Source organism: Chelonoidis abingdonii, chromosome 22, assembly GCF_003597395.2.
Source record: "Chelonoidis abingdonii isolate Lonesome George chromosome 22, CheloAbing_2.0, whole genome shotgun sequence".
Classification (NCBI taxonomy): domain Eukaryota; kingdom Metazoa; phylum Chordata; order Testudines; family Testudinidae; genus Chelonoidis; species Chelonoidis abingdonii.
Window position 1 is genome coordinate 27,895,911 of NC_133790.1, and position 141,182 is coordinate 28,037,092.

At 49.6% G+C, this 141,182-nt stretch overlaps 2 protein-coding genes across 2 annotated transcripts in view; both read right to left on the reverse strand.

The window, feature by feature from the left end:
- Positions 1-23,536: 23,536 nt before the first annotated feature.
- SCARF2 (scavenger receptor class F member 2) lies at positions 23,537-99,771 on the reverse strand. Its single transcript, XM_075060093.1, has 11 exons — positions 99,740-99,771; positions 98,424-98,482; positions 94,389-94,490; positions 90,855-91,374; positions 90,400-90,618; positions 88,256-88,384; positions 72,193-72,296; positions 64,453-64,570; positions 43,425-43,546; positions 26,965-27,117; positions 23,537-25,830 (listed from the first exon to the last, which is right to left on the reverse strand). The coding sequence occupies exons 1-11, from the start codon at positions 99,769-99,771 to the stop codon at positions 24,596-24,598; spliced, it is 2,793 nt and encodes a 930-aa protein (XP_074916194.1). The 3' UTR covers positions 23,537-24,595.
- Positions 99,772-121,709: 21,938 nt separating this feature from the next.
- PRODH (proline dehydrogenase 1) overlaps positions 121,710-141,182 on the reverse strand; it is a 52,912-nt gene continuing 33,439 nt past the window's right edge. Inside the window, exon 14 of the mRNA XM_032768291.2 lies at positions 121,710-121,813. Coding sequence (XP_032624182.1) covers positions 121,806-121,813 — 8 coding nt within the window. The 3' untranslated portion in view covers positions 121,710-121,805. The remainder of the gene's footprint in view (positions 121,814-141,182) is intronic.

The following is a 141,182-nucleotide window of genomic DNA, read 5'->3' on the forward strand; positions in this document are numbered from 1 at the left end:
GGAGGCTTTATTGCAATAAAAGGAACAGTGCGTCAGTGAATAATACCAGCAGAATAGTCTCTCGGGGTACACCAAGGGTCATAGTCTGCCTGAACCTCCGCAGTGTGGGGGAATCCCCAGCTGGGATGAGCTGGCATAGCTAGCTCCTCCACCAGCCCCTTGCAGCCCTTGGCACGGGGACAGGGATGGCGCACTCTGGCAATTCCTCTGGACAGCTCCTGGGAGGCTATAGTCAGCCCAAATAGATTAGGGTACCCCAAGGAGTAGGACTGGCTTAGTACCAGGATCAGGGCTTTGCAACCAGCTTCTCTGAGATCCTTCCATGTCGGCTGCAGCCAGCATATACAAGGGGCAGTCGAGGAGCTGGGCCATGTTGCTTTACACTCAGTAGTGCCCCCAGTGTGAATCATCCCACTGGTTGGCCTGGCATCACTTGTAAAACAAGGCCCTGCTCAGCAGGACTAAGGGGCCGGTACTGGACTTGGGTATTGTGCCTGGAAATGTTCGCTGTGCCAGAGCTTTGTATTAACAACCTGTAATGAGCATAGGTCTGGCTGCTGGCTGGAAAGGTTGGACACTCTTGACATTGGGCATGTCAACTGCGGCAGGTTAATTTCAAAAGCTTCATGGATGAGATTTGGATCTGCCATATTAGAGACATGGGTTCAAGTCCTCGCCCTACCAGAAATGACCATGTGCAACTTCCCAGGCATCTCCATCTGCAACATGGGGTGAATGGTAGCTGTCTCCCCCTAGGACAGAGACTTGAGGCTTTGGTTCGTAGTAGGTGCTTGTGCAATGCATAGAAATATTAACAGTTGTCAATGGAAAAAGAGACTTGATGACATGATCTTCTGGCTTCCAAGCCAGTGTCTGTCTCTCTCTACATCAGAGGGTACTGTGTGGGAGGGCAGTTTTCTGTGTGTGTCTCTGTCAGCTGACAGGTGACAAACCTGTGCCATGTAGCTATGAGGCAAGCCTTTCTTGTTGGCTCGCCCAGAGCCCAAAACAAACTCTAGTAACTTTGCAATGTTGACATAGTGAAGGTTATTCTCGGTAGTGGACAGCAGAGCTCAAGGGGCTCTATAGTGATATGGGCTTCATAGATTTCTAGGTGTTAAAGTCAGAAAGGACGATTATGATCATGCAGTCTGACCTTCTGTATAACACAGGCCAGAGAACCTCACCCAGTCATTTCTGCCTGGATCCCAATAACTTCTGTTTGAGCTAGAGTTAACCTGGGCTCTTACTCAGATGTTTCCCCTAATCCCCAGCCTGTCCACACACAAATCCTCTCACCAACCCGTGCTAGCTATGGGTTAGAGTGCAGGGGCTGCTTTCACCTGGGCTGGTAACCTGTCTACTTTACAGCGAGGATACTGGCTAAACCACTCTAGTGCTGGAAGTTCTCTGGTGCCTTCCCACAATTATCTCATGTGCCTAGAAGCTAAAACAAGTTCTCCCACAATTCGGTGGGAAAGAATCCTAGAATCAGCTCACCAGAGCCCAGAATCCCTAGTGACAGCCACGAGGGAGCACATGAACAGTGAGGACACAGTAACTGGAGCGTGGCTGCTCACGCCCAGGCTAAGCTAATCCAGTATGCAGACTGTGGTGCAGATCACCTGAGTTAACTTTGCAGTGAAGTCCTATCCTTAGAGACTCCCAATCATAATATAAAGACTTTAGAGGGTGGAGAATCCACTACATCCCTACGCATGGCCAGTTTTGATAATAACAGTTCTGTGGGGGTAAGATAAACATCTATGGCCACTTTTGCCTGTTCAAAAATACCCGTCTCTCCTGCAGGAGGTCAAACTACATGATCTTTGTGGTCTCTTCTGGTCTGAAAATTTATGCATCCATGAGCGGTGCAAATTCAGATTGAGAATGCAAATGGCTTGCGGACTCAATTGACTATTATGTAAATACACGATGGGAATTAACTAATAACTGTGTTAGTCTAGCACATTTCAACAGGAAATTATTTGACATCTTCTTATGGGGATGTGTGTGTGCAAAACAGTGCGTGAAAGATTCTTGCAACAGCAGGGTTTAACCTAGGAAAAGCAGTGGCAATGACTGAGCAGAATGTAGTATTCTCTCTGCTGTATCTGCAGATAGGAGTATTTACAGAATGCCATTTTACTGGACAGCGAACAATCGTTTGAATACAAAAAATGCTGTTTCAGCATATGCCCAAAACATGGATTTTACCATTGTAAATACTATCAGCTCTTGCTGAAGACTGCCCACAGGTTCAAAAGATAAAGGTGTGGTGATGTATGTCAGATGTTTGTGCTTTAAAAATAAAGGCATCCTCTGTCAGAGTTGGCAGTGTGCCTCTCAACTTCCAAACCTGCCCAGTTGTGACTCTAGCAATCAAATTGTGTGACAAATGACCAAAGTGTGGAGTAACCGTGTTTTGTTGTGTCTCATACCACAACTGACAGACTCAATGGTTTTTAACTCACAAACCTACTTTGCAGGATATTTTCTGATTGGATTAAATAAATTAGTTTTTTAAAAGAAAATTGGCAAAACAAATTCTCCCACATGCAGCCACCCACACTGGCCATCATCAGAACTTCCAGAGCTCTAGCATCAACATCTACCCCTTGAACTGAGAGTAACTGCTATCTTCTATGTCAGTCAACCACTAGAGGGGGACTTGACACACGTTTTGCTAGTGCATTACAAAATGTTTGCTAGACAGCAGTAAAATATTGGAGATCAGGAGTCCTGGGCTCTATCCCTGGCTGTAGGAGGGGACTGGTTGGCAGTAATGAGAGACAGGATAATGCATTTAGTTGGAAAAGCAATGTGGCTGAGTAGGTAAGAATTAGAAAGACAAGAATGGGGAGGTGATGTCTGTTATTGGACCAACTTCTGCTGGTGAGAGAGACTTCAAGCTTACAAAGAGGTCTTCGCTGAGACCTGAAGAAGAGCTCTGTGTGGCTCGAAAGCTTGTCTGTCTCGTCCAGGGCCGGCACTAGCATTTAGGCAGCCTAGGCAATCGCTTAGGGTGGCAGGATTATTCGGGGGGTGGCATTTTGCTGCGGGGGGGCGGCAGGCGGCTCCCGTTGACCTGCCTGCGGAGGGTCCGTTAGTCTGTGGCTCCGGTGGAGCTGCCGCAGTCATGCCCGCAGACGGTCTAGCGCGCTCCAGGAGCGACCGCCGCAGGATGCCTGACGGCGCTCCACCGCGAGCCGCCTTGGATCGCCAGGGCGCGGGGGGCGGTGAAATGTGGCCATGCACCTAGGGCGCGAGAAACCCTAGCGCCGGTCCTGGTCTCATCAACAGAAGTTGGTCCAATAACCGATAATACCTCTCCCACCTTGTCTTGCTAAGCTCCTGGGACAGACACAGCTACAGCAAAACTGCAAATAACTAAGAATTAGGCACGCTAGACACATGGGGCTGGATTCACACATGGACTTAGGTACCTAACTGCCCCTTTAGGTGCTTAAGTCCAGCATCTAGGCATCCCTGGCACAAAACAACCGCTCAGCTGCTGCCTAACCCTGCAGGCACCTCAAATCCCTAGACACCTTAGTTTCTACTGGTAAAGTCCCCAAGGGACATCGATGTCTTCTGCTGGGCAGGCACACAACCACTTTGGTCCTGACGCTGCCGAGCTGTTGGGGGTCTAACCTGTGGGATGATTCACGAACTGGGTGTTCCCATGTCCATGAGCCTCAGTTCTGTAGGTGTCCTCAGAGGCAGCCAAACAGAACACCTACTGCACGGGGCCCTTGACAGCGTGAAGCCAGAAGTGGTGGTACTCCCCTTATTCTCAATAGTTAGAGCACTAATGCTGGATATGGGAGACCCACTTTCAAATCCCCACTCTGCCCGAATCAGGCCAGGGGCTTAGATCCATAGAGTCCAAAGCCAGAAGGGATCATTTTGAACATCTAGTCTGACCTTCTATATAACACAGGCCTGAGAACTTCCCCAAAATAATTCCTAGAGCAGATTTATGAGAAAAACCATCCACCTTTGATTTAAAAATGGTCAGTGATGGAGAATCTGCTGTTACCCCGATAAATTGTTCCAGTGGTTAATAATCTTCGCTGTTAAAATGCCTTATTTCCAGTTTGAATTTGTCTAGCTTCAACTTCTAGCCATTGGATCGTGTTAGACCTTTCTGTGCTAGATTGAAGGGCCCTTTATTAAATATTTGTTCCCCGCATATGTACTAATAGACTGTAATCAAGTCCCCCTTTACCTTTTCTTTGTTAAAATGAATAGATTGAGCTCCTTGAGTCTATCACAAGGCAGGTTTTCTAATACTTTCATCATTCTCATGGCTCTTCTCTGAACCCTCTCCAATTTATCAACATCCTTCTTGAACTGTGGACACCAGAACTGGACAGAGTATTCCAGGAGCGGTTGTACCAGTGCCAAATACAGAGGTAAAATATTCCCTGGGGTACGAGGAAGTGACAGTTCCTGCTCAGTTTTTTTTCCCTTGAGAAAGGGTTGATCTGGCATAGGCACCTGACTCCAGGAGAGGGTCGTGGCTGAGAATCCTGAGCAGAGAGAGGCTTTGTCACAGATCTACAGTAGTCGGATGCTCCCTTTTGGTCATTCACCAGACTGCTGTGAGGGGACCAGCTGCTGGATTTCTGAGTCCGCTGGCTACAACCAATCTCCTTAGCTTTCCCATTGTATAGCCAGAGTGCAGTGATTATGGCTGACTACTCTCCGTTGTCCCTAGTATGGTGGTTATGTGCTACAGGCCCTGCCAGCCTGTGGTGGATTCCACCTTTGCATAGAGGTATTCACTGATAGAGCAATTTTCAAGATAACAACTTCACGGTCTCAACCAGGATTCATAGCTATACAGACAGATTCCTCAATTCTTTTAGCCCGTGCACCATCGTGGGGTTACAAGGCATCTGGGTCGGGAAGCTGTTCTCTCTCCTGTTCTCAACATTGTTTAACTTAGTGGAACAGCAGCACAGGGAGTCTTATTCAGCTCAAATGGGGAACATTCCATAAAACCTGGTGTGCTCAAATGCCCTGCATTCTTTGCAGAAAGAAAGGAAATAATTAAAATGATTGGACACAGAAATTCTGCCCTGAAGCATCTCCGAAAGGGAAGTAGGAAGGTGCAAGCTGTCTTAAGGCTGTACTACATTAGGGGGGGAAATCGATCTAAGGTACGCAACTTCAGCAACGTGAATAGCATAGCTGAAGTCGAAGTATCTTAGATCGAGTTACCTACCGTCCTCACTATGTGGGATTGACGTCTGCAGCTCCCCCTGTCGACTCCGCTACCGCCGTTCATGTTGGCGGAGTTCCGGAGTCGACAGGAGCTTGTTCGGGGATCGATGTATTGCGTCTAGATGAGACACAATATATCGATCCCCGACAAATCGATTGCTACCTGCCGATATGGCCAGTAGTGAACACGTACCCTTAGAAGACAATGATTTAGAGAGACAAAGTAAGTGAAGCAACATCTTGTATTGAACCAACTTCTCTTGGTGAGAGACAGACGCTTTCAGGCTACGCAGAGCTTTTCTTCAGGTCAGGGAAAAAAAGAGAGAAGAAAAGGAGGAGAAGGAGGAAGAGCAGCTCTGTGTAAGCTCGAAAGAGTGTCTCTCTCACAAACAGAAGTTACTTCAATAAAAGATATTACCTCACCTACTTTGTCTCTCTAATACCCTGGGACCAACATGGCTACAACAACACTGCATAACATAATGAATCGTCTGTTAAGAAAAGTTTGTAATTGATTCCAATAAAGAGGACTGAAACATTATAGAAATAACAGTTTGGAATTAATGAAATACACATATTAAGACATTTAGTAACAGCGAATGGTATTGAGTTTGGCCCAAAGAAAATAGAAGTTATTCCTAGGCCCCCGAGACTAGAAAAAAGTGGGACAATTTCATTCCTTCACGGGAAATTGTGATTTTTTTTTTTTTTAATGAAGTGTTTGTCAAACTATGTGATGATTTCAGAACTGGCGACGGATCAGAAAAGGTGCTATATAGATTCCTAAATTACAAGGCTAGAAGGGACCATTGTGATCAGCTAGACTGACCTCCTGTACAATGCAGGTCAGAGAACTGCCCCAAAATATGAGAGTTGGGGTGAAACAGACAGCGCTCTTCAGATACTAAAACATGTTTTAATGAAAGATCCATGTCTTGCACCAGTGTTGATCATCAAGTGGTTTAGGTGCACTGTTGCTCTCAATGCAAAATAATGTCGCTAAGAAATCTGGGGCATAATTCATTTTTTCGCTAACTACTATGGAACAATCTTATCCCCAAACTGAATAGAAAGTTCTTGGCTGTGTGTGAGCTATATAACATTTTAATATGTATGTTTGGGGATGTACATTTGTTTTAGTGGCTGATCATAAGCCCCCTAATTCACATCTTGAATCTTAGCAAATCTACCATGGAATCTAGCATCTGGGGTGACTATTTCATGTATGTGGTTATACTATTGAACATATCCCAGGAAAAAGCAATATTGTCAGTGCTTTGTCATGCCTTCTGCTTCCGGATACTCTGTCTGGCCCAATAACAGAAGACTATGTGTGAAAGACAGTGTCAGTATGTATAGCAGTTTTGGAAACATTATGGAGTAACTAAAGACTGGGTCTTAGCAAGACAGTCTCTTCAGTTAACTTTATCACTCTGCCAGATCTAATACAAGTTAATCTTATTCCATCATACAGCTGCAGTGAACTATCTACCCTGGATATTATTTTGGGTTGAGTTCAACTTTGCTGTAATGGGTTGGATTAAAACTTCATTGAAACTGCCGAGTGTAAACATGCTCTTAATTTACGATAGCTATAAGAGACAGTTAATGAGCCCAAGGCACAATGGAGTCTGCCTAGAAACTAACACCATAAGGGTGGAGGGTCCCAGTGGATATTGTTTGACCAGTTGTTTGTGTGTGAGGGTATAGACAAGCTGTAGTACAACCAGAAACTGAGAGCGCACACGGAGAGACACACAGGGACAGCCAGGTGCAGAAGCAGAGAAAGAAAGCCAAGTAGCTGCCTGGAAGCCTGGGAGAAACCCCCAGACTAGTTCTGAGTAGGTCTGAAAGAAGCTTACGCCTGGGAGAAAGGATAGCCACTCAGGTCAAAAGTGGCAGCAGTGCTATATTAAGAAACTGCATCATTGTCCCAAAACTCCAAGATTAAGAGAGTGTACTGCCCATGAGCCTCACCCGGGTATAGTTCAATTTTAACACATTTTGTGCAGTAAGTTATTTACCCCAACATTGTATTGGCTGTTGAACAACTGAGAAGAAATGCTACTACACAGGCTGTGGATAAAACTAGATATGGGTCTGGTTGAATTTATTCAACAATATTATCATGATTGATTATGACCCATCATATCTCGCGTCTAATCACAAAGCTTCCATCACCCACCTTTGGAAGGACACATGAGGTAGTCTGCATGTTATGGATACCCCTTTGAACTGGTTTGAGCAATTTCATTGGAAAATTCTTTACAAACTGGATTTAAACACATAAGAGCTTCTCCCAAATGGTCCAGAATAATTACAAGATTTAAGTCTTTTCATCATTCATGAAAAAAGCCTCTAAAGAACTGGAAAAGTTACCAAAAATCCTAATGGCCCTGATCAACTGTGTATAGAGTCCAAGGTGAAACTCTTGCAACCCTATTTCTGGCTTGTGAAGTCTCTATGCTTCACCGCCAAACTGCAGAGAATTTATCTGTGGGCAGTTGTCTATCTATGGACAATGTACTTTAACAGCATCAAGTGCATATAGAAAAGATTAAACAAGATGCTGATTGCGGACCTAGATTATTAACGAAATGAAGACCATGTCCCATATTACTAGTACCACAGGCCTGGGAAGGCTGAACTCAGCCTACAAAAATGAGCAATGTTTCATCAGAAATTTGTCAGATAAAGAGTTCATGCTTTGATTCGCAAAGCTGAGCCTCTCAGCTGAACATCATCTGAACCTACATCTGAGGCCTCCCTCACAAGAACATAAGAATGGCCATACTGGGTCAGACCAAAGGGTTTATCTAGCCCAGTACCCTGTCTTCCGACAGTGACCAATGCCAGGAGCCCCAGAAGGAATTAACAGAACAGGGAATCATAAAGTGATCCATCGCCTATCACCCATTCCCAGCTTCTGGCAAACAGAGGCTGCCCATCCCTGCCCATCCTGGCTAATAGCCGTTGATGGACCTATCCTCCATGAACTTATCTAGATCTTTTTTGAACCCCGTTATAGTCTTTGCCTTCACAACATCCGCTCACAAAGAGTTCAACAAGTGATTTCTGACTTTAATCCAGACAATGACTCCATGAGAGGAGACAAGAATGCATGGCCAGGATGGAACTCATTTAAGTTCTGATTCAGGAGTTGGGTTTTGGGGTCTGGACATGGGAGATCCATGTTTTTGGGCCACTGCTGTGAGTGGAAGAGTTATGAAAAGGCCTATTTGATGTTTGATTTAATGATGGGTAAGTCAACTCCCCACCCACCTCAAAATAAGGAATGTGGCATACTGCCATCTTGAGGATGCTGCCTGTCTCTAACAGAGTGCAGAGGTGGGAGGAAATACGCTAGAACAACACGAAGTTACGCTAGGACTTACTCTCCGTTATCCCAGCCCTATGCTTAAGGAGGAACAAAGGAGGTGGGGGTGGTGGTAGAGTGAGTTCAAGCCACCTTTATGTTCCTTGTTTACTTGGGCTGTGCGGGTATCTGCCCAGCCCCCAGTGTAAGTTAGAGCAACCTCAGGGGCTGCTCCAACTTACATTCTTCTTTCCATAGTCCTTTGGTCTGTGAGAGTAGAGACTAGCCACTGGCCAGGCCCCAGGACATCCCCAGCTCACCCCTGCTGTGCCAGGGGCTGAGATCAGGAGTGTTGAACTCTACCCCAGCTCACCACACTGGGGGAATTCTCAGAGGGTTGTTTACACCCATTTTAAGGCTTTACACTGCCCGAGTGGCAGTAAAGGGCTGCAGCATCACTGGGAATCAGGCTCACAGAGTACAAGGATTCTCTATGTCTAGTTTCATCCGTTATGCTGTGGACGTAAGAGTTAAATGCAAACATTTCCCTGAAACCTGAGACTCCCTGCTTCTTTGAGAATACAACAGTAAGCACAGTGGGCCCAACTCTCTATTGATGAAAATTGGCAAAGCTCCATTGGCTTACCAGTCCTGCCCACCCCCCCGAAGAGCCGAGCCTCCGGTGCCTTGGTCCCTTCGCACTTCTGCTCCTTTGCCAGGTACAGAACTTGCTCTTGCAGGTCTGGGAGCTAAATCGAACCAGCAGTGGAGCTGGACTCAGGGAGCCACTGCTGATTTTCACTTGAGGACAAGGAGTCCATTCACCGCTGCCTCACAGGCAGGGTTGTGTGTGAGGCTCTGTTGCCCCTGTATCCTGTGCAGAATATTTGCACTCTGGAGAGTGAGAGGTCCAGGCGTGAGCAGCAGCTCAAGCTGGTCACGTGGCTCCTAATGAAATCCAGACGCTAGAGGAGTGATGACATAGTGCTGTGATTTGCGCCTCCATGCAGACTAAACAAGCAAAGGAGCTTTATATGTTGTGCTGTAGCCAGGAGAGCACAGACGCAAATATAAATCAGGAGTGGGGACACAGACACTCATTCTCTGCCTCAGTGTGTGTCTTTTGCAGCAGTTCAGGTCGGTGTATGAGAGGCAAATGCAGATCAATGCAAATATTAGGCAAAATATCTTTTCTACACTATATTTTACAGGGCTGCAAAGAATCCTGCCTCTGGTATCTGTTTATAGACCCTGATTTGTATTAATCTATTCACTATAAGAGTTGGCAGAACAGTGCATGCAAACAACTTTCAGTCCACAGGTGTTTTACTTTGACTGGTCCATTACAGGTAGGGTGTGAATTGTCATCTAAGACACGTGGTATTGTTTCATTTTCCTTATTGTTTTATTAGAACTTTTAAAACAGAACAAAAATGAATAGTGACTTCTGCATTGTCTATATAGAACATGCCAAAGCCCCTGGCTCCGGCATCTTCATGTGAAGAGCGCTGCTCAAAGCACTGCATCGTCATGTGATTACTGAGAACTGCCTGGATGCTGGGTGTCTGTTCCACAAATGCTTCATCAGTTCATCAAACAAAAGACTCTTACTTCATTTCCTGAGAAACAACTCATGTTTTCATGTATTTATTGATTTATTATTTTGAACGCCAATCCCAGATTCTAAATACTTTACAAAGCTTAACCCCTACAGCATTCATAGTCACAAAATACACCAATTAACGAACAAATGAAACAAAAAAGACAAATGAGCTGCCCATATATAAACCTAGAGACCACAGGCCTGGTCACCCATAATTACATAGCAACATATTATCCTCTAAGTGTCAAACCTCCCCGTCTCCAAAGCTTCAGAACAAAGGTGGCCTTTGCAATGTACCTGGATGGTTAAAAAGTCTGGGCTCTGAGGGGGTTACAGCTCAAGCATCTGCTCTGATTGCATCTGGGGTTGAACAGCTCCAAAGAGAGGCAGGTCTCTCAGGTAATCAGCAGGGATCCTAAAAAATGCAGAGAAGTATAGATTTTGTGTTTTTACAGAAAATCATTAGTTTTTACTCTGGGCGCCCAGCCCTGAAAGCAGAGCAGAGAGTGGTGGCTGCTGTCTGGCTGCCCAGCTCTGAAGGCAGTGCCGCCGCCAGCAGCAGCACAGAAGTAAAGGTGGAATGGTCTGGTATTGCCACCCTTACTTCTCCACTGCTGCTGGTGGCGGCGCTGCCTTCACAGCTGGGCACCCAGCCAGGAACCGCTGCTCTCCGGCCACCCAGCTTTGGAAGGTTGGGAAATTTAAGTTCAGCGTTTCATTTTAATTTCAGAAAAATGTGGATTTTTATGTTTTTTACTTAGATAATTTTGGACTTTTTTATCATGGAAAACTAGGATCCCTGGTAATCAGGGCCAAATCACTTAGGACTTTGTAGCTTAATACTAACTCTTTAAATCCCAACCAGAAGGCATTAGGCAGCCAGTCCAGATTCTGGAGCACAGAGTAACAGCTGCGTAATGGGGTAGCCAATTTCTACACTTAACTTTGGCTTCTTTCTGGGTGGTTTCATGGTGTTTGCATTGTAGGAGTCTAATCATAAGATGGCAAAGGCCTGGGTAATTGTAGTGATACCTCTACATTTGAAAGCAGACGAGCTACCCTTCTCACCAAGCAGAAAGGAGACAAGGCATCCCAGGCATTGCAGTTATCTGTGCTCAGCCATAAGCAGCCCTTGGGTCTAACATGAGCCACAGGATGTGAGCCAATGGAGCAAACGGTGGATGCACTTCATCAACGGGTGGCTGCTGTAACCCATACCAAATGGCCAGGTAACGCCTCATCCTACCAACATCTTGTCTGAGCCACAGCCAGCAAGTCTGCACACACTCCCCTTCCAAGCCCACACAGGCAGTGGCTCAGTGATATCCAAGGACCCTGTACTCCATAGCAAGGTGGCAGGTTCTCCTGGTATTTGCAGCTCCTCCGTGCAGCAGACTGGAAATCCTGTGGCAGCTTCACGTCAACTAAACAACAGAGTTTTTGTTGAATTAATTATGAAAAGGACTCAAACAATCAGCACAAGTGTAGGAGGCAGTTTGGGACTGGAGGGAAAACACATTAGCTGGGTGTTTCTGCTAAGAAACTCAGAAGTGAAATAGTTAATGTTGACTCATAGAATCAGATCTTCTGCTGAGCCTAGCTTCCACTATGTGCAGCCAAGTGCGTGTGAGACACTGTCAGGGAGCCAATTACATCTCCCTAATTTTCTGTGCCAAGCATAAATTAGAACAGCCTTGGGGTTGCTCTGACTTGTTCCCTTTGCCTATGGAGAATGAGGGAGATCTCTGATTATTGTTATGAATATCATAGGCACCTCAGTTTACCTATTTGATATAATCTCTCTCCCCTCCTCTCTCCCCCCGCCCACTCCTGCTGCGATGTAAAGTACCAACGGGAACAATGGGAAGTCTTTTAACTGGAAAATGCCCACCTGGCTGGTTGGCCAGAGCCAGGCTAGCAAGGTGTCTTCTTCTCAGGTCCAAGTATAGGAGTAAAGGGAATACTAAACCATTAAAGGATCCCAGGCCTTAAGACAACGCGTGTGGGGAGGGTGGGGTGAATGGGCAGAAGCTGCAGGTGAGTTTCTGACAGAGCGACACTGGCAGGATGTGGCAGGGACTGCATCTCTTGGTCAGGCCAGGAAAAGGGGCTGTCTGGGCTGAGTGGAATTTAGCTAAAACTTGCAAGGAAAGAATATGAGGATGCTGCTTTTGAGTCCCTTTGGAGGTGCTGGAACTAGACATGCTGGGGGTGCAGCAGCACCCCCTTGGCTTGAAGTGGTTTCCATTATATACAGGGTTTAGTGTTTGGTTAAATGGCTCTCAGCACCCCCACTATAAAAAAAGTGTTCCAGCCCCCTGGTCACAGGCTCCCAGAGGAAGAGGGCATACAGGTGCCAAACCCGACTGGGCCTATCATGGGTGGTATCCAGAGAGACCGCAGACCAGAAAACCAATCTAGGAGTCGTAAAACCGTCTGGTTCCACCCAGAGAGGAGTGAAGATAAGGAAACCTGTCACAAGAGTGATGCACTCGAGAGGGACTAAAAAGGGAAAAAGCTTATTTTGCTTTGTGGCTATGACAGTCCTGGGGGACCAAACACCAGCCAGGCATAGCCAGAGAACAGCATGTTCTACACCTGCCTCCAGTATTTTCCCCTGTACCAATGGCCGTAAGGAGGAAGGGGTAGGAGCTGGCTATGGTGGCCCTATGTTCATCGGGGATGCCCCATGTCAGAAGTATCCCCAGCAGAAGTCTTGTGGGTGGTTTCAACTCCCTTTGTATCACAGCCCAGGTGACACAAAGAAAGAAGCATGGGGTAGAGGAATGGCCCCTTTAACTGTAAGCGAGGCCTCAGAACTAACAGACTATTTTTGTCGGAATTACGGTAGGCAAAATTTTCTCACCCAAAAATGAGGAACAATTTTCATTTTGTTTAATTTCAAATTGGAATTTTTTACACTCTAACTTTTCTAAACAACTCCAACTTGAAAGCTACAGAGCAGCAAAAGGAAAAAGTGACCCCCCCTCCACTCTCACCCCCTATACTCTGAAGATATTGAATTTGTTGCTCTGAGTGGAATAAGGGGAGGCAGAGCAGACAAAAATAAATACATTTTTTCTGTATATAACAACTAAATCAAAATTAAAATTATTTGAATTGAAACCAAGTGAAAAAGTCATTCTGTTTCATTCTGAACTTGCACCAGGTAAAATTGAAACATTTTCAACAAAAAATTTCAAATGAAAAATTTTCATTTCACATTTTTCGAGGAGCGAAAGCAGATTTTGGGACCAGCTCTAGAGCCCAGGTCTGAAGCAAACTCCACCATTGCAGAGCCACAGACTGCAGAACCAGACATACAGTAAGACAGGTGCCTTCCAGAGCGTCCCCTTGTAACCTGAAGCAGCCTCCTTTCTTCACCTATTTCCTTATCTGTAAAAGGGGGGGAGGGGCTAGTTATACTGATGTTCACGAGGCTAAACAAATTAGTGCTTGTGAAAATGCATCACACGCTTCCATGATACTTGGCTAAGTATGTCAATGACTAAATGAAACTTCACCAGTAGTTCTTGTATTGAAACCGTTTATAGAAAGTTAAGTGGGTAATAGGTGTTAGCTTGACCCGTAACATTTTTGTGTGGAGATATTTGAAAATACAGGCACCAATGGCAAAGCCTGTAGAAAAAAATATTTATTATTGGTTTTTATCATTTGTTTAGGCTAAAATATGACAGTAGGATGAACTCCGGGGACTCTGATGCGGTGACAATTTACTATGGCAATGAACTTAGGAAGGAATAACTGTAAACCATCTTAGCCTGCACGCTTTGGGTGACCGGCTGATGGAGCTCACACCGCTTTTGAACACAGCAATGAAGGAAGCACTTTTTTTGGAGGCCCAACAGCAAATCAGTGGCTTGATGGACATCAAGAGCCACCTTTAGGATTGCAGGAGATTGCTTGTGGACCTTGGGGGCCTTTTCTGTACCATTGGGGAGCCTCAAGTAGCAGACAGAGCCCTCATACCTCAGAGGAAAGTGGCGGGGAGCAGCGGAGTTCACGATTTGCTGTCCTCAGGCTGCCAGTGTCTCTCCTTTAGGTGGCCTTCTACTGCCGTGAATGGCCAAAGGTCTCTCAGTTACTGATGCCTGTTGAGTTACTCCAGGCATCATGCTCCCGTCTTAGTGCTGTCCTGCCTTGCCTGAGCTGCAGGGCAGGGCATAGCCACTAACAACCCCAAATGAGCCTTTAAAAACCCAATGCGTATTCTGTCATCATTACAGAACAGCTGTCTGACGTGTGCATGCACTGTCTCCTCCCCCGCATCATATCATGGACAAGGCAATCCAGGTTGCAAGTCTGTATTGATTCTGATAGTTGCAAGTGGAGAGGGGAGGGCGCTACCTTTCAGCTGGGTCAGATTCCATAGCCAGAGTATTGTTCTGATTCCTTTGTGTTGGTCTAAATCTTGTAGGTAAAAAATCAGTATATTTTAAATCCCGTTGTTTGATTTGCACCTAATGTTTATGGGGGTCACCATGCTGCCAGGCTGTTGGCAATCTGCTTTGAGCTGTCCAGTAATATCCTTGTAATCTTGATACTGCCATCCTCCCTCCCCGAATGGGTCAGATGAAAGTTTTCTTATTTACTTTAGGGGATGTATTGTCTCAAACAAATTTAATAATTCTTGTTTGAATTTCCTCTAGAGATCTTGTTGGTGGGACCTAAAAAAGAAAATGACTTTTTGGCAACCAATTCATTTTTACCACTGCTACGCAGCCAAGCCAAGCCAAATATCGTTTTTTGCAGTCTGACAACTCCTTTTTCACTTCTCAATAACGGGGATGAACATTAATTTCATAGATCCAGCTGAGGTTAGGAGAAATATTGACCACTAAGGACACACAGACTCAAATGTGTTTTGAAGCTGTTTGGTCATTGATTCCTCTGAAACCTATATTTAATGTTATATTTAATGTAATTCATTTCATAGCCTGGCATATCATTGAATTCATTAACTTCTTTCCGGATGTAAATCATTGTACGGGATTGGTAGCAGCCAGTATCATATTTGCATACAGCCCAATGTTGTGTTCTGTTTCATTAACTGTAACTTCTGCCAGGCTGTTATGCTGATATATATATTTTTTGTACCAGCTGCCCTTGTCTGGTTCCTCTTTGTAATGGAAATTCTTTGGGATGTGTCCCTATAAATTTGTATTCTAGCCAAAACCCATCTCTGCCAGCGGTGTTTTTAGAACAGGCCAGTCTACTTTAGGAAAGGTTTCAGAGTAGCAGCCGGGTTAGTCTGTATCCGCAAAAAGAGCAGGAGTCCTTGTGGCACTGTAGAGATTAACACATTTATTTGGGCATAAGTTTTTGTGGGGTACAGCCCATTTTATCGGATGCATGCAGTGGAAAATACAGTAGGAAGATAGATATTGTGATGGGGCAAGGCCAGACGGCTACAGTAAAGTACTGAGGAACAGGTATGTTAGTCCCAGGCTAGACAAATCCCTAGGACCATGGTAACCAGCTGGCAGTTGCTCCAGATTAATCAAGGCACCTGGGGCCAATTAAGATCTTTCTAGAAGGCAGTGGAGATAGCTACATTGATTAGAACACCTGCAGCCAGTCAAGGCAGGCTAATCAGGGCACCTGGGTTTAAAAAGGAGCTCACTCCAGTCAGGCAGGGAGGAGCTAGAGGAGAAGGAGTGTGTGTGAGGCGCTGGGAGAAAGAAGGCAAGGAGCTGAGAGTGAGAGAGTGTACTGCTGGAGGATTGAGGAGGACAAGCATTGTCAGACACCAGGAGGAAGGTCCTGGGGTGAGGATAAAGAAGGTGTTTGGAGGAGGCCATGGGGAAGTAGCCCAGGGAGTTGTAGCTGTCATGCAGCTGTTACAGGAGGCACTACAGACAGCTGTGATCCACAGGGCCCTGGGCTGGAACCCGGAGTAGAGGGCGGGCCTGGGTTCCCCCCAGACCTCCCAACTCCTGATCAGACACTGGAGGAGCTGACCCAGACTGTGGGTTCCACCAGAGGGGAAGATCACTGAGGTGAGTAAATCCACCAATAAGCGCAGGACCCACCAAGGTAAAGCAGGAACTTTGTCACAATATATATATATACACACAGAGAACATGAAACAATGGGTGTTACTATACACACTATAAGGAGAGTGATCAGGTAAGGTGAGCTATTATCAGCAGGAGAGAAAAAGAACTGTTTGTAGTGGTAATGAAAATGGCCCATTTCCAGCAATTGACGAGATGTGAGGAACTGTGTGTGTGGGGGAAATAAGCATGGGGAAATAGTTTTACTTTGTGTAATTTTCCACTGCGTGCATCCGATGTAGTGGGCTGTAGCCCACAAAAGCTTACGCTCAAATACATTTGTTAGTCTCTAAGGTACCACAAGTCCTCCTGTTTTTTTACTTCAGGAAAGGCTTTCTGGCTAAGGACACCAGTAAACCTCTTTTATTCTGCATATTATGACTCATTCATATGATTTGTCTAACGTTGTTAGTCATCTGTCTGTTACACATGTGCTATCTATTATGTATATAATCAATTAGCTTCAGCTGAGGAAGGACAGCTTCTAGTCTTCTGTCAGCAGTCTTTGAAAATAATTTCCTGTCTACATTAAGACATGAGCTTGGGCTGAACAAGCCACACAGTAGCTTGTCCTTTTGTGGTTTTGGTACTGCTACTTTCTCCACCTCTTCCACTGATTGGGGAATCTCCTCACGAATAAAATCATTAAATAAAGTGGCTAGTTTGTTTGCAGTGATATCTAATGTCGTCTTACAAAACGCTCTTGGGATCCCATCCGGTTCTGGGGATTTTCCTGTTGGCTTTGATTCAATCACTTCCAGAACCTCCTCTTCCTCGACTCATCTGTCAGCTGGTCCTGAGTTAACTTTGGTATGTTGGCCTCATTACTATATTCCATATTCTTCCCCTTTGGCTCTTTATTGATGGAAATGTAAAGATTTGTACAAAACCTCCTACTTTCTTCAACAATCTCCCTGGTTTTAAATTTTACTTTTTGTGTGTGTATTTATTTGACTCTCTTCCTTCTGTTTTCTTTATCTATAAGCCTTATTTCTCCTTCATAATACTTCTAGTTCACCTAAAGACCTCTTCAGGTTTCTCTGTAAGTATGGCATGTACTGGTCCTCTGTGGAAGGAGAGGGGTTTAAATGCATGTCCCATTCTTTTATGCAAGGTTTGCAGGTTTTTTTCAAGTATCAGAGGGGGAGCTGTGTTAGTCTGGATCTGGAAAAGCAGCAAAGAGTCCTGTGGCACCTTATAGACTAACAGACATATTCGAGTATGAGCTTTTGTGGGTGAATACCCACTTCGTTGGATTCATGCTCCAATACGTCTGTTAGTCTATAAGGTGCCACAGGACTCTTGGCAGTTTTTTTCAGTCTCTTTAAAATGTTAATTTTGATTTTTCTGTTTTTAAATGTTTGACCTTTATCATTAGTAGCTAATGATCTAGATACTTAAGAAAAACTCCAACTTGACAAAACTTCTTGTAACATATGCCACTATAAGACTGTTCTAAAATCTTGAGCTCACTTATTCTTAAACTTCCCACCATAAGTGACCCTTCTGCAGAGACAATTATACATTTTCTGTTATTAATAGATCTAAAATCAAGCTGCATGCCAGGGCCACCCAGAGGATTCAGAGGCCTGGGGTGTTCAGCGGTGGGGGGGCTCCTGCTGCTGAATTGCTGCTGAAGAACCAGAGCAGAAGCTCAGGGGGCCTGGGCCCTGAAAGAGTTTTCGGGGGCCTCCAGAACAAGTGAAGGATCCCACTCCAGGGGCACCAAAAACTCTTGTGAAGGCCCCTGCAGGGCCTGGGGCAAATTGCCCCACTTGCCCCCGCCCCCCAGGTGACTCTGCTGCCTGCACTGGAAGAGAGCTGAGTCCTGTGCTAAATTATTATTGACTTTGTTTGTTTATTAAAGCCTAGGAACCACAACATTAAAATAGTGAGAACTTTATACCCATCAAGTATGCTGTAACTATATGAAGTGGCTGGGTGTGATACAGACCAACTAACTTCCATTTAATTATATTCCTTTGTTGGTATAACCCTATCAAAACAGGGGATCTACTAGCAGCCTTCACCACCTTTCTCCTTTTCAATGCTGTCTCCACTGGAGGCTACTCATATCTACAGTATTGCTAACTCAAATGGTGAAAAATCATGAGTCAGGCTCACCAAAAATCATGAGTTTGGCTTTAAAATCATGAGATTATGTAAAAATAATAGGTTTGCTGTTCTTTTTATTTGCCTTCTGCTTTTTGAGACTTTAGGATGTGCTGAGGTCACATTTTTGACACTTTCTCCACAGTCACGAGGGCTAGAAACTTACTTTTTTTTTTTTACGAACAATGACTGAAAGAATCACACATCCACATGACTCCAGGAGCGGGGGCTTTAAGGAAAACAATAATTCTCATGATTTTGTCATGACTCTCATGATAGTTGGCAACACTGCATCCAGGGTTTAGTTATATGGATTCAGGCTGGTTTGCTCTCTTATAAATCTTACTTGTTCTTAATTTATATCAAGCCTTTTGCAGAAAGCAAGAGTAAGCCGCCACCTTGTTTGCTGGCACCTTTTAAAACAGTAATTGCTGAGGTGGGGCTAAGCAAATGAGAGCCCAGAGCCTTTCTCTCAGCCATGGCCCGTGGGTGTACACTGGGGGAGGCTAGCCCCCAGCCCATCCCCCTCTGCTTGAGGACCTACCCCTTCCCCTCCCTTTCCACTCCCTCCCCTGCCACAGCCCAGAGCACACACCTCCCCTGTGGCCACCACCCCCACAGTCCCAGCCCCAGAGTGCCAGGTGGGCAGCATGGCTGGAGTGTCCCCAACCCCAGCTCTGGGTGGCCGGGTGGGTGGCACAGTGTGGCCCCTGCCGTGGGCCTTGCGAGCAATGCTCCAGCCTGCCTGCCCTAGCCTCTCAGCCCTCGGAAAGGGAACTGGAAGCAGGCAGGAGGGGGCCTGGGGGTGGAGTGTGGGCAGGGCCCTGTCAGGCTGTTTGGGGAGGCACAGCTTTCCCTGGCCCCCACCGCATGATCTCAGGTCAGACCAGACGGGCTGTTGTGAGAGGCAGAGCAAAACTCTTTGCTCAACAGCAGTCAGCTGAGGGGAGGAGAGGAAGAACCAGGAGCTCCACCCAGCCAGCCAGGGTGAGAGAGCAAGGAGACTCCAAAGCTCTGGTTTAATGCAGCATCACCAACTCCAGGTCAGCCCCACTATTCCCCAAAATCATGAGCCTGGCTTAAAAATCATGAGATTTAAAACAATAACATTGTGGGATAAGTACATTTTCTGGCTGGTCTTAGAACCTTTAGGGCAGCATTTCTTGAACTGGGGGAGGTCCTACTCAAAAGGGGGGGCACAAGCCTATTGTAGGGGAGTTGTGGTATTGCCACCCTTACTTCTGTGCTGCCTTCAGTGCTGGGGTCCACCCGGAGAGCGGTAGCTGCTGGCCAGGCGCCCAGTTCTGAAGGCAGCGCCGCCATCAGCAGCAGCGCAGAAGTAAAGGTGGCATGGTATCGGGAAGGGGGGGGTCATCACACCCTGAAATATTTTCAAAGGGGGTCCCAGCAAAAGAAGTTTGAGAACCTTGGCTTCAGAGGTTGTGTGTTCCAGCTTGCTGGCTGGTCAGTTTTGTTTGTAGTGGAAGCTGGGGCTCTAGAAGCAGAGGATTCCAGGGGCAGGGCTTTAAGAGAAACACCAAGTATCCCAATCCAATTGCGTGAGTGGCAACACTCTAATGGGGCAGGGAGAAGGTGGCGGTGGAGAAACAGAAAGCCCAAGAGGAGGAAATGGAGCCTGATGGGAAGAAAAACCCCAAACTGGGGTAGGGGGGCAGATGTAGACACCCCTAGACAGAGCCTAACTCAAGTGAAAGGGGAGGAAAGGAGAGTCGGCCACCAAGGGGGAGCAGATCATACTTAAGGAAGCAGGGACGGTGGAGAAAGTAACACCCCAGGCTCCTTCGGAGCGGTCAAGGGACCCGTGGAGGTGCCCCACCCCACTGCAGTCCCAAGGAGAAGCAGCACAGGCTGTCTTTGGAGAGTCGGGAGAATCCCAGGCCTGGAGCAATCGGGCAGGTGAGTAGAGGGTCCTCAATCCACTGCCTGATGCAAAGGGAGAGGATAGGGAGAGTGACCCTCCCCCCCCACTCCATGGTGCAATGATTTATGGGCCAAAACAGAGCTGTGGGGGCAGCCTACCCATCACGTGAGAGTTCTGTGGGTGGGAATGAATGACCGACCGAGCTGATCACCCTAGGGCTGGAGTGAGACTCCCATAGGGTGTCACATCCGGTAAGCGAGGGAGAGTGTCAGGCGAGGGGGCAGGTGTGTGACGGAGCTGAGCAGCAGTAGCTGAGCCAGCAAACAGATCAGACCCCAGTGCACCCCTCACAATGGGAACTGCGCCCCATTGAGAGCTTGGCATTGGCTGGAGAGAGGTAAAAGGTAAATTAACTCATTAGCCCAGAGGTACCAAAGGCACAAGAAGGACGTGGAAGAGAGGAACAGCACAGCCACGTGCTCCCCGCCCTGCCTTGTCTCTGGCACTCTGTGGCACTGTAGCTATAATGCTGCATAGGCTGTAAAGTTGGCGGGAGCGAACGCTGTAAATAAACCGCACAAGGTGTCTCCGAGCCGTTTGGGGGCAAGAATGTAGGCAGGAGCGAGCCTGCCATGCCAGTGCCCTAATGCCCTCTGCGCTACTTAGGTGGTGCTCTCGCACCTTCTGGGGCTGGGTTTGGTCTGCTACACCAGGGACAGGCTGACCTGGCTTTGGCACCGAGAGGGACTGAGGCTGAGCATCCTCAGCAGAGCTTGTTGCTTCCCTCCGGCCTGCCATGTGCTTAAGGGTACATCTACACTGCGGTGAGACACCCACAGCTGACCCGTGCCAGCTGACTGGGTCTCAAGGGCTGCTGGGTCGTCAAACTGCGGTGTAGCCCCCTCCCAGGAGCCTGCAGCTTGGGCTCCAGCCCAAGCCCAGATGTCAACACTGCAATTCAACAGCCCTGCGAGCCCGAGTCAGCTGGCATGAGCCAGCCCTGGGTTTCTAATTGCAGTGTAGACACACTCTAAATATCTCTGTGAATCTGGACCCCAGGTTCTGCCCCTTTCCTTTACATTTCCTACAGGCCAGCGCAAGCGGCTCCCTGCTCAGCTTGGCTGCTTCTGTGAAGCCCTCTCTTAGGCACCTCACTCGCTCCCTACAAAGCACTGGTGCCTTCCTTGGTGTTGTGCAGGGTGCCTAGGAACTGGGCCTTGCAACGCTGCAGTCCTCTTTGTGGAGCGAGCAGTCAGGGCGGGATGGTTCAAGGTATTCAGGCTCCTAAAGCTGTTGCTAGGCTGAGATAGGAGTTATGCTAGGCAATAATGGCTGTGGAAATCAATGTGAATTAGGTGCTTAGGCACGTCTGAAAATCCCATTAGGTGTCCAAAAGCATCCTCAGGCATGTTATACCTTTACCAATCTGGTCCTGCAGGCCTCCTGGCTAGCCTCACTGTCCTCCGGTGCCAGGGGTGAATTAAACCAGTTTGAAAGGGGCCTGCCAAGGGAGCCAGCCTAGGAGTCTCTTGAAGACAGAGAGCACAGTTTGTGTCCACTGCCTCCCCAGTTATAGAAGGGTCTTGGGGGCTAGTTCAGACTCTTCTGCCTTGATGAAATTGTGAAAGGCCCCCAGAAGCTAAGGCAAGCCCCCCAACCTAGCCCAGCTCACACCTTTGTGGCTCACCTGCTTCCCTTCCCTGCTGCTCTTATAGAAGGGCTACAGACATCCCACTGCACCTCAGGAGGGCTTCACAGCATTGCTAACTCTTGCAGTGTTGTGATTCTGGCCCCTGCTGCAGGAGCTCTCATGAAAAGCTCCTACCATCAATAATATGGGGGAAACACAGCATGAGTGAATGCCTGGTTGCCTATGGGCAGTTGTGGTGAGATGCAAGTCAGGAGATCATGAGTGGTAGTCCTAGTTCTTCCACTGCCAGTTGATAATATATCTGCTCCGCTTCTTATTAACTAAGGCCTCATACTGCTGTCTGAGGGGAGATAACAATAGCTCATCTCTTTTCCCAGCTACAAAAACGAGTGCTTTGCCCAATGTCACTAATGGTAGCGATGAAAATGAAACACAGGCTCCTAATATAACAGACCCACATCTCATCTACTTTGCCACACTGTCTCTCGGAAGGAACGTGCCAAATTACGTGCTTCTGTAACCCCTGCTAACACTGTGGCTATGTCACCCTCCAGTGGCTATACTGCATATGGAGGTTTCCAATTTTGCGACTGTCTCCACGCTAACAGCTGGTTCTTCTTCAAGTAGTGTTTCTATGGGTGCTCCACTTCAGGTGTGTCTGTGCCTCTTGAGCCCTTCATTGGTGCAGTCTAGCTAGCAGTGCCTGTTTGGCCCCCGCAGGCGCCCTATGCCTTCTCACAGCAGATACCGAGGCTATTCTAGGGGTGCACAGGCAAAAGGCCCTCAGTTCCTTCATTCCCACCACAGCCTGAGACAGAACCCACGCATGTCCACCCAGACTGCTCAGCCTCCTGGTTTTTCTTGCAGGTAGACAGTTTCTAGTTGTAAGTTAGGGTTCAGTATAGTTTAGTTTTCAGGTGAGAGGGTAGTTTTATGACTTTACATCCAGAGGTCCAGGATTCCATCTCTGCTGGGGCCCCAAAGAGGGGCTTTGTCAGACACGGCTATACTGTCTATAACCACTAGAGAGATTTGGGCACTTACCTGCTTAGCTCATTTGGAAATTCTGGCTTGCATGAATTTTTGGGGTCCAGCTCATGACTTTGGAAGCTTTAGGCTGGCCATACAGCACCAGCTCCATTTCCCCTTTATTTGCTTCCTCATTTCAATATGGTGCTTGTTTTGTACATAAAGGACTTATCAGTGGCTAGGCCGTGGGCTGAGTGGGCAGAGAAGCAGCTTAAGGTTCATTCCGACCAGCTGAGAGGCCCTAAGGCTGAGGTGACAGAGTAAATGAATGATAATACTAACAGCTTATGATGCCATTCCCATAACTGCACCTTGCTGAAAAGCAGCCACCTTGGGGGTGGGAGAAGGCAGCCATTTCAGACAGTGTGCCCTGCACAGGGGTGCCAGGCAGGGACTTGGTCTGTGTCATTGAGACATTTGGATTTGAAGGTCTCTTCTGAAGGTGTGTGGCTCCTCCCCATAACCTGCAAGGAACTCCACGTCCCCTCCAGAGGGAGCAGGGCTGGATCCAGGGACAGGGTCTCACACCGCTAAGCATTAAAATAAACCGAAAGGAGCCCGGTGGGAGCCTTAATGCAGCCACGCAGCAGGCAGTGATCGGCAGAGGGCACGGGAGGAGAGAGCACCAAGGATAGAGAAGAAATACACTTTTATTAGGAAAGCTTTCTGCAGATGTGCCAAATTCTGTAGTACCAATCACGCCACACAACTCCAGTGGAATGGACCCCCTTAACTGGGACAGCATCTCTGAATGGCGTCAGGCCATAAATAGTACTTTCTTCACAGCCACCACCAGCAGCAACATCCTCAGACACCAGAGGGGGCATCAGTCGAAACCAGCTCGACCCCACGCTGACCGAAGCAGCGTGCCTGAAGAGGAAGGTGATGCCTGGGGGGAGTTTACATCTTCAGAAGATAAAAAGCTACATGGCAAGGAAGAAACACAAACTAAACCCAAGAGAGTGAGCACCGCTGGTCCCAGTGCTCCACTGCTCTGGATCATGCAGGCTCCACAGCCGGCTCCTCCGTGCCACAGCCACTTTCAGGATGGACCACATAGGGGCCCTTGGCCTTAGGCACATGGCTAGCAACAAGGGAAGACTGGCACTGGCTTTGTCTGCCCCTCTAATACACGGAGCAAGAGCCTTGGCCTCTGGCTGCCATTCGCCAATGTGAATGCGACAGACCGGATTAGGATACAGGAAGCAAGCTAATCCGTTACTGCAGAATACAACATGGGGATTTCTAGTAAACAAGCGCTGCTTATGCAACCAATAATACTGCTACAAAAAGGACAAGGGGCCCTGCTCAGAGTCTCATGTAGCTCCCCCCTCAGAACTCAGGGCAGGCCAATGCAACCCGGCCAACCCTTCCACATCTGGGGAGCTCCATGCGGTCCTTCTCCCTGCAAAAGAAACATGGGACGCAAGCTGCTCCAGCCCCCGGGAGGAGAAGATACATGGCAATGGGTGCAGCGCAGCTTGGAGGTGGGAGTCTGTGATGGGCAAAGAGTCCGAGGCCCCAGTGTGGGACAGAGATGGCTCGGAGGCTTCTCCAGAGCCCACTTCCCAGTTCAGACCTCCATTTCCACTGACCCTTCCTGCAGACTTGCTGAGAGCAGAGAGACTTCCTCTGCCTGCCAACACTTGTCTGGTGCAGTACCAGGCCAGCTCCTGGGGCCCACGGGACTCCTCTACTGAACTGTCTGAGGGGGCATTATGGCTGCTTTGGGCTGCTCCAAGGTGGCTTCTCTGCTCTTCTTCCTAGGGGGCTTTTTAATGGGTGTTTTTTTGCTGGTCTGGTCACTCAGGGGCGCGTGCTCCTGGCTGCTGCTGCTGGAATTTTGCTTCTCTGCCCTTTTGGCCTCATTGACCGCGGTCTCCGATACAGGGCTGATCAGTTTCTGCAGGTTGGGGGAGGTTGGCAGCGCAGGCTTGCTGGATTTCTGGCTGCTGCTGGTGGCCACAGAGCGCTTGGCTTTCTGCGGAGGGGTGGGCTTCTCCCTCTGGGGCTGCAAAGGACTCACCCCATTTTGCCGGGTGCTGCTATCGCTCTTGTTGAGGCTTTGAGTCTTTTCCTTCAGTTGAGCAGCCAGTAAAGTGGCTGCCTCCGAAGACAAATGGGGGTGGATGGCCTCGGAGCGTGGCTTGCTGTGACTGGGGCTCCGGGGGGCTTCCTTGCCTTCCCCTCCTTTCCTGTCTGGGTGGTAAGTTCCCATTTTTTTCAGAGCATTTTGGACGGCCCCATTGATGTTCTCCATCTGCTCCGAACTGGCCTTGGTCTTCTGCTTGGGCTTGGATGGTGACTGGGGCTCCCCAGAGAAAGAAGCTTTGCCCTCTGGGAAGCTCAGCTCTTTCAGATGTTTCTGCACTTTCTCTTTGCTCCTCGTGCTGCCCTTGTCATCAGCTTTTCCATGGAGACCAGCCGAGGTCTCACTCGGGCTTCTCTTTCTCTTGGCCTGAGTGTGCTCAGAGCAATCAGGCTGCATGGCCGCTCTCTCGGGCGACCTGCTGGGAGCGGGTAGCGAGTTGGATTGGGTGGAGTTGTATTTCCCATGAATCCAGGATACTTTAGGCTTTGTGGAGGGATCAGGGGGAGGGGGCTTGGTTCTCTCCGGGGAGGGGGATTTACCATTCACTCCAGGGCTTTTGGTGTCCATTGTATTTTCATCTTCGTCCTTGGACTGCTTGGAGAGGCGGGCGATTTTGGCATAGAGGGCTCCGCTGGTGGAGCCGGAGCCACAGGATGACCTTTCGCTGTCAGAGGATTTGAGCAGGGGTGTTTCGCTGCTGTCTGCTTGGAAGGCCTTGACGGAGCCTGTCTCTTTCAAGAAGGTGTACTCTCCAGCCTCCTCCGCGCTGATTGGGGGTGCCAGCTTCTCCACCAGGCTGCAGGCAGGGCCTCGCTCTTTGCTTTCACCCACACTCTCTGCAAAAGAGAAAGCACAGATACATTACACTGTGCCATGGTGCACAGGAGCCAGGATGGGGCATGAGGGCTCCACAGCGAAGGGACAGGAGGAAAGGGTTGAGACACAAGCTATAATCAGGCAATGCTTTATACTACCCCCATGGTCATTCTGTCCCTGCTATTCACTGCCCTATGGACCTTATACCCCTTCCCATAGTCCTGTTATATACCCCCACACATCCATTGTCCCATAGGCCTTATACCCACCCCCTCACATGGGCCTGCCATACCGTCCCCACTAGCTACCCCCTCAGAGCAGAGCAGCCTCATTTGTATGTTGGGATTGGCTCTCTTGAAGGGGTTGATCAGACAACCTAGGGCAATGGAGCAGCCAGAATACAGCTCAAAACCCCTCAGTACAACAACATGGCCACATGCTGGAGGCTGACAACCTACAACTAAGGTCCCAGAAGCATGGTTTTCTTGGACAAGAGCCTGCTGAGACATGGATTGCCACGAGGTGAAATGCTTGGCTCTCCTAAAAGGTTGGTGCGGCATCCAGGAGTCCTGGGCCCAGTGTCCCAGAATGAGGATGTGCAGGAACAGTGTCCATTCTGAGCAGAGAGATATGTTCTCTTGGTTTCTAAAATAACCATGGCTTTTATTTTAGAGCTGCTTTGGTGTTGTCAGGGTGTTGGTTTGGTTGCTTTATTTTTGAAGGAGAAAGAATCGTCCCATTGGCTTGGGAGAACCACACAAAGCATTGTACACGCTTTGGACAGCTTCAAGAGCAGAGGAACCTCCAGGATGAGCCTTGGTGGCGTGCCTCTGAGATGTCAACTAGACAGAGAAGGAAAGAGTGCAACTGGGGGAAGGCGGGGCAGCATCTCTGCTGAGCTCCCATCTGTTGGGCAGGGCTGTCTTTCGGCGGATGGGTAGGCTGGTGCCAATCCCAGTGTGCACTGACAGACATTCTGTATCACTCCCCACTTGTGAAGGCATGTGACCCCCCTGCATCACAGGGGATGCTCTGCCAGGGGAACAACCCAGAGCTGGAGAGCCCAAATTGATTAGCAGTGGCAGTGGGGATCATTCTATCCAGCAGAACTATCAGGCTCCTGGCTCTGCCCACCCTGCCCAACGTCCACTCACCCTCATGGGGTACACAGTACACTGGTCCCTCGTCGGTGGTGTCAAAGGAGGAGAAGGAGCCCCGGGAGGACCAGGAGGGAGATGGTTGCTCCACTACTGATGGTGGCTCAATGAAACTGCAGTTCATGGTGTTCTCCAGGTCATGGTGAGCCACTGCAACGGGAGAGAGTGGAGAGTTTAGAGCAGCACTCTCACATCACCGCCATGTGCAATCTTCCTTGTACAACCTTGGAGGAGAGAGAGACTCCCACTCCCAGAGAGCCAGTTCAATTTCCAGAAAGTGTCCATCCAGAGCCATCCTAGCACTTCCAACAGGGGCTACATACCAGGGAAAGTGGTTGAAATAATAATTAAAAATAAAATAGTAAAACATCTCGATGATCATGGTATGATCTGAACTAACCAGGGTGGCTTCTAAAATGGAAACTCATACCTCTCTAGTCTATTACAATGTTTTGAATGTGTTACTAAAAATAGCTGGTAAAGGGAGAACCTGCTGACATAATTATTTGTGCTTTCAAAAAGCCTTTGAGAGAGTCTCTCGTGAAAGTTTAAGACAACTAAGTTGTCATGAGTTGCAAGGTGAAATTCGTCATGGATAGAAACTAGTTTAAAGACAGAGAGCAAAGAGTAGGAATAAACAGTCAATTTTCAACCTAAGTGGTTAATTGGAGGTGTTGCAAGGCTCCATACTAGGCCCTGTGTTATTTAATAGATTTATTAATGGTCTGGAAATGGGGAGGGGAAGAAGGGTGGTGGCAAAATTTGGAGATTACACATTATTTAGGTTAGTCATGAGAGAATAATTGTGGATATTAATGATGTTAATGAATTTATATATTGAATGCTCTCTGCATTATATATAGTGAAGCCCTGTATATTATGCTATGAAAATGCATCCCCCCCACCTGGCTTGGAATAGTGAAGGGAAGAACAAGCTGTAACTATCTGCAGAATGTACTTTTGGTACTGAGCTACACAGGACACCACTGGGTTGGAGGCAGACACAGGCCCAATGTTAATGATTTACTGCAGTATGGACAATGGCTAGAGCTGATCAAAAAGAAGAGAAACAATGTGAAAATTTTCAAAATGTTGAAGTTGTTTCCTTTTTATAGAATTCAAACCAGAACAATATTTTATTCATTTGAATATTTTTTACCAAATATGTATTGAAATGCAAGGTAATTTACATCCGGAGAAATAATTCAAAGCCCTCATACACCTCTCTGGGTCCTTGAATCACAGATTCTGAGACCAGAAGGGACCATTGTGGTCTTCTAGTTTGACCTACTGTATGACACAGGCCAGAGAACTGTCCCAAAGTAATTCCTAGAGCAAAACATCCAATCTTGATCTGAACAGTGACTGTGATGGAGAATCCACCACCGCCCTTGCCCATGGTTAACTGCTCTCACAGGTAACATTTTACACCGTATTTCCAGTCTGAATTTATTCAGCTTCAACCTAGCCCTAACTGGTGGGGGTCAGGAGGAACTCCCCACGCGCACACTGTATCCCGTAAGTGCCAACTGCAGGTGTTTTTGCCCCTTCCTCTGAAGCAGCTGAACGGTGCATGAGAGCAAGGCTCAATGAAGAGAGAAGGGCTGTAGAAAGCAGCTCACCAGAGTGCAACCTATAAGTAGCTGGCTCCTTGACAAAGTGCTCTGCAGAGACACACTGGGTCCTGCCTTGGGAGTGAGCCGGCAGGCTATGCAGTGCCAGCTCCAGAACAGGAGGGTCCTGTGCAGAACAAACCCCCAGGGAACAGCGTTTCCTGTAGCTGTTTGGCTCACACATCTGGCTCTGGGTGACTTTCAGATAAATCATAGGCTGACAGTGGCTGGGAGAAAGCTGGCCACTTCCTATGGGCTCTTTCCACGCTGCTGGAGTTACAGCCACTAAACACACACCGAATTCCCGCTTAGACTCAAAGAGTACAGCAGCACTGAGGTTTCCCCACTCACCTGAGGCAAGGGGCCAGCTGTTATATATGGTCTTTCCTGCCGCACAGGGGTGGCTCTAGACATTTTGCTGCCCCAAACATGGCAGGCAGGCTGCCTTCGGCGGCTTGCCTGTGGTGGGTTCGCCGAAGCTGCGGGACCAGTGGACCCTCCGCAGGTACGCCGCCGAAGGCAACCTGCCTGCCACCCTTGCAGCGACTGGCAGAGTGCCCCCAGTGGCTTGCTGCCCCAAGCACGCGCTTTGCGTACTGGTGTTGGAGCCGCTGCTGCTGCTGCAGTTCCCAGGAGGTGCTAGAGGTTTCACTTGAATATCATCCATGTGGCAAACACGGGGGGACAATACCGCCCGGCAAAGCTTCCAGGCTCAGCCTGAAATGGCAGGTTATTTCCTGCCATGTACTCAGCCAGAGCACCTTGCACCATCAGCTCTCGAGTGCCAGTGGATCAGCCTGGGTACGTATGTGAATGGGAACAGCTAGGTCCTGGGGATAAGTAGGGGGTGCCCTTGCCTAAGCACGGGCCCACTGGAAGGCTAGGGAGTGCTAACCTGCTAGAAGGTGTTCTCTTTAAAGATCCCACGACACTTTGGGTGGATTTCAGAACTCCTGGTCCCATTAAAGCATTGGCAAAACTCCCACTGACTTTGATGGGGCTAGGCTTTCACCCTGGCCTCCCTTTTTGCACTCTCAGGTTTTGGGCACAAAAATTGCAGGCATGTGTTTGCAAAATATAGAGAAGAAAGGCTGTGACCCCATTCAGACTCCTGTAAGAGCCAGGGTGCTCTGCCCAACATCCTGGGCAAACTCCTACTCAGGCAATTCCACTCGGCCTCTGTAAATTTTCCCTGTAGTAGCAATTGCACTGTGATATTCACCTTCATTTCCTCTCCTAAATGGCTGTGTAGTGTAACATACCTGCCGAGTCCCGCTCCTGAGGCAGTAGCATTTTAGTGGCAGGTGACACAATCGCTGTATATTTCTTACTTTGCAATCATCATGTGGGCATGGGAGGGAGGGTTGAGAGACTGCATGAGTGTTTACAGAGCACTTTCAGATCTTCAGGTGGGACATGCCAGAGGAGCAAGGACACAAAGCTGCGTTTGGCACATTTCTGCATGAGGAGGCAGGCCCCGGGGTTGAGTCTGGAGGTGGGAGGGCAGTGCAGGTCTGGGGAGAGGATATCAGTGTGTACAGAGAGACGTGTGCAGCGGGGCGGAAAGCGCATAGGATGTTGAATACTTCCTGCATTTTAATGCCAAGTATTGCTGCTGATTTCCTAGGCAGGGTAGGTTTTGTGCGGCGCAGGCAGGGCAGTGAGAGGAAAGGTTTGCTGGGATTTTCCTTGCTGCTCATGGAGTCATGTGGGCCAGGAGGGGCGATCCCAGCCGAACTCCTACATAACCTGTGAGGAGGCTGCACGGAGGCCAGGCCAGCCCAGCATCAGGACTGGAAGCGAAGGCAAAAGCAGATCCTTGCTCTTTTGGTGCGTGGTTCCATGTGGCTCTGACTTCAGCTTCCTGTTCTTGCACGCAGGAGACTCCCTTTGAGCTTCCGTCCACTCCTCACATTCCTGCTGCACACAGAAAAGCCAGCAGTAGCATGGCCCTGCCTCCTGGGGGATGAAGCTGCGTCTGTGGCAAAGTCCCAGAGAGCTCGTTGGATCAGCTTAGCAGGGATGCAAAACAGCTTTCCCAGTGGCTGGGTGAACGGAGACTTACTCACAACCGAAACATCCTCAAAGCAGGAGGATGCTGCCCATACAGAAGCCAGTCTCCTCCAAGCAGTGCCAGGCCCATGGAGAGGAAGGCTGGGATGGACTGCAGAGGGCCGGTGCTGAGCAGCAGCTGGCTCGCAGAGCTGAGTATTCTTAGCTCCCGGCTGTTCTCAGATCATTCCTTTCCCATGTTCAGTCCGTGGAAGTGGCAGAATGAAATTCTCCCTTCATCGTTGTTTAAACGTCCAGAGATTTCAAACAGGGAAATGAAGCCCAGTCGGTGAGAGGGAGCATTTGTGAGCACCTGCAGAGGAGAGAGGAACCCAAGCCAAGACAGGCCCCAACTAGCCTGAGGCGTGATGCCTATTTGTGAAATAAATGTGCTGAGTAGTGTGTCTCGGGGCTGGGGCTATTTGTATGTAACAAAAGACCCCCGGCAGAGCAGATGCGCAAGGAGGCCCCAGGAACCTTTCTTCTGGCACCAGCTGCTGGCAGCACGGTCTAGACTGAACTAGGTGAGTTTTCTCAAATCAGCAGCTCTGAGGTTTCTGAGACTGGCCCTGGTGGTGCTTCTTTTGAAGGGACAGCACAGTGGGGAAAGGCTGCTGTGGTGCCAGAGGGTCAGGATCTTATACAGCTGGGCTCACAGCCTGATCATTTAGCATGCTCCTCCAGAGATTCCAGCAGCGAGGAAGAGGAGGGATTTGAACTCGCACTCTCCAGCTCAGGCCACCTTTACCTAAGCCAAAGGGGCGTGCTCACGGCTTGGTTCAGTTACACAGTGGTGTCCTGTTGAGCTGCGAGGAGACATTTTGTACCACAAACCGCGTTTGAGATGAGGAGTTGCAGCTGGGGTTCCCTAGATATTGGAGCTACAGGCCCCTGTGCGGGGACTGTGAAGCTTTAGGCGAGGCTCCTGTGCTCTGAGGCTCTGTGGCTACCTTTGTGGAGCAGCTGTGGCACTTGGCAGGCTCAGACACCATTCTCTGGGAATTAAAGAGGGTAGAGACCAACTTGACAGGCTCCCCACCACACTGTGTCACATTCCCCTGCACCTCAAGACACTCCTCCTATCGCCATATCTCTACACCATAGGGGATGAAACAGGCTTCCTTGTCCCCCTTCCATGCCTCCCCCCAAACCCTCCTACATTCGCCGTATCGAAACCCTAGGAAGTCACATCAACAAACACTTTGTACAGCCAGGATGAAGGTTCAGTAAGTGCAACATCCCCCAGTGACACCTGTAGAAGCAAGGTAACGGTAAGCTGTGGGACAGACCCTAATGGGCTCATGGTACGTTTCCACCAGCTGTGACACACCACCTCTTCCCACAGAACTTCACCAGCTAACAAAACCCACCACACATTAGTCCCCCTCCGCAGCATGGCACGGTTCTTAGTGATGACGTCATGCTCCCCCCACAAACATGGAGCCCATTGGAACTCGGACTCTGCACATCTCTCAGCACTGAGTATTTGCTGAGGTTGCAATTAGGGGTGTTTGTTATTGAGGAGACCGCCTAGATTGAGCACAACCACATAACACATTTTTATACATCACTCTCTCTTTGTCTACACTAAATGCTGAGAGGTGTTTTAAAGCACATTAGCACGTGTCTGGACAAACCCAGTCTAGACAAAGCCAAAGTGCATTTCACTCTGTAAACAGTTCTGCTCCGTCTCTCACTTTCTAGTTTCTATTCAAAATTTTCTGCAGCAAATACTTATCCTTTCTGACCAGCGACTGGCCCTCACTGTGCCCTGCTTTATATTAAAACATGGAGATTTTATTTTCCTGGGTTTATACAGCTTGTTTTGAGGATTATCACAATATCCCTGCACTGTATATTACCTTGTCTTACCAACAAGGACTCAGTCGTAACTCCTCTTAACATTTTTTTTTTCTGGGAATTTCCTTGGGTTCTTTTATTGTAAAATTTCATCCATGAAACAAGAAATTCCCAGAGAATGTCCCCAGAGTTTATTTTTAATGATGTGATTATATGAAGTGTCAACCTCAGGTTATATTTATTGTAACCTCCAGGGCCAGACTCACAGCATAAGCCAATTCAGTGGGTGCACACTGCTTTGTATCACCTAAAGCAGGGGTCGGCAACCTTTCAGAAGTGGCGTGCCGAGTCTTCATTTATTCACTCTAATGTAAGGTTTCGCATGCCAGTCATACATTTTAATGTTTTCAGAAGACCTCTTTCTATAATATATAACTAAACTATTGTTGTATGTAAAGTAAATAAGGCTTTTAAAATGTTTAAGAAACTTCATTCAAAATGCAGAACCCCCCAGACTGGGCAGTGTGAGTGCCACTGAAAATCAGCTCGCGTGCCGCCTTTGGCAGGCATGCCATAGGTTGCCTACCCCTGACCTAAAGCAACATAGAGCAACTGGAGTGTATGTCCCAGTTCTCTCTCCCTCCTGTACATCCCCCTGCACACCCCTTAAACTCCTCCTCCTTCCTGTACCTTCCCGTACTCCTCCTCCTTCCTGTATATACCTCAGATCCTCCTCCCTTTTGTAACCTGGGCATTCCCCTAGACACCCCCCCCCCCCACCTCGCCCCCCCCCCCCCCCACAGAGAGCAGGGAACTTGCGTGGAACATTTAAAGGTCAATGAGCAGGAAATTGCTTCTTACATGTCCTCCTCAGCTTCGCAAGACAGGAGCCCTGATCGTCAGGCCCTACAGAGATTTGCAGGACTGAGACTCCCATTTTGCAGACAGGAGATCTGCAGCACAAGGACTGCATGCCACAAGGGACCGTGCTTCGCCAGCAGACCCACAGGCATTGCCTACCTTTGGACCTCCATGGGCCACTGAGTTCCTAGGGCTGCAGAGAAGCTGAGAAGGGCTAATTTCAGCGGAACTGAGGAACATTAAAAAACAAACAAACCCTGAGGAAATTCTCACACACTAACTTGGCTGTGGTTGCTGGCACAGACCAGTAGGGTGAGCACATGTTACCTTCCAAGAACAGGAAAAACACACATACTAGAAGCCCAGGCAAGGCGGGGTTACAACTGCATTTGTAGCACAAGTCACCAGACAATCTTCCTGGGGCAGAGGGCAGAATTAAGCTGGGTGCCTCGTGTTCAGACGTGCACCTGTCACTGCATTTCCTGGGATCTGAATAGTGTTTGTGTTTGTTTTAATTCCAAGGCCCCTGCAAGGTGCCTCTGTGCTTCCCAGCACTGCCCTGCACCTGAAACGGGAACTCCACCTGAACTGATGCATTCGCCTGGGACCTTCAAATTACCCTGGACAAGACTCTAGAGAAGGCCAGTAGGGACCCTTCTAACCTGGGTTTAGGAATTCTTTTCCATCTCTAATTTCTATACAGAACATGAAGAGGTCTTTGCTAAATAACACCTGTTCAGACTCCCAGCAGGCAGACTGGATGGTCTTGCGCAGCTTTTTCATCTGTGACCCTGCCCTGAAGTGCTAATGTCTGTCATGGGCTGTCATAGGAACACAGGCCCTGTATAGCCCAGGTCACAGCAAGGTTCCACCTCGCCCAGTGTCCTATCTTCAAAAGTGGCCACACCCAGCTGTCCAGAGGAAGGGGTAAGAACCCCCTACCAGATAATTCTGGAATAGCACGTGCAGAGGGAAAATTTCTCCCTAGCCTTATCAGTGGCTGGTGGCTCATGGCCTGAAGCAGGAGGGTTTAGGTTTTATCCTATCCTCTGGAAACACTCAAAAGGGAGGGCAGATACAATGTCGGAGAGAGCAGTTGAGGGGCTTATTCCAGCATACAAAGATAAGCGTGGCCCTACCGGGTCCATAGAACCCAGTATCCCATCTTCTAACAGTGGCCACTGCCAGACACTTCGGAGGAATGACCAGAACAGGGCAATTATCGAGTGAAGTCCCAGCTTCTGGCAATCAGCGGTTTAGGGACACCCAGAGCATGGGGTTGCCCCCCTGACCATCTTGGTTAATGGACCTATTCTCCATGAATCGATCTAATTTTTTTTAAACCTAGTTATATTTCTGGCCTTCACAACTTCCCATTGCAACAAATTCCACAGATTGACTGCGTGTTCTGTAAAGAAGAACTCCCTCATATTTGTTTGAAACTCCCACCTATTAATTTTATTGGGTAACCCCTGTTTCGTGTGTTTATGGGAAGAGTAATATTTCCTTATTCCCTTCCTCCACATCAGTCATAGTTTTACAGACCTCCATCATATCCCCCCTTAGTCTCCTCTTTTCTAAACAGAACAGTCCAAGTCTTTTTAATCTCTCCTCAGATGGAAGCTGTTCCATAACCCTGATTATTTTTGTTGCCCTTTTCTGTACTTTACAATTCTAATATGTCTTTTCTGAGATGGGGTGACCAGAACTGCACCCAGAATTCAAGATGTGGGCGTACCATGGATTTATATAGTGGCATTGTGATATATTCTGTCGTATTATCTCTCCTAACATTCTGTTAGCTTTTTTCATCCTTGCTGCACATTGAGCGGATGTTTTCAGAGAACTATCTACAATGATTCCAAGATCTCTTTCTCTTTTCAAGATTTCTTGAGTTGTAACAGCTAATTTAGACCCCGTCACTTTGTATGTATAGTTGTGTATAAGTTCCAATGTGCATTACTTTGCATTTATCAACACTGAATTTCATCTGCCATTTTTTGCCCTGTCACCCATTTTTGTGAGATCCCTTTGTAACTCTTCATAGTCTGCTTTGGACTTAATTATCTTGAGTAATTTTGCATCATCCGCAAATTTTGTCCCTTTTCCAGGTCATTTACAAATATATTGAACAGCATTGGTCCCAGTACAGCTCCTTTAGGGATCCCTCTATTTGCCCCTCTCCTCTGTGAAAAGTGACTGTTTATTCCTATCCTTTCCCCCCTATTGTTTATATACGGATCTATGAGAGAACCTCACCTCTTATCTCATGACAGCTTACTTGGCTTAAGAGCCTTTGGTGAGGGACCTTGTCAAAGGCCTTCTGAAAGTCTAAGTACAGTATAGCCACTGGGTCGCTGTTCTCTACATGTTTGTTGGCAGCCTGAAAGAATTCGAATAGATTGGGGAGGCATGATTTCCTTTACAAAAGCTGTGCTGATGCTTCCCCAACATATTGCATTCATCTATGTGTCTGATAAATCTGTTCTTTACCACTGTTTCAATCAATTTGTCTGGTACTTTAGTTAGTACTCATTGGCTTGTAATTGCCAGGGTCACCTCTGGACCCTATTTTAAAAATCGGCATTACATTAGCTATTCTCCAGTCATCTGGTATGGAGGCTGATTTAAGTGATAGGTTACATGCCACAGTTTGTGGTTCTGCAATTTCATATTTGAGTTACTTTAGAATTCTTGAGTGATATCATCTGGTTCTAGTGACTTATTACTGTTTAATTTATCAATTTGTTCCAAAACCTCCTCTATTGGCACCTCCAATCTGGGACACTTCCTCAGATTGGTCATCTAAAGGAATGGCTCAGGCGTTGGAATCTCCCTCAGGTCCTCTGCAGTGACAGTAGATGCAAATTAATTATTCATTTAGCTTCTCCACAATGGCCTTGTCTTCTTTGAGTGCTCCGTTAGCACCTCAATCATCCAGTGGCCCCACTGATTGTTTGGCAAACTTCCTGATTGTGATGCTGTTAGTTTTTCTGTCTTTTGCTAATTGCTCTTCACATTCTTTTTTGGCCTGTCCAATTATACACTTACACTTGACTTGCCAGATTTTATGCTCCTCTCTATTTTCCTCAGTGGGATTTGACTTCCAATTTTTAAGATGTCTTTTGGTCTCTAACTGCCTATTTTACTTTGTTTAGCCATGGTGGCATTTTTTTTAGGCCCTCTTACTGTTTTTTTTTAATTTGGGGTATATATTTAGTTTGAGCCTCTATGATGGTATTTTAAAAAGTTCCCATGCAACTTGCAGGCATTTCACTTGCGTGACTGTTCCTTTTAGTTTCTGTTTAACTAGCCTCCTCATTTTGGTGTAGTTCCCCTTTTTGATGTTAAATGTTGCTCTCATGGGTTTATTTGGTATTTCCCCCCCCCCCCATAAGGATGTTAAATGTAATTACATTATGGTTGCTATTACCAAGTGCTTCATATATATTCACCTCTTGGACCAAATCACGAATTGCCTCTCCCCTTGTGGGTTCCAGGAGTCAGACTAGTTGTTTCAATAACAGTCATGAATGGTGTCTAGAAATTTTATCTCTGCATCTTGTCCTGAGGTGACATGTACCCAGTCAATAAGAGGATAGTTGAAATCCCCCATTATTGTTGGATTTTCTGGTTCTGTAGCCTCTCTAATGTCCCTGAGCATTTCACAATCACCATCACCATCCTGGTCAGGTGGTCAGTAGTATATTCCTACTTATTCAAGCACAGAATTTCTGTCCATAGCAATTCTATGGTACTGTTTGAATCATTTAAGATTTTTACTATATTTGACTCTGTGCTTTCTTTCACATACGGTGCCATTCACGCACCAGCAGGATCTATTCTGTCATTCCTGTATATTTTGTACCCTAGTATTACCGTGTCTCATTGATTATAATCGTTTCACCAAGTTTCTGTGATGCCTATTATATCAATATTCTCCTTTAAAACCAGGCACTCAAGTTCACCCATCCTAGTATTTAGACTTCTTGTATTTGCATACAGGCACTTACAGAATTTGTCAATATTTAATTGTTTGCCTTCATGTGATGTAATTCAATGGGACTTTTTTTGTTTGACTGTTTCTCTTCAGTTCTTATCAGTACTTTATTGGCATCTATCCTCTCCTCCTTACTAGGATATAGAGAATTTGTTAATAGATCCTCCTCTAAGGAATGTGTCTCTCTGAACCGTGTGCTCCTCTGAATTCTCGGCTTTCACCCAGCCCTTAGTTTAAAACCTCTATGACCTTTTTCATTTGACATGCCAGCAATCTAGTTCCATTTTGGTTTCCCAAAAGGTCCCCAGTTCCTTATTAACCTAACACCCTCCTCCCTACACCATCATCTCATCCACGCATGGAGACCCTGCAGTTCTGCCTGTCTAAATGGCCCTGCACATGGAACCAGAAGAATTTCAGAGAATGCTACCATGGAGATCCTGGACTTTAATCTCTTACCTAGCAATCTACATTTGGCCTCCAGGACCTCTCTCCTACCTTTCCTTATGTCATCGGTACCTACATGTACCACGACCACCAGCTCCTTCCCAGTACTCATATATGTCTCTCTAGATGTCTCGAGAGATCTGCAACCTTTGCACTCGGTAGGCAATTCACCAGGTGGTTCTCCTGGTCATCACAATCCCATATATATGTATTTCTAATGATCAAATCCCCCATTACTATTACCTGTCTCTTCCTAATAATTGGGGTCCTGTAGCGGGGTGGTCACCCGCTCCTGTCCCGAGGGGCTTAGAACAGCCCAGCAGAGGGCTGTGGCTGGGGCAAGCAGCTCCCAGGCTGATTGGGGAAGTAGGCACAGCTGCAGCCATGCCTCAAACAGACCACAGCCAGCCCCTATAAAAAGGCTTTGAGCCAGAAGCACAGATAATCTCTCTCTGCGTTCAGAGAGAGAGAGAGGGAGGGAGGGGTGCCTGGAGTGAGGCAGGGCTGGGGAAAGGCCAGAGGGGTGGGGAGCGCCAGGCTGGCAACTCCCCAGGCTGCAGGGCCTTGTCCAAGGCCCCATAGAGGCACTGGGTTGCAGAGAGAGGCAGCAGATCCAGACCCAACCTCGCCTATGATGATTGGTTGACACTGCAGTCTGCCCAGGGCGTGGGGGTGAATTGGTGACTGGCAGTAGCCTGTGACTGAGGTGAGGAGACCCTGAAACTGCAGGGGTATTGCCAGGGGGCAGTGGCAAACACAAACACAAGGTGCACTGCGTCCCAGGAGGGGCACAGGAGCCAGTGGCAGTGGGACACTGGCCAGCAGAGGGCGCTCCAGAAGCTGGAAGAGTTAATTCCCTGGACAACCAGCAGGAGGCGCCACAGGGGTGAGTCACGCATCGCTACAGGTCCCCTCCCTCAGAGAGGTGTTCTCAGCGTGAGAGGAGACCACGACATCATCTGCAAGGAGGAGCCCGACTACGGGATCACTTCCCTCTGCTCCAGCTTAATGTTCTCTTTCCCTCAGATTTTCATCCTCCTCGACAGCACAGAGGCGGTCAGACCGGGGGTGCTGTGTCCTGGAAAGTCTCCTCTATGTAGTTCTTTGCCTCCCTTAGCATCTCCAGTTTAGCCACTCTGGTCTCCACAGCCCATACTGTGTCTCTTGAGGGCCAGGAGCTGCTTACACCGAATACATGCATACGCCACCAGCCCACAGGGCAGGTAATCCCACACACTGCATTCAGTGCAATGACCTGCATAGCCCCCACTCTGCTGCTGGATTTCTGCCTGCGTTCTCTTTACTCAGGCAGGGTTTCTTTTTTTTCTGTGTGTGTGTTTCTTTGGGGGACCAGGGCTACTGTCGTAAGTTTAGAGAGTGTTTGTTAGGCATATCTGGCTCTTATGTTCCCTCTCTAAATGCCCCTACAAAATTCCACTGTTTGCTGCTCCTATCTGCTAGCTCCTCTGGTCGCTTAGGAGCTGGCTTTAAAAACCCTTGTTCTCCCTGAGTTAGCCCCACCCCTTCGTCTGGGATCCTAAAGGGGGTCAAAGGAAGAGGGTTACAGCCTGGTCAGGAAGCTCTCAGCTGAGCCTAGTGGGCTGCTAGGCTCAGCTAGGGTGACCAGATGTCCCAATTTTATAAGGACAGCCCCAATTTTTGGGTCTTTTTCTTATATAGGCTCCTATTACCCCCCCCACCCCGTCCCGATTTTTCATGCTTGCTGTCTGGTCACCCTTGGCTGAGCACACGGCCCCTAGACAGACCACACTATAAACTTCAATCAGGCAGGCCCACAGCAAGCAAACCCATGGACAAAAACTCACTCCATGTGCCTCCTTCACCTGGAAAACTAACTCGCAGCCTCCTGTTTGCTGCTCCTGTTCACTAGCTCCTTCCCAAGTAGAATCACTCTATTTTTGACTGGTGGCCCCTGTGGACTCACTCACTCCAGTGCAGAATAGGTGTAAAATGCGACTGCATCACAGTGGGAGTGCCCTGCTCTCCTGCACATAGGTGCAAATGGCTACAGCCAGCTCGGCTCTGAGCCTCGGCCTTCCCCTCACTGACACACCCTCTGCCCTTCTCCACTCCCGTGGATGAAGAACCACACCAAGCTGGTTCTGGCAAGAGGCACAACTGGACCCTGCAGGCCCATGAACTGGCATTGCCTGGGCTCTGCCCAAAATCCCAGGGGCGGGGGGTCGGGTGACAGGGCTGGGTTAGGGCCCAGCCTCTCCCAGAGTTCCCAAACCTCGGACTGAATTTGTGCTTCTGCCCAGTTCCTCGAGGGGCTGAAGCCAGACACCCCAATGGGAGGGTGTGTTTGCCCCTTCCTCCCAACAGGCTGCACTTCTACTCCTGGCACTGCCCCTTCATCCTGCTGAGAAGCTGCGGAGGGATCGGCCTCCAGCCCACTCCGAAGCCAGGATAATAATAAGACCACATGGCAAGGTCTGCGAGCCAAGGCAAACAGAGCAGCCTGTGACCAAAGCATTTCATTCCAATGAACTAACAGGCCCCTGACAACACAAACAGTCTCTGCGGCTGCCTGCCTCCCCCTCGCCTCTCACTGTGTGTGAGAGCCGATCATGGCTCCTTGGCCTTTTGCTCAGCCACGCTCCCAGGCAGAGGAGCCTTCCTGTAACGGTGTATTGCCGCTCCACTAATTAAAGACCACTAGCCATCCAGAGAGACAGTGGGGACTCTGCCCTTGACAGGTCGGGAGGAGCCGTGCCAGTCAGCCTGGGGCAATACCCGCTGAATGGGCGAGTGACGTTCAGGAGCTCAGCCTTAAGGAGCCGCCTTTCATACAGCCGGGGCCCTAGAGGAGTTCTCCCTCTGTCTCCCTGTTTACACAAATGTCTGATTTGCAGCCTGCTCCAGGAAGCGCACAGCTCCATTCATCCTTCCCCACCGGAGCTGCCGCTCTTCCAGAAAGGCCTGCTTCACTCGCTCCCATAAACACAGCGTTTGTTATCGTTTCGGGGTAATGGTCATCCTGCTTTGGTTCCCTTGGCTCCCAGCCACAGTCCTAGAGCTACAGCTACGCCACGAGAAAGCAGCGTCTCAGGAGAGCAGCACTCGGCGCAGCCGCCTGCAGTGGGGGGGAGCAGCAAGCCTTACGTGCCGCGGGCTCTTGTGGAGAGCTGGCACCTGAGTGCCCTGGGCTGAGGATGGGATGGGAATGGCGCGGTTCAGCTCTCCTTCAGTGCGGGGCTGGGAGAGGAAGTTACACCCCAGCCACAGCACAGGGGCAATCACTCAGTTATTACAAACCAACCCAAATGCATTGCAGGTAAGACTCCCAGCCTATCCCCAACACCTCACTCTAGCTCCATTGTACAGCATGGAATGACTTTAAAGAAGGTTCTGTGGATGGAACATGGGTACAAGAAGCAGCGCAAAGATCCAGAAAGGCGTTCCCACCCCCTGCGCAAACACTAGCGGGATGTGTGCAAACAGCCTGTCGTTGCCCAGACATTATCCTAGCAGCCAAGCTGCGGGCAGCTCCGTGGGACACTTAGCGCAAATTATTCAGGGAGCTCTTTGGCAGACTTCCACATAATTTGCATGTGATCATAAACTTCCAGGCAGTGACAGGGACATTACATTGAGTTGCACAGATTGTGGCAGCTGTGGTTGGAGCAGGTGAGTGGGTTCTGGAGAGGGTCTCAGGGGGATAGATGGGTCAGTGCTGGGATGTCTGGGAGAGGCTGCAGTAGGTGAGTGCATGGGTTTGCAGGTGGGGGAATCTAGTCAGTGTTTTTCTAAAAGCCCTAGCTCCTGGAGTCAGGTGATTACAGGAGAATCTCACCTTGCATTAACAAAGGTTAAGGTCACATGTTCTCCGCAGCCATGGCAGCTTTCATATTACACCTTGCTACTAGAACATGGGTACAAGGAACAGTGCAAAGCTCACTGAATAAATTTGCACCAAGTGTCGCATGAAGCCACACAAAACTTTGCAGCCAGGATAGCATCTGGGTGCATCAACTCTGCATCGCTCATTATATGCATGTTCCATCAGCAAAGTGTTATGTGAAAGTTGTCCGGGCTGTGGAGAAAAATGTGACCCTTCAAGGCTCAAACACCAGAAGGCAAATAAACATTTATTTAAAAAAAATCCTGTGATATTTAAGCTCATGTCATGATTCTTGCACACTGGATGATGGATGTGCAGATTCTGCCATCTCTCCTGCTCCAGATTTTGGTGGGATAAGCCCTGCATGGACACCCAGAGCAGGGCTTCTCTCACCTTCACCCTCTCTGTGGCTGGGCAGGGCTGAGCAAGATCTTCATCTTTAACATGAACAAGGTGTTTCGCCAACAGCCCAGTCTGTATTTGGAGAACTTAAATTCTAAACAAGACCTCACTCCTGTCAAAGAACAGCACATTCCAACGTACGATTTGCACTTCTTTGTGTCTCCCGCCACATCACACGACACACGATGGAAACAGCAGGAGATTCATAAATGAACCACCACAGTGTGACAGTGGGAAGGTTTTAACCCACTAGCACAAACATGAGCCAAGACAGAGAACAGCTAAGGCATCAGCAAGCAACCTCCAAGAAGACATTAAAGACTTGTTGAAAACTCCTCACATTGCTACACCCAGCCCTGCCACCCACTGCAAAGCTCATTGCTACACACAGCCCTGCAATCCACTGCAAAGCTCACTGCTACACACAGCCCTGCAATCCACTGCAAAGCTCACTGCTACACTCGACTCTGCAACCCCACTGCAAAGTTCACTGCTACACATGGCCTTGCAATCACACTGCAAAGCTCACTGCTACACATGGCCCAGCAGTCACACTGCAAAGCTCACTGCTTTCATTGTTACACATGGCCCTGCAACCCCACTGCAAAGCTCACTGCTCTCACTGCTACACACAGCCCTGCAACCCCACTGCAAAACTCACTGCTTTCATTGCTCCACACAGCCCTGCAATCCACTGCAAAGCTCACTGCTACACTCGGCCCTTCAACCCCACTGCAAAACTCTGCTACACACGGCCCTGCAACCCCACTGCAAAACTCTCTGCTCTTATTGCTACACACAGCCCGGCAATCCCACTGCAAAACTCACTGCTCTCATTGCCACACACGGCCCTGCACTCTTTTCTTCAGACTGAAAGGGAGGCAAAGGGACTTTGCATGGAGTACAGAAGGGTAATACTTTGGAACACACACAACCACACACAGCACAACCCAACGTACAACATAGCACACACATACTTTACATCCAGCACCACATACAATCCCATCAGTTTATCCATTGCAATGCAACACAACAAACATACGTTACACCTCCTTCAACATATACATACCATGCATTCAGACATCACAACAGCAAATACAGCATAAGCTAGTTTTAGAAGGGCACACATTCCACACTTGGGCCCCATAGCAGCTGGAGTCAGGGGGCCAATAGCTCCTTGCAGCAGGACAGTGAAGTTTCCTGTGCAGCACAGGGTGGATGTACTCTGAACAGCAGGCAACAGAGTTGGGATTGATACTTGGCTGTTGATTGCGGAGGGGCCCTCAGCTGTTGATTTGCCTGTTGCTAGCCTTGGGAGATAGTGGGTTGTCTAGATTAGAGCCTTCGGCTCCTTCCACAGCTGGGTTAGGGGCTGGAAAACACACACCAGAGCAGTTAATGAGCTCTACCACCTTACCGACAACTTTAGGCAGTTTCTGGCGATGCAGAGGAATTCGGGGGAGTTTCATGCTAATTCGACTGAACCGGCCACACAAGCGCCCTGGCGATTTCTTGCTTGCTGCTGGGTCCTGGTTCCCACTGCAAGAAAATACTGTGCATCAGTCAGAGAGCTGGCAGAGCAAGAGCAGGTGCAGCCGCACCAGGCCTGTAGGGTATGTACAGGGATCCCAACAGCCGCATGCTAGAGACGTTTCAGATGGGCCAAGCCTGGGCATGGAGCCAATGCTGAGCGCCCGAAAGCAAAGTGCATGGTGAAGTGACTTCATTTGTCCCGAGAAGGCCCCAGGTCCCCAGAGAGCTGAGCTGAGCAGGGTCAGCACTCGCACAGAATGGGAATGTGGGCGCAGCACCACCCCAGGAGGAGCCATCGCCAGCGAGGTGCCAGACTAGACATGGGTTTACAGTCTTGGCCCTGAGCAGCCTGGGGCTGGTCAGTGAGACATGCGTGGCGGCATCTGCGCTCCCAGCGGCTCAGCCCCACCCTTGGGTGGTAAATTCAGTCTCAAGTGCAATTCTGACCTGCCGGATACCTGAGGCTCAGTAACTCACTGGCCTCTACAAAGCTTGCTAATGGTGCTGGCACCTGTATCCTCAGAGACCAGCCTGCTGGGGGTTATAGGAAATCTCTTCCCACTTGCTCCTCTCTGCCACCACGTCCTCTCATTATCCATCGTTCCTGACCTCACATGAGGCCTCCAGCCTCTATGCTCCAATCCAGACTGGGCTCACAAATTCCATTCAAAGGCACAATGGCAGGTAATTGAATTTCTTATTACTGCACTGACTCTGCCACAGCTGAGCCATCCTGGAGAGCTGCTTCTCCCACAAACATGTGTGCTCTCATGAGGGGAACTCCCGAAGGCATTCACACTCTTAGTGGATGTCTAATTCATGTCCTCTTTCAGCCTCTCCTTAACACCTGACAGTGCTTTGGCTGGGACCCCAAATCCCAGCCCTTGGCAGTGCTTTCACTGGGACCACCTGCAGCTGCTGAGACTACACCTGTATGCCAACGCATCTCCTTTACCGTCTCCCTCCTCTGCATGCTGTGTCATCGCTGGTACCGAAAGCATCCCTGTATTCACACCCTACACACTACTGTAATAATCTTTGTGCAAAATATGTCTTGTGAAGTATCATTTAAAAACTAATGACACACTGATCATCAATCTTGTTGTGTAATGTGTGTAAAAATGCATATTAAGTGTTATGAACATAAGCTGAAATTATAACTATAATGCATTTATCAGACAAGTCTGGAGTGGGGGTAAACCAGTTTCTCAAAGATGAAGGACAAGTTGACATCTCTAGCCATCAGAGTTGACTGGCAATCACCTGTCAAGTGACCATTCTTTGGCAATGAATCAGGGCAAGAACAGAGCCACCATGGAACCACTAGACTTCACGTCTCCGTCCTCACAAATGGAATGAACTTTATCTAGGAGTAACCCTCCGGAAAATCCATTTCAAGAGGTGACTGGACTATAAAAGTGAGGGGCAAAAACACCCTATGTTCTCTCTCTCTCTCTTTCATCTAAGAAGACAAAGGAACCAGCCTTTTGACTTTCGGAAGAGATCCTGACCTGAGAACAGAGCTGGTGCCAGACATAAGCAGATGAAGCAATTGCTAGGGCCCCAAGAAGCTCAAGGGGGCCCACTATACACTTTTTATTTATTATTATTATTGGGGGAAATATTCCTGCTTAGGGGCCCCAATAGGCTAGCACCACTTCTGCCTTAGAACTTGGCCAGCCATGTTGCTGGGACCCTGTAGTGAGGATTTTACCTTGAACCAAGTCTAGCTTGTTAAGTTTTAGCTATTAGGAAGCATTTTATCTTTATTTCTCTTGTAACCATTTCTGACTTTAATACCTTATTAAGTACCCACTTAAAACCACCTTGTTTTATTTTTAAATGGAGACTAATCCCGTGTTTAAACTGAACTGTTTTGTCACTCCAGTTAGAGTAGCAAGCCATTGAATCTTGACCCCTTACAAGGGCAATGGACCTTTAATATCTGAACTGTCCAGGAAAGGGCTGGACAGTGCAGGGCACAGGTTTTGGGGAAAATTCAGGACTTGGAGTGTGTTGGGGTCACCCTGCTAGTAGTAACCCAAGGCTGGTGGTTCTGGGGCTAACTGCACACTGCCCCCATCCATGGTCTGCTCATGGGTCCCCGTTTACATCTCAGGCCTCCACCTGTCATCTCCCTATGAGTAAGGACCCAAGTGCTTCATCCTCCAGATTGGGGTTTTAGGCTGCAGTCTCCATGCAATTCACGGTGACTATCCAAGCAGGTGTGTCCAGCGCCTGCTGTTGTCTTCTCTCCCTGGGTCTATAACAGGGTTAGCAATGAGCAACCAGCTTTCACAGAGCACAGTCCTTTTATTTAGGACAAAAACATTACGGAGGAAACCTATCATAGCACAATACACAGTCTACGTGAAGGCTAGCTTTCCAGGCATCACCAATCTTCCACATGGAGACCCTGGCAGGTTCTAGGCCTTTCAACTTGTTCACCAGGGATGCAATCTCATGTCAATTTGAGGAACCAAATGAGGGACTTGAGTCAGTTCACACACACCCCTTATACCAAAAGCTTGTTCTTTGTCTGCTGGATCTGAGCCAGTCTATGCAATTCCCCCTGGTGCTGGGGTGGGACTTCTCTGGAGTTGTTCACCTGTCCGGGCATTTGCACTAATAACTCATCTCCTCACTGATTTTAGCTCCTCATGAAGCTCTGTAACCCTTCCCCATGGAGGCAGAATACAATTCCTAGTTCCCAAAGACACAGCGAACACTTATAGAGATACATGTGTACGAATAAGCCTGGTGCCCACAGTGCACATCTCAGTAAACGTCCAAGATCTCAGATCTGTGTCACTAATAATGTTCTAAAATACAGATTTTGGGGGGTGGGGGAGGGAAGGATATTCTGGGCAGGTGGGTGGGCAGGCAAGGGTTAGCCTACAGTATTTGCAATCCAAACAACAGTATGGGACTCCTGCAGGAGACCCACAAAGTGAAGCCAACCAGTCTAGTTTTGGCGTCCAAGCTGAGTGAACAGCAAATCTAACAAATGCAACAGCAAAAACACTGCAGATAATGAACTTGCTTCCAAACTGAGGGAAAAGGCCGTGTTGCAAACTCACAGTTTGACCATGAATCTCGTGTCTGATGTTGTATGATTGAAGATGACCATATATATCATTGTTGCTATCGCTGTCCTACAATTGCACTAAATGATGATGCAAAGTATATAATGTAAGGTGTCAATGGAAAAGTTATACTCTGTCAAGTATGATTATCCTGGCAGGGGGTTGGACTAGATGACCTCCTGAGGTCTCTTCCAACCCTGATATTCTATGATTCCATGAAATCCATGTATCGTCACTATATCTGAAGTTATGAGTTTTGGCTATGTATTTGTATCTCAAAGGTGTTTACTCTTGGGGTGTAAGAGCATGTGATGCAGACATGTGACCTCTGACCCCATCTTTGTAAGTAACTTTCTGTGTGCAGGGGCTGTGGGCTTTGTTTGGGACAGTAAATTTCCATGCACATAGCAGAGGATATAAAAGACACCTGAGACATCTCCATTTTGCCTCATTCCTACTCCAATTCTCTGGATTGTGGATTTACAACTAAATAGAGTATTTTGAACAATGGACTGAGGCCCTTCCAATCTTTTGGAAGTTACCAGAGGGACTTTTGCAAACCAGCAGACCGTTCTATCACTGCTATGAACCTGATCTATGAACACTGAAAATCATCTATATGTATATGATTATTTAACTATTGAATACACTCTTCCTTCTTTTATTAATAAATCTTTAGTTAGTTTACTAAGGATTGGCAGACAGCATGATGTTTGGGTAAGCTCTGAGATACATACTGACCTGGGGGTAAATGTCTGATCCTTTGGGATTGGGATTGGTAGACCCTCAGATATGGTGAGCTGGGTTTTCAGTAACATCTCACTATATTAGACAAGTGGCTATTCTCTGACTGGAAGGATGTAAACAAGTATTTACAATTCACCTGTAGGACAGTTTGCAGAGCACGTACAGAATGGAACAGGCTAACCCCATGACCTAGCAAGGGTTTTTCTAGCACAGAATATAAGAAGAGTGGGGAAAATGGCTCTGGTCACTTCTCTCTCACCTCTACTGATGGCAGCAAGATTGTTTGAAAGACAAAGAGCCATCACTGAAGTGAGGGTAGTGGTCCTAGATGGAAAGTTTTCTAGTTAGTATGGACTGCTGAAAGCTTTTGGGTGAGAAACAATGTTTTGGTTTCAAATCTTATTTAGCTTGGTAAAATTTAGAAGATAGTTTGTGTGTTTATCTTTAATTTCTTTTGTAACCAATTCTGACGTTTATGGTTTTATTACTTATAATCCATCTTTCTCCAGTTAATAAACTTGTTCAGTGTTTTATCTAAACCAGTGTGTTTTGGCTGGAGTGTCCGTGGAATCTTTACTCAGGTTAACAAAGGCTTGGGCATAATAAAAGCCATGCTGACTCTTTTTCTGCATATCATAATTCTGTTCTTTACTGTAGTTTCAATCAATTTGCCTGGTACTGAAGTTAGGTTTACTGGTCTGTAACTACCAGGATTGCCTCTGGAGCCTTTTTTAAAAACTGGTGTTACATTAGCTATCCTCCAGTCATCTGGTACAGAGGTTGATTTAAGCAATAGGTTACATACCACAGTTGTTAGTTCTGCAATTTCATATCTGAGTTCCTTCAGAATTCCTGGGTGAATACTACCTGGTCCTGATGACTTATTCATGTATCGATTTGTTCCAAAACCTCCTCCATTGACCCCTCAATCTGGGACAATTCCTCAGATTTGCCACCTAAAAAGAATGGCTCAAGTGTGAAAATCTCCCACAGCCTGTGTTATGAGAGGTCAGACTAGGTGGCCACAATGGTCCTTCTGATTCTGTAGTTTATGAATCAGTGCTGGGCAGAGCCGGCATGATCTTCAAAGCAGGTCAGGAACCATAAGGTACCAGGAGAACAGCTTGCTGCAGCCATCAGCATCACTGACCACAAGTGTTCAAAAATCATGAGTTGGGCCCCTCAGATAATGACATTTTTAAAAATAATAAATGTTGATTCTGAGTCTTCAGGAATCATGTTTTCAAGCTTATTGTGATGCTGGCAGAGCAGGTACTGGCTGATGCCAAGTCCCCTAGGCCTCAACTGAGCAATGACAAATATACAGATGGAACCACTCAGGCTCACCTGTGTGTTAGTGTTGTTAATTTATGTATTAGAGTTATACACATGTGGTTGGTATTTAGGCTTTATGTGTATTAATCTCACTTACATCATCTATACCCTGGGTTATAATGTGACATTACATGTTTGCATTGTAATCCTGTAAGTTGTCATTGACTATCAGGGTTAGAAGGGACCTCAGGAGGTCATCTAGTCCAACCCACTACTCAATGCAGGACCAATCCCCAACTATCTTTTTTTGTGCCCCCAAATGGCCCCCTCAAGGATTGAACTCACAACCCTGGGTTTAGCAGACTAATACCCAAACCACTGAGCTATCTTTCCCCAACATCAAACAGGAAAGACACATTAATCAATGTACAATGCTGGCTTCCTACACAAGGTGTTAGATCCTGCCCACCAAGAAGACCCGGAAACCAAATGAGCCATTGTGAAACATGAAGGAACAAAGACTCTGTTAACTGCATTCCTCCTCTCCATTACCCATGAAGAGGAAATGAGTGCATGCATTCACCCGTCAGCTTGAACTCTGGTGGGGGGGGGGGGGGCAAGGGGAGAGAATAAAAATCCCTGACAAGAAGAAACTGTGTCTCTATGTGACTTGGACTTTGAAAGGGCAAGATTTCTAAGTATAAGCGAGGGATCCCCAGCTTCTTAGTCTGGGTTAGCCCTAAAAGACATATGGAGCTTGCATATTACAGCAGTGCCTATCAACTTTTTGAAGCTAAGACTGTAACTCACCTGTGGGTGTATGTTTAGCTGCTCTAACGTTCTAAATGACTCATTTCTTTTTCTTAGCTGATAAATCTTTAGATAGTTTATTATAGGACTGGCTACAATAGTTATCTTTTGTTGTGAGATCTAAAGTGCAATTGACCTGGGGTAAGTGACCAATCCTTTGAGACAGGGAGTAACCTGAATATTGCTGTGGAAAGGACCAGCTATCACACAGGCAGGCTCACCTGGGCACCCAAGGGGACTGTCTGTGACTCCATGTTAAGGCTGTTATAATGCTCAAGGAGTTCACAGTTGATATTTGCTTGGTGAAATATAAGTACAGAACTCACTGCCAATTTGGGGTCTGTGCCCTGCTTCTTAACAGGTTGGTACTCACTCTCCAACCACTCCAGACAGCTTGACACTTACTTCTGCAGCCATGAGGGCTGTTCTGTTCTAGATAGGTTTTTATACCGTGTCCATCACCATAGCATCTGAGCATCTTCCAGTAGTACATTAAGCAACATGACTAATAGATCTGTCCTATTTTTCTGTTTTCATCCTCTCCCCGGAGGGGGAGACAGTTCCAGTGAAGAGTCTTGTTCTGGTAGGTTGTCTCCTTTTATTAACTGTCATTGTGATAAGTATACTGTTGCTCTGTGTATATGCCACAGAAGACAAGGTCAAAGAAATGTGCCTTGCACAAGGAGCAGAAAGTGGTGAGGTTTGTGCTGGTCCTGTGTTCCTGGATGTAATGGGGTGCACTCACCTCTCCTGAGCGCCCCCTGGACGAGTGTGTGCACCCTCTCTGTGTGTGTGTTTGTGGTGGGTCTTCGGTGACTCAGCCCTCCGGCTGAATCATCGCCAGTCTGTGAGATAAAAGCAAAGCAACAAGTCCAACAGGGGCCTTTCTCAGTGTCCTCCATAACATCTCTCTCAAGCTGTCCTTGCTCTGGTATAGAGCGGTGCCCCAGGGCTCCCTCCCTGGAGGCACTTTCTGGCTGCTGCTTTCCAGCTCCTATGGTTAAGTTCCCCTTCTGGGGTGTCTTAACATCCAGGTGACTTCCTCAGTGGCTGGGGGAGGGGCAGAGGGACCTGAGCCCGCACTGGGTCCCAGCCCAGGGACCCTATAGATAGCAGCCATCTGTCCTGTCCCTTTAAATAAACTACATTGCTGCTACAATTCCCTGGGCCACTCCCCCTGTGGCTCCAGCACATTCTTCATCCTTACCTGAGGGCCTTGTCCTGGTGGAGTCCCAGCAGCCAGCCTGGAGCTCCGTCACATTCCCCTCAGCCTCTGCCAGCACTGCAATGTCTGAGGGCCGGTAGCTCTTCAGCCAGCCAGGCACACCCTCCACTCTCCTCCAGGGCTAGAAAGGTATTGAACTCACATGTGCTCTGCAGCTCTTCTTATACTAGCATGCTGGGCTCTGATTGGCTGCTTCCCACACAGTCACTCTAGGCAGCTTGGAGAACCTCTCTACTGCCCTCTTCTGGGGCAGGGTGTGGCAGGGCCACAAGGCCTCCAGCAGGGGGCCTCAGGGCTAGTCAACCCCATCACACTAGGGGTGTTCATTGCAGAGTCTTGACTTGAACCCAGAGAAGGTCCTGGCCCCCACACAGACAAGCTTTACTCTTATTGTTGAGAGTATATCAGAGGAGTAGAGTTGTTGACCATGGTCTTTGACCCAGAGCTTTACATGATCTTTTAGATACCCTGGTCCCTTTGAAAATAAGGACTGGGACCCTGAGCTTGATCTGAAATTCTCTGGGGAGCCAGTGTAGGAAGGCAAGGACAGGTCTGATGAGCTCCCACTAGCCTGTGTCACTAAGGAGACATGTTTCAGTGTCCTGAACTAGCTGGAGTTCTTCAAGTGCTGAAGGCTTCATGCCCAGGTATAGCCCATTGCTGAAGTCCAGCCGAGAGGCGACTAAGGCATGAATAACTGAGGCCAGCTCTTCGTCTGCCAGGATGTGATGGAGTTTCGTAGCCAAGTGGAGATGATAGATAGCTTTACTTGTGGGTGCTGCTATGTGAGAGCTCAGCATCAGAGAGTATGGTCTGAACTGACCAATTGTGGCTGTGTATCTTCAAATAACAAAGACTGCACTGTAGCTGCAAGCTCTTCAAAATGCTTTCCTCTGCCCATCAGCATCACCTCTGTCTCATTCAGGTTCAGCTTTAACCTGTTGTTCTTCTTCCAAGAGGGGATCTCAGCCAAGCTTTGGGCCATAGTGGTGTGGTTGTACGTGGCGAAGGAGAGAGAGAGCTGTCTGTCATCTGCATGTTACTGGCACTTGAGTCCATGTTGTCTGACCAGTTTCACCTAGCAGTTGCATGCCAGTGTTGAAAGGAACAGAGAGAGAATAGATCCTTGTGGGACTCCATATGTGAGGGGTCCAGCAGTAGAGGTGCAGTTTCCCATTACTACTCATTGGGTGCATCTCCCCAGGAAGACCTCAAACCAGAGGGCTAGAAATATATATTTTTAAAATGGAAGCTAAGATTCCCACTTACTCACAACACTCGAAGTGCTGAGGCATTAGAAAAAAGCCGAAATGATCACAACACTTGGGATGAAATCATGAAACCTGGATACACTGACCATATCTCCCCACCTTATTTTCTGCGGCTGGATGCAGGTGGTTGCTAGCTCAGGAACTGGGGGTTTCTCAGCTGGTTAGACCCAGCTGCTCTCCAGCCTCTGTATGGTGCTTGAGCAGTCCAAATGGATGAGAATGCAGGAGAGATACTAGGCATTAATTTCTTTCCCAGTGATACTTCTGTCAGTTAGCAGAGTTTCATCCTTTCCCAGTGCCTAAGCATGCCTCAGTCATCAGGCGTCAAGCCCTGTGCCTCCTGCAACACGGCTATGCCTTTGAGCACCCACATTCTAGTTGCCTAAAGTGCTTGGGTGAGGCGCACAGCGGGGATTGCTGTCAGATCTGCTGGGAACAGAACCCTCATATGGAGAAGGCCCAGGAGGCCAGGCTATACTTCCTATGGATGGAGGCGATGCTGAGACCTTCCTCCGAGCCAAGCCAGTCTGACTCAGCACCGAATACCTCAGTGTGAGTAAGGAGCGCTCCTCCTGCTGTACGGGAGTCCCAGCACCGTTCGCCATCCCCAGTGCCAAGAAAGAAGCACAGAAAACAGCTGGCCAAAAGGGACAGTGAGGTACCAGTGCCATTGTGGTGCCATCCATGCCAGAGGTGTTTGCTAGTGCTCTTGGTACTGCTGTCACTGGCAGTACAAGAGTTGGTGGCACTGGTGCTGGCAGACAGAAGGGAGCATGTACCCCTCATCTGCCATTTGATTCCAGGCCGTGCAGTACCATCTAGAGGGAAACCAACCTTTTTGGCCTGACGCAAGCTTCTCTGCTCTGGCACCAATCTCCGACACGGTAGGAACGGCTCCTTCATGGTCTTCAGAGGAAGGCTGTTGTTGGATTCGGAGGTTGGGTCGTACTCCTCTCATCCGAGGAGTTGCCCCACTACTGCTCCAGTTGTCCCTGCCCTGTTGTGGACCCTGGCATAGGAGTGCTATAGAGTGCTTGGCCTAGTTTCATGGGGTTTTCCCCGATGTCAGGGCCCTATTCAAGATGTTTAATGGCCTCTACAGAAGGGTGCCTCCATCCCATCAGGCAACCCCTGATCCAGACTCTGGTCCCGAGGCCAGGGCTGAGCTTCAGGATCCAGCTTTGTGGGATCCTGTTGGTGCAAAAGGGGACGAGGACGGCCCTCTGCCAGTGCAGACCTTCTCTTCCTCAGATGACGCTGTGTCAAGGCGGGCATGTCATCTCCTCAAGATGACCACAAGGCCCACCTGGAGCTGCTGAAGAGAGTGGCCTCAGACTTAGGCTTACAAGTGGAGGTAGTGAGGGACTCCTCCCACAGCCTAGTTGGCATTCTGACTGCAGCAGACCTGTGAAAAGTAGCCCTATCTCTCACTGAGGCCATTATGGACCTAATGAAAGCCCTCTGGCAAACCCCTGACTTCTTTACCCCATCTCAAAAAGGGCCAAAAGGAAGTACTTTGTGCTTGCCCAAGGCTATGAGTTCTTATACACTCACACCTCCTTGGGTGTCTGGTGGTGTCCAGAGCCAAGAAAAGGGCAGGGCCTGCAAGGGGTGATTTCTAAAGCAAAAGAATCCAAGAAACTAGACCTTTTCTGCAGAGAAGTTTAATGTACTGTGGGACTGCTGCTGGGCAGATATGACTTCAATATGTGACCTTTAAAACCTCTAAGGATGGAGATTCCACCACCTCCCTAGGTAACCCATTCCAGTGCTTCACCACCCTCCTAGTGAAAAAGTTTTTCCTAATATCCAACCTAAACCTCAACCACTGCAACTTGAGACCATTACTCAATCCACCTCAAGGCTTCTCATGTTCCAGGAGCACAAAATGAGCTGGCAGATTGTGTCAGCAGGTCTTTCAAGTGGTCCCTTCACCTGGAAATCATGAGGGATTTTTTCAAGAAGCAGAGGACTCCCTGGATAGACGTGTTCGCAACCAGACACAACAGAAAGTGACACCAGATTTGCTCCCTATGAGGCCACAGCCCGGGTTCACTCACGGATGCCTTCTTGATCCCATGGACAGTGAACCTATTCTACGCTTTCACCCATCCTGCTTGTGCACAAGGTCCTACTGAAAATCAAACAGGACCAGATGAGGGTCATTCTCATAGCCCCAGCTTGGCCCTGTCAGCACTGGCTTGCCACACTCCTGGGCTTTCCATAGTGACTGATTGCACTACCTCTGCTTCCAGACCTGATCTTTCAGGACCACAGTTGACTGCTCCAGCCAAATCTCAGCAGCCTCCACCCAATGGCCTGGAAGCGCCAACTGCTAAATAATACAGAGCTGGCCTGTTCGGAGCAGGTTCGCCAAGTCCTATTAGGTAGCAGGAATCCCTCCACCAGGGCTACATACCGCTCCAAATGAAATGGGCTTCCCAATGGGGAATCTCGCCCACACAGTCATCTCTGCAGGGCGTTCCTGAGTATTTGTTACACCTGAAAAGGTCCACGTTGCAGCAATTTCAGCATTCCATCCCTCGGTGAATAATCAGTCCATTTTTTCACATGAAATGTCCATCCATTTCCTCAAGGGCCTGGAAAACCTATACCCCCTAATATGAGAACCTGTTCCTCCATGGTCTTATCAAAACATATGAGTCCCCCATTTGAGCTGCTGGCAATGTGGCCATTGTCATATCTTTCACGGAAAATGGCTTTCTTGGTGTCCATTAGGGTCTCGGAGATCCACACCCTCATGTTGGAACCCCTGTGCATGGTCTTCTTTAAGGATAAGGCGCAGCTGCGTCCTCACCCTGCCTTCCTTCTGATGCTGTTTTCTCAATTTCACAGTAATCAGGCAATCTTCCTGCCAGTTTTCTACCCAAAGCCACACATGAATAGGGCGGAGCAACATCTTCAGACTCTGGACATTAGATGTGCCCTAGTGTTCTACATAGAGAGGAACAAGCTGTTCCATAGATCCACCCAACTCTTTGTAGCGGTAGTTGACAGGATGAAAATCCTACCCACCTCTGCTGAGAGAATTTCATCTTGGATCTCATTGTGCATTCACACGTTATGAGCTGGCGGATGGTCTGCCACCATCTATCCTGACTGTCCACCCCACAAGGGTGCAAGCATCATCATCATCATTCCTGACCCAGGCCCTTATGCAGGAGATTTGCAGAGCCGCAACTTGGTCGTTGGTGCATGTTTTCTATTCATTACGCCATTACTTAACAGGCTAGGGATGATGTCAGTTTCAGTCAAGCTGTTTTACAGTCAGCATGTCCATGAACTTTGATCCCACCTCCTACGCTACTGCTTGGGAGTCACCTCCAGTGGAATGGACATGTGCAATCACTTGAAGAAGAAAAAAAAGTTACTAACCTGTCTGCAACCAGGGCCGGCGCTTCCATTTAGGTGGCCTAGGAAATCGCCTAGGGCGCCAGGATTATTGGTGGGTGGCATTTTGCCGGAGGGGGCAGCAGGTGGCTCCGGTGGAGCTGCCGCAGTCGTGCCTGTGGAGGGTCCCCTGGTCCCGCGGCTCCAGTGGAGCTGCCACAGTCTTGCCTGTGGACGGTCGGCTGCTCCCGCGGCTCCGGTGGACCTGCCGCAGGCACCACTGCAGCAGCTCCACCGGAGCTGCGGACCAGCGGACCCTCCGCAGGCACCACTGCGGCAGCTCCACCGGAGCCGCGGGACCAGGGCGTGGGTCAGCGAAATTGCCGTGCGCCTAGGGCGCTAAAACCCCTAGCGCCAGTCCTGTCTGCAACTGTTGTTCTTCAAGATCTGTTGCACATGTCTGTTCCACAACCCACTCTCCTACCCCTCTTTTGGAGTTGGACAGAAAAAGGGGACTAAGAGGGTGCGGGGTCGTTTGGGCCCTCTATACTGGTGCTACGAGTGCGCAGCCTCAGAAGGTGCCAGAGATGACTCAATGGGTACCACTGAGGGAAAAATTTCTGGCAGCTGTGCTCAAGGCGTGCACAGACCTACAGTGGAATGTGCCGCACATCTTGAAGAACAACAGTTATGGGAAGGTTAGTAGCTGTTTTTTCTGCCTCATGCTGCCTTGTGGTGTGGGGCTCCCCTAATTTGGTTTAAACAAAACAATCCTTGACTGGTGTTTTCTAGCATGGCTATAGTTAGTTCTGTGTTTGTACTGTACCTCGCACAGTGGAGCCCTGCTCCATGACTGGGACTTCTAGGTGCTACGGGAGTATAAATAAATAACCACAGTAACACTGTGATGTGAACAGGCTGAAAAGCCAAGGCGACAACACCTAGAAAGGGAAGCACAGAAGACACTCTGTGTGTTCCCTAAAGTTCCCTCTAGCCCTCCCACACTTTCATTAACTACAGGAGCCCACAGCTGATTGCCTTGTGATATGTTGTCATGCTGTCACTAGAGGGTGCTAAACAGTTACACTCCATATTCATCTAGGACAGAGGTCCCCAATCTGTGGAGTGCGCTCCTCTTGGGGGCGTGGAGGAATGTTTGTGAAGATGTTTGCAGGGGTGTGGTTGGGCCGTGTCCTGGCTCTGGTCCCGGGGATTGGCTGCCGACCCTGCACCTGGGGATCTATGCTCAGGGCCCTGGTTGCCAACCCCATGCTCTTGGCCCTCTGTCCAGGGCTCTACTCTTGGCTGCATCTGCCATCCCTGTGCCTGGGACCCTAGCTACTGGCATCAGCTGCTCCTTCCCACTAGGCTGGGCCTCCTTACCCCTGTTTGCGTCTCCCACTCCTGGCTGGTGGGGAGTGGACACAGGTAAGGGGGGCACAATATGAAAAGTTTGGGGACCACAGATCTAGGATTTTGCACAGAACAGGGGGCAAACCTGCCAAAGTTTAGAATTAGCCACAACCTGAACTCGTTCCACTCACTGCAAAGAGATTCTGCCATTCCACTGCTGCTAGCAGGGGTGCTGCCATTTCCTCCTGGAGCTCTGCACTGGGGAAGGAGCAGCCTGTGCTTTCCAGAGCTAACCCCATCCTGCGATGCGCCAGCACAGCCACAAAGAGCCAGAGAGCCCAACAAATCACGGACGAAGGAAACTATTTCGAGACTTTTCCCAAGAAATACTTCTGACAATGAGTCTGCGTTTGTGAAGTGGCTTCTTTTATCTGCACAATAATTAGATGCAGACCACACGTTCTCCAAACCAGATGTACGGGTTTGGAATTTAATTGGCACTACTGCCAAATGGAGGTTTCCTGCAGCAGTCGACAGTATGAGATGCAGCCACACTGCAGGGAGATTTTTTCCACAGCTATTTCAGTTGGAAAGGAGCTGCTACTTCCCTCTTTGCTCCTTCATAGCAGCAGGATAGAGCTATGGCTGGCCTAGTCATTAAAGCTAACAATCGCCTATCCAAACGCCACCAAGAAAGGTGGATGATACTCTGAGCCATGCCAGGTTTGATGGCCCTGACCAGCCAATCTCACATGCCCACACTTCAGTCCAAACCCATGCAGGTTGATATGGCCCAGACTCACCTCTCCAAAAGGGGAGTAGGCTCAATGCCAGGCAGAAGACCTCTGTCTGTTTTGTGGACAACCTGAGCATTTTGCTTCATTCTGTCCATATAAGGCCTGACCCACATTTCGATCAGGAAATGCCCCAGCTCCGACAGAGGGATCTAAGCTGGGCCAGTTTTCCTCCCTCATTTGGCCATGCAGAGCCCACATCTGTCCACCAGGGCTTTTGCAGTGTCCAACCAACAGCCAACATCCCCGCAGATTCCACTTTGTCTACGGCACCCTGCCATGTTGGCCAGTCAAGAAGCACTAGTTGATTCCAAAGCCTCTACTGCATGGACTAACTAGCCTTGAATGAGGTCACCATCTGGAATCGATACCCTTCTACTGCTCTCGAGACACTTCGCTCTGCTCAGATCTTTACCAAGCTGGACCTCCACGGAGCTTATAACCTTGTCTGTATTCAGGAATAGGATGAGTGGAAGACTGCCTTCCACACCCGGTTCACACATTTTGAGTACTTGGTAATGTCTTTTGGATTGTGCATTGTCCTTGCGATGTTCCAACATTTAATCAAGGATATTCTTAGAGACATGTTGGACCAGATTGTTGTGATCTTCCTTGATGATATCTTCTCTGAGACCCAGGTCCTTCATGACCAATATGTGACCTGGGTCTTGGAAGGGCTCCACCAGAACCACCTTTATGCTTAACTAGAAAAGTTTGAATTTGACCAGAGCACAATCAGGTTTTTAGGATACAGCATTTTGCCTGAAGGGCTGACTATGGATCCATGTAAGGTATCTGCCATCTCCAAGTGGGCAGCTCCGAGGGACGTGCAATAGGTATAATGATTCCTCGGTTTTGCCAACTTTTCCCCACCTGGTAGCCCCTATGAGGGCACTCTTCCAGAAGGGAGAATGATCTGTCTGGTCTTCAGTTCAGTTTTAGTTCAGCTTTGACCAACTAAAGAGAGCTTTCACCATGGCGCCCCTCCTTGTCCATACAGATCCCACCCAACCATTTACCCTGGAGACCAGTACATCAAAATTTCACCATTGGAGCCATACTGTCACAACAAATGGGTCACATAATTAGCTCCACCCACATGCCTTTTATTCACAAAAGTTAACCCTGGCACAAAGGAACTACAACATTTTGGATAAGAAGTTACTGGTGACCAAGGCAACCATTGAAGAGTGGCGCCACCTCCTGGAAGGATCCTGGTGCAGGTCAATACTAGCCACAAGAACTTGGAATATTTCTGTATGGCTCAAAACGTAAATCAGCATCAGATCTGTTGGTCATTATTTTTTGCCCAATTTGAGTTTGTCATGGCTTACTGCCTGGGTGCTAGAAATGGAAAAGTGGATGCCTTGTCCCTCAAGGATGACTACGTCAAATCTCACACAGAACCTCTTTTGAGTCCTTAAACCGTCACATTTTGCCAGTGGAATGGTGGTGAAGAGCCTAATGTCCATCATTTGGTCCTGGCTGCCTCATGACCCATTTGCTACCCAGATCGACCAGGCTTTGGACAATGCAAATACCCAGCCTGGCTCACATTTACTCTACCACGGGGAACACATTTATGTCCCTGATGGTCTACCTTGATGCAAAGTCCTGAAACTTTGCCACGATGCACCTCTCAATGGTCACTTTGGCCAAACTAAAACTTTGAGCTTAGTTTCATGGACCTTCTGGTGGCTGGGTGAGCACCCTGTCAAAAAATACATTAGCTTTTGTGACCTTTGCTCCTGAATCAGAAACACACATGTGAAGCCACTCAACCTTCTCCAGACACTGCCCAACCTGCCCCAGCTCTGGTCCACTGTGTCTCTGGACTTCACTATGGATCTGACTCATTCTCGGTAGTGCACAGTGGTTGATCAAGATTGCACATTTTGTTCCTTCCTGCAAAGTACCAACCACCTCAGAGGCAGTCCATCTCTTTTAGAACATGTCTTCCAACTGCCATATGTCAGATCGAGGCAATTCATTGCGCACTTCTGGCATGAGTTTTTTAAGCTCCTAAGCATAGCACTTCTTATCTCACCAGCGTACCATCCACACACTATGGACAGACAGAATGGGTAAATCAGATCCCGGAGCAGTACCTCCCAATTGTAGTGTTTGTCCTCCTGAACAGTTCAATTCTGGGGCTCCTACTTGGGACTGGGAGGAAGATGAGGGTAGTGGCGGAGCTGGGAGAAGCCCAGAGAAGTAACAAGTGACTCCCCCTAGAGCCCATCCTTTCCCTGTGCCTCCAGCTGGAGGCTCCAATGTCCAGGCAGCTCTGCTACTCAGCTCTGACCCCTCCCCCACAAGTCCACCTCGAACTCCTAGCACCTCCAGCCCCTGCACTCCCCTGCGCAGTTCTGGACTGAAAGTCTCCTGCACTGACCCATCTCTGAGCACCCTCGACTCCTGCCCGAGCCCGACACTGGCACCTCTGGCTCAGAGAATGCTCTGCAGGGGAGGAAAAGGGGCCGTCTGGTAAGGGAGCACAGGTACAATAGCCACCGGCAAAGGCCTTCTGTTTGGCCCACCAGGAATCAGCTGTTCCTTCTTGTTCCAGCTGGGGGCTCTGCTGTAAAGGTGGCCCTGCTACCTGGCTCCAGCTGGCCCTGGGCTCCTCTTAGCTCTGGCCCTTGTACTCCCTGACTATGAGGCAGTCCCCTGGGTGGGGCACAGAGAGGTGGGTCAGCGTGGGAGCTGCTGTAGTTGGGAATGAGAAAGGGAATGCAGGTGCTGGAGCCACCAGGAGCGGAGCTGGAGCCAGGTAGCAGGGCTGTCCTTCTATCAGAGCCCCCATTGGGGAGCAGGACAGGGCAGCTGTCAAGCAGGCCAACAGAAGACCCTTATGGACTGGATCAGGCTTTCAGGGGGCTCTCTAGCTTCCTTGGGGCCTTCTGCGATTGCCTGGGTTGCAGGTGCTTAATGCTGCCATGAGCACCACTGTTGCTTCTTAAATTGTCAGCAGGATGACTGGGTCTCCCTTCTGCCTTTTGTAGAATTTGCCTATAACAATTTGGGCCACACCTCTACCCAACACAGCCCGGTCTATGCCAACTTTGGCTTCCACCCATGTTTCTACCCAGTGTTACCCATAGTTTCCTTGGTCCCTGCAGTGGCAGATCTGGTCACTCAGCAGGAAGCTGCCAGAGACCTACATGTGCTGCCCAAAGGTGAGCCCATCTGCCCACATACATGTGTACTCGGGCAGCTATCAAGTCAGGAGGCCAGTACTTGGTCGGGAAGCCCCTAGGGAAAGCTGAGGGTGTAATGGCACTAGTTACTCAGCAGGTCGTACACTTTTCTCCAAGTCAGTGTCACTCTGCTGCTATGCCTGTGGGGGAGGTTCAGACTTAATCCCTTGTAAGTATCAAAGATTTCATGGCACTTGAAACAGCACGAGTTTGACCCTGATGTCTTGTCCAAATTCTATGAAGGTAATTATGTTCTTTCTACTTACATTTCCCTGAGTTTCTGCTTGGCAGTGCTATCCCTGACTCCCAGGGCCTCTTTGCAATGCAATGTTAGATGGACTTTCTGCCCAGAGACGGCTGCACCCCCCTTCCCCTGGCACCCTGCACTACAGGACGGCTGCACTGGCAGATGGCAAAGCCCTGGGGTTGGGCCCAAGCCAGGGGAGTCAAGGCTGCTAAGAGTGGCCATTACAAAAAACCTGTTTGCAATTACCTAGAGTTTTCAGAAATCTTCGCCTTTTTGGTTGAAATTTTCCAGGCTCAGTCTGTGTCTGAGGTCGAAAATGTTTGGAAAGTGTCTGCAAAAGTAGTTCAGTCATTGCAGAGAATGAGGGAAAATGCACTCCCCAGCTGTGGAAACATTTTATATTGATTTTAACCAGCTTTACTGTGGAAATGGGTGGGAGTGCACCGACTGGGGGCCCTGGCTGAGCAGCCTAGGGGAGGGGAGAGGTAGGGGTGGCTAGAGACGGGTCTGAGCAGAATGGAAGGAGGAGGAGGGGTGAGGGGGCTAGAGTCCTGGCTGAGCAAAAGTGCTCCCATTCCAGTTGGATTTTTGTCATGGATTCGCAGATTCTAAGGCCAGAAGTGCCCATTCTGATCTAGTCTGACCTGGGTTTACAAGGCAGAGAACCACCTAGGGATTCTAGCCCAATAACCTCTAGTTGAACCAGAGCAGATCTTTAGAAAAAGACCCCCAGTTCTGACTGAAGGGCTCCCAGTTATAGACAATCCCCCATGTCCTTGAATAAGTTATTCCAATGGCTACTTCCCTTCACTGTTAAAAATCTGTGCAGTGTTTCTATTCTGAATTTGCCTAGCATTTGCTCCCAGCCATCGGATCCCATTCTGCCTTGTCCGCTGGATTAACCAGCTCCTATGCCAGCTCTCATCTCCCTGTGTGAACAGGCCACTTGATGGATCTCCGAGCATTTGGCAATCACGCAGCGTAGTGGCCATCATGTAGATTTCTCATTGATCTGGTTCTGTGCCCTCCACCAGTGACTGCTTTGTGGGATAGCTAGGGAAAGAACACACTGACTTCCTTGGTTCCTTGGATGATGGGCAAGGCGCCATTTCCAACCAGTTCGGGGAACACCTTGGTCTGGTTAAAGGGATCTTCCCTCTGCTGGCAATGCTGCATTTTCCCCTTCCTGCCCCCAAATACCCCCTTGGCCTAGGGGCATGAGCCAGAGGCTGAGAGCACTTGTATAGGGAGGGTCTCAAAGCACTTTACAACCACTATTGCATGGTGCCTTATCATGTCTCTGCAAGGACTTCCTCCCAGTCTGCAGATGGTGATGCTGAGACATAGAACAGCAATGAGACGAGTAGCATAGATCAGGGTAAACAGTTTCTCTGCTTCTCTTTCTTCGAAAATGGAGTTTAGTTTAGGTTCATGTAACCAATTTTTTTTTTTTTTACACCACTCCACCACTGGACGAGACCCCTCTAAGGTCACAGAGTCAGTGTTGGGCCCAGGCTTAGCCCCTGCAGCCTCTGATCCCCAGAGCTGTGTCCGACTGTTCCAGCTTGGACCATGCTCTGGAACAGTCGGACTCATGCTGTTTCTGCCACATCCTTGCCTGTCTGATGTACACTGCATGGCACATGCCCAGGGCAGGTGCTACACATGTATCCCGAGTGGCAGAAAGAATCACTCTGTGATCTACCGTGTAAATAAAATGAGAGACTGAGCCAAGAGCTGTGACTAGGGACGGATGGTAACACAGGCTCACGGGGCTCTGGCTGCAGCCCGACCTCTAGCAGAGCCTGACCTCAGTGGCTGGAATCTCCATTGAGCTCCTGCAGGCATGAGGGGGTCAGTGACAAGAGGCTGATTGGCACTACCCAGTGCATGGCTGGGCCCATGCTGGAAGGGTCTGTGGCCCATCTAAGGGAGGGTCGGAGGAGCAGAGGCTGAGGTCATGCGCACACAAGCGTTGATATGGCCATGCTGAGTGAAGTTTTCCCATGGAGATGCCAGGGGCCAGGGCAGTAGAGCAGGGGGCTCAGAACCTGCTCCCCACTCAGGGGCACAGGTACCTCAGTACAGCACTGAGGACATGGTGGACGGACAGGCTCCTGGACCGCACTCCATCCGGACCAGCTCTTTGCCACTTTTCCTTTTCAGGCAGCAAGATAAATGCTGACCCTGCAGGGAGGTGACGTTCAGAGTGGGGATTTAAACGGGCCTGTCAGAGCCTGGCACTTTGGGGCCCAGGCATGCTGCACAAGGAGAGGGATCGGGACGCTTGCTAATGAGGCCATGGGTACAGCTGGCCCAGCAGCTGCTCCGCAGGGACACAGAGGCAACAAGGGCCCATTGTTACTGCTGGAAACTCTACACTTGCCCTCCCTGGCTTCAGTGAACTCAGCCCATGTGTCGTATTAACAGATCCCTGAGAGCTCAGCTTCTGCACTGCACCTCCCTGCCCTTTGCTCAGCAGCTGCACCCAAGGGGCAGGCTAAGGGAGCGTCTACACTGCAACAGAAATAGAATCCTAAACACAGGCCTGGCAGGAACCTCGAGGGGTCACAACATCCAGCGCTGAGGCAGGACCAAGTAAACCTAGAACAGCCCTGACAAATGTTTGTCCAACCTGGTCTTAAAAACCTTCAGGGACAGGGATTCCACAAGCCTCCCTGGTCCAGGGGCTTAACGATCCCTTTAGTTAGACAAGATTTCCTAATATCTAACCTAAATCTCCCTTGCCGCAGATGAAGCCCATTACTTCTCATCCTGCCATCAGGGGACATAGACAACAATCCATCATCATCCTCTTTATAGCAGCTCTTAACATATTTGAAGACTGTTGTCAGCCTCCCCACCTCAGTCTTCTTCTCCCACTACTAAACACACCCCGTTTTTTAACCTTTCCACCTGCGTCAGGTTTTGTAAACATTGGGATGTTTCTGTCACTCTCCTCTGGAGTCTCTCCAATTTGGCCACCTCTTTCCTGACCAAGACAGCACTAAAAGCAGAGGCTAGCCGCACCTGGATGAGCGGCGGGGAGGGGACGGGGGGGGGCTAGCTGGCCAGGTGTGATCCTGTCTAAGATCCTTGGTATGTACTCAGGACAGCTTGCCCCTCCCGCTGCTAGCTCTGCCATGGCTCCTGTGTGGGGACTGGCTCCTCCAGCTCCAGTGCAGACATACCTTAAGCCATCCTGGCTGCTGCTCAGTTTGTAAGGAGTGTGTGACCTTTGCAGGGGTGGGGCAGAGGACATTCTAGGATCTCTCTCCCAGGGGGGATTAATCTAGGATAACATCCCCCGGGGGAGTTTTCAGGCTATGGATGGTTTCCAAAACTCAAAAGAAATTTTAAAATTTTTTTCTCAAATTTTTCCATCCCAAACCTGAAAAATGCCATGGCAGATTCCAGCTGAAGAGAACATGTTGCTTCATTGGACAGGCTCAATGACTGGCAGCTCGGCAGCTCCGGGATGGACGGACGGCAGCGGCTCCAGAAAGGCCGCACACTGGGCTCTCACTGTTGAGGCAAAGGCACAGACACTTACCCCTGAGCTTCCTCCTTCTTGCGACAGACACAGCAGCAGCAGAGCAGCGAGAGGAGAAGGATGAGCAGCAAAGCCAGCAAGGCCCCCGCTGCGATCACTCCCATCCGCTGATTGGCCTCTGAAAAGACACACAAGGCACTCCATTAATGCACTGCCCTGGGGACGAGTGGAGAGCCAGTAGCTCATCCCAGTCATGTCCCAGATCCTATGAGGTGGCCAGTCGGAGTGGGGAAAGAGGGAGGGAAGGCACCTTCCCTGTTGCCTGCCCCTCCCCGCCACACACCAAGGCAGCTCAGACGCCCTCACTGAGTCCAATCACCAGCACTCCCACCAAGCAGAGACCATGATAAAATCTCTCCCCAAATCTCCCCTTTGGGTGTGACAGTTCCTGAGCTGCCCCTCTGCCCCACGGTGAGCCCCAGGGCTGACGTCACTGGCGGAGCAGAGTCCGCATCAATAGCATCTGAGAGATGATAGGTAGGTGGGGACGGCCATGAAAGGCCTTGAAAGCGAAGCCCAGCGGTTGGTGTTTGATACGGTGGAGAAGTGGGAACCAAGGGAGGGATGCAAAAAGAGGAGTGACGTGGCCAAAGCAACGAGCCAGCATCATTTTGAGTGGAAATGAGTGGGGTAAATTGGCGAATGCGTACAAGACATTTTAAACCCAGAGGCACCATTGTGATCATCTAGTCTGATGTCCCCTATAACACAGACCAGAGAATTCCCACACCCAGAGATCTGCCAGAGCTGATCTCTTAGAAAGAGGCACCCAATCTTAATTTAGGCTAGGATTTTCAAAGGATCCTCAGAGAGTTAGATGCTCAATACCCATTGTAATTCAGGCCTTTATGTCCCTTTGAGAATCCCAGCGTTAAAGAATCCAAGTGACAGAGAATCCACCACATCCCTTGGTGAGATGTTCAGTGGTTAATTATCCTCACTGTTAAAAATGTGTCCCTTATTTCCAGCCTGAAATTCTCTAGCTGCAGCTCCCTTCACTTACATCTGGTTCTGTCTTTGTCACACAGATTATTCATGGATTCAAAAGGCAGAAGGATCCCTTACGATCATCTCGTCTGACCGCCTGTATCAGACAGGCCAGACACCTGCCCCACAATAATTCGTAGAACAGAGCTTTTAGAATAAAACATCTAATCTTGATTGAAAAATGGCCAGTGATGGAGAATTTACCACAATACTTGGTAAATGGTTCCGATGGTTAATTACTGTCCCCATTAAAAATTAACACCCTATTTCCAGTCTGAAGTTGTCTAGCTTCAACTTGCACCCAGTAGATTGTCTTATACCTTTCTCTGCTAGACTGAAGAGCCCATTATTAAATATTTGTTCCCCACGTAGATAGCTAAAGACCATGATCAAGTCACCCCTGAGCCTTCTCTTTGTTAAGCTAAACAAAGTTCAATCACTTTAAGGCAGGTTTTCTAACCCTTTAATCATTCTTGGGCCTCTTCTCAGAATCCTCTCCAATTATCAACATCCTTTTTGGATTGTGGGCACCCAACCTGGCCGTGGTAGTCCAGCGCGGTCCCACCAGTACCAAACAGAGGTAAAATAACTTCCCTATTCCTAATGGAGATCCTCCTGTTTATACATCCCAGGATCGCACTAGCTCTTTTGACCACCGCAGCCATTGGGAGCTCGTGTTCAGCTGATTAACCACCCAACTCCCAAATGTTTTTCAGAGTCACTGCTTCCCAGGCTGGAATCCCTCATCACATATGTGTGGCCTACATTCTTTGCTCCTACATGTAGATATTTACATTTATCCATATTAAAATGCATATTGTTTGCTTGTGCCCAGTTTACCAATTGATCCATAGGGCTCTGAATAGTGAGCGGTCCTTTTTGTTATTTACCTCTCCTCCAGTTTGTATCATCTGCAGACTTTATCAGTGAGGATTTTCAGTTTTCTTCCAGAGCACTGATAAAGATGCTAAATAGCATAGGGGCAAGAACTGATCCTTGTGGCACTCCACTGGAAACACATCCATTCAACGACAATTCTGTTTACAGTAAAATTTTGAGACCTACCAGGTAGCCAGTTTTTAATCCATGGAACGTGTGCCAGGTTCATTTTATATTGCTCTAGTTTTTTAATTAAAATGTCACGTAGCACTGGGTCAAACACCTTACAGAAGCCTAAAGATATTACATGAACACTGTATCAACCAAACCTGTAATCTTCTCCAAAGAAAATCTCAAGTTAGCTTATGGCACAACCAGCATGTGGGTGGTCTGAGCTAATGGATGCAGCATGAGTCAGGGCCAGGCTAAACGCACACCAGGAGATCAGAGTCCAAGACAGGCCAGAGGGTAGATAGAGAATCAGGCATCATGAGACAGGCAGGGCCATGTTATCAAGAGACCATAGTCAGGCAGTAAGGGCAGGTCGTTTGGGGGCTGGAGGGGCATCCTAAGTAGGAGAAACCTCATTGCACAGACAACTTCCTATTCCTCTGCTTGGTTTAAATAGACCAGGGGACTAATGGGGACTGATGGAGTTCCACCAATCAGATCCCAGAACTGGAGTTCTCCATCAGTGTTGGGCATGTAGTTCTGGGGGTCATTAAGAGGACCCAAGGTGACAGGTCAGAACTTATGGACTCTTAAGAGCCCTGTGTACCAGTGTTCAAGACCCATTGTCCCTGACAGCTTCTATTTTCCATAAACACAGGCTGATTGGCATTAATTGCATTCTTCCCATTTAGTTATTAATCGAGTTCTGCGGCAGCTGCTCCATTGTCTTGCCCAGGATTGATGTCAGGCTGACAAGCCTATAATTATATGGGTCGTTTACCTTTTTAGAAATTAGCACACTATTAGCTTTCTTCCCATCTTCTGGAAGTTCTGCACTTTTCTGAGACTTTTGAAAATCAACATTAATGGTACAGCACAATCCTCAGCCAGCTCTTTTAAAACTCTTAGATGAAAGTTCTCTGGAGCTGCGGATTTAGATCCATCTACTATCAGAAATCTTCATCCCCTGTAGGCACTTGTAGGGTGTGATAAGTCACCTCTTAATCTGCTCTTTATTAAGGTATATACAGTGATCTCCTTGCATCTCTCACTGTAAGGCAGGTTTTCCAGATCTTGAATCATTCTTGTAGCTCATCTCTGAATCCTCTGCATTTAGTCAACATGTTTTTGAATTCTGACACCAGAACTGGATGAAGTGTTCAGTCATGGTCTCATCTAACCTACATGTCACCTCCCTGCTCCTACCCAATCTTCCCTCAGAGTTCATAGGGCTGCCCCTAAGGTCTGGGGATTGTCAGCAGAAGGACAGTAGTCAACACGTGTTTTTGAATGAGATTATGCAGACCAGGTTAAAGGGAGAAGGGGAGGTGACAACAAACAGCTCTGGGGGACCCTCTGGGCAGGTAAGAAGAGGATCCTCCATCTGAAACATGGACAGAGTGATGAGAAAGGGAGGAGGGGACCTGGGAGAGGCAAGTGGCTCAGAACCCGAGGGGCGCACGATTCCAAGAAGAACAGCATGGTTGATGGCATGGAAGGTGGCTGGCAGGTTGAGGGGGATGGAGCACTGGCTTTGGGTTTGGCCAGGGAGAGGACATTCTGGTGAGAGCTGTTTTGGTGGTGGACAGAGGGAGGATGCTGGATTGAAGATGTCATTGGAGGAGAGGAACTCCAATCAGCAGTTGTAGACAGCAGGTTCAATGAGCTTCGAGATAAAAGGGAGAAAGGAGACGGGGTGGCACGGGAGAGAAAGCATCTGGCACATTTCATGGATCCCACAGGAAGAATAATTTTAAACCATCTGTGTAACCAGAGACGCAGGAATGAGCGGTGCTCCCACTGTGCAATGAGGCTGGCGCTGCTGTCTGCACTGTATGGCCTGGAATTTCCTGGCCCGGCAGGATTTCAGCTGGAGCGTTCCATGCATTTCACTTCCTAATGCCACAGAATCATCTCCAATCTAGTGGCTGCTACCAGGCTTGGCTGTGATGTGGTGGGACTGATTCCTGGGGAATCCTGCTGGGGAGGAAGGAGGATGAAGATGGAGCCAGCCAAGAGCCAGTTCCACTCCTGGCTCCAAAGGGGCCTTTCCAGCTGCAGGGAAGAGCAGGAGAGCAGCAATTCTCCAGCCGTGGCTCTTATGCTGGGGCTGGGGCTCTGCAGGAAGAGAGGAATCTCCCAGCCACTGGTGCAGGGGAGGCAGAATGTGGCTGAGCCCCCCTGGGCTAGCAGATCCCTGACACTCTGTGCATAATGGTGCACTACTCCTGCTCCTACGCGTCTCTCTGCTGGTGTTCAGACTGGTTCTGGTGCTGCTCAACCCATGGCCATCTTGATCTCTTGTCTCGGGTTCCCCAGTGTTGCTTGCAAGGCGGCTCAGCCAGGCTTCTTGGTCACTACCTCTTGGAGCATGGCCTCTATCATCATTCTCTGGGGGTCCATCATGGGTCCCCCGTGCCTGAGCAAAAGTGAGATCTGGAGCCATCTGGCCCAGCAGGGCTCAGTCCAACAGTGGCTTCTTTCAGGCTCCAAAGGGACCCTCACATGGGGCTTGAGGGCAACAGAAAAGCAGATCAGAGCAGGTCCTTGGAGCCAGAGGGCCCACGTGTCCAACAATGAGGAGTCTTCAGCTTCCCCTCCTGCCCCTCCCTGTGCAAGGAACTGCTCTGTGCAAATTCCAGACGGGATGGTCTGTGCCAACCACTGGACTGACAGGAGTCCCCCAGGGGAGACAGCAAACAGAGCTGCTATCTCAGAGATGTGAACAACCCACTGATGAGAATGAGGGGGTGAATAGGGCATTTGCTGGCAGAGCAGCACGGGGCCCGGCAACACCGAGGCCAATGGAGTCGCTAGACTGAACATGGCGACTCTGGAAAAGGAGCGAGCAGGACACCCAGCCCGAGGAACTGGAGCTCAGTCCTGAGCCGTTAGGCCTCTTGGGCAGACAGCTGCACTCCCCCACCCGTGCCCTGCCCAAGCTGCCAGGAAACAGGAACCACAGCCTACTGGCTCCGGGCATCCCCCATTCCTCACATCGGTGCATGGGTTTCACAGCTGGATGTGGGGGCTCAGGCAGGCCGTATGCCTCGTCCCACTTCCTGGAGAGAATCAAAGGGAACGGCACAGAGCTTGGCACAGCTGGCAGCCCCTGACATGCAGAGCAGAGAAAGCAGCACCCCAGTGAGCTTGACTCCTCTAAAGATGCCAGCATCCAGCACAAGGGGGCTGACCCACAGCCCAGCCCGAAGCTCTCTGTGCAGAGGGCCAGGGGATGCTCCTGCCGATCACACTCCTAATGCATTCAGTGCTGCACAAGGCACAAATAAAGAGGCCCCTGGTTAAACCTCAGCCAGGTGACCGAGTGGATCTTGCAGGCAGCCCATCATAGACGCCCATTCATAAACTTATCAAGCTCCATCTCAAAACCAAGTCAGTTTGCCCCACGCCTGGTCCCAGAACCTCACCCCTCCAATGGTTAGAAACCGTCTAGTTTCCAGCTCAATTTACCTGTGGCCAGTTTATCCCCATTGGTTCTTGGGCCAACACTGTCCTTTAGCTTTAATAGCTTGTCCCTCCTGCTGGTGTTTACCCCCCGAGGTATTTCTAGAGAGCACTCAGACCCCCTCTCAGCCTGTGTTTCGCTAGGCTACACAACCGAACTCTTGTAGACTCTTCTCATGTGCTAGGGGCTCCCTTCCCCTGCTCCGCCGGGCAGCCCTTCTCTGCCTCTGCTTCAGTGTGAATTCATCTCTCTTGAAGGTGACTGACCAGAACTGTACCCCGTATTCTAGATGAGCTCTCATCAGTGCCCTGTGCAATGGCATTCATACTTCCCTGACCCTAGGGCCAATTTCTTGCCTGATACAGCCTAGAATCCATCTGCCTATTTCGCAGCCACATCACACTGGTGGCTCAGAGCCAGCCTGTGATGAATGAATGCACCCAGCTCTCTCTCGTTCTCTGTCCATTCCAACTGATAAGAATGTTGACAGTTGACAGCAAAACTTCTTGTTACTAGTCCCTATGTGCACGAACTTGCACTTTATACTATTGAATTTCATCCCATTTCTACTACTCCAGGCCTCTAGGCCATCCAGTGCTCCCTGTATAATCTTCCAGTTCTCTCCTGGTGCCTCCCAGTGTGCACACTTGTGCAGAGCAGAAGCAGGTGTGGAGGAGCAGAACAGTGCACAGCACAAGGGAGGATGCTGGGAAAGGGCAGGGTCATGGCAATGTGCTAACGTTGGGGAGGGCGGGCAGGGTGAGACAGGACAGGCTCCATGGTGCAGGATAGGGGCATATGAATTGCCAGGGTGAGTCCATGCACATGGCTTTCAGTTCTGATCACCCCCTCACTGGACAATTAAATAGTGTTTAAAGCTGATTTGTAACAGGCAGGTTGAGGTCAGGTGACACCAGACAGCAGGACAGAGCCATGGCATGGTCAGCATTATGCCAACTAGTCGTGGATCAAAGCAGGGCTCACCACATCAGGTCCACATGTGCACTGACCACTCAGCAGCATGTCCTGCGGCTCCGCTGTTAAACACGTGTCATTAAAACACCACTTCGCTGCCTAACAAGGATGAACCCCCATAGGTCTGAGTTCATGCTACAATACCCATGGAGTCTGGCATGACCGTCATTTCAATCGCAACAGATCCAGAGCTAGAGTAGCAGGTGCTTTGCAGGTCAGGACTGAGAGGTATTGACAGAGTTGTGTGCATGGGAGGGAATAGAACTGGCCAAGCAGGAGGGCTGTAGGTCAGGATTGAGGGGCATCAGCAGAGCTCCCTGCATGTCTGAGGGTGCGCCCAGGACCAGAAGACCAGGGTACTGTGGCTTGAGAGATATAGGCAATGGTGGAACAACTGGGGAGAATTGCTGCAAAGCCAGGCTGAGTCCATACTGTTTATACACAATGCAATTAGACTGTTCCCTACATAAAAACTTCCTGTTGCTGTGGTCACTGCACGCACCCTGGCAGCCTAGGCTGATAACATCTTCACTGCTGCTGGTCATAACAGACTCGAAGCATCAGCAGGAAAGCGAACCTAGAACACTAAATGCATTCTAGAATCTATCGCTGCAGCTGCTTCCTTGTCCACCTGATTGCAGATCCTGGATCAGGCTCAACAGGCGAGCCTCTGGCTCCACCAGAGCTGCGGCACCCATGCACCAGCTTGTCTTGGTTTCCTCACACACAGTGATGGTGGGGCAGCTTTGCAGCCAATAAATCACATGGTGGAAGTGCCCCCAGCCTGACATCTGGAGAGTGGCCTACAATGCCTGGCCTCCCTGGACACAGTGGCCATCCTCTGGTTATGCAATCTGGACAATGAACCCTGAGGTCTGCACAGGAGAGAGACTGAGGGCCCTGGTGTGTGCCCCATACAGGAAGTGTGCTGGAGCTCAGGCGGTGGCTCTAAGATGCACATGCAGTGCTCATCTGGTGCAGTGAGAACCTACCAGATCCAAACCAACCAGTGGGGGCGGGGGGGAACTGGGGGGCTCTCCTGGACTGTGGATGCAGGAAGAGATGGGGAACATCTCAATTATGTTGTCTTAGCAACAGGATTGGGTGCATGGGTAAGGGGGGCTGGAGTGCCTGGGGAGAGAAGCACCAGGATAGCTGAAAGCCCCACACCCACAGCTTCTATTTTCTAGATAATCTATCAGAAACAGGCTCTGTGTTCCTCCCCATCTGACCCCACACCCAGACACAACTGCTGTACTCACCCATGTGGCAGGCTCCAGTCAGGGGGTCACATGTGTCATCATGGCAGCTGCAGGACTTGGCGCAGTTGACTCCGTACTGACCAGCTGGGCATGTCAGGTTACAGCTGGAGAGGAAAGAGAGAGTCCTACATCAGCAGTTCTGAGCCCCCCACTGGGCTCCCCACAGCCCTCTCTGTGGATTCAGACCCCCAGGAGCCACAACACCTGCCCTAGTTCTCCGACTGCGGGTGGAGCTGTGCTGGGAGGAAACTCCTATAACCTGGAGGCTCAAGCAGCAAGAGCTGTGTGTGTAACAAAGAAGTGGAGCTGCTCAGGGCTTCCCCTACTCCCCATTCCAGGCTTGAGCAGCGGGCTGGAAGGGACAGAGGGAGGAACTGTATGGTCACCACTGGCCAGACACACAAGCATTTGCAGCAGCCTGGGTCAGGGGAGCAGAGGGCCACAGCCATGGAGGTTATAGATGGGAAAGCCCTGCTAACTTCTGTGACACCCACCCTGGAGGCCAGTGAAGGAATGGCCAAGGGTAAATGAGGAATGGGGATACAGGCCTGGACCGAGATCCCAGCTCCTGCCACAATCACTGGCGCAGGCCAAGCCCCAGTGCACAACCCAACAGGCCTTAACATCTGGTATTTATCCACCAGAAGCTGTGCTCTGGGCCCACGCTTCGTGCAGCAATCCATGATGCCATCAGCACCCAAAGCACCCAAGGGACCATGGCTCCCCACACTGTCCCAGGGACCAGGATACCATCTGCCCTGGAAGGAGCAGATACTTGAGGACTGGAGCTGTGGCGTTGGCAGGTAGATTCCATTGCCACTCCAGCCTGAACAACCTTGTACCTCCCTCTAGCAGGAAATGATGGGGCTCTCCTGGACCAGTTGCTGGTGCTGGAAGGGCAGAGTGGGCAACGAGCCAGAAATCAGAGAAAAAGCATCACTCTGTAGGGCCTGCATGGCCCCTCAGGGTGTTTTCCAATGCTTGGTCCTGCCTGTTCGCACTGGGACGCCATTATGTCCCTCAAGGGGCCAAGTCATGATGACCAAGGATCCTAGTTTTCCATGATAAAACCCCCAAAATTCTCCAATTAAAAAAACATAAAAATCTGTGTTTTTCTGTGATTAAAATGAAACGCCGAACTTTAGATTTCCTAGCCACAATATATACAGTATCAGCTGAACACATTTTACTGATATAGTTACAATTTTTAAGCAAGTTCGAAGCCTGTCAGTGACACCAGTCATTCTAATAAAATAGAATTGCAATTTGTATTTCTTCCAGATTCCAAATACTTTTATGTCTGTATTCTATATTTTCAGATTTGTTTTTTAAATGCACAAAAAATAAAGTGAAAATTGCTTTTATATTAACATTACTCACTTTCTGAGTTAGTCCTGGAGGCTGAAGTGAAATTTGAGATGCATTAACACAAGAACCCCCTATATGTCATTGAGTGACCTCTATATGCCGGAAACAGTTTATTGGGGTCTGTTCAGCGATGTAAATTTAACGGGCATTCAAAAATCAACCACAAGAGGGGGAGGTTATGTACATTGAATAAATGACACTGGTACTTTCATTAAAATATAGTTAATGGTTAATATATGTGTTTATTTTTTCACAAAAGGTAGAAACTAAAGGTTCTCTGTAAAAATGCAAATTCCACGTTTTTCTGTGGCAAACGGATTTCTAGGATCCCTGCTGATGACACAAAGTTTGCTCTGGGATTTAGCCTAAACTTCCCTTTTCTCACTTTCATCTCATTTCTATTATAGGGTGACCCTCTCAGAGCAGCCTGTATGCCCCTGCTGTGCCCTCAGCTATGGTACCTGCTGAGTGGTATCCTGCCCCTGTAGGAACTACTCATTCATAGCTAGCTGTTTAACCTCCTCTCACAAATCGCCAGCTTTCTGGTCCTTCCTTGCTTTCTTCTGAGCTTCCTCCAGCCTTCAGGATTGTTCTCATAACCAAGTGCCAGCACTGAAGACAAAGTGCCAGGTGCAGTCACCCCGGAGTCTCACACAGCCAACACCCCCCCCATACACACACCATTCACTGTGCAGCCCCAAATCACAGAGCCCTGTCTGCAACTCCCTGCTTACTGCTCTCTGCTCCCACCCGCGTGTTTCACGAGAGGTTGTGCACACTTCTCCAGAACCAATCCCACTTTTTTATCCCTCTCCATTCTCAACAATCCCGCTGGGTTCCTCATCTCTCCTCACTGGGGTCTGAACGGCTCCCGGTTTATTCATCCCCTGCAAATACACAAATGTGCTAGTTACTGCCCCTGCTGATCATGACCGAATGCGCTGTGAGAATGGAGTTCACACTGATCCCTGCCTCACTCTACTAGTCACCAGCCCCCATCCTGGGGCATCGCAGCTCTCGGGCACTAGCACCGCAGTGGCAGGGTAGGCTGCACAGCTGAGCGATGTGCAGCTGAGGTAGGAGACCAATGAGTGTGTAGAAGGGGGTGCATGGGACTAGGGCCAAGGGGGACACAGGCAGGGAGGCATAGGGGGCTGTGGGGAGGGGAAAGGCTGCAGGGGGCTAGGGCTGCGGGGGACACAGGGAGGAACGTGCAGGTGGCTGAGGAGGGGGGTGCAGCTGGTGCATGGGAGACAGACTCTAGGTGAGGGGCTGGGTGCATGGGGGGCAGTCCCTACGGGGGGGGGCTGGCTGCCAGAGAGGGCAGTCCTGGTGGGGGGCATTCTGCCCTTGACGAGGCCCGTCTCTGCAGAGCAGGCATATGTGCTAGCCCAGCGTTGGGGGTTCCTGGATGCTAGGGGGATAATCCCTGCGGGGTTGGATGAAGGGGGCAGTCCCTGACTGCTCCCTCCTAGAGCTTCCCCCCCTTCCCACAAGCCCGGGAGCAGAGTGGAGTGGGCTGGGGCCAGGTCACTCCACCTCCTGCTGCCTTGTGAGTGCAGGGGCAGGCCCAACCCCTGCTGCCTTCCTGCACTGGCTGCTCCTGCCTCCCAAAGCCCTTGGGTGCATCCCCCCAACCCCTCGGAGGGCTGGGACACCCCCTGCAGAGGCCTGGGAGGCCCCCCCTCAGAGGGGGACTGTATAGGGCACCACAATCTCTAGGGGCCATGCCGCCAGTGAGTGTTGGGGGGCTGGGCCAGAGTGTTGGAGTGCAGGAGGGGGTACAGGGCTGGGGTGCAGGAGGAGGCTCAGGGATGGGGGTTGGAGTGTGGCCTCCCACCGAGCAGAACGCAGTTCTGGCGGCTCCTGGTCAGTAGTGCGCACAGCAAGGCTAAGGCAGATTCCCTGCCTACCCCAGCCCCACGCTGCTCCTGGAAGGGACCGATGCACCCCTGTGGCCCCAGAGGCAGGGGGACAGGGGTCTCCCACCGTGTGTTGCTCCTGCCTGCAAGCACTGCCTCTGCAGCTCCCATTGGCTGGGAGAGCTGCAGGGGTGGTGCTTGCAGAGAGGGGCCGGAGCCATGTGCCCTCCACCCTGTCCCCAGGGGCCACAGCAGTGCGTTGGCCCCTTTCAGGAGTGGTGTGGGGCCGGGGTAGGCAGGGAGCCTGCCTTAGCCTTGCTGTGCGCACTACTGACCAGGAGCCGCCAGAACTGCGTTCTGCTCGGTGGGAGGCCACACTCCAACCCCCATCCCTGAGCCTCCTCCTGCACCCCAGCCCTGACCCCCCTCCCAGAGCCAGCATCCTGTACCCCCTCCTGCACTCCAACACTCTGGCCCAGCCCAGAGCCCCCTCCTGCATCCCAACTCCCTCCTAGAGCTTGCACCCCATACCCCTCCTGCACCCCTACCCCCTGCCCTAGGCTCAGCCCAGAGCCCCCTCCTGCACTCCAACTCCCTCCTACAGCTTGCACCCCATACCCCTCCTGCACCCCTACCCCCTGCCCTAGGCTCAGCCCAGAGCCCCCTCCCACCCTGCAAACCTCTCAGCCCCAGCCCAGACCCCGTATCCCCTCCCAAACCTCAACCCCCTGCCCCAGCCCGTGAAAGTGAGTGAGGTGGGGGAGCGCGAGTGATGGAGAAAGGGGGGGATGGAGTGAGTGGGGCGGGACTTTGGGGAAGGGGCAGGGCCTCAGGGTAGGGGTGGGGCAGATCCTGGGTTGCCCTTAGATTCAAAAAGTGATCTTGGGCATAAAAGGGTTGGAAACAACTGTCCTAGGTTGCTTATGAGAAGGTCATACGAGACAGTATCAAAAGCTTTACTAAAGTCAAGATTTACATCTACCGCTTCCCCCGCAATACACAAGGCTTGTGACTCTGCTAAAGATTTGTTCTTGACAAATCCATGCTGACTGTTACTTCTCACCTTATTTTTCTTCTAGATATTTGCAAATTGATTGCTTAATTATTTCCTCCCTTATCTTTCCGGGTTACAGAAGTTAAGATGACTGGTCTGTAATTCCCCAGGAATTACGGGTTGCCTTTAGGTGTTGACAGCAATACAGGGGCCCTCAGATTCCCTGGAGCCCATCCCTCCAGCTTTTAGGACTGGGTAAGCAGGGATTGCTGGTCTTATCAGTAGATGGCTTCCTCCTGGTAGTGGACCAAGATGAGTAACTGTGGATCTGACAGCATCCACAGACAGCGCTGACTGCGAGGTCCTGTCCTATGGAAATCCTCAGATGGTGCCCATCACCGCGGTGCCCTGGTTGCTGGTGTCATGTCTGTGGGGCTTAGCTTCTATGGTCAGAATTGTGCTTAAGTGGCTCTGTTCCATTCTCACAGGAGGACCAGCCCAAAGGGCTCTGTTAGGTGGTGGCTCATCTCACCTGAGGGCTCTGCCCTGTCACCTACTCCTCTCTGCAGCACACCTGTAGCCTCAGGGTGGGGGTTTGAAGTGCCAGGAGTTGGAGACACACTCTCAGCTCTATACCCCTCACCTTGGATGGGGCAGGTTCCCAGCTCCCCCTGCTGCAAGTCCAGACCGGGGCTTAAATGTGAGAAGGTGCCTGTAGCTCTGTGCAGACACAGCTGAGGAAGTAAGCCAAGGCAAGAGCAGAGATGGCAGCTGCCACCATGTTGTGGGGATTTGCCACCTCACAGTTGCAGCTGGCCCTCTGACAGTGCCTGAGTGGCTAGACAGCTGGAGTGGCCCCGAGTGCAAGGAGAAGTTGGCCTTTCCAGGCTCCTTTGTCTCCTGCCACCTGAAGCAGCATAGAGCACTCTACATGAGCTGTGGCTAGGTGTGGGATGCAATCACCTGCTCATTAGCAGTGCTGCACTAGGGCTGTTGCCTGTCCAGGTTTTCCCTGGATCATCCCGTTTTTGACGTAGCTGTCTCAAGAAATTGGTCAGGGTGCTCAGGACATGCTGCCGGCTGTCCAGTTCTATGAGTTCAGGCTCACCCGGATGTCCTGGGGTTTGTATCTTACAGGTGGCAACCTGACGTGTTACCTCTCTGCTGCACAGGCTGACTCTGCTTCTGGTGAAAGTGAAGACATTAGCTTGGAGCCATAAATCCTTCATAGTTTGGGCCCTAGCCTGGCAGAACCTGAATCGACAGCCTTTCCTGCCATGTTAGCAGCTTCTCTTCAGGGGTGGAGTGAGGGGCCAGCACTTTAGCAGAGGAGGTGACATGCAGAGAGGATGGGGATCCCCTGTCTGCTGTGCAGATCTGTGTGTGAGAGAACTTATTCCGGCGTCTAGAGAGCAACAGGTGCAGTGGGTAACAAACAAGCCAATCAATGAGGCATGAGCTCTGAGCTGCCCCCAGTGCATTGTCCACTGTCCCCTCCAGATATATGCTCTGAACTGGGTCTGTCCATTGCCAATGTGCTCTGCACAGGCTGCCTTCCTCTGTGAAGTTTACCAGTGTCTAAGGTAGAGGTGGGCAAACTACGACCTGGAGGCCACATTTGGCCCTTCAGACATTTTAATCCGGCCCTTGAACTCCTGCTGGGGAGTGGAATCCGGGGCTTGCCCCACTCCATGAGTGCCATGTCTCCCGGAAGCAGCGGCATGTCCCATCTCCATGCATAGGGATAGCCAGGGGGCTTCGCATACTGCCCCTGCCCCAAGCGCCACCTCCGCAGCTCCCACTGGCTGGCAACCGTGACCAATGGGAGCTGCAGGGGTGGTGCCTGTGGATGGGGCAGTGTGCGCAGAGCTGCCTGGAGAAGGGACATGCCACTTCTTCTGGGAGCTGCTTGAGGTAAGCACCACCTGGAGCCTGAACCCCTAACCCCTTCCTGCACCCCAACCCCCTCCCCCAACCCTGATCCCCCTACTGCCCTTCAAACTCCTCGGTCCCACCCTCCTGCACCCCAGAGCCCGCACCGCCAGCTGGAGCTCTCACCCCCCCACCCACACCCCTGCCCCAGCCCAGAGCCCCATCCCGCACGCTGAACTCCTCATTTCTGGCCCCACCCCAGAGCCTGCACCCCATCTCCCAATTTTGTGAGCATTCATGGCCCGCCATACAATTCCCATCCCCAGATGTGGCTCTCAGGCCAAAAAGTGCGCCCACCCCTGGTCTAAGGGTTCCCGCTTCTCTGTGCCTGGATGAGCTCCCAGATGCTCATGACCTGGGAGCTCTGATATGAAGCGGTGATAACCCTCATTCATGGGATGCACAGGAAGCGCTTGAGGGATTCACCATCTGGCTCTGCCTCCTCTTGCTTTCCCCACCATAAAACCCAGCCCTCTCTCAGAGCCACATCCCTTGGCTTGACCGTAGCCCCTTCAGCAATGATAAAACACACAGACTCTCAAGCGTCCATTGTCTCCACCAGGCAGAGCATAGCTGGCACGTTCCAGCCTGCTGCCAGCAGCTGCTGTGCTGTCAGGCCTCAAAGGGATTCAGCTGGGCTAGCTTGGCCTTAGCACATTTCATGCCTTTTAAACTTATCAAGCTTCCCCTGGCCCAGCTCTGTGCCCATGTGGCACCATGTGCCAGGCACAACACAGGGATTAGCACAGAGTCAGTGCAGGCGTCACATCCACGCAGAGCAGCTGGGTCAGGGATTGGATGTCAGCCGTTGGAAGTAGCGCTGCTCTCTGTTCTTATCGATGAGGCGGGTAGCATTACCTTTGATTAAACTTGCCTGACATTTCTGTTATAAGACCCTATTTTCAGTTGCTTATAATGCTGCCAAACGTTAACTGTTTGGGATGACATTTTTGATGCTGGGTGCCTGCCTCAGGCTGAATTGTTTTGGAAAATTTCAGCCTGAGCGGTTCAGCCATTTCCAAGAAGGAGGCTAGTGAAAAATCCCTTATTTTGCTCATGTGAAATCGTAGTGAGAAAAAATTCTTTGAGAAGTTCTCACACCCCATGGTTTGGAGCAGGGATTTGAAATCTGAGGGGGGGGGGAAGCGGGAGGGGGGGGGGGGGGGGGGGGCAAGGGAAGTAGATTTGAACAAGGAGCCCAGGGAGGGAGACAGAAAGGATGGGGAAGTGGAGTGTGCAGGTTACTGGAGGGGGGAAAGAAGAGAAACAGATTAGATAGATATAGGAAAGGTGGGAATTAGGACTGGCTGGGCAAGGACATGGGGGCAAGGAGCTGTCAGTGTTCAGGGAGGACTAAGACTAGCTGGGCAAGAGGAATGATGGGCTGCAATGCCTGCGGATTGGAAAGTGGGACTACCTTGGTGAGGACAATGGAACCGGGGAGCTCACTAGTCTAAACTCCTCTCCAGAGCCTGCAAAGGAATCCAAGGTTCAAAATCGCACCATTCCTCTGATGTCAACAAACATCTGTGAAGCTCATTAGCAAAGTGTCTCATCTCCCCCTATTGCTGGTCCACACAGAGGATGACAACCTACTACTGCTATCAGTTACTCCATTAGCTTACGTGGCAGAGGTCCGTGGGGTGGATTTAAAGGTTTCTACACTGCTGACTACCCATGTGAGTGTCAAGAGGAGACCACATGATGGAATCTATTCAGTTTGCTTTTTTTTTTTTTTTTTTAACAAACTAGGAAATGCCACAGAATTGTTAACAGAACACTAGTAAGATTGCAAAGTCAAGAAATGCCAGAACTAAGGTTGCTTGTGCATATGAATTCTGCATTGTGCAGTGAAGGAGGCTGCTGTGTGTAGGACCCCTGCTTCATTTATTGGAAGGTGCCTTGTGCCCCAGGCAGAGAGTTACAAGAAGAGAAAGGATGGGCTCATGCATCACAACGCCTAATTTTTATGCACCTAGAAAATCACAGGGACACCACTGAGTCACAAAGCCTGAATTCAGTCCCTAGGCTCCTATACAATGAATGGGGAGAAGTAGGCACCTCAGACTGTGAGTCACAAAAGCCAGCAGGCGAGGCAGCCAACAGGCGGGGTGTGTGCTGAGTCCCGCCCTCCAGAGACTGGCGCCTAAGTCTGGACTGCGGAGAGGTGCCTCCCACTGGTAGCAATCACAGCCAGGCCCCCTCTCCTGGAGACAGGCGCCAAAGGCGTCTCTGGGGAGAACAAGTTACTTCACACTGAAGGGCCAGAGGAGGAGTGGTGCCCAATGGTTACAGCACTTACCTGGGACTCCTCCCTTTTTCTGAGGGGAGAAAGGTCTCTTAGCTCTTACCACTGGGCCACGGGATAGGTTGATGTGGGGCTGCCCCCATCTCTCCTGTTGAAACGGTTTCACTCTGGATAAATACTTAAACATTCACCAGGCCAGAGAGTGAATGACTCTGCAGTCTGTTGGTTATGGCACCACCTGAGAGGTGGGAGAACCTGGGTCTAATCCCCCTTCTTCAAGAACTGTTTCAACAGGTGAGACTGAAGGACCCCTGCAGTAATCTTGGTATCACCCTTTACCTAAGTCTCTGCTTTTCAGTTCCAGGGGGATGGTGATGGTGGAACAGTCTCCAGCTGTTCTTCAGCTCGCTTCCCTTCTTGTAATTACTGGTATTTCTTTAACGTTACTGTCAGCAATAAATGCAGGTTTATTCCTCACTGACGTCAGCGGGTGCCCTGCAGAGAAATTCCCACATGCTGTTCGGGAAAGTTACCACAAAGTTTTCTATCCTGAGCAAAGTGAAGCCAAGTCCCTTTCTGAAGTTAGTCTGTAAGCCAGGGGCAATAAGTAACTTCTGACCAAAGTTATATTTAAGCCATCGGCAGGGGTTTAAACTGCTGACAAAGCCTTCTGGATGGGATGGCTCTTCTGGAGTCAGGGTGTTCGTTCAGCTACCAGAGTCCTCCATGTGACACAAGCACACAGAACATCAGCTCAGCCTGACTGGAAACAAAGGTCTAAGATGTTCTTATAATTAGAAGGGCCTACACTCCAGAGGGGAACATCAAAGAAAACCCAGCCCATGAGGGTCAGATCCCAGGTGAGTCTGCAGAACAGCACCAAGAAAACTAGCTCTTGCCTCATAAAGAAAGCAGACGGTGTGGAAGGGTCAGTGCAGAACTACACCCAGCAAGATACCACCCTGCTTTCCAGCCATCAGCATAGTGAAAGGTGAAAAAGGACCCGGTTGTCTCTGTGCACGAGAAGTGAAGGGGAAAGTCTGGCTAAGCTGCTTTCACCCCATCACACTAACATGAGCGTAGCCTGGACTTGTACAGCTAGGAGACACTTTTGTTCTTTGTGGCTTTATGACACAAACCAAGTCTCTGCAGCGTGTGCACACAAACCTTGCATTGGCTTGTGCATGCTGTGTCCCATGCCTCCCTAAGCAGCCTGCGCCTGTCTGAGTATGCTGGAGAGGTTCTAGGGAAATGGGGCCCCCACAATGTGACTATCCCAGGAGCAGCACGTCTGCCTGAGCCCAACGCTCTTCCCTACAAGGCTCTGGCAGCGTCACCAACTCATATGTTAACAGGATACAACTCATATGTTAACAGGATCGGGACCATAGCTGGTGTTTTGGTTAAAGGCTCAGCTCTGGAGTCAGGTGATTATGGGAGACACACAGTTTCCACTTACAGAAAGCACACTTCTAGTATTTGGGGATCAGGAAGAAAGCTAGGGAGGAATAGCTCAGTGGTTTGAGCATTGGCCTGCTCAACCCAGGGTTGTGGTCCTTGAGGGGGCCATTTGGAGATTGGTCCTGCTTTGAGAAGGGGGTTGGACTAGATGATCTCCTGAAGTCCCTTCCAACCCTAATAATCTATGATTCTAGAAAATGTGAATCCTCCAGGCTCAAGACCAAAAGGCAAATAAACAAACCAAAAACATATTTTAAAATCGCCTGGTTTTTAAGCCAATCTCATGATTTTGGGGCCTGAACCCTTGGGGTGCGTGACACTGCAGGGGGGATTGGCACTTAAACACCACTGCTTTCCCCCTTCCTTCCGCTTAAAAAAGCAGCAGCAGCAAAAGGCTGGACAGCACTGCTGAGTGAGCGAACATCTGAGCACCCTGCAAAGCCCTCCCTGCCAGGTGCCATGCGTCAGACATGACTCTGGCCTTGACCTTCCGCAGCCAGGGTTGGAACCACATGGTGCAATTTGTAAAAGGGATGCTCCAGTGCCCCCCGCTGGACTCAGCCGGCCAATCACAGAGCTGCTTTTCAGTTCCCTAAGGAAGACATCAACACCCTCCTTGGAAGCGTAAGCCAAGCTCTACACCACTGCTAGCACGGTTTCCACGGGACACATGAGAATGCAGGCCCTAGCAGGACATCTGGGAAGCCATGAGTGTCTTAGCCCCAGCCCCAAAACTGTACCACACACCTCAAACATCAAGAGAATCAGAATTGCAAAGCTGCAGCATAGGTGTGCATGCATGTGTGCCCACTGATCTGTGCCAGGCCATCAGCAACGTCCCATCAGCCCCTATCCCCCACTTCAGGGAGGAGACAATAGCCCACACTCCTCTGCTAGGGTTGGAGGCAGTACTGCAGCTTTTGCCCCTGATCTCTGGCAGCTGCCATGATGACAAGGAGAGATTATTTCTATCCTAGCTGCTATTTCTCAGTTTAGTAGTAAATCTCCCAGTCTGACTGATAAGACCCTTTGAGGGAGACACCTACACAACTCTGTTTAATAAGGGCCAACAAGAAGCACTTAGCATCGGCGACCTGGCTGTCCAGAATTAATCACTGCAGTGTGGTTTTGAGGAAACAAAGCAGAGCAGTGAGGCAGACAGTGATTAGTCAGACAGCAAATTTTCCTCAAGTTAGCGGTTCCATCAATCACTGAAGAGGAGTCTGGAAAATGAAGAGTTGAAACAAACAAGTGATTTCACTACAGGTGCTGCTGGAGATGCAGTGAGCTGGGTAAGCAAGACAAATGGTCACAACACTCATCTGTGCAGTACGTAAGGCCCTGGGCTTACACATGAGAATGATCATTTGCTGTGAAAAACAAAACCTCTAGGAAAAAGTGTGAAAATCTAACCTGGCCCCCGTTTTTTGCTCACTGGGCAGACAGCAGCCTGTGCAATAGAGTTGCACTGCATGACAGAACTCACTCGAAGGAGGGAGCACAAGACCCGCAAGTCATTCACGCAGCTAGATTGAATGGAAAGCACTTCCTGGGCCAGTTTTGGCAGAGAAGGAAAGAACCTTCCCAGGACTCTTTTGGTTTCTCAGTTTGTTGTTTCTCCCTTTTCCAGTCGGAAAATGGAAAAAAGGAAAGGAAAAAAAGGAAAAGCGGAGGGGAAGAAAGGGAGAGACAGTATGTGCACAATGGTGGCAGGGGAGGCTGGGAGGTAAACAACCCCCCCCCCAATAAATAATTTTCTGATTACTTTTTCTGGTATTAAATTTCAAATAAGTAAAAACAACCCCCAATTTCAAAAAAATTGAAAAAAAATTACCTCCAACTTTTTGAATTTTAGGTTCCACCTGAGTTGGACTTGCTCCAATCTAAAGCAAAATCAGCCCTGGCTCAGCTGACATAGATTCAAGGCACCCATTGTGATCATCCAGTCTGACCGCCTGTATCATACAGGCCATAGAACGTCCCCACAATAATGTCTGCAGCAGATCTCTTAGAAAAACATCCAGTCTTGATTTAAAAATGGTCAGTAATGGAGAGTCCACCACAACCTTGGTAAATTGTTCCAATGGGTAATTGTTCTGCTAAAATATGTGCCTTATTTCCAGTCTGAATTGATCCAGCTTCAATGTCCAGCCATTGGATTGTGTTCGACCTTTAGCTGCTGGATTGAAGAGCCCATTATTAAATATTTGTTCCCTATGTAGGTACTTCTAGACTGCAGTCAAGTCACCCCTTAACCTTCTCTTTGTTAAGCTAAATAGATTGAGCTCCTTGAGTCTATCACTAGAAGGCAGGTTTTCTAATTGTTTGATCATTCCCCAGACCAAAGAGGGGAAGAACATCTTCACACACAGACTTGCCAACCTACTGAGGTGGGTTGTAAATTACTTTCAAAGGGGGCAGGTGACAAAAGGTCACAGGTAGCATAAAAACAAAATCTAAGAGAGAGCTAAATGTTGGGGCAGTGGGGAGGGGACATGGAAATTTACAAGAGGCTCAAAGGAACATCAAGAGCGAAATCAGGGAGGGAATCTGCTCAACATCATAAATTTCTATTATACAAAAATGCAAGTAGTATGGGGGAAAACAGGAAGAACTAGACGTATGGGTACATAAGCTAATTATGACATAACTGGTGTCACAGACTTAGTGGGATAAATCTCATGATTAGGATATTGGTATGGGGGGTATAACTTCTTCAAGGAGGATAGGCAAGGAAAAAGGGAGATGGTACTGCATCATATGTCAAGAATATATACATGTGTTCTGAGGTCCAGAAGGAGGAGGGAGGAAGACCAGTTGAAAGTCTCTGGGTAAAGCTAAAAGCAGGGGAAAATTGGGGTGATGTCATGGGAGGGGTCTACTCTAGACCCCCAAATCTGGAAGAGGAGGTGGATGAGGCATTTCTAGAATAAATAACAATATCCAAAACACAAGAACCTGGTAGTAATGGTGGACTTTAACTACCGAGACATCCATTGGAAAAGTAACATGGCAAAACACATTTCCAGTAAGTGCTTGGAATGCATGGGGGACAATTTTTTGACCCAGAAAGTGGAGGAAGTAATGAGGGGGACAGCCATTTTACACCTGACTCTGACCAACAGGGAGGAATTGGTTGCAAACGTGAAGGTGATTCTAAGGAAATGAAGGAGTGAGAGCAGCAAAATAAGAACAATGGACTTCAAAAAAGCCAATTAAAGTAAGAGAACTGGTAGGGAAGGGCCAATGGGAAGAGAATCTGTGGGATAAAGAAGTTCAGGAGAACCAGCAGTTTCTCAAGGAGACAATACTAAAGGCACAACTGCAAATTATCCCAATACAAAGGAAAGACTGGGAGAACAGTAAGAGGCTAATGTGGCTCCATCAGGAGTTCTTTAACGACCTGAAAATCAAAAAGGAATCCTACAAAAACTGGAAACATGGATGAATTGCAAAGGAGGAATAGAACAGCACAAGCACGTAGGGACAAAATCAGAAAGACCAAGAGACAAAATGAGTTACACCTGCAAAGGACATAAAAGGTAAGAAGAAGAGGTTCTTTAAATACATTAGGAGCAAGAGCCAGACAAAAGGAAAGTGTAGGTCCTCTACTTAGCAGGGAAGGAGAGCTAATAACTAATGACATGAAGACAGCTCAGATGCCCCAGCCCCTGTTTGAGTTAGGGGTATATAGTACAGGTCATGGGCAGGTCACAGGCTGTGAATTGTTGTTTACTGCCCGTGACCTGTCCATGACTTTTACTAAAAATACTCGTGACTAAACCGTAGCCTTAACCATGATCCTCAAATCTTTCCGAGTCACTGTTTCCAGGGATAGAGTCCCCCATCCTGTAAGGCTCTGAAGACTGTTATCAGGTCTGCCCTCAGCCTTCTTTTCTCCAGACTAAACATGCCCAGTTGTTGTAACCTTTCCTCATCGGTCAGGTTTTCTAAATCTTTTATCCTATATTTTGTTCCTAGGTGTATATATTTATATTTAGTTGTACTAAAACGCATATTATTTGTTCGTGCCCACTTTACCAAGTGATCCCAATCATCACTGACCAGTCCTCTTCAATATTTACCACTCTCCTAATTTTTGTGTCATTTGCATAACAACTAAACCCGTCTTCCCATCAGAACGAGGAATATGGCAGCTTTTCTCCCTCCCTGTTACATGCAGCAATTCATACTCCTCCCTCCAAACACTATCTGCTCTCATACAGGAAGAGGGAATGCTCTTAGGGTTCAAGATAAGTCTCTCCAAGACAGAGATCTTACCAACTAATTGAAAGAGAAACCTGAATTTCCAGTAATCTTCAGGCTTGGTAAACCACAAGAGGTAATAATTTCAGCCTGTGAATGAAACCTTCCCTAGGATCCTTGACTAGAGCACTTACTACCTACCATTAAAACATGCAGTGAATCACTATTAGCAAAGATTGGTTACCATGAATTATTCCCAAGGTTGTTATATACACCACAAGGGCTGACAACGGAAATATAACAAAGGGGAGAGAGAAGGCACAGGATCATTCTTAGCTGGAACCACTCCTTGCACTGAAAAAACAACCAGCACTTTCCTAAAGCACATTGTGGAAGTTCACACCTGCTTCTGCAATCACCGTCAGCATCCCGGCTGCTTAACTGGACAAGAAAATTTTCCAGTGACTCTTGGTTGAACTCTCAGGAAGAGCATGTCTCTGTATTCTCAGCCAGTTACCACCAGAAGGACTTTGAGAAAAACCACAGTGGACATTTTCCACAGCAAGGGGCTCTACAGAGAGGCTTCCCGAAGCGATTCAAGGTGCTTTGGGTGGGACCTGGCAGACTCATGACACCACTGTCATTGTGTCAGCAGAAATCTGGCTCGATCTAATTACAAACCAAGCACACCAGCGGATTCTGGGCTTTTTGTATTTTGCTCGCAGCACGGCAGGTTTTTCATGTTGAATGAGGTGTGCCTATTTATGTTTGAGGGATGAATGCGCGTGTGACATGAACAACACAGGATGTGTTTTCTGTTCCATTTCAAAACCCTTCTGAGAGTTCTGCTTGTTTATTTGCTTTGCCGCTGAATTTCTCAGTGGGTTTGTGTTGTTGGGTTTGTGTTTGGCTGGTTTTTGATTGGTGAAAAACACAAAAAGCCCCACCTTCTCTGGACTGGGTGGAACACCCTGACAGGAGTGGGTGGGTGAGATTCTGTGGCGTGCATTGTGCAGGAGGTCAGACTAGATGATCATAATGGTCCCTTCTGACCTTAAAGTCTAAAAGCAGCACTGGTGTACTCGGGGCTTTTTCCGAGTCATACGTTTACAAGGTGTATGAAGGATGATAACGAATGTGCAACAATACTGAGTTGTCTCTGGAATGGTGGCAGGTGACAAGGGTTTGGAACGTAAGCTATTGCTTTACTTGCAATTACTCTCTTCTATTAAGAATTGTGTTCAGTTTGTCCCTCTACTTTGGGATCTCCCAGTGAAAACCAGCATAACAACAAACAGAAAATATCACACAAAATCCAGGTATATTCTTCAGCAAATTCTGCTTGAGTGTTTAGACGAACACCGGGCAGCCTGGAAGGGGCGGTTTGTAAAAATGAAAAAGTATAGTGCTTGGCTGCACCTGAAAATAGGAAACAGGCTCAGGATAATTTCATTGATGGGGTTCAAGCAGATGGAAGCTGGGAATGAAGAAATAAGAATAACTTTGCACTGATACATTGCGGGTTCATTTGATCTGAGACATACAGAGTCCCTCTCACCTGCCACTCCAGCTAGTACAAAAACGAACAGCAATCAATTAGCTGCCCCTGGAAGGAGTTGTGCTTCCAATCAAAAGGCACCGTCCTCCCCCTGCAGGCTCCAAAGAGATTATTTCGGGGACACTGTCAGTGCTTCCCAAGGCTGAGCCCCGGCACCTCTAGACTTGGCAGTTCATAGACCCAGCACCTCTGGGTTTGCCGTATCAGTCATGAAAGTAAATTGTTTGAGCCCTGGCACATCTTTCATTACAAATTAAGCATCGGTCAGTGTCATATTCCTCTGGGCTCTCCCCCACAAACTCCTTTCCTGGGGATGTCAGAGACAGCCCCACCCATGTGCCCAAATCCAGGTGTGTTTATCCAGACCTGTCTGCAATGGCTGGAGCACCCAGCACGCCCAGCTGCAAAGAGCGCGAGACACGAGAGTTACTTACTAGGTGCCATGAGAGCCTGCCCGGCAGAGGCATCGGCCCGTCTCAAAGTGACACTCCCCGTTGAAGCAGTCGCTGCACACAAAGGCGCAATTCTCACCATATGTCCCATTGCGACACTTGGTTTCACACCTAAAAAAGGGCCAAGAAGAGCAGGTCACAGGCAGGCACCAGAGGAGAGAACGCCCTGGGAGACGGCATAGCCATGTTGGCAGGGTCAGGCAGCTTGGAACAGCTGCTGGACTCTCCAGACAAACACATTGGAGTGCTGCAAAGCCACTGCCCTTGTGTAGTCCCTCCCTGTCCAGAGTACAGGGGCTGTGCGGACGGAGTCACCAGGAGCCTTTAGCCAGTAGAAGGACTGAGCTTAGCTGTGGGGAGCTCCCAGGCCATTTTCCACCTCAGCCAGTTGACCCTTGGCTCCATGCAGGGAGTGCCGGGCTCAGGGTCACGTATTGCTCACAATGTTTGTGAGGTATGTGGGCAGCAACAGGAAAGGTTCTGCTGCCTCTCTCCACAGGCTGGGCTCTTTCTAGGCCTCCTGGGAAAGCAGCAGCGTACGTCAACCCCAGCTCACAGCACTGCCTGTGCGACACGCTAGCCGGGATTCAAAGCATAAGGCCACTGCAAACGCTCTGAGAGCTCCACATTGTGAATGAAGGTGGCCATTGGGGGAGGCAGCTTTAGTGCTGGCCTGGCACTCTTGCTACGGGATTACAGCCTGTCTGGTAGGTGAAGCTGTGATTGCAGCAGAGATGCACCTCCTGAGACCACACAGCACAGACAGGAGTCGGCAGACCCTTCAACACCATCCTGGGACACTCTCCTCTTCCCCTTCCTAACCATGCTCAGCTTGAGATACCTTTCCCCACCATTTCCTGCCCATGCTGTGCTCTGAGACCGGCCCCCAGGGACATCCCGCCAGCCATTGCCCACACTATGCCCCAGGACGTCCCCACGGGTCACTGCCCATGCTCTGCTCTGAGACTGGCTTCTAGCTGGAGCCTAGGCCCAGCCATAAATTCCTTGATTTAACAGAGAACGCAGAGCAGGAGCTGCTTGGATGGCACTTTCTGCCAGGATTAGAGGTGGGACAGGATATCCTGCCAACCTGATGAGACAGTGACCCATCTGGTTAGACGACAGCCCAGTGAAACATAACTCATCTTCCTGCTAACCATCCTCCCATTTGCTGGGCTTACAAACCCCTAGTGAATTCCAGAGCTGACAACATGGAATGGAAAGAAAGGGTCCGTATGAGCATCCCCACGGAGCTGCCTGCACAGGCCACCTGCTCCAGTGTAGCAGCAAGCACTGGGCACATTTCAGTGCACTGGAACAGGGAATGATTTGACGGAGCTGGGGTCCCTGGGTTGAGCAATGCCCTGGAGCAGCCAGAGCCACCAGAGCTGGGAAGAGCTCACTATAGCTTCTGCAATGCATGGCAAGAGGCCACAGCTCTGTCCTCTGCCGGCAGCTTCTGGGCATTGAGGAAGGGGCTGCCGTTCTCTCTCTTGGTTCGTCAGAGGCACTAGGGCTCTGTTTCCCTGCAGGCTGGATTAGGCCAGGCCCCAGCGAATGAGGAACACCCAGTGGGCAACAGGTTTGGTTTTTCTGATGTGTTTCCATTGTACTGGGCTCAGATGCTGCATCCTGTACAGTGTGCTCCCCCAGGGCGACACGCTTCTCCCTGGGGTGCTGCATCCCACAGGCTCACACACGGGAGTAAGGGTGCAGGCTGGTGGCTTTCAGGTACTGAGGGAAACATTTTGCAGTTCCTGACTTTAGAGGATAGAGGCTGGGGCCAGAATGCTCTGACTGGCCAGGACAATGTCAGTCTGTGACTGACCAGAGCTCCCAACAGGGCGGCTCTGTGGCAGGACTGGGGCATGTTGACCAAGTGCTACACAAAGCGCCAGCATGTTGATGCCCCAGAAGGAGGGGAGAGCCAATCCCGGAAGAGGGCTTTAAATGGCATTCAGAGGAAGGCAGCATCGTCTAGTGGCTAAGGCAAAGGTTAGGAGTCAGGGGACCATATATCTAAAGTAAGTAGTGCCACAAACGTCCTGCGTAGCCTTAGTCACTGTGGCCAGTGGAAGAACACAGGAGCGTGCAGCCTGGTTGCGCACAAAGCAGCCTCCACTCACCTGTCTCCAATCCAGCCGGGATTGCAGTGCGAGCACTTGCCATTGATGTGGTTGCAGGTGTGGCCATCTTTGCACAGGGGGCAGATTTTCTCACAGCCGTCTCCGTAGAAGCCTGAGGAGCAGGCCTGATCGCACTTGGTGCCGTTCCAGCCAGCTTCACACGCCAGGCAGCGGCCATCCGCGATGGTGCAGGGCTGCAGCCCTTTGCACTGCCCACACCTACAGATGCCAACAGGGAGCACAACCCAGAATGTGAACAATCATTTGAACATCCCCCGTGCTAGCCTCGTCTGCCTGGGGCTCACCCCTCCCCCCTGCCCCATCATGGGCAGGACCAAGCTGTAACTGCACAAGGCAGGTGAAACAGGGACCATCCTCAACTTGCAAGAACACCAGACAGGCAGAGCCCAGTGCAGCATGGGGGCCTGAACCTGCCCAAAGCCCTGCACACTTACCGCCTCCTGCAGCCTTGTCCGTAGAAGCCCGCTGGGCAAGGCTCCCGGCAGTACTTGCCCCGATATCCCGGCTCACATGTGCAGGTGCCATCCACCTGGTTACACTTCCCCTTGTAGCACTGACAGTAGCGGTCGCAGCGCGGGCCAAACATTCGCTCCCGGCACTGACAGCGCCCGCTGAACTGCTCACATGGAGAGTTGTTGCAGACGCACTGGTTGTTGCAGCCCCGACCCCACCAGCCGGGCTGGCAGAGGCACGTCCCCGTCTGCTGGTCACACTGGGAGTTGAGGCTGCAGTAGCAAGAACTGGAGCACTGGGGACCCCACCAGTTGGGCTCACAGGTGCACTTGCCCGTCTTCTGGTCACATTTGCCGTGCTTGCAGAGACAAGCGTTCTCACACTTGGGCCCCCAGCGATTGGGGTTGCACGTGCACTGGCCCGTGACGTCCTCGCACTGGCCATTGGGGTGGCAGCTGCACATTTCCTTGCAGTCTGGACCCCAGAACTGGCGGGGACATTCTGCAAAACAAGCAACACACCAGGACTTACTGAGCAGCCACCGAGCCCAAGAGGAGGGTGTAGGGGTCCCTGGGTCGGTCACCAGGCCCCTCCTGCCATCATCCTGTCAGCTTACATATCAGCTGTAGCTCCTTAGAGGACTGCACCTCCAAACCCAAGTTTAAAGGCGCCCCACCCAGCATACTCATCTGCTGACTGTAGGTCTGAATAGCCCTGGTTCGGCCCCAAGAGCAGTGCAGGGCACTTGCACGACAGCAGCCGAGCATCATTTGCACACTAGCTTCCCCAGCACATCGTGCACGGGCTCTGTATCTGCACATTGCTCTGCCCTGGCAGGGAAAGCAACCCAGCAGGTCCTGCGAGAGTCTATAGCGCCCGCTGCCTGTGCTGCTGCTCCTGCTGCCACCAAACATGCGATTCCGAGACAAGGCGGCCAGGGAGACAAGAACGCAGTAGCTGTGCCAGCATCTCTAGCCGTCTCAGTTTGGAAACAATGTCAGCTTCCAACCAAAAAGACAGCCGAGCAATTTCCAGCAGAACCCCCTAAAGCACCCTGTAACAGGCAGGCCTGGGCAGGCCCAAGGGAAAGGGGCTGGGAGCCAGCACTGACGCAGCTTCCAGAGGCAACAATTCCAAGAGCCGCCTGGCTGAGCTCAGGACAGGCAAAGCCTGGCCTCTCCCTCCCCTCCTCTCATGGCTTTCCCACTGCAAAGTGCCTCTTCTCCTTGGTAGAAATTTGTTCCTATTTAGGTGAACATGTCTGTTCTGTTGCATGACTTCTGTCCTTATCCTTAGCTGCTTCACCCTGCACACCTAGCTTTGTAACAAAAGCAACCTCTGGTCAATCAATCAAACACACCTTCCCCTGTGACTGACACGGAGTCTGATTCACAGCTGCTCAGAGGTGGGGAGGAGGCCTCCTGCCTAGACAAGGAGGCAGCAGAATCTGGGTAGGCTCAGGGAGAGAGGTCTGGTGTGTTCGCCATTCCTTAGCTACAGGGGCCAGCCAGTGCTTAATTTGTAATTAAAGAGGTGCTGGGACTCAAGCAATTTTTTTACTTTCATAACTGATGTGGCAAGCCCAGCGGTGCCAGGGCTCTGAACTGCCAAGCCCAGAGGTGCCGGGGCTCTGAACTGCCAAGCCCAGCAGTGCCGGGGCTCTGAACTGCCAAGCACTGGAGCGGTCACCAGAAGCGAGTCAGCAGAGGCTGGTTATGAGACATGTGGAGTTTTTCGCTGGTTCAGGGTTCTGATTCACACATAACTCCACCTCTCCCCCAGGAAGCAATAAATGAACCCTGCAGTGACTGGCCCCTCCAGGCTCTTTATAAATGCTGGGCTCTGGGACTGGGACCCCCCCAACACACCTTGCGAGGTTCCAGCCCAAGCCTGAATGTCTACACAGCAATTTTACAGCCCCACAGCCTGACCCGCACAAGCCCAAGTGAACTGACCTGGGCCAGCCCCAGATGTTTAACTGCGGGACCCTTAATGGGAGCAGACTTTAGCCCATGCACTCCGAACACGGTTAACAATGCTACTGATGATGCCTAAGCCAGAACAGACTCCAGCTGCCTCTTCTCTGGCCTGGACTGGGCTGGGCTGGCTCCACAGGGATAACCGGAGTAAGGAGGAATCAAAGCCTGTTTACGTCAGTGGCATGAGCAGACTGACTGCAAATCCAGCAGAAGCTGATCTGCGGAGTAAGACGGGACCATTAGTCACTCTTCTGGCCACACTAAATGAACAATAAGATTTCGGCCCCAACCATTCCCCTAGAATTGCTGGGCATCTCGCTGCAGACTGTGAGACTCTGCACTTTGCTAAACCCTGGCAGCAGGTAAATGAAATGAGGATCCCAAGAGGCTGTGGGGGCCAATGGTGTCAGCTAACGCCTCATTCTCGTGCTCTCTCCGGGGTATGGACAAAGAAAGAGAGAAGCTTGTCGTTATTCAGCAGCCAGCAGAACGTCTCAGTTTGCTTTCCCAGAAATCCCCCTTGTGGCTTGAAACTTTCCATTCCTGGTGCCAGCCTGAAGGAGACGGGGGGCAGGGAATTTGGGGGAAAGCCTGCACCACTTCTGCCTGCAAGGAATACGTTGTTGCTGCTCTGTCATTCACTTAGAGAGTGCTGTCAGTTTCAGAGAGAGTTTGGGTGATTTGCATTCTGTACCCAGTGCCTCGCTGGGCGGCTGGGGGAGGCGAGCCTGCTGTGCGAAGTGTCAGATTGGTTTGGGGAAAAATACAGCTCTGAAGCTTTGCAAAACACTGCGGTGAGCCTGCACCCTGGGAAGCGGCCCCACTGGAGCGGGAACAAGGATTTTGAAAGGGGAAAGCTTTGTCCAACTGCTTCTTCTAGCCCTGCCACCCCTTACGCCCATAGCTCCTGGGATGGGTTTGTAGGGGTGATCATTCCTGGGCACTTGGACCCAAACTGACTCCCTGGAGGGCTCCAGCCTTGTGCTTGTAACTCAGTGAAGCATGTATAAGCAAGCAGCTGGAGCAGCATGCTGTCACCCACACACCAGCGTGGCCCTCGTAGGACCCAACGTGGGCTCCTAGAGTGCACAGAGGCCGCCCTGCTCCATGCTTCTCTTTAGAAGATGCAATCCAGCTAGAATATGTCAGCTTCCAGGCAAGGAGCAAACAGAACAATTTGCAGCAGAGACCCCCTAAGAGCAGCCTGTAATGCCCAAGCCTGGGCAGGTCCCAAGCAAAGGGGGCAGCGGGTATCTATCCCAAGTGCAATTTTTAAAGGAAAGAGCACAACATGCCAAGGGGCCAATACGACATCAAACTCTTAGAGGGCATGTGCAGTGGGATGAGTTAACCCTGCGCTCCCTGGCTGCTTTTATCATCAATACTGCAGAAGCAGAGCTTTGGCACTCACTGACTTTACTCCATATGCACCAACCCAAGCTCGGTGGGGCTGTGTCACTCAGGTATGGGATGGCGCCAGGACCGAGGTTAAGAGCTGCTGAGACCAGCTCCAACAGACTCCTGATAGATACTCACTGGTGTCACAGTTGGCCCCGAAGTATCCATGGCGGCAGCGGCACTCGCTGGGTCTCACGCACAGCTCGTTCTCCTTGCAGGTGAAATTCCCCTCGCACACGGCTGCCAAGAGACAGGGAGAGACGTGATACAGTGACAGGGCAGGGAAAGGCAAAGCCGGGGCTTGGCACTCTCCGCTAGAGAAGGGAAGGGAGGAAGTCCCCCGGTAGTCTGGGAGAGTCGGCACTAGGCAGCACCACCACTCTCCTCCCCACCTCCCCTTAGGAAGCCAGTGGCACCAGGGCAAGTCCCCGGGTGGAGGTGGGATCCTGGATGGAGCCAGGAGACAGCGGCAGAATAGCAACTGGTGACTCAGTGCTCTGCGGACTGCTGCCTTCTGGCTACCTGATAAGGTGCTTTGGGTGGAAGATCAAGGACACCAGGGTGGGAGAAGGCAAGAATCCAGTCTGGGGCAGTCAGGGTGACCAGATGTCCCAATTTTATAGGGACAGTCCCAGTATTTGGGGCTTTTTCTTATATAGGCATTTATGACCCCCCTACATCCTGTCCCGATTGTTCATACTTGCTGTCTGGTCACCCTCAGTGTGGTGCTGGTCTAAGAGAAGGGGGCTGCTCCCCCTTAGCCTCTTCTTGCCCTGGAGTCGGGCAACAGCAGTCTCACAGGACTCTGGGTGCCACACTAAATCCCACAGCGAGGGCTCAGCTGGCAAAAGCAGGTGTCATGACACTCGGATCTAGCAGGAGCTCTGCCTGGGAAGTGGAGGGGGAGAGGCCTAGCTGACAGAGAGGCCCTGCCTTGCCTCTGGGCGAGCGACAGGCCAAGGGTGCTGCAAGAGGGAAGGATGGAAGTCACGTGCAAAACTCTGGATGGAACATGGCAGTTACAGGTAGAAAGGGCCAATCCTGTTACAAACCTAAATGAACACAGTCGTCAAAAGAGGCATCAGCCAGCCATCTTCAGGAGGTGAGGGGATGCCAGCCTCCAGGCCTTGGGAATGCCAGGCAGCCTCTGGCAGACACAGCTAAGGCAGCGCCTGGCAGCATGGTGCCAGCTGACTCGGCCAGGTTGGCGCCCCCGGAGCATCACAGGGCGAGGAGGGGAAGGGTGCCTGCCTCCTTTGTCACAGGCGCTGACCTCCAGGAGGCATCACATCTCATGGAGCTTTGGTTGCCCTGGCAACAGCACACCACACGGATTCGGCTGGGGCATGACACAGGGGGCAGAGCGTGGGTCAGACACGTCTCCTCAGCCACCTGGGTCCAGCAAAGCCAGCAAGGGTCAGCAAAAGGCTCTCCATGTCCTCTGCTGGAGACAACTCCCTGCCCGCGCGGGCTCTGACCCTTCTGCTCTGGGAGGAAGCTCCTCCTCTGTCCTGGCAGCCAGCAGCAATGCATGGTGGGGCGCCCAACAAGGAGGCAGTGGTGCTGCCTGGGGCTAGCCCGAGGCTGAGGAGAGCTCTGGCTGGGGAAAGCACAGGTATCCTGTCCAGTGCTCGATGCTGTGCCTGGCTCCTGTTCTCCCAAGGTGACCTGGCTGGAGCCCCGCCTGCCCTGACCAGCATCCCTGCAGCGTTCTGCCCACAGGGGTAGAACCTCACTGGCCCCAGAGCAGCTGACCCACACTCAGAAAGGGGCAACATGACTCCATGGTGCTCTCTAGTCTGGGTGTGTCTTCGCTAGGCACCTCCGCCCTTCCTCCTGCATGGGAACTGGGCTGCACCGATCCCTGCGGTGGTCACCTCCAGGCTGCCTTACTGTCGCACACTGTGCATTGGGCTGAGTGTGGGTGAAATGCAAAAGCTGCAGCCTGAACACAGGGTAGCAGCCCCTCAGTGGGCCAAGCTGCCGTGAGCACTTCTCCCTTGGGCTCAGTTCCTTCCACTGGTTCCCAGTCTACAACCTGTAAGGCCAGGTTCCAGCTACCTCAGTAACCATATCTGCACCCATGACCAACAGCTATGCACAACACGGCTCACAAGCCCCAGCCGAAGCCCACGAGAGCTGTAGGTGAAGCACTGTCAGTCACCAGCAGAGCCTCCTCACCCAGGGAAGGGAGCAGAGCAGAGGACTTCATACAGTCCATCTTACCTGGGAAACTCCCAGATGCTATGGTGATGACATTGAAAGCCCTCAAAGAGACAGCTAGATTACATAAACCAGACTAGTGGTGAGAACAGGCCTAGGGCTGAGGAAACCTGGATTGCCTTCCTGATTGACTCTGACTGTTGTGAGACCTTGAAAGAGGCTTCCAGATGGAGACACTAAGAAGTTAATGAGTCCCCCACCTCATGAAGCATTTTGAGAGTGTCAGATAAAAGTCACTAAACAAAGTATCATAATTAGCATTAAATGCAAACCTTGAGATATTGGTTTGTTATATTGTTACCTCCGTATATGCAGGAGATGCAAAGGGCCTCTCTTAATTTTCCTGCAGGAACCGTAACCTCTGAATTCCCTGGAGTCATGTGATACATGCCCAGCCTGGATGTCGCATTCGAGTGAGGCTGTGCACAGAACACACATAGGCAGGAAGCCTTTCCTCCAGCACTAACAACGTAGCAGCTGAGCAGCGCAGAGCAATACCACACAACAGGAAGTCAGGGATACTGGGGCCAGCTGGAACCGCGGGAAGTTTTACAGGAATCCAAAAATAGCCTCCCAAACTTTCACAGCCGCGCGCTGGGAATGCAGATTCCAAGAACTCTCAATCCCCACACACTCACTCTTGCAGAACTGAACTCGACAAAGGCCTCTAGACTGAGACGCTGAAAGCCGAGCGTCAGCCCCCAGGGGAGCTTTGAACCACTGACAATAGCCGATTGATTGTAACAGTACCTTCCGATGACCCTACCCTGGAGCAGCCCTGGCCAGAGCTCTCCTGGCAGAAATGAAGAGCACGTCGTGGAGTACCCACTATTATCCTGCCATATCTAGGATGTGCCTCAGGTTACGGCCTTGCTTTCCACAGGGGACTTCATTGAGTGTCCACAACAGAGCTCCAAATTCCCATCACTTGCTTCTTGCACTCACTGCAGACATGCTCAGGCCGAATGTCAGGCACTGGAGCTGTAGCAACGTTCACTGAAGCGCTTCATGTTCCACAAATGCGGCCTTTCTTTTCTTTCCAGCCCCATATCTCGGTACCCCCTCCTTCATTTCTCTTCCTCTTCCCCCCCTCAGCGATGAGGCCTCTCAGGGAGCAACATCATCTCTCCACGGGGGCTGGGCAGTACGCTCTGAAACCCATCAATCTACTCCCATGACTATCCAAACACAGGCCGATACAGAGTCATGGGAGGAATCTGAGGGGCAGAAAGGGCTGTTCCCAAGGGCTCCACAGAGTGTAAATGGCCAGCCCAGAAGCTGAGTTTCATTCTCCTGCCAAGGCCCAAATGAAGAACCTGGTGTGTGACAAGGGCCCAAAATGACGAACATTTCAAAATGATTCATGCAAGACAGACTGCTGTGGGCTTCTTCCCTTGAGTGCACATGGCTCTCTTGGCTCGGCTAAACAGCTGTCAGCAGTAACAGCAAGGAGACCCCAAATCTGGGTGGACAGGCAGGGACTAGTGCTCGGACCCACCTCTCACAGAAGAAGTCAGACACTGCTTGTGGAACTGACATCTGCACTTTGCTGTCTCCCGGAGGCAGCTGGCACCATGCTGGGAAGGGACGCCAGCTGTGACTAGCTGTCTGAGGGGAGCCCAGCTGCAATCCATCAGCTGCAATGCCACTTTACCAAGTGAACAGGAGTTTTGGGATATGCTCACTGCCCTGGGTACTCTTGGTTTCTTGCAGACATCCACTGTTTTGCTGCTGGTCCCTGCCTCACCCCCAGAGCTAGTTCTGATCAAGGAAGGAAAGGTGGGACCCTCCCAAAGAAAACCCATGGACACAGAACTCTGAGCAAGGCAGGCTTTGAGGGAGCCACACTCAGATACAAGGGGGCTGGGAACACCCTTCAGGGATGGGAGGACAGGTGGCTCTGAGGAAGGAGGAAGAAGCAGTATCTGAAGAAGGGATGCTGGTGCTTACCTATCAAACACTCGTCTCCTTGTTGCCTCCATCCTGGGCAGCACACAGACCCAGAGAAGCTGCACAAAGGAAAACACAAAGGTCCGGTTACAATTCTCATGTGCCTCGGTCCCTCTGCCAAAGGCTTCCACTTCCTCTGGAGAGAGCTTGCTCTCCTGCGTGATGGGCCACAGCTCTGAGACAGCCACCCCAACCCAAGGGCTTGAAGTGAGTCAGGAAGGCCCAGGCCTCCACTACACCCAGCAGGCAGGCCTGTTGGAGAGGAAGGCAAATATCTGCAGCCAGCGGCTGCAAGTCCTGGCTGACACAGGGACTGGGGAACTCACTCATGGTCTGCTCTGCTCCCCCCACCCCTTGGAGAATACTTTGGGGCAAATCTCCTTCTCCTCGAGGGTTGTCCAATGCAGGGTGCTGACGGCTACAATGCAAACCAAACAAAGGAATTCAGCTGCAGGGGGTCTCAGAGCCTGAGTCAACTGACGTGGGCTCACCTTATGGGGCTAAAAAGAGCAGTGTGGACACATTCCTGCTTGACTGGGGTCCAGGCTCTGAGACTCTCCCCAGGTTTCAGACCCCAGCCTCCAGCCCAAGCGGGAACAGCCGCACTGCTAATTTTAGCCCCACAGCACAAGCCCCGCGAACCCGCATCATAGAACCACAGGGACCCAGGGCTGCCCAGAGGATTCAGGGGGCCTGGGGCAAAGCAATTTTGGGGGCCCCTTCCATAAAAAAAAAGTTGCAATATTATAGAACACTATATTCTCGTGGGGGCCCCTGCAGGGCCTGGGGCAAATTGTCCCACTTGCCCCCCGCTCTGGGCGGCCCTGAAGGGACCAAAAGGGTCATCTAGTCTAACCTCCTACCAAGCTGCAGGATTTGTTGGGTCTAAACCATACAAGACAGATGGCGCCAGTCTCCTTTCGAAACTTCCAGCAAAGGAGCTTCCACACCCTCCCTCGCGTCAGTTGGCCTGGGCTCTGTGACTTGCTCCACAGAGTTTTTCTTTGCAGTGTAGATGTATTGTATGAGTCTGGTCGGAAGATAAGCAAGGGATGATGCTTTCAAGATGCCACCACCGCTCACAGCCATATCTCAGTCTCATCTGCCCCAGCTGGTGCAGAGGAACAAACCACCATGTGTCTACATGAGACGGGGCCTGCTGGCGTGTGAGTAAAGGGCCAATCCAGACACGCCTGAAGTGATGCTAGGTTGGGGGAAGAAGCAGGAGGAGCTGGAGAGGATACCAGCAACAGAGAGGCCATAGTCTTCACAGGAAAAGTTTGTCATCCACATTTCCCATTTGAAAATGGAGTTACCATGATGGTTTCATTTCTTCAAAACTCTCCATTTTGAAAACTGTTCAATGGAAACATCAGAAGAAACAGAGTCCTGTGGCACCTTATAGACTAACAGAGCATGAGCTTTCGTGGGTGAATACCCACTTCGTCGGATGCATGCACGAAAGCTCATGCTCCAATACGTCTGTTAGTCTATAAGGTGTCACAGGACTCTTTGCTGCTTTTACCGATCCAGACTAACATGACGCCCCCTCTGATACTTCAGAAGAAACGCCACCTGATGCCTGGCCCAATGAAACGGGCTGGGGGCGGGGAAGGCTTTCCATTTTTCTGCATGGCCTGTTTTGATTAGCTAACTCAATCACATGCTTTCTAAACAAAAACATCTCATTTTCAGCATCCCCCTTTTGAAAATGAAATACATTTTTTCTACAAAAAGTTGCACAATAATGAAAAATTGGAGCTTGGTGGAACACACGGAGCCCAAACGTCTTCACCTCACCCAGATCCATAGAATCCTTCAACTTCTTGACCAGCTCCAGTCAGCCAGCAGGGAGGGGAGAGGATCTGTTACACAGGTCTGAAACTAGAGTCCTGGCAGAGACCAGCTGCAGTGGAGAGAACACTCTGCGTATGTCTACACTATAGTAACACACTTACAGCTGACTTGGGCTCACGGGACTTGGGCTGCAGAACTATAACTTTGCAGTATTGAGGTTGGGGCTCGGGCTGGAGCCCATGCTCTGAGACCCTCCCCACCTAGCAGGGTCTCAGAGTCTGGGATCCAGCCTGAACCCAATTGTGTTCACTGCAATTTGATAGCCCCACAGACCAAGCCCTGCAAGCCCAAGTCAGGTGACCTGTGCCAGCCGTGGGTGTTTTACTGCAATGTAGACATATCCTCTGAGTCCATACCTAGTGAGAGGGGTCAGTCATTTTCTGTTAGACCATCAGTGTCCCAGGCCTTCGTTACCAAGATGAGACTGGACTAAACTCAACTCCTGCTGTGGCCCAAACGTCACTTGCAGCTTCCACTTGCTGTTACAGAAACTGCCCCAGGAACGTTGAACTCTCACTGCTTCAAGCCTATGTACAAGTGGGAACTGCAAGCAGCTACAAGAGAGCGGGTGAGCCAGCCAGCCGTTCTGCCTGGCCCTTGTCTCCCAGAACTTCCCCATTCCAGTCTGCCGTTTCCTCCCTCTCCAAACTTGGCATCTAGAAGCTGAACAAGCAGCTTCTGCACTGGTCCTAGCTCAGCTTCCTGGAGTCAGGCCATTTCAAAGCAGCTCAGCTGCTCTTCTAAGCGCTAGACTGGAGCAGCCGGAGGTTCCCCTTCTGAGACTCACAGGGCAGTTGCTCATCTGTTGCTCTCTCAGGCAAAGTTCTGTCCTGTGGACCATGTGCGAGACATCTCCTGTCACACATATTTGACAGCCTTGTCATAGCTCTCATACCCTGTGCGCGTTTGTGTGTGAAAGAGAGACAGTTGGAGATTGTCAGTAGCGGAGACTCTACCATGACCCTTGGTGAATTTTTCCAGTGGCTGATTACTCTCTCTGTTAAAAATGTACACTTTCTTTCCAGGCTGAATTTGTTTAGCTTTAGCTTCCTGATATTGGCTCTTGCTCTGCTAGGTAGAAGAACCCATTATTAAATATCTGTTCCCCATGTAGGTACTTATAGACTTCTCTTTGTTACGCTAAACAGATTGAGCTCCTTGAGTCTGTCATCATAAGGCAGGTTTTCTAATCCTTTAATCATTCCCGTGACTCTTCTCTAAACCCTCTCCAATTTTTTCAACCTCTTTCTTAAACTGTGGACACCAAAACTGAACACAGGATTCCAGCAGTGGTTGCATCAGTGCCAAATACAGTGGCAAAATAACCTCTTCACTCATACTGGAGATTTCCTTGCTTATGCATCCACGTATTACATTGGCCCTTTTGGTCACAGCATCACACTGGGAGCTCATGTTCAGCTGATTATCTGCCACGAGCCCCAAATCTTTTTCAGAGTCACTGCTTTGCAGGATAGAGTCCCCAGTCCTGTAAGTACAGTCTACAATCTTAGTTCCTAGATGTATACAGTTACATGTAGGCATATTGTTCGCTTGCACCAAGCTTAGGAAGTGACCCAGACCACTCTGTATCAGTGACCTGTCCTCTTCATTTTTTTACCCCAAATGTTGTGTCATTTGCAAACTTCATCAGTAATCATGTTGTCTTCTTCTAGGACATTCATAAAAAATGTTAAATAGCATAGGGCCAAGAACCGATTGCTGCGGGATCCCACTAGAAACAGACCTATTCAATGATGATTTCCCATTTACAATTACACTTTGAGACCTGTCAATTAGCCTGATTTTAATCAATTTAATGTGTGCTACGCTCATTTTATATCTTTCTAGTTTTTTTAATCAAAATGTCATGTGGTACCAAGTCAAATGTCTTACAGAAGTCTAAGTATATTAAGTCAACACTATTACCTTTACCAACCAAACTTGTAATCTTGTTAAAAAGAGATACCAAGATAGTGACAAGATATATTTTCTATAAACTCAAGTTGATTGGCAATAATTATATTACCCTCCTTGAAATCTTTATTAATTGAGTCCTGCAACAGCCCCTCCATTATCTTATCAACATCAGACCAACAGGCCTATAATACTTGGGTCATCCTGTGACCATTTTAAACAATGGCACAACTGAGCTTTCTTCCAGTCTTCTGGAACTTCTCTGGTGCTTCCAGACTTAGTGAAAATCAATGTTAACAGTTGAGTGAGCTCCTCAGCCAGCTGTTTTAAAACTCTTGGATGCAAGTTAACTGGACCTACTGATCTGAAAAGTTTAATTTTAGTAGTTGCTATTTAACATACTCCTGAGACATTTGTGGAACAGAGTGTTATCTTATGGTAGGATTATATCATCTGTTTTTTCCCCAAATACAGAACAGAAATATTTAATAGACACTTCTGCTTTTAACTGATGATTTTGCCATTTCCATCTAGTAATGGACCAATATCATTTCAGGATTCTTTTTGTTCCTAATATACTTTAAAAATTCCTTCTTATTGTCCTTAATGCTGTTGGCCATAATTTCTCTGTGTGTCCATTTGCCTCCCTTATCAATTTTCTACAATTCTAGCTTCTGATCAAAGTTACAAAAAACTTCTGATCTTTATTCACTATTCTCAACTTTTCCATTCTTCCATTTGTTTACACACATACACACACACACTTGCCTCGCACTTCCCCTCCTAGTCAGGCCATTTTTTAACTAATATGGCCTTCTTCCTTGATTGTGGCTCTTGGGCATCTAGTAAAGTGATCTAAAACAATTCCCAAACATCATTCATGTTTTTCTGATTAAATTCTTCCTCTTAGCTGATCTGGCTTATAATTGTTTTCAGCTTTGTGAAACTGGCTCTTTTCAAGCACCAAGTATATACATCATTGATCTGGACTTTATTCTGTTTGCACATTAAAAATGTGCTCAAGTCATTATCACTTATAGCTAAGCTACCATTAATTTTTAGTTGTGATCAGTTCCTCTTTATCCATCAAGACAAGGTCTAATATAGAGTTCCCCCATTTTGGATGCAACACTTTTTTCATGCACAGCTGCATGCAGCTGAGGGGAAGGTCAGACCTTAAGTGTCAGAGAGAAGCTCCCAAATACAGAACAGAAATATGTTGCTGTGATGATTTACAGCCAACTGAGAAGTGTCTCCCCTCTTCCCCCTAGTTTGGAGGTGGGAAGAAGCACAGTCTGTAATGGTACCAGGAGCCTCTCTAGAGCTGGTCTGAAATTTTTTCTCACGGGAAATACTTTTAAATGCTTTTTTCCCCTAAGTTCTCCATGAATAATTTTTCATTTTTTTCAACAGAAACACAAATCAAAATATTTTCAGTTTCCAAAACCCCCAAATGTTACCAGAAATGGAACATTTTTACCAAAACAAACAAACAAAATCTGTTTCTAGGGTTTTTTTTTTCCAGTTAAAACATTTTGAGATGAAAATGTCAAATCAGTTCTAAGTCTCTCTCTTTCAAATGCAACAACTAAACCACCAGACCCTCTGTCCTCCTCACACACACAGCACACCAGTGCAGGGCCTGGAGTGAGCTCCAGGAAACACTGCATCCCTCATGGCCAGGAGAGGAATTTCTCCAGCTCACACCAAAACGTCAGAACCTGGACAGCTTGTTTTAATTCAGCTCAAAGGCCCCTTCTGGGCTGGATCTGTAGCAGTTTACACTCATACAAGGCACAGGTAGTGAAGAATAAGCCAGCTCCAGCCTAACATCAGTTCTCTATAGCTCATCATTAACGTTGCATGGACTTTACTTATCAGATTCGACTCCCTGGTGCCAGCATCTCCACAGCAGCAGCAGGAATCTGATGTGAACTATGTCAGCTTCACTCCTGCTCCAATTGTCGAAGCACCATGTGCAGCAGAATCCAAGGCACATACTCAAGCCTCCATTGCTGCTGGAGGAGTTGATTGTGGGATGGGCAGGACAGTGGCAGAGGTAGACAAGCAGGAACACGGACATTGCCAGATAGGGTCAGACAGTGTCCCGTCTAGCCCAGTGGCCTGTCTCTGACAGATGCCGGTACCAGCTGCTTTAGAGGAAAGAGCAATATACCCCTAGTGGGCAATACTGGCCATAGGGGAACTTGATGGAAGTTTGCACTACCAATATTAATGTTAACCTGCTTTTGATTCCTGCTCAGCTCTCAGCCTTAGCAGTATCATGTGGTGGTGAGTTCCAGTGGTCAATAATGCACTGTGTAAGAGAGTATTTAGTTATCAGTGTTAAATTCATTGCCTTTCAATTTCATTGGACATCCGTTTGTCTGGATTTGCTATCTCAGGGTCTTTCATTATCTCATTTACCTCTAATATGTGCCCTCTTATTCATCTCCTTTCTAACTAAGCAGTCACAATCACTTCTGTCACTCCCTTCGACCCTGCCACCCATCACCGTAGAATCTAAAAATAAATAGCAACAGTGAAGAATCGAGTGGACTTCATGGGGTTTCTGGCTCTTCCTCCTTTTCAGGATCAAACAGTCTCTGCTTGCAGCAGGGTAGTTGCTTTTCACTTTCCTTTCATCCAGAAGTCTCTCTCAGCCTCTGATCATGTTTATCATCCATTTCTGGACACATGTTACATCGCTGTAGTGCTTCTAGTGCAGTCTCGCCCTAAGGCACCTCTCTCCCCCCATTCATTGTACAGGAGATCAGGCTTTGTGAATCATAGTGTGCTCCTGTGATGTGATTTTCTAGGTACCTAAAAGTTAGGCCCTGTCATGCTGCGTCTAAGTTCCTGGGTCACTCAAGGCCCTAAGTAACTCCATCATTTTTGCAAATCTATTACCCTAATAGATTAGTGAGGCAGGATTTTCCTTTGCAGAGACTGTTCAGATTAATCCTTGTCGTACCATGGTCATGCAGATGTTTTGTAATTCTACTTTTAGTTATCGTTTGAGCCCATTTTCCTGGTCCTGAAGTAAGGCTAACTGGTGTGGACAAATTTGACCCTCCACTACTATAGGGGAGCAGATGTAGCCATAACCAGGAGGTTACTCCCTGCAGTGAGGAGAATGCAGGAGTCTGATGGGAGTGTGTGCAGAAGAAAAGGTGAAAAGTTTTCTATAACTTGGATTGCCAAACCAGGTTGTGTAGAGGCTCAATCATACAGGTCACTCCACTTGGCTAGTGCAAGACTGCTCCCTGTTGGACATACTAACATTGCGATGGCAGTCCACTTTTCAATATTCCAAATGACAGGATCCCCATCACGACCCCATGCAGGCCCTGCCCCAGTTTGAGAAGTGGATTATCCTGAGAGTCAGACTAAATTTACTCTTCCATCCCACTTCTCCTCATTATGCCCCCTTCTATTTGGAAAACAATACCCCCTCGATGGTGTTTAACTTGTTGCACGCAGTCATTCCAGCTGTCTCCCTCCCATGGAATATTTGAGGTTTGGGATTAATTTCCACCACCCTCCCCACTCCCAATTATTTGCTGCGTTTCCCCAAAATTCATCTCGTTTTGTTATAATGAAAATTGGACTCTAATGCTAGCACAAAACTAGAGCTTGCTCCTACCACAGTAGAATCACCCACTTCAAACACAATGCTCCAGAAAACCCCAGTGATGGGAGAAGTTCTAATCCTGAGGAGCAGATGAAGGAACATTTTATAGTTATGTAGTGCCTGCTACCTCATTAACGTAAAGCAATATACAAACTATATACTTTAGCCAGGGATCGCTCACCCACCACTGAAACGCAGCCACCTCTGGGGGAGTACGTGGCCTTGCACATAGTGCACTGCAATGCTACACAAGAGAGGAGGCAGGGAATTCAAAAGTCTGTGGAAAACTGTCTAGTTAAAACTGCAGAGAGAATTTAGGGATGGAGAATGTGACTACTCCAGTCCAGGTGGAATTTGGATAGGCCAGGTTAATACCCCGACTCTGAGGAAAAGGCACAGGGGGGTTACAGACAACATTATTCTCCTTTTCAGAAAAAGAAAACAACAAGGCATCAAAGGATCCAAGATCTCAATAAGCAACTTCCGGACATAGGGAAGGAACACTGGGTTCACAGAGCGATACCCTCATGCAACCGCTGTCGCGGTACAGCCATAGAGATGCTATGGGATTCTAACATAGACGCGGACAGGACCTCTGCTAAACATCAAAGAGTAACAAGTGACGGGAATGTAGAGGCCTGAAGCAGGTCTACACTACAGCCCTAAGTTGACCCCTATGTTAGGGCATGTCCACACTACCCTCCTTCTGTCAGCAGGGCACGTCCTCACCAGGAGAGCTTCCACCGACTGAAGAGGAGCCGGGGGAGGGCAGAGGGGCTCTCAGCTCCCTACCGGGAGCCCAGCTGCCCTTCTGGGCTCCCAGCTTCTTGACTGCCAGCCGGGGGAGAGGGGGTACCTGGGCTTCTCAGCTCCCAGAACAGGGAGTCTTTGGGTAACAGCCAGCATGGAGCTGAAAGAGCCAACAGCCCATGTAAGGACTAGACCAACCTAAGCTCTGTGTCCCTTGCAGAGGTGGAGTTATGATGACGGTGCAGCAGGGCACGGATATTGGCGGGACAAGGCTGTAGCGCACACTGACATAATTCGGTCGACGCGAGGCAGCTTACGTCAACCTAACTGTGTAGTGTAGACCAGGCCTATGCACTGTACAGGATGAGAGCATGGCATCTTCTGACCAGGTAAGGCCCTGCTTTATCATGCCATGTGCATAGCCTCAGAAGGGCCCACCACATCTTCCAGTCTGACCTCCTGTATAGCATGGGCCACCAGCCCCACCCAGCACCCGCACACTAACCCAACAACTGAAATGAGACCAAAGTATCTCAGCCCACAGGAGAGCAGACTGGTGTGTGCCACAGGCACAGAACGGGGGGACTGAGGTGCACCTGTGCTGAGGTCCCTACAATGGCAGGGAAATGATTGAGAGAATCCTGGCAAGTGACACCCTTCACCCCAAGGCTAAACAGACCTGGGGGGAAATTCCTGCCCAACCCATAGATGCAGATCACTTAGACCCCGAGCAAGGACCAGCCAGCCAAGCACCTGAGAGAGAATGCTTGGTACCACCTCAGAGCCCTGGCCCTTCCCATCCTATGTCCCTTCTCCAGCCATGGACATCCCTGATGCTTCAGAGGAAATAGATTAAAAAACCCCCACAGAATACATGGTGTGGGGAGGGCAGAATCCCTTCCTGACCTCTGCTGGTCGCTGGCTGAAACCCTGAAGCATGAGCTTTAGAAATGTAAGGCATGTACTGGAAGCGAGCCCCAGGGCTGCTGAGTCCTGACCCCCATCATCACAAGCAACTCATCATACAATCTCACTCATAAATGTGTCCAGCTCTCTCTTAAAACCAAGTAAGTTGTTTGCCCCCACAACTCCTATTGGGGCTGTTCCAGAACCTCACCCCTCTGACGGGGAGAAACCTTCTTCTAATTTCTAGCCTGAATTTCTCCCTGGCCAGTTTATCCCCATTTGTTGTTATGCCAACACTGTCCTCCAGCTTCAATAGCTCTTCTCTCTTCCTGGTGTTTAGCCCCCTGACATATTTATAGAGAGAGCAATCAGCCCCCCTCTGAGCCTTCTTCTGGTGAGATTAAACAAGTCAGGTTCTTCTTATCTCCTCTCAAAAGACAGCTCCTCCATTCCCCTGTCCAGCCCTGTAGCTCTTCTCTACATCTGTTTCAGCTGTTCTCCGAGATGTGTTGCACATATCCATTCCATGTTAGGTGTGCACGCGCCGCAAGCATGGACACCGGAAATTTTTTCCTCAGTGGTACCCATCGGGTCAGGTCTAGTGCCTTCTGGTACTGCGTGCTCATGTGCCAATATAAGTGGCCTGGCCGAACACACATCCTCTCAGTTCCCTCTTGCCAGCCAACTCCGACAGAGGGGTAGAACAGTGGGTCTTGGAATGGACATGCACAACACATCTTGAAGAACAACAGTTACGGAAAGGTTAGTAACCATTATTTCTTCTTGAAGTGCTTGCTCATGTCCATTCCATATTAGGTGACTCCCAAGCAGCGTCATAGGAGCTGGAACTGGAGTTCATGGACATGCTGACTGCAACACGACTCGACCAAACTCGGTGTCATCTCTAGCTTGCTGGGTGGTGGCGTAGTGGGAAGAAAACGTATGCACCGACGACCACGTCACTGCTCTGCAGATGTCCTGGATCGAGATCTGGACAAGGAACACTGCTGAGGAAGCTTGTGCTCTCATAGAATGGGACGTCAGTATAGTCAGTGGCTGGACACATGCCTGCTTGTAGCCTATGCGGATGCACGATGTGATCCGGGATGAATCCTCTTGAGCTGAAATAGGCTTCTCATCCTGTCTGCTACTTCCACAAAGAGGTGCATGGATCTGCGGAACGGTCTTGTCCTCTGAATATAGAAAGCCAGGGCGCATCTAACATCTGGTATGTGAAGACATTGCTCCTCCCTCCTCATGTGCAATTTTGGGAAGAAAACTGGCTGGAAAACAGCCTGATTATTGTGAAACTGCGAAACCACCTTGGGAGGAATGTGGGGTGAGGGCCGAGCTGTACCTTGCCCTTAAAGAAGGCTGTGTACAGGGGTTCTGATGTAAGCGCCCAGATTGCTGAGACCTGCCTGGCTGAACCAATAGCCACCAGAAAGGACACCTTCCAAGAAAGGTAAGACAAGAGGCATGTTGCCAGTGGCTCAAATTGGGGTCTGTGAGTTTTGACAAGACCAGGTTTAGGTCCCATGGGGGTATAGTCTTTCTAGGCCCTTGATAAAATGAATGGACATCTAATGCGAAAAAAATGATCAGCCATCCATGGAGCACGGCCAGGGGTATTTTAACTGATGAGATTGCCAGTCCTGGCTATTTCAGATGGAACAAATACTCCAGAACGGTCTGCAGTGACAGCCGGGCAGGTGAGAGACCTTGCTGTGAAGACCAAATGGAAAAATGCTTCAGCTTGATTATTAGCAGGTAAGTATGCCCAGTTGTCTATGATGGGATGTTAGATGGGGTAGGATCTGAGTTACTACAGAGAATTCTTTCCTGGGTGCTGGCTGGTGAGTCTTGCCCACATGCTCAGGGTTTAACTGATCGCCATATTTGGGGTCGGGAAGGAATTTTCCTCTGGGGCAGACTGGCAGAGGCCCTGGAGGTTTTTCGCCTTCCTCTGCAGCATGGGACATTGGTCACTTGCTGGAGGACTCTCTGCACTTTGAGGTCTTTAAACCATGATTTGAAGACTTCACTAACTCAGATATAGGTTTGGGGTTTGTTACAGGAGTGGGTGGGTGAGATTCTGTGGCCTGCATTGTGCAGGAGGTCAGACTAGATGATCATAATGGTCCCTTCTGACCTTAAAGTCTATGAGTATGTAGCTCTGGTAGAAGGGTTCCTGCTAGGTAGCAGCACTTGGCGGACTTGCTCGGAACAGGCCAGCTCCTTGGGATTTAATCCTGGAGCTCCCAAGCTGTCAGGTGGAGGGCACTGAAGTTTGAGTGGAGTATCTGACCATGGTCCTGGGAGATTAGGTCCAGGAGGAGAAGGAGCAGCATCGGAGTCGCTAGTGAAAGACCTAGCAGTGTGGCGAACCAGTGCTGGTGCAGCCAGGCAGGGGCTATGAGAATGACTTGTGCTCTGTCCTGCTTGATCTTCAGCAGGGCCTTGTATATGAGAGGAATGAGAGGGAAGGAGCAGAAAAGATGCCGTGTCCCAGGGACCAGGAAACCATCTGTGGTCTTGCAGGAGCAAAATTGGTGACATTTCCTGTTCTGTTTGGTCACAAACAAGTCTATGCGGGGAGTCCCTAGTAACTGGAAAATGACCCTTAATACATTGGGGTTCAGAGACCACTCATGGTGACTGAAGAAAAACCTGCTGAGGTGATCTGCCAGCTCATTCTGGGCTCCCGGATGGTTAAAAGCTTTGAGGTGGATGAAGTGCTTTATGCAAAACCTCCACAAGCTGGTAGCTTCCTGACACGGAGAAAGAGCGAGCGCCTCCTTGCCTGTTGAGGTAGAACGTGGCTGCCATGTTGTCTGTGAGCATTAGCATGTTCTTGTTCGCCATGTGGGGTAAGAACAGCTGACAGGCCCCAGGTGAGCCCCCCATCCTAGTTCTGACACATCCAAGACTCAGGATAACGAGGGTTGAGGCCTGGAGAAGAGGATGCCTGAGAGATACAGAGGATCCCTCCACCAGTCAAGGGAGGCAAGGACTGGGGCAGGTGCAGTGAGCACCGAGTCCAAGTGGTGGTGGCTTGGCGAGTACACTGAGGCCAAGCAAACTTAAAGGGGTGTGAGATGTACTGCACTAATATGTACACGCGGCCATGTGACCTAACAATCTGAGGCAAAACCAGGCCATCATGACCAGGTGGGCCTTGACCTGCTCTGTCGATGATGACATTGTCTGGAAGCGGGTTTTTGGGAGGAAGGCCCTGGCCTGGGAGGAATCAAGCACCACTCCAATAAACTCTATCCTCTGCACAGGGGCCAAGGCAGAGTTCTGTTCGTTTATAAGCAGGCCCAGTGCTTGAAAGGTTGGCTGTATGAGGTGGATATTAGCCTCCGCCTGGGCCTCAGACTGGCCTTTGACCAGCCAGTCATCAAGATCTGGGTAGACTTGGACCCCTTATCTTCTCAGGAAGGCCACCACTATCTCCATGCACTTCGTAAAAACCCATAGGGCTGCCGACAGGCAGAACGGGAGAACCACAAATTGGTAGTGAGTATGGTCTACAGCAAACCTGAGAAACCTTCTGCAGCCTTAGAAAAGTGAGATGTGGAAATAAGCATCTCTCTAATCGAGGACAGCATAGCAGTCCCCTGGATCCAGGGAGGGAAAGATGGAGGCCAGGGAGACTACGTGGAACTTCAGCTTTTTGAGGTGGCTGTTGAGGCATCATAGGTCTAAAATAGGTTGGAGAGCACCCTTGGCCTTTGGAATTAGGAAATTGCAGTAGTAAAACCCCTTCCCTCTTAAGTCCTGGGGAACCTTCTCCATGGCTCCCACTCAGAGGAGGGCTGGCACCTTCTGGGCTAGCAGTTGTTCATGAGATGAGTCCCTGAAGAGGGATGGGGAGAGAGGATGGAGGGGAGGAGTGGAAATACACTGGAGTGTATTACTCCTTTCCACAGTGCTCAGCACCCAGTGGTCTGTGGTGATATGAGACTATGCCGAGCTGAAGTGGGACAGGTGGTCCGAAAACAGCAGAGAGACAGAATCCGGTGACACAGCAATTGGTATAATGCCCCTGGGTGTCCTGTCAAAAGTTCTGCTTACCTGCCCCTCAGTATTTGGGCGGGCTGGGTAGGGACGCTGAGGCAGATAGGGCCAGTTGCCTGCGTCTAAAATCCCTGCTCTGTTTCTTTTGCAGGTCCTGATGGGGTGGTAGAGCCAAGAAATGGGTGGAGTGCTGGGGCCTGAAGTGCTTCCTCAAAGGTGCCAGAGTGCAGAGAGCAAGGGACTTGAGGTTGGCTCTGGAGTCCTTCAGGCCATGGAGCTTTGCATCTGTTTGCTCTGAGAAGAGCAAAGCACCTTCAAACAGGAGATCACGAAGGGATGGCTGGACCTCCATCAGCAAGCCTGAGCACTGAGGCCATGAGCACCTGCACGTGACCACTGTAGAGGCCCTGGGTCTAGCCACTAACTCTGCTGCATCCAGGGTGGCTTGCAAGAAAGCCCTGGCTACAGACTTCCTCTCTTCCACTAGAAGTGCTGCCTGGACTCTTGGGGAAGCGAGTCCTTGAATTTTGACAAAGCCCCAGACCGTGAAATCGTACCTTCCTGGCAATGCCGGCTGGTTGGAGATACGGCACTGTAAAGCCCGTGTAGAATAAAACTATCTACCAAAGAGGCCTAGTTTCTTTGAGTCCTTTGCTCTGGGAAAGGGGTCGCTCTTTGCAGCCCTGGTCTGGAGGGGAGTACAAGTACTCATACCCCTGGCCCTCTTTGAGTGGGAGGCAGGGAGGATGGGGTTTGCCACAGAGCTTTAACAGCTCCCATGATGGCCTCATTGAGAGGTAGAGCCACCTCCGCAATCAATATATCGACCAAGCTGTGGGAGGACTCTGATTATCTCCACTTCCAGCTCGAAGTTTGAGACCATGGGACACATTTTCTCTTCCGCCCACCGGCACTGCCAGCAAGGCTCTTGTGCTGCTAGCAACAGCGGTACTGGAAGCACCAGCACCTCTCTGGCTGCACTAAACGCCTCTAGGGTGCACAGTACCACGATTACACTGGTGCTGCACTGTCCCTCCGGTGCTGATGATGGGGATCAGACTCAACGGAGCCTACATACAGAACGGAATCAATGGTACTGCCCGCGAAGCAGGGCGGAGGAGTGGCCAAACTCCACTGCACTCCCTGTGCCTGGCCTTCCTTTGAGTCTGGGAACACCACCTCTTGGCCAGCTGCTTCTTCTGTTTTTTCTTGGCACCAGTGAAGGGGAGCAGCGCTGAGAGTTTCTCACAGTGGGAGGAGCACTCCACTCTGACGCGGAGGGACTTGGTGTTGAGTCCGACTGACTCGGCTCCGAAGAGGGTCAGACCACCACCTCCACCAGGAGGAACTTCAACCTGACCTCCATTATACACTTCTTTATACATTGCTTGAACGGACAGCAGATCTGACAGTGATCCCCGATATGTGTCTCACCCAAGCATGTTAGGCAACTGGAGAGTGGGTCACCTACAGGCCTGGCCTTGACGCAGAAGGTTCAAAGTTTGAAGCCCAAAGTCTGAGGCATGCCTCATAAGGTACTGGGGACAGATGAAACTTCACTAACACAGCAAGAAGCACCAACTAACTATGTAGAACAAACTAACAATAGTCCAAGCGAGAAATAAACGACTGGGATAGAACGAAAACAGAAAAAATGAAGTAAAACAGAGACCACCAAGCACAGTCAAAACAAGAACAGTTCCAGCGACAGTCATGGGTGATAAGGAGGAACTGAGAGGATGTGGAGTCAGCCAGAACCCTTATACCGGCGCATGAGCGTGCGGCACCACAGGGTGCTAGTCAACCTGACGGGTACCACCAAGGGAAAAATTTCCAGGACTGTGCTCATGGTGCACACATCTAATGTGGATTGGAACATGGATGACCGGAAGAGTACACGGTGTTCCAGGTGAGGTCTTAGCAGCGCCTCAGACAATGGCATTAATACTTCAATATCTCTGCTTGAAATGCCTCGTCTGATACAACCTAGGTTGCATTTGCTTTTTTCATTGCTGCATCACATTGGTAGCTCAGAGTCATCCTGTAATTGACCCACACAACCAGGTCTCTCTCCTCCTCTGTCACTTCCAAATGATAAGCCCCCAGCTGGTAGCAGATATTTGTATTAGACCCTAAGTGGATGACCTTGCACTTTGTACTATTGAATTTCATTCCTTTTCTGTCACTCCAGACTTCAAGATCATCCAGATGTTCCTGGAGAACCTGCCCATCCTCCTCTGTATTGACAATCTCTAACTTTGTATTGTTAGCAAATTTCACCGTCACAATCCTATTTTTTGTGCCAATATCATTACTAACAACACTGAATAAAATGGGTACCCAGACCAATCCTGGAGGAACTCCACTGGTAACCCCCACAGTGCATAGGGGTGGGAAGCTCCCATGAAATGTATGCCTCCTTCTCTGGGGTTCCTAAGTGCCGCTGACATTAGGATGAGTAGATTTTAAAAATGTACAGCTCAGGTCCCTCTCAGGTAGACTAGGTGAGGGGGCAGCAGCAGAGTGGGGGGATGGCTGGGTATGGGAGCAGGGCACTGGTACTGGATATATAGGGCAGAGGGTTAGTGGGCGATCAGGGCAGAACATTGGGGGGTGGGGGGAGGCTGGAAGGTTGGATTGGAAGAAAAGGAGCCACCTTCTTCCCTCTACCCTGTCCCAGCCCACACACCCTGTCCCCATCAACTCTCCTATCTTTCAGATCAGATACTGGGATTCATTACAGAGGTGGGTGGGGGAGAATGACTATTTATTAGTGTCCCTTTCCCAGGGTGCTGCCCCCCTCCCCACGCTCCCACCCAACCTGCCTCCTGTATTGATTATTTCTATTAGGTTCTGGAAACTCCAGCTGAGATTGTGGCCCCTGGCACCAGGCACTTCACAGGCTCTGCAATAAACAGGTCTTACCCAGAAGAGCTTCCACGGGTTATCCCCACTGCAGAGACAAGGAAATGAGACAGCTACCCATCCACCTTGCCTGCCAGGCAGAACCAGAATAAGGCACTAAGGTGGGGAAGCGTTAAGTTCAAGGCATCGTGTGGAATGTAGTTTACTTTGGTAGCAAGGGCACCAGGTGAGACGTGGCCTCCCTACAGAGAGTGGGGAGGTGCCAGGCAGGGCTCCCTCAGTTCTGGCCTTTCCCGGAGCAGGGATTTTGTTTCCACTTCCCAAGCACTGGTTCTTTGCAACAATATGGCTATTGCTGCACCTGGAAAGAGGCTCCAGGCAAGTCCCTCCTTTTAAGTGCATCTGGAAAACCCCAGGGGTGGTGGGGAGCCAGCCTGGACGTAGTCTCTCCACTGGCTTTTGCTGCATTTTTGGAATGAAGGTGGCTGAAGGAAGGTGTGGGGGGGATACTCGGTATTTTTTTCAGAAAATTGGAGGGTTCTCCCCCTAAATAGCAAATGTGAAACCCTCTAGTCCCCCTGCAGCAAGAAGGCCAACTCCGAAGCAAGCACGTGGCTGGGGTCTGAAGCCTGTTCTGGTTCATAAACTGTCTCACTAGAAAACGCAGCCTGTAATTTGAGGCGAGGGCACTAGAGCTGGGAAGATTTGCTCAATAAGCCCATTATCCAAGCCCCTCGAGAGCCCATGAAAGGTGCGTGTTGTTCCTGGAGTAGCTTGTGGACTCACTTGACCTCACAGGCCACGATACAAAAGGTGAATCTATGCACTGCCCCCAGGCAGCAGCCCACTCCCAGCACAGGCCAGGGGCTAGAGAAGAGAGGGGCTTTTCCTTCCCGCAAAGAGCAGGTCTCAGCTCCTGCGCCACAAACCAACCTGCTGCTTGAATGTCGGATTTGTTGGCAGTTCTTCTGACCCCCTTCCCTCCTCCCACTACAGCCGCAAGCTGAAAATGAGCTCTTGCTTCAAACCCAGCGCTGTAGAGCAGTTGGGCTTGTGAAAACAATCTGCAGCGTCAGGGATACAATCAAATGGGAGGAAGTGGTGGCCTCTAAGCAGCTGTTTGGAGAGCGAGGCAGGGACTCTAGCAACTCCCTGGAGTTCCTGGGCCTTGCAAGAGGAGTCAGACACTCTGGCAAGACATTGAAGGGGAAACAGCGCCAACCCTCGGCATGCCAGCCCCCCATGGGCTCCATCACAGCTCATCTAGGGACTAGGAGAGTCAGGCCATTTCGAACCAAAATTAAAGTCTCCTTGATTCTCTACTGCTCCAGCCCATGGGCAATCTAACCCCGAATGCCCCTCCTCCAGCCCCTGCCCAAGAGTGGGCCAGTGACCCCAGAGAGGAGACTGTCTTCTCCGCGCCAGGAGTCGCCAATCGCCACAGACTGTGAGCTCAGGGTCAGCAGAGGGCAGGGCAGGGCGGGCTCCTCACCAGCTCTGGTGTCCTTTTTTACCCCAGCACAATTGCTCTGCTTCCCCCAGACAGGGGCCTAGCGCCTCATGAGACACCCCAGCCCCTGACTAGCCCCCCAGACCCCACTGCCCTGCAGTACCACACAAATGGGACTTTGTCCTGCAAAAAAAACCCAACAAACCAGATGCTGCCATTGGAAAGGGGGGGGGGGGGTGCAGAAATTCCACAGAATTGGAAAGTCTCTTGTCTAGGAGGGTTTGTTTGCAAGAGGATAAATCTAAAGCAGATGGAGCCTCCTTTCCACTGGGTTTTAGGTTACGCCTGGGCTGCATTTCTCCCTCGGAACCGCGCGGTTGTATGGACTCTCCCCAGAACTGCCAGCCCCGGGGCGCTCCGCGTGCTGGGGCGAGCGGCACACGGTTGCTGGTGGGGTTCGGGCTTGGCCGGGGGAAGCGGGCGCTGCAGCATCCCGAGAACCGTAGCCCAGGATGGGGTTAATCCTCCCGAAAGCGGTGCTCGCTGGAAGGGCGGGGGGAGCCAAAGGCATGCGGAGCTCTGAGCTGGCAAACTCCACGCAGGGATGCCGAGAAACGTGCGACTAAAGTTACAGGCTCGGCCAGCCCGAGTGTGGCAGCGGGGGCGACTCAGGTGGCCTCCCCCCCGCGGAGCCAGGTGGTGCCGACGGCAGCTGTGCACAGATGTAGGAGCACCCCGAGCCTGCCAAGCCAGGTGCCCGCTGGTCGGAGCCGGGCCAGCCGGCCGGGGACCGTCAGCTAGAGCCTGCCCCGTCTCCGCAGCCACAGGCGGGACCCAGCCACCCAAAGCCTCCTCCGGAGGGGCTGCTGATCCCCAGCGGCCAGTAACCCACCTCCTGGAACGGGCACCCCACCTCCTCCCGGGCTCCCCAGCAGCCCCAATCCGCGGGGGGCCAGGACAGGGCCAGCGGGACCCTCGCCCCCAGCAGCCCCTCTCGGGAGGGCGGGGGGGGAGAATCTCAGGGCCGCGGACCCTCGCCCGCCAGCCTGCCCTCTCGGGGAGGGGGTCCAGACCAGCGGACCCTCGCCCCCAGCTGCCCCCGTCTTGGGGGGGGAATCTCAGGGCCAGCGGAGTCCTCGCCCCAGCTGCCCCTCTCGGGGGGGAGGGGATCTCAGGGCCAGCGGGACCCTCGCCCCAGCTGCCCTCTCGGGGAGGGGATCTCAGGCCAGCGGGACCCTCGCCCCAACTGCCCCCGTGCTGGGGGGGGGAATCTCAGGGCCAGCGGGATCCTCGCCCCAGCTGCCCCCCTCGGGAGGGAATCTCAGGGCCAGCGGGATCCTCGCCCCCAGCTGCCCCCTGGGGAGGGGAATCTCAGGGCCAGCGGATCTCCCCCCAGCTGCCCCCTCGGGGGGACGCAGGCAGGCCCCACCCGGCAGGCAGAGGCGGCTCTCTCCGGGTTCCCGCGGCGGGACCGCGGCTGCTCCTACCCGTGGCTCCGCACACGTTCCTCGCCGCGGACGCAGCTCCTGGGCAGCTCCCAGCTCAGCAGCAGCAGCAGCAGCGCTCCAGCCCGCCCGGCCGAGGCAGCCCCGGAGCCGGCGGCGGCCCTGGCGCCTCCATCGGCGTCCTCCGCCGGGTCCCGTGCGGGAGCGCGCTCCGCTCTCCGGCCCGAGCGCGGCCGCCCTGGCTCCCCGCGGCGCTGCCTGCGGGGTCCCGGCCGGAAGCTGCAGTGCGAGCGCGGAGCTGCCCCGCCGCCGCCTCCTCCGCGCCCCTCTCGGCAGCAGCAGGAGGGCGCCCGGCCAGCCAGGAAATTCCACATTGGTTCCCCTGATCCCGGGCCAGGCTCTGGGGGACGCGGAGCCGCCGCCTCCTGCCCGCCCCGGGGCCTCCCCGCCCTGTGCCCGGCCGGGCTGCGGCTCCTCGTCCGGCCACGGCCCCGTCCCCGTCCGATCCCTTCTCCCCCTAGGGCTCAGGGGCAGAGCGAGGAGCGCGACCGCCCCCATCCCCGGCCCCGCGGGCGTTTGTTATTGTAGGGTCGCTTGGGAGGAGCGAGGCAGTTCCTTGGGTGCCGCGATTCCTAGCGGGTCAGGAGGGCACGGTCCGACCACGCTGGTGTCCGGGGTTTGCCCGGCGCCGTCCCCAGCCTCTCCGAAGCGTGTTAGGGAGCGAGACGGGGAGGCTGCCGGTCCGTGGCTGCGGAGGGGAAGGCTCTCGCAGCAGCGGCGTGGGGAAGAGACAGGGATGGGAGCGGAGATGGTCTGTCAGGTTAGCGGTAGCCCGTCCCGCAGGGGTGGGAAAGCAGGGGCAGCCGGGACCCTATAGTAAACGGAGAGCCCATGGAGAGGTTCAGTTCAGAGAGGGGGATGATGCGCTTTGTCCAGGCAATTAGGCTGGAGAACAGACTTGGGAGGTCACTGCCAGCCGCAGATCGAGGGAGGGCGGCAAGGCGACATGCAAATGAGCTGTCCTCATTAACTGCATATCTATGAGAGACGGTGAATCGCACGAGAGCCAGCCAACGCTTTTCAGACATCGAAGCCAAGCCACACACAGGGGGACTGTACCCTGGAGAGCAGACCCTTAACGTGACAAAGGGCAAACACACTCCTTGGATGTCTAAGCAGGGTCCACACTTCAAAAAAGGATGTTGAAAAATTGGAAAGGGATCATGGAATCATAGAATATTAGGGTTGGAGGGGACCTCAGGAGGTATCTAGTCCAACCCCCTGCTCAAAGCAGGACCAGTCCCCAACTAAAAGAGTTCGAAAAGAGCCTCCCAGGCTGGCAAACCTGCCTGATAGTGAGAGATGAAAGTTCAGGGAAGGGACCGTTCTGATGATCATCTAGTCTGACCTCCTCTAAAACGCAGGCCACAGAACTTCCTCACAATAATTCCCAGAGCAGAGCTTTTAGAAAAAACAGCCTGTCTTGATTTAAAATCATCAGCAAGGGAAAAGTCACCAAACCTTGATAAATTGTTCCAATGGTTAATTATTCTCACCTTTCAAAACGCATGCCTTGTTTCCAGCCTGTCTAGCTTCAACTTCGAATGATTGGATCATGTTATAACTTTCCCAGGTCCATTGAAGAGCCCACCATTAAACATTTGTTCCCCAGCTCCGAACTTACAGACCGTGATCCCGTCATCACTTAACAGAGTTTGACGGCACCTTAAAGACTAACAGATTTATTTGGGTATAAGCTTTCGTGGGTAAAAAGCCCACTTCTTCAGATGCGTGGAGTCAAAATTACAGATGCAGGTCTTATATAATGACACATGAAGTCCTACTTACAGACAGTGATCCAGTCATCACCGAATGTTCTCTTCATTAAGCTAAATAGATGGAGCTTTCTGAGCCTCTCACTATACGTCACGTTTTCTAATCATTTAATCATTCTTGTGGCTCTTCTCCGAACCCCTCTGATGTATTAATAGCCTTCTTAAAATGTGGACACCAGAACTGGGCACAGGATTCCAGCAGTGGTCACACCAGTGCCAAATACAGAGGGAAATTAATCTCTCTGCTCCTGCTGGATCTGCTTAGTTTAGCCAAGAGAAGGTGACTTGGGCACCGTCTACCCATACCAACGTGGGGAATACAGTTCTGATACCAGACTGCCATTTAATCGAGCAGAAAAGGGCACAGTGAGATCCAATGGTTGGAAGCTGAAGCTAGAGAAATTGAGATTAGAAATAAGAGGCATGTTTTTCAGAGTGAGGGTCATTAACAATTGGCAATCCGGAAGGAAGTTGTTCCATTACCTGAACTCTTTAACTCAAGACTGGAAGTCTTTCTAAGAGATCTGTCATAGTTCTGATAGAGGTGATTGGCTTGATGCAAACATTATTGGGTGAATTTTCTGGCCTGTGCTATAGCTATACAAGTCAGAAGAGACAATCATAATGATTCCTTCTGGCCTTCAGAGCAATTAATCTTGTCTACCCTAGGGGGGGAAAAACGTGAGTTTTCAAGCACCTGTTCAAATTTTAGGTTTAACGAGGGGTTCCTTTGACCAGCTAAAGTGCTAACAGAATAGTTTGCCTTGTCTGCGTTAGAATTTTAACACGTGTTAGCTAACACATGTTAAAACACACCTTTTCCCCTAGGTCTGACATGGCTAACCAGACCTTAGTCACTGTGAGGCAGCAGTAGTTTTTTGAGCAAGCAAGGGAGGAAAAAGAACATCCCCCAGTAGCTGCAGTCACAGGCAGAGTAGTCAGTATTCTTAATGACATTTGGATGCTTGAAAAGAATATTGGGTCATGTTGAGCTTGGTAGTCAGTGAAGACTTGGGTGGAAATCCTGGATGAACTGAACTCATATTGACTTCAGTGGGGCCAGGTTTTACTCCCAATGTTTGTCATCAGGTAAATACAATATATAGTAGCTAAGTCATTTTCCAAGTAGTGCAATGTAGTTGTATTTGTTGAAATAAATAGGCAGAAAAACTAGAGTTTTACTACAAGCTCCAAATGTGTTATTTAACTGTGTGAGTAGAGCACAAATGGAAGAAACAGGGATCGTCTGTAATGTGGCAGCCCAGACTTCAGAGGAGCAAACCCTGCTGGTGGTGGTGTCACTTGACACATGGACATGGAAAGCTCCAGGCCAGCATCCCTTCCTACTTGTTTGCCTTTTGCAGGGTTTGTTGAATGCATCACCATTTGGCTGCCAGTCTTGGAGGCATCACTTCACCTTTTTGGTCTGATTGTTGGCCGTGGCTGGCATGGACATTTGCCTTGGTGCTCTGTAGTGCAATGCTGACACTACCTCATGCAAAGGTGCCTCCAGAATGCTGAGGGAGATGGTAAATTCTATGTTGTAAAACATGAAGGAGAATATTTGCATCTCCTGGAGTGTTTTGACCTTTGGCCTCTTCCGCAGTATCCCAACGATGGGGATAACGGTGCTGGCATGCTGATCAACCCATCGACTGCCCGTGAATGTGTGGGCCTTCGACATGATGTTCCAGACAGATCATGTTTTGGCTGAACATTGTTCTTTTTGCAATTGTGCTCCAACAGTTATGAATTGCAGGAGCCTCACTAGATTTACTAATAACTAATTTTAGCTGCTGACTTGGGCATAGACCAAAACTGGGGCCCTACAGAAAACAGAGTGCCTGAGCTCCAGGAAAATCATCTGCTCTTTGCTTTAGCTCCATCAAAGCCCAAATCCAAAAATCCATTGAGATCATCAGCTCCTAAAGTGCGCAGCTCAGGCAATATCTTCTCTGCTGTGTCTCTGCAAGGCGTATCATTGCTTTCTGTTAACTGGAACAAGTTCTCTCTGAGTATATTGTGGTGCAAGTATCTAAATCAAAATGATTATGCATTTCTTTTCTCCACACTGTCTTTTGTTTCATCCACAGTAACACTCAGAAACTTTGAATTGCTGATTTGTTTCATATGGGTATCTGCTATTTCTAGACTAATGTACTCAGTTGGCTGATTTTAACTCAGGAAGATGTTAAAGAAAAAATACTAAAGTTAGACGTTCTTAAATCAGCGAGTCAAAATAACTTGCATCTAAGAGTTTTAAAACAGCTGGCTGAGGTGTTCATTGGACTGTTAATGTTGATTTTCAATAACTCCTGGAGCACTGGGGATGTTCCAGAAAACTGGAAGAAAAGTAATGTTGTGCCAATATTTCAAAAGCCTAAATGGGTTGACCTGGGTAACTCTAGGTCTGTCAGCCTGATATCTATCCCGGGCAAAATAATGGAGCAAATGATAAATTTGGTTGATAAAAGTAATAATGTTTGTAATATACTTAGATTTCTGTAAGGCATTTAACTGGGTATTGTACAACATTTTGATTAAAAAACTAGAATAACACAAAAATAACATGGACACGTATTAAAAAACTAATGGACAGGTCTCAAGGTGTAATTGCAGTTGGAGAATTATCATCAAGTGGGTGTATTTCTAGTGAGGTCCTGCAGGGTTCAGTCCTTGGCCCTACACTGCTTAACATTTTTATCAATCACCTGGAAGAAAACATAAAATCATAATTGATCATGTTTGCAGATGACAGAACAAAGAATGTAGGCCGTACTTACTGAATGGGGGATTCCATCCTGGGAAGCAGTGCGTTTGAAAAGACTTGGGGGTTATGGTGGATAATTAGCTGAACATGAGGTCCCACTGCAATGCTGTGCCTAAACATGGTAATATGATCCTCAGTTGTATAAATGGGAATTTCAGGTAGAAAAAGAGAGGTTATTTTACCTCTGGATTTGGCACTGCTGTGACTGCTACTAGAAAACTGTGTCCAGTTCTGGTGCCCACACTTGAAAATGGAGGTTGATAAATTGGAGAGGGTTCAGAGAAGAGCCATGAGAATGATCAAAGGGTTAGAAAATCTGCTTTATATTGATAGACTCAAAGGGCTCAAACTATTTAGCTTAATAAAGAGAAACTTAAGGAATGACTTGGGCATACCTAGACAGTGCTTTAGTCCAGAGGTTCTCAACTTTTTTCTTTCTGAGTCCCCCTAACATGCTATAAAAACTCCATGGCCCACTGGGCTCAGGGCCCCAGGCTTCAACCCCATGCAGTGGGGCTTCAGGTTTCTGCCCTGGGGATAGGCACCGAAAAAAATTAGCTGGTTCTTAGCCCCCACCTGGCAGCCAGCTCCTTGCTTCCCCCTAGCACCTCTCGCCTGCCAGCAGCCCCACTGATCAACTATTCCCCCTCCCTCCCAGCACCTCCTGCCTGCTGCAATCAGCTGTTCCATGGCATGCAGGAGGCGCTGGGAGAGAGGGGGAGGAGCGAGGACAGGGTGTGCTGGGGGGAGGGTACGGAAAGAGGCAGGGAAGAGGTAAGGCAGAGGTGGGGTGGGGCCTGGGGGAAGGAGTGGGGCTGGGTGGAGTGGGGGTGAGGCTGGGGTGGAGGGGGTGTCGAGCACCCCTCGAGTAGAGAGGAAGTCGGTGCCTATGGCCCTGAGCCCCCAGCAAGTCTAATGCTGGCCTTGCTTGGCAGGCCTCCTGAAACCTCCTCGTGGCTGCCCCAGACCCCTGAGTGGCTGAGAACCATGGCTTTAGTCCATATCAGAGGTGTGTAAATTTTAATTTGCACTAGTGTATTGCACACTTACTGGTCTGTACGAACTCTGCTGGTGTGCATGAAAAGTTCCCCAGTGTAGATTAATGTAGGATTGTTTGAAATGGGACTACATCGATGTGCATGTTTGGTCACACTCTATAAGTACCCATATAGGGAACAAATATTTGATAATGGGCTCTTCAATCAGACAAAGGTAGAACAAGATCCAATGGCTGGAAGTTGAAGGTAGACAAATTCAGGTTGAAAATATGGCACACATTTTTAACAGTGAGGGTAATTAACCATTGGAACAATTTACCCAGAGTTGTGGTGGGTGACTGGCCATTTTAAAATCAAGATTGGATGGTTTTCTAATGGGTACATTGTAGTTCGAGGAGGAGTTATTTCCAGGTGGTTCTCTGGCCTGTTATGCAGGTCAGACTAGATGATCACAATGGTCTCTTCTGGCCTCTGAATCTCTGAATAGCTTTGTTTGTGTGCTGTTCATCTTTGGGACCAAGACATCCCAAGCCCTTGTTGCCAATTTCAACAAACACCCCGATAAACCTCAGGCAGGATTCCGTCATTCTGAACAGAATCACTCTCTAAGACATGACTGTCATCTGTGACCACTAAACAAGGCCCCACAGCATTCAAGAGAAATGATTCCCAGATCGGCTCAGACCCAATGTCCATCTAGCCCAGTCTCCTGTTCAGCACCATCTGCTTCAGAGGAAGGTGCAAGAGCCTGCAGTTATGGGCTAACCTGTCCACAGGGAAAGTTTCTCCTTAGGAGATACAGTGAAAAAGCTATTTGCTTAGATGTAGGTGACTAGAGGCACTTGCTAGAGTGCACTGCAAGTGAGCTCTTTTCTCAACAGGGAAAGTTTCTCCTTAACTCTTGTCAGTGAGAAGCTGTTTCCTTCCTTGAAGCTTGATGGCATCTATCCCTTCTCAAACTCTTGTTTATAGAAAATATTTATCAGTAGCAATGCCCAGTACTTTTTTGAATCCTGCTGAACTTTAGGACTCAATGATATCTTGTGGCAATGACTTCCACAGGCTAATTGTGCACTGCACAAACAGGACCATTTAAAATATGCTGACTTTCAATTTGATGTAGTGCCCTCTTGTTCTTAGGTAGATGACAGAGTGAATAGAAACACTTAATCTACTTTCTCTGTACCAGTCACAAACCCACTGCTGCTTAATGCTGATGGCTCCATTAGCTTCAACACATTTGCAGAGATTTCCCCCTTAATTTTTATACCTTATATCATAGCAGGCATTAAGGTGTCCAGACAGAGCTCTCAGGGTCAGTGCTATCCTGAGCAGAAGTCAGTGCTGTGTTTGCTTCATTCCAGGCGTGTGCTGCAACCCAAATGCTCCAGGATTTTACATGAGCAACGGACTGTGGGTAAGTAAATTTAGGCCTGATCATGCCACTCTGCTGGCCAATTCTTGACTGGCTTCCTGATGGTCCAAACTTGTCTGTATTCCAAAGCTAGATTTTAGAAAGCAGTTTAGTTTTGTAGCTGCTTTTATAACACCCATGTTGCGTCCTCCCTGAAGACCATGAAATCCCTGTTTACTCCCTGTTCCTTTGGGGGCTGTAATGCAGGAGTCACCAGGTGATGCTGTTACACATAAAGTTGTGCATTCTTTTCCCCAGTGTGTGAGTGCTGGTCAGTCATTGAAGAAATGATGTGTTAATGTTAGTTGTGTGTTTGGGGAGCTGAGGCAGGCAGCAAGGGAGTGTGCTCTCTGCCTTAATCCTTCTAGCTAGAGTCACTTCTGGAGGTAGATTAGCTCCCTGTGAACCGGGCACTGATGTTGGGCTGAGATTCGTGAAAGAAGGGAGTAGATGTGAGTCATTTGTGACCATCTCTGTTCCAAGACTGGTGTCTATAGCATTAAATAAACAAGTTGTCCTAAGAATATACCCAGATGCTGAGTCCCTGATTTCTGCTCCAATGGGAAGCTGCCCTGCCCTGCCCCTTGCTTCTGCTCAGCAAGAGAGAATGAACTTATGTCTCTCACAGCGTGCCCCTGTATCTGGTTGCCTTTCTGCTGTCCTGTTTCCAGTACAGAGTTTTCCTTATTGCCTGTTCTTTGAGCAGCCCCTTTAGAAGTCCCCCTGGCTGCTTCCTCTCCATTGCATTCTTGTCATGCAAAGGGCTTACTTCTGGAGTCCTTTTCAGGGGACTTCTTGCATTCCCTGCCTTCTTTCTATGACACTCGGCATGCAGGGCTGAAAGCTCCTGCTGCCATGAAAATCAATGGGGCTTTTCACTGACTCTTAGGGCAGCAGAATCACGTGCCTCTCATTCACCAGCCTGTGTCCCCATCCCTTCCAGTGCCAGTGGCTGGGATCATCGGTGCTGTGATTCTCAGGCAGTGTCTTGCTGTCAGCAAAAGGCAGCTGCTCAGCCGTTTCTCCTCTGGCTGGGAAGTTTTATTTTTTGGATCATTTTATTTTCTGCACTGGAAGGCAAACTCCCTTGGGCCGTGGCTGGCTGTATATGTGACCCAGCATTTACTGGGTCCTTAGACCCCTAAGAATGTGGGATCCAGGGAGTCTCAACTCCAGGAACTTTAACCCAGAAATGGCCTGTCTCGCTGTCCCCTGGACCTGGGCTCTGTGGCAAGCAGCCACTGGAGTTTGCTCTTCTTTTCTCTTTGTGATTCTCCCCTAGGATGACCAAACAGCAAGTGTGAAAGATCAGGATGTGGGGGTGTGGGTGGGGGAGTAATAGAAGCCTATATAAGAAAAAGCCCCAAATATCAGAACTGTCCCTATAAAATCAGGACATCTGGTCACCCTATTCTCCCCTGACCCTTTCATTTTCATAGAATCATAGAATCTCAGGGTTGGCAGGGACCTCAGGAGGTATCTAGTCCAACCCCCTGCTCAAAGCAGGACCCAACCCCAACAAGCTGGATCTCCCTAGTTTTCAGTCTTTTCCAATTTAGCACCACGCCCCCACTTCCCTGTCAGGAGAATGGGACCCTGGCAAGATTTACATCCAGTTATAACCTGCCACCAGCTTTCACTGCACCCACAGAGCACGCTTACCGCAGACAGCACTAAGAGGCAGCACCAGCACCTCCTGGGAGTATTTCTGTCTTAAAGAGTTTGAAAAGAAGCTGTGATTTGCTTGGTTCCTCACCACACCCTAGTTACCAATCACCCCAGCCCAGGGCCATGAATACAGCAACCCTGTGTTCATTGCTCAGTAGATATTTACACGAAGAGGCAGGTTAATATCTACGTTGGTTACTGAGGGCTCAGGGTAGGCTTGACCTGGTGCATCCCTCCCCACAGGCTCCGGAGTACATTAGGGCTGCATGGAGTCGGTACGTTATCCGATACTTGCAGAGCAGAGGTTCCCACAGTTGTATGAACGGACCTTAGCCAGAGAGAGCACTGCCCCTCTGGCTAGTCCTCAGTATGGCCCACTGGCTAGACCACTAGCTAGTCCCTGGCAGTTGACACTGGCTAATTGCTGAGAGTTTGGAGAAGCCATGGGGATGCCGTGTTGAGGAGGAGGGGGGGGGGATTTATGGTCCCTGGGGTGACGACTTGGATTCATGCCTGAGTGAGTCTGGATGGGTTCACCCAGCTGAGACCCACCCTCATACCCACTCTGTTCTCCTCAGGTGACATGCCAAACCTTGCTGCAGATCTCCATTCCCAGGACAGAAACACAGACACTTAACCACCCCCCGACCAGGCCAGAGTCCAGGATCTTGGGCGGGAGAACTGGCAGAGGATGGGCAGGGGTGATGTGCCAGTGCTGCCAGCAGGTCTGTGTTGAGGGAGGAAGGCAGGGCTGAGGGTAGGTTCCCAGTACAGAAGGCCTGGGCCCAGCAGGCAGCTCTGGGGCTGGTGCAGCCCCCCACAGCATAGCCCCAGCTCGCTGCCAGCAGGCATGAAGGATGCGCCAGATCTGTACCAGGCACGTAGCACTGCCTCCCCCTGGTGGCCATGCAGCTGAGCTGCAGGATGAGGCAAAGCTGATGGTCCTGTGTCAGCCTGCACACAAGTCTTGTGAGTCTGGAAGTACAAATGGACCAGGGCTTTAAGCCCTCCTGCTTCAGGGCACGAGCCAGACATTAGCTGGAGGTGGGCCCAGGCACCTCTTAGTGCCACCTGACAAGGGGCTCCGAGGGGTCACAGGGGTATCTTGGTGCTGGCAGGTGATGGGAGATCTCACGTAAGAGCTGGGGTGGGGGTCACACTATCATAGTGGAAGACATGCAAGCCTGATTTGTGAGGAGTGATCTATATACACTGAAAATTATGGTTAGAAGGCCAGTTTCAGCTGAGGTGAAAACCAGGTTTTCAGTGAGCCAACCTAAGAATGGTCAGACCAAAGATCCATTTAGCCCAGTATCCTGTCTTCCAACAGTGGCCAATGCCAGGTGCCCCAGAGGGAATGAACAGGCAGGTAAACAAGTGATCCATCCTCTGTCACCCGTTCCCAGCTTCTGGTAAACAGACATATAGAGCTTGCTTATTATAGAAACTTCTCTTACCTTTTGAGACTTAAGATTGTAACTCCGGTGTGTGTATGTTTGCCTGCTTTAATCTTGTACATAAGCTTTATTAATTGGGAAAAGGAAATGAGAGTTCAGATGGATTACAGGATTAGCAACGAGCATTGTCTTTGGTGTGAGATCTAAGGAGTGATTGACCTGTGTTAAGTGACTGATCCTTTAGGACTGGGAATAACCTGAATATTTCTCTGATTCTTGGTGTAAGGGACCATCTATCACAAAGGTAAGCTCACCTGGGTAGCCAGATAGACTGGAATACCCAAAGAGGACTGTCTGTGACTCCATGTTTAGCTGTTATAGGGCCTGAGGAGTTTACACTTGATAACTGGTGGGTGAAATCCATGTACAGAATTCACAACCAATTTGGTGTTTGTGCCCTGGTTCCGAACAGTCTGCCCTGAGGTTGGTACGCATGCTCTTGAGTCACTGCAGGCAGTTTGACAGTGTATGGTCGCAATAGGTGGCTACATATTGGTCCAAGAGTTTACACTTGATAACTGGTGGGTGAAATCCACGTATAGAATTCACAACCAATTTGGTCTTTGTGCTCTGGTTCCGAACAGTCTGCCCTGAGGTGGCTACTCACACTCTTGAGTCACTGCAGACAGTTTGACAGTGTATGGTCCCGATAGGTGGCTACATATTGGTCCAAGAGGTCCCAGAACATGTTGTTAAAGTGCTAGAAGGTTGCCAGGGTGTTCATAAGATCAGACAGCATCACTAAGTTCTCAAAGTGATCGTAATGGATTTGGAAGGTGGTCTTCCATTCATCCCCTGCCCAGATGTGCACCAAGCTACAACTATCCCCCCAAAGGTCCATTTTCGTAGATAGCCAAGAAGACCTTACATGGTCTAGCAGTTTAGGGATCAGAGGTAAGGGGTACATATGTAGGGTGGCGGGCTCTGGTTTAGACATTGCGTAGATTTGACCATAAAAGGCCTGGGCCCCAGACCGCAAATTTATGGGGCAGTTGTAGTCCCGGTGCGGGAGTAGGGTAGCTGCATTATTTTTTCACAAAAACATCCCTAGTTTTGCTATTGACAGGTAGATCAAGGGTCAATCCTGAACATGGACCCACCTGACCCCTCACCAGTGCCTGGGATTTCCTTGAGATGAGCATTGCCTCACGCTAGAATGGTCTATCCAGGTCCAAAGACCTACAGCCGGCTGTGAGCAAACAGACTTGCTGGCAAAATTTGTAGGGGAAGCTGATCTTTTGTTACCACCAGACGACCTGGGGGTTGTAGAGAGCCAGAAACAAGACGCTCAGTATCAGTGGGAAATGCAGGTAAAGGATTGCACTGAATCCCAATGTCGCTCGGTGTCCTTGGATGGTGACTTCCAGGGATGCAGTCTCTTCCTCCATCAGACCTGGGGACAGGAGTGACCAGACTATCATCTCTAGGAGGTCCAGGGTAGATTTCAGCCATTTGGGGATTTCCACAGCTTGAGCTGTACTGGTGTCTATAAAGTTATCATCAGCATCAGAATCAACAAGGGCCCAGTGTGGACCTATCTGTTGAGACTCACCCTGAATGCGTAACTGTATCCGTATTTGAAAGTATGCCGAGGACCTATGTGGCCCAGGGCACGTTCCAGTCACATCTCTCCGGGCTAGTGTTTGCAAAGGGCAGGCAGCCAGTTGGGGCTGGGCTCACTGCCACAAAAACAAAGGTTATTACACCATCATTGCGCCTCCTCCTTGGTGGTCAGATGCCACTGAGCCAGACTGACCCGCCTGGGCTCGGGGGTCTGGTCTGCGGATGATGGGGCTGGGGTATTGACAGGGCAGCTGCGATACCCTTTTTTCTCCTCCCTTCACTCACACAACTGGCTGTCAATACAAGTTGATGAAGGCATCCAGACTTGTAGGTGTTTCTGCCCGGACCTGCTCGTCCTTGGTCTCTTCCTGGAGCTTGCCTTGAAACGGATAAAGCCGAGCTGTCCCATTCCATTCTGTGTCAGCAGTGAGCCATTGGAGAGGTGAGGTGTACGAAGTAGCCCGGCCCGGCCAGATCCTCCACAGGGTGGCTTCGGCTGAGTAGCACTGAAGAATTGAGAAGGCTTGCAGGGAAGTGTTCCAACCCTACACCACTGAGGTATTTTGTTCCAAGAGGGGAAGGCCAATCCAACACTTCCACTTTTGCCTGCTCTGTGGAATAGGTCTGGGGTGGAGCAGGAAAAATAGGTGGCATTGACTGAGGAACCCTCTGAATTTTTGGTTGCTTCTATCAAAATGCTCAAGCAGGGGGTACCTGGGACCTTGTTTGGGAAGCAGGGCCACAACCCATGCCTGGTTGCAGTGTTTTCTTTGGGCAAGTGGGCCACTTGTTCCCGAAGGGGCTGATTCTCATCCAAAAACTGCATCACCTGAGCTCACTGTGCATGATTTTCTGCCTGGAGATGGTCAACCTGCTCCTGTGGTCCTAGTGTCCCTTGGCGTGTGCTGGGGGCGGTAAGCCTGCTGCTTCCAGTCCCTCACTGAGGCCATTTCCACAGAGCGAGTTAGGAGTACAAACTTTCACAACTGGGGCGTGGGTGGTCAGGCATTGTGACTGGACCAGTGACGGCCAAGAACAGTGTCAAAGGGCAGAGCTTGAGTCAGGAACCAAGGGTCAGAGCCAAGGCTCAGAGCTGGGGTCAGTTGTCCAAGGGCAAGCTGGCAGGCAGATCTGTAGCTACAGCTGGCGGAGGAGTCTATTTTATTGCACAGACACCTCCGGGAACCCCTCCTGGGCTTAAATAGGGAGCCTGGACCAACAAGGAGCCATGAGAGAAGCTGTCAGTTTGGCCATCTGGGGTGGTACTTTCTGTGGTAGGTATGTCCATAGGGTCTATGTGCTAATGCTGCTGGGTAACAGCATGGAGGCACCGGCCATCCCGCACCCTGTCCATCTGGGTTGTGGTCTCTGCAGAACCTCACACCCTGGCATCCTTCACCTAGGAGGTAAATGGACAGCATGAAAGAGGGCTGTTGGCCAGGCCTGGCTGAAACCACTGGAGAGAACTTTGGGTGAGAAAAGCTTCCTTAGACAGGAGGGTCAAAAACCTGGTAGTTACGTTTAGGCTCCAGAAAGAGTGTTATTGTGCTTTATATGTAACCATCCGTTTCCAATGTTCTGACTCACTCTAGACTGTTCTTTGCTAATATTCTTGTTTTCACCCTTGTGTGTTTAGCAGAGCTGGGTTCTGAGGCCCAGTTAAGAAGCTGGTGTGTTGGGAACAGCGGTCCTGGTAACTCAGTGTTCAGGAGAGCAGGGGCTGGATACAACAGGGAACATTTGAAGGACTTGGGGTCTTTCTAGCACTCGCTGTACAGAGAGAGAGAGGCCTGAGAGCCAGTCCTTGTGCTACCAGAGGCTGGTGGTTTCAGGGAGCTAATCCACAGCAGGGCCAGACAAGACGTCCTCACAGGAAGGGCAGGGGTCTCACAACCTTGGGTACCCCTGGGAGTATCACCAATGGGTACAGTGAGAAACTTCCCTGGGGCAGTTAGTCCACCATTATCCACTGCAGGGTTCTGGCCACTGTTGCAAAGAGGCCCTGGGCAAGATGTACCATGGGTCTCTGGCAGTTCTTGGGCTCCTCCAAGGGGCAGAGCTGTATTTCCTACATGCCATGTTATACCTATTACGGACAATATTCCAGTCTTTGCTTTAAGGCAGGTGCACCGGTGCCCCAGAGGAATGTAGTCTGGAGTATGCCTGCACTGCCACGCATGGGGATGGCACAGGGCTATGCCAATGTGGGCAGAAAATAGGGGATCCTGGACTCATCCTTGTTTCATGTCACAAAGGAACAAGAGGCCTCTTGCCTGCACTTCTAGAATTTACTATATTGGATAAGCTCCATCTCGCCCAGGGATACATCACGCAGCACATGGGATGGGCAGTGCTCAAGGCAGGGCTCCTGCCTGAGGATAAAAGAAACGTGATTCAGCTGCCTAATCCACTGTTTCCAGTCCATCTTGTGCACTGAACAGGCCGGGTTTGGCAGGAACATCATCTGTGAGCATAGAATTAAGGACTGTATCACAATGCATCCGCACCAGAGAGCGGAACAAAGGCTGCATGGACATAACTGACATTTCCTGCTTCTTCAGCACTTCATTGTGCAGCCTTAATGGGCTTTTAACAATTTTTACATGGTATTATTAGAGCATTAATTAAGCATAATGACTGGTGGTTGAGATACAGAGTATCCTTTAGAAAGAGCTATGTGCTAATTCAGTTCAAACTAGATAGAAGGATAAACAAAAATAGATCTGGGACTAGGGTTTTTGACTTCTCAAGGGCTAACTTTAAAGAGTTAAGGAAATTAGTTAGGGAAGTGGATTGGACTCAAGAACTTGTGGATCTAAAGGCGGAGGAGGCCTGGATTTACTTTAAGTCGCAGCTGCAGAAACTATCGGAAGCCTGCATCTCAAGAAAAGGGAAAAAAACCATAGGCAGGAGTTGTAGACCGAGCTGGATGAGCAAGCATCTCAGAGAGGTGATTAAAAAAAAGCAGAAAGCCTACAAGGAGTGGAAGAAAGGTGGGATTAGCATGGGAAGCTACCTTAGTGAGGTCAGAACATGTAGGGATAAAGTGAGGAAGGCTAAAAGCCAAAAAAAAGGAGGAGAAGGATGAGGATGGCAGAGGAAGTGAAAACAGACAAGTAGGAAGATTAGAGTAATATATAGTAAAAAAGGAGAAAAAATTCAGCTCTCAGCAACGAGTATGGGAATAGGTAGGTAAGGGGATAACAGGCAGCCAATATAAAATAAGTAGTTTGGCTCCAGTTTTAATTAAGGCTATGTCGTATAGGCATGCTTAAACCGGATTGCAATGGGAGGTATGATGGAATGGTGACAGGAAGCGTGCGTATTCTGGAGTATCTTGATGGGTGTCTTGGACGCCAAACTGTGAACTGCGAAGTATGCGGTAGAGCATGTTCCTCAGCATGAGGCGAATGCGCTCTTTTGACGACATGGACTATCGAAGAAGAGTTCAATCAGGAGTGTTCAGTTTGAAACCTGAATGCCGGGGGAGATCTGTTTGGAAGGTGAGCATTCCAGTACATCTTAGCGAGCAATGCTAGTGGCTAGCGGCATTAGAGTGAGCGTGACATTGGGTCTAACAACCATAGTTCTATTTCAGGAAAAGCATGGAGAGGACAAAGGGATACTCTTGGCGCTCTTCAACTCGATTTGCGGACATGCTCGTTCATGATGTTCCTGATCTATTGACATGTGTAGTGTCTTTTAATGGTTGGAAAATTTGTGATGAAAAGTATTTTAAGGACAAAGAGGTGCAGATGGAGGGGACAAATGAACATGTACTAAGGTTAATCGTGCAAACAACATGACTTCCTGCTTACAGAAGGTGACAATGGATCGAGCAAAGAAATGCGTAGAGATAATTTCCTGATTGTCAGTACGGCATTGACAGTGTTACGGGGAATTGTAGTAATATTTTTGGAAAGCTGGGATTGAATATGAAAATTGTAAGGTGATAAGAATGGTTAATAGGGGAGATCCAATGCGATTGAAGGTGAAGCTGATAAGGCTGGAAGAGGTTACTAGTGAAGTTCCCAAGATAGTTTTGGGACAATCTTTTGTAACTTTTTGTACTAGTTACGATTGGAAAAGAGCGGGCGAATATCTAATAAAGTTGCGGATGATACAAGCTGGGGGTATTGCTAATACGTGAGAGGAACCGGAGTACATTACAGGAAGATTGGATGACCTGTAAAACGGAGTAAAGTAATCGGTGATTTAATAGTGAAAAGTGCAAAGGTCAAATGCACTTAGGGATTAAGATAAGAAATTCTTGATATATCGTTGTGACACAGTCATTGGAAACTAAAAGAGGAGAATGAACGTGGAGTATTTATTGATTGAAGAGTGACTATGAGTGCGCAATGCGATAATGGAGTAAAAAGCAAATGCGGTTTTTAGGAGTATACAGGTGAGGGTATATTCCAGCAAAGATAAGAGGTGTTAGTAATATTGTATAGAAGGCAGGTTGGACATCACCTGGAATAGTGTGCAGTTTGGTCTGCATGTTTAAGGAGGATGAATTCAACCGGAAAGTTAGGAGTAAGGCTACTAGGATGAATAAGAGGAATGGAAAACTTTGCCTTATGAAAGAGAGAATCAAGAGCTGGGTTGTTTAGCCTGCCGAAAAGAAGGCGAGGGGGGATATCGCTTGCTCTATATAAATAAGTATCAGGGGATTGAACATTAGGGAGAGAGGAATTTATTTAAGGTTAGTAATAATGTAGACACAAGGTAAATGGTAAATAACTGGACATTAGAGTTTAGACTTGAATCAGACCGAAAGTTTCTAACCATTAGAAAGGATGAAGTTCTGTAGAGCCTTCCGAGGGAAGTATGGGGGAAAAAGACTAAGTTGATAAGGTTTAGAAGGATGGTAAATGATAGGATAGTGTTAATTTGGGATTGATTGATTATACAAGTCTCAGATAATCTGCTAGGGTCTGTGAATGGGATGGTGAATGGGATGGGATCTGAGTTTCGCAAGAGGTTCTTCTGAGTGCTTGGCTGGTGAGTCTTGCCCACATAGATGCTCAGGGTTGCTGATCGCGCTATTGGGGTCGGGAAGGAATTTTCCTCCAGGGCAAATTGGCAGAGGCCCTGGAGGTTTTTCGCCCTCCTCTGCAGCGTGGGGCATGGGTCACTTGCTGGTGGACTCTCTCTGCAGCTTGAGGTCTTCAAACCACAATTTGAAGACTTCAATAACTCGGACATAGGTTAGGGGGTGTTACAGAAGTAGATGGGTAGGGTTCTGTGGCCTGCGTTGTGCAGGAGGTCAGCTTAGATAATCACATTGGTCCCTTCTGACCTATGAGTCTATGAGTCTATAAGAGACAGCCAGTCTTGATGTAAAAAGACTCCAGGTGATGAAGAATCCACTACATCACTTGGTAAGTTGCTGCAATGGCTAATTATTCTCAGTTAAAAATTTGTGACTTAGTTCTAGGCTTGGCAGAATTTGATGGTTTAAACATGTCATTGGACAATGTTGATATTTATTTTAAAGAATTTTTATGACCAATTTAATTGTTGACAGTTGTGGTGAATTATTGGAGGGGTCAGACAATTGTTTCATGACAGAAGCCCTTTTGTATTTCAGAAAAGAACAGCTTTGTAAACCATTGAAACACCCATTGTCAGCATCATGTCACAGTCTACAAAGTAAATACCCTTAAGTCAAATCATAACCGTTTTCAATATTCATTCACCAGCCCATTTGCAACAAGCCTGACCCAGAAGTCTAAATTACTGGGTTTTGACTCTGATGAGTTCTCAAGCAGCATTACCCTCCCCCCACCTCACTTTGCCTGTCTGTAAATTCTTATTATTGATGCAAATATCTTTTCACCCATTTGTGTGTACAGTAAAATTGACATTTACCGATCTCAAAACCTTCAAATCAACCAGTACCTATTTCCAGTCTGAATGTTTTATCTTTAAATTCCAGCCCTTGAACCTTGGCCTGCCTTGGTTTGCTAACTTAAATATCTCTGTTATCAGAGATCTTCTCACAGAGATACTTAAGCCCGCCATCAAGTCATATCTCACCCTTCTCTTGAACAAACTAAATAGTTTGAACTTTAGTTTCCTGGGGGAAGGCAGGTTTTCCAGACTTCAAGTCATTTGTGTGGCTCTTATCTGAACACTTTCCAATTTTTCAACCTCCTTTTTTGAAATGTGGCCATCAGAACTGGATGTATTCTCCTAAAACTGTCTCACTCATGCCATATACAGAAGTAATCCCATCTCCTTACTCCTGCTTGATGTTCCTCTGCTAAACATCCAAGGATCACAGGAGGTCTCCTATACACTGCAGTGCAATGGGAGCACGCTTAGTTGGTTTCCACCAGAACATTTAACTTCTTCTCAATGTCCCTACTTTCCAGGAGACAGCTCTGTATCCTGTAATTGTCACCTATATTCTTGGTTCCTAGATGTATGACTTTGCATTGGGCTGCATTAAACCACATTTGTTTGTGCCAAGGTTAGTGGGTGATTCAGGGTTTAAACAGTAAAATCCTGGATTGGTCTGTTTCCTTCTGCAAACCTTGTGGACATCAGTCACTCAGGGGAGGAAGGTGGGTCCAAGTGGGTTTTTTCCACTCGAGGGTTAATAAAGGTGACTCCCTCTTCTAGGTGGAGCAGTCGTGTGTTTCTGTGTTCTGAGCTGCATGTGAGTAGTAGCATAAAGAGTGTCTTCCCTACAAAGAAGCCCCATGGCAGTGAGTCTGAGAACCTGGGTGCTATCAATGGTTCATTGTTAAACTGGGAGGGTGTACTTAGTGGGGTCCCGCCGGGTTCAGTGCTGGGTTTAGTACTATTCACTACTTTCATTAATGATTTGGATAAGGGAGAGAAGAGTATGTTTATAAAATGTGCAGATGACACAAAGCTGGGAGGGGTTGGAGACAGCTTGGAGGGCACAATTAGAATTCAAAATGACCGTGACCAGTTGGAGAATTGGTCTGAAATCAGCAAGGTGAAATTTAATAAAGACCAGTACAAAGATCTTGACTTAAGATGGAAAAATCAAATGCACAGCTACAAAGTGGGAATAACTGGCATGGTATAGTACTGCTGGAAATAATCTGGGGGTTATAGTGGATCATGAATTGAATACAAGTCAATAGTGTGATGCAACTGCTCAGCAGGCTGATATTGTGGGGGGTATTAACAGGAGCATTGTATGGAAGATGGGGGAGTAATTGTCCCACTGTACTTGAGCTCAGCTGGAGTACTGTGTCTAATTCTGGACACCACACTTTAGGGAAGATGTGGGCAAAGTGGAGAGCATCCAGAAAGCAACAAAACTGATAAAAGGTTTTGAAACCTCACCTATGAGGGAAGGTTTAAAAAAGCCCCAGTAACAACTGGATATGTTTAGTCAAAAGAAAAGACTGGGTGGGGGGAAGACCTGATAAACGTCTTCAGTTATGTTAAGGTCTGTTATAAAGATGACTGTGATCAATTGTTCTCCGTGTTCACTGAAGATAAGACAAGAAGTAATGGGCTTAACTGCAGCAAGGGAGATTTTAGGTTAGAGAGCAGAGAAAACTTTAACCAGAAGGGTAGTTAAACTCTGGTGTAGGCTTCCAAAAGAGGCTGTGGAATCCCAGTCATTGGAGGTTTTAAAAAACAGATTGGACAAACACCTGTTAGACCCTCCTTATGTTACTTGGTCCTGCTCAATGTTGGGGCTGGACTTGATGACCTCTTGAGGTCCTTTCCACCCCTACATTTCTACGATTCTATAAGGGAAGACATGATTATAATTTAGAAGTACCTACACAGAGAACAAATATTTAATAATGGGCTCTTCAGTCTAGCAGAAGATACAACATGATACAATCGCTGGAAGTTGAAGGTAGACAAATTCAGGCAGGAAATGAAGTGTGACTTGTTAAGGGTTAAATATAATTAACAATTGGAACACTGTTTACCAAGGGTTGTGGTGGATTCTCCATCACTGGCCATTTTAAAAATCAAGATTGGATGTTTTTCTTGAAAAGATCTGCTCCAGGAATTATTGTGGGGGCAGGGCTCTGGCCTGCATGAGGCAGGAGGTCAGACTAGATGATGAAAGATCCCTGCTGATCTTAAAATCTATGAAGAACACAGGCCAGACATGGTGTTGCTCCTGTCACCAGTTCAGGGAGCTCTTCACGTGCAAGGGGACCACGACCTATCTGTCCAAGCTGTCCCTAGTCAGAGAACAGGCAGTTCTCAATCAACCTTGGAAGAAGCGGAGGTGTAACCTTGCACGATTGATCCCAAAGGTACATGCTACCCTACTGCCAAGGAGTTGAAGACAGCTCCTTAGTGATGTCTGAGGGCTTCCCTGAATCATCCCTACCAGTCCCAACAGTCACAAATCTGTTTGAAAGAAGGTACGTGCCAGCTGTCCCTGAGTCCATATATGCCCCTATAAATGGTATTCCTTGCACTGGTATTAATGTGGGTTTCTTTACATTCAGCTACAGGCCCAACTCTCAGAACAGAGCCTTCTTACTGGATGACAACTCCACTTGGAAAGAGCAGACTTTGAGAAGCCAGTTGCTGAGGTACAAGTAAGCCACCACTACCACTCGAACCTTCGAGAGCACTCTTGGGGCTGAAAACAGACCAACAGAAAATCACTTGCTCCTAGCTGGAGGAGTGTCCAGCTCTTGCCTTAGCAGAAGACCATGAGAGGGGCCGGGAATGGGCGCGAAAGGGAGCGGCAAAAACTGGATGGCATAGCCTGATATTACAGCCACCACAATCCATGGTCTATGGTGATCCGCTTCCAGGCCTGATGAAAATGGACATGGCAGTCCCCAGAGGGAGTGAGGGTGCAACTGTAAAATCAGAGGAATGGAAGGAATTGAACCTTCATCCAACCCACCAAAGCTGCTGTTTAGATGACACCTGGGTGCTTGTGGAGAGTAGCTGGATGGCTCTCTTCCTCTGAAATCTGTCTTTTTCTGGGGAGTTCCCTGGGTCTTTGGTGCCCTGAGAACTGAGCAGGGCATGATCTCTGGACAGTCTGGGACCTACTAAAATGCTTCTTGCTTGTAGGCATATAAACATCCAATGAATGTAAGATAGCTCTGGTGTCCTTAAGCATGTACAGGGAGTCATTTGTGGTCTCTGAGAAGAGTTTATGACCATCAAAGGGGAGGTCACCTATTGTGTCTTGAACCTCTATTAGAAACCCCAAAAGTTGGTGTCATGCCTTCCTGAGCATAACTACCACCGTGGAGATAGTCCTGGCAGCCGTATCCGCAACAGCTAAGGATGCTTGGAGAGCTGGTCTGGTCAGCAGTTGACCCTCCGCAACACTAGACTGGAATGGTTCCCTACAGTCACATGGCAGATGTTTAATAAAGGCTGTAAAAGTCTTGTAATGACCGGTAGTTACGTTCATTTGGCCATGGCCACCTGATAGCGTGTGATGCAGAACTGCAAGACTGGGGATGTGTAAGAAAAGACTGGATCTCTGGACAAAGTCTGATCCTTGCCATGAGGTAGCCCTTGAAAAATGCTGCCTAGCCCCCTCATTTGCAGCATCCACCATGAGGCAGTTAGGTCGGTGATGGGAAAAAGAAGTCCAAGTCCTTAAGGGTGCATAATATACTTGTTGCCCTTTTGCATGTTGGTGGCACGGCCTCTGCCATGCGGTCTGAGCTGGATCCAGGAGAGCCTCATTAACAGGTGGTGCCACTCTGGAGGGTGTTGGAGTGCAAAACATCAAGCAGCCTGTGCTGCTAGTCTTTGACATCCTCCAGCGGGAGCTGTAGTGCACTCGCTACCCTTCTAATGAGACCCTGAAATTGTCAGCGATGGAAAGAGGGGGAAGCATGAGTGCCTCATCCAGTGGCGAGAACAAAATGGGACTTTCAGGGGTGACTTCCTCATTTGCCCTTCAACATCTCCTGCCTTGGAAGGGCAGAGGAAGGATGTGGAACCTGTCTCCCTAAGGGACAGTACCAGTAGTTTACTGGATTGTTGCAGCTAAGCAGCCCATGGGTCCCAGTATAGTCATTGTAGGGGTCCATAAGGGAGCAGAAGTTGTATACAGGGCTGGTTCCACCACACCTGATGAGCTGCAGAGTCCTCACTGTGAGAGGGCAGGTTCCTACAGGGCGAAGTAGGAGAACCTCAAGCAGAACCTGAGGAGAACAACAGTCTTCTTTTTTTCCCCCTCAACATCTTCCTATGGGGGAACAGCCACTGAGGACGGAGGAGAAACCTCTTTCAAGGAGTGGTCACTTAGACACTGAGATCTTGGTACCATGAGATGCTCAGTACCTGACAGCAACTGGGACTCTGGTTCATCCAACACTGACCAATCCATCAAGTATCAGAACTGTGGTACCGGAAAGGACCCTGGTACTGACACCAGACCTGAGGTTGCTGTGGCTGGAGCTGCTGGTGCTAATAATGAGCATACCACAGGCTTTGCAGATGTCAAATACCGCTGCTTGCTTGGTACAGAGGGTCCAGGCACCCCCAGCTGAGCTTGCATCAGTAGTTATGACTGCTGTGTCACAGCACCAATGGCTGAGCAGGAGGCTTCAGTGCATAGGGAGGTAAGTGTGGGCTGAATGGGCACCGGTAGCTAGAACGTTCCGATAAGGGTTTTAGGGGCACGCGCACATGCACACCCATTGGGATGCTACTCGAAGAAGGGGGAGCATTTGAGCGGAGGGGAAGAGAGTTCAGGAGGAAATTGCTGTGAAGAGCCCAGGGCAGTGGATTAGGGGAAAAACTCAGACAGCAGGGGGTTTTTTGCAAGTAGGGGAGGAGCATCAGCAATTTGTGCAGTTAGTGAGGGAGGGGCTGGAGAAGTGCTCAGGGTGGAGCAGTTTAGGACGATGTTTGTGGCTGGCTGTGGGTTAGGGAGAGGGCTATCTTTGGAAGTGTTTGAGTTTTGGGTGAGGCCCCTGGTAGATCAGGGAGCACACGCAAGGACAGAGCAGGACAATACTTGATGTTTCGGTTCAGTGGCCAAAACAAAAGCAAATGGGTTGTTTTTTTTGTTTGTTTCAGTTTTTCCATCTCAAAATGAAAAATTCCAGGTTCAGGTCACATGAAACACTGACCAGGGATTCAAATCAACATTTTAAAACAAAACATTGATTCAAACTGACATTTCAATAAAAAATGTCATCGAAAAACATTGTTTGGAAAATGTCAATTCAAACTGAAACCTCAAAACTGGTCATTTAAAAAAAATGTCAAACCAAACCCAACCATGACTTTTCCAAACACATTCCAGGTGAAACTATTGGCTGAATCTGACAGAGATTAGTGAGTAGGCGCAGTGCCCCACCTCCCCCATGAACTTTTTGGGGCACATTTACTATTCACCAAATTTTGCCCCTCTCTACTCCAGCAGGAACTTTGTGCAACACCTGCTGATTCATGATCAGAACCCTTAGGGTTCACAATAGTGTGAATCACAAATCAGGCCCTTCAAAATCCAGAGATTTTAAAAGTGTCAGGCTCTGTACATTGACCTTCTGGTGTTTCCATCCCAGCCTGTAGGAGCCACTCCCGCTTTTTCCCCCCAAGCAGCAGGGCTGGAAACTGACCCTTATTTTAAAGGCTGGCTGAGATTCTCCTAGATTCATAGGAGTTGAGGAGCTGGGGTTTCACTGAATTCATCACAGATCATGAGACTCTCACTAACACCCTGAGACACAACCTTTCACTCTTGTCTCTCTCACCAACAAAAGTTGGTCCAATGAAAGGTATTAACTCCCCTGACCCCATCTCTCTGATGTCTTGAGACTGACATGGCTACAACGCTGATGATAGCCTGAGTCAGCCACACTAGACAGCAATTATAGGTGAGGCATTGACAGTGGGGAACACCATGGGAGGGATGTAAGCGGGCTCTCGGCTTCAAGGTGAGAACCAGTTGCAGGGAGGAGTGGTTTTGTGATCACCAGGGGAAGCAAGCCCTTGCCCAAGGACTTTGCTTGAAGACTTGTGTGCTAAGCAGAGGAGGAGCAAGAGGTGAGAGGAGCAAGGAATCTTATGGGCAGGGAGAGAATCACCAGGTGCAGGGGGAGGATAGACCCCAGCCTCACGCCATGGCCACAGACTCCCACCCCAGGTGAGTACCCACAGCCTGGGGAGGGTGGGTAGTGTAGCTACAGCCTCCCCAGCCCCAGGAGGCCTGGCCCGAGCCAGGGCCATCACACAGGAGCTGCAGAGTAGGAAGGG

Bases quoted from the DNA above. Each gene is read 5' to 3' on its own strand.
- SCARF2 (XM_075060093.1), bottom strand. From the start codon at position 99,771: ATGGAGAGTTTTGAAGAAATGAAACCATCATG. The intron at 91,375-94,388 runs GTGAGTATCTAT...CTTGTTTTGCAG, and splicing joins CGGGGCCAACTGTGACACCA to AATGTCCCCGCCAGTTCTGG. The intron at 64,571-72,192 runs GTGAGTACAGCA...GTGTCTTTTCAG, and splicing joins GACTGGAGCCTGCCACATGG to AGGCCAATCAGCGGATGGGA.